This window comes from Myxocyprinus asiaticus, chromosome 37 (assembly GCF_019703515.2).
Source record: "Myxocyprinus asiaticus isolate MX2 ecotype Aquarium Trade chromosome 37, UBuf_Myxa_2, whole genome shotgun sequence".
Taxonomy (NCBI): Eukaryota; Metazoa; Chordata; class Actinopteri; order Cypriniformes; family Catostomidae; genus Myxocyprinus; species Myxocyprinus asiaticus.
The window spans coordinates 17,252,527-17,396,316 of NC_059380.1; the positions used below are offsets into that span (position 1 = coordinate 17,252,527).

The 143,790-nt window shown below is 39.0% G+C and overlaps 8 protein-coding genes and 1 long non-coding RNA gene across 11 annotated transcripts in view; 5 read left to right on the forward strand and 4 right to left on the reverse strand.

Moving 5' to 3' along the window:
- The first annotated feature begins 1,283 nt into the window (after positions 1-1,283).
- LOC127427790 (AP-1 complex subunit sigma-2-like) lies at positions 1,284-5,656 on the forward strand. 2 transcript variants are annotated; one of them, XM_051675567.1, is made up of 5 exons: positions 1,284-1,421; positions 1,775-1,953; positions 2,234-2,342; positions 4,493-4,630; positions 4,707-5,656. In XM_051675567.1, exons 2-5 carry the CDS (start codon positions 1,775-1,777, stop codon positions 4,752-4,754), a joined length of 474 nt encoding a protein of 157 aa, XP_051531527.1. In that variant the 5' UTR covers positions 1,284-1,421; the 3' UTR covers positions 4,755-5,656. The 2 variants fall into 2 exon arrangements, with proteins under 2 accessions (XP_051531527.1, XP_051531525.1); XM_051675565.1 differs by lacking the exon at positions 1,284-1,421 and adding an exon at positions 1,434-1,598.
- A 2,013-nt stretch (positions 5,657-7,669) lies between these two features.
- Positions 7,670-12,827, reverse strand: LOC127427787 (U2 small nuclear ribonucleoprotein auxiliary factor 35 kDa subunit-related protein 1-like). Its single transcript, XM_051675562.1, has 11 exons — positions 12,614-12,827; positions 12,389-12,468; positions 12,207-12,273; positions 12,011-12,119; positions 11,671-11,757; positions 10,449-10,487; positions 10,213-10,328; positions 9,895-10,108; positions 9,768-9,823; positions 8,852-8,961; positions 7,670-8,704 (listed from the first exon to the last, which is right to left on the reverse strand). Exons 1-11 carry the CDS (start codon positions 12,721-12,723, stop codon positions 7,782-7,784), a joined length of 1,911 nt encoding a protein of 636 aa, XP_051531522.1. The 5' UTR covers positions 12,724-12,827; the 3' UTR covers positions 7,670-7,781.
- Positions 12,828-14,376: 1,549 nt separating this feature from the next.
- Positions 14,377-21,116, forward strand: LOC127427789 (histone-binding protein RBBP7-like). The gene is made up of 12 exons (XM_051675564.1): positions 14,377-14,526; positions 14,953-15,097; positions 15,207-15,352; positions 15,821-15,994; positions 18,238-18,353; positions 18,451-18,611; positions 18,738-18,864; positions 18,962-19,039; positions 19,196-19,272; positions 19,433-19,490; positions 19,637-19,747; positions 20,597-21,116. Exons 1-12 carry the CDS (start codon positions 14,511-14,513, stop codon positions 20,663-20,665), a joined length of 1,278 nt encoding a protein of 425 aa, XP_051531524.1. The 5' UTR covers positions 14,377-14,510; the 3' UTR covers positions 20,666-21,116.
- Positions 21,117-21,272: 156 nt separating this feature from the next.
- On the reverse strand, positions 21,273-35,682 carry txlng (taxilin gamma). Its single transcript, XM_051675563.1, has 9 exons — positions 35,623-35,682; positions 34,323-34,569; positions 33,676-33,767; positions 31,382-31,552; positions 31,049-31,243; positions 29,840-29,959; positions 29,479-29,646; positions 29,200-29,295; positions 21,273-24,226 (listed from the first exon to the last, which is right to left on the reverse strand). The coding sequence occupies exons 1-9, from the start codon at positions 35,677-35,679 to the stop codon at positions 23,900-23,902; spliced, it is 1,473 nt and encodes a 490-aa protein (XP_051531523.1). The 5' UTR covers positions 35,680-35,682; the 3' UTR covers positions 21,273-23,899.
- A 3,450-nt stretch (positions 35,683-39,132) lies between these two features.
- Positions 39,133-66,904, forward strand: LOC127427786 (regulator of telomere elongation helicase 1-like). 2 transcript variants are annotated; one of them, XM_051675560.1, is made up of 33 exons: positions 39,133-39,464; positions 39,889-40,087; positions 40,272-40,365; positions 40,738-40,819; positions 40,920-40,980; positions 41,954-42,029; positions 42,708-42,792; positions 42,925-42,990; positions 43,117-43,270; positions 43,454-43,492; positions 45,237-45,315; positions 46,125-46,222; positions 46,326-46,381; positions 46,475-46,546; positions 46,741-46,819; positions 47,121-47,253; positions 47,362-47,475; positions 47,688-47,728; positions 48,902-48,987; positions 52,352-52,429; positions 52,567-52,644; positions 52,743-52,889; positions 56,803-56,918; positions 57,007-57,130; positions 57,421-57,583; positions 57,887-58,041; positions 64,212-64,307; positions 64,774-64,969; positions 65,234-65,371; positions 65,791-65,913; positions 66,122-66,343; positions 66,443-66,559; positions 66,636-66,904. In XM_051675560.1, exons 1-33 carry the CDS (start codon positions 39,309-39,311, stop codon positions 66,689-66,691), a joined length of 3,579 nt encoding a protein of 1,192 aa, XP_051531520.1. In that variant the 5' UTR covers positions 39,133-39,308; the 3' UTR covers positions 66,692-66,904. The 2 variants fall into 2 exon arrangements, with proteins under 2 accessions (XP_051531520.1, XP_051531521.1); XM_051675561.1 differs by lacking the exons at positions 39,133-39,464; positions 39,889-40,087 and having other exon boundaries at positions 40,671-40,819; positions 66,636-66,902.
- Positions 66,905-69,672: 2,768 nt separating this feature from the next.
- On the forward strand, positions 69,673-75,260 carry LOC127428134 (zinc finger CCCH-type with G patch domain-containing protein-like). Its single transcript, XM_051676237.1, has 6 exons — positions 69,673-70,254; positions 71,494-71,627; positions 71,903-72,086; positions 72,728-72,837; positions 73,950-74,346; positions 74,465-75,260. Exons 1-6 carry the CDS (start codon positions 69,677-69,679, stop codon positions 74,601-74,603), a joined length of 1,542 nt encoding a protein of 513 aa, XP_051532197.1. The 5' UTR covers positions 69,673-69,676; the 3' UTR covers positions 74,604-75,260.
- A 3,914-nt stretch (positions 75,261-79,174) lies between these two features.
- Positions 79,175-119,795, forward strand: LOC127427780 (dynein heavy chain domain-containing protein 1). Its single transcript, XM_051675556.1, has 43 exons — positions 79,175-79,530; positions 79,629-79,802; positions 79,970-80,173; positions 80,769-80,840; positions 81,013-81,169; positions 81,306-81,557; positions 84,793-84,936; positions 85,316-85,439; positions 85,959-86,179; positions 86,326-86,569; positions 86,667-86,824; positions 86,911-87,039; positions 88,139-88,415; positions 88,644-88,771; positions 88,858-89,056; positions 89,218-89,309; positions 89,421-89,649; positions 89,780-89,902; positions 90,013-90,110; positions 90,219-93,249; positions 93,280-93,387; positions 93,575-93,689; positions 93,788-93,977; positions 94,111-94,393; positions 94,525-96,304; positions 100,302-100,528; positions 100,660-100,846; positions 101,688-101,790; positions 102,061-102,210; positions 102,305-102,496; positions 102,603-103,034; positions 103,168-103,393; positions 103,655-103,774; positions 103,860-104,036; positions 104,208-104,386; positions 104,487-105,500; positions 114,938-115,115; positions 115,213-115,338; positions 117,383-117,608; positions 117,717-117,808; positions 118,067-118,216; positions 118,327-118,958; positions 119,057-119,795. The coding sequence occupies exons 1-43, from the start codon at positions 79,175-79,177 to the stop codon at positions 119,435-119,437; spliced, it is 13,680 nt and encodes a 4,559-aa protein (XP_051531516.1). The 3' UTR covers positions 119,438-119,795.
- Positions 119,796-135,678: 15,883 nt separating this feature from the next.
- On the reverse strand, positions 135,679-137,489 carry LOC127427990 (uncharacterized). The gene is made up of 3 exons (XR_007895010.1): positions 137,330-137,489; positions 136,045-136,140; positions 135,679-135,925 (listed from the first exon to the last, which is right to left on the reverse strand). It is a non-coding gene; the product is annotated as an uncharacterized LOC127427990 (long non-coding RNA).
- Positions 137,490-142,235: 4,746 nt separating this feature from the next.
- Positions 142,236-143,790, reverse strand: part of LOC127428225 (neuronal acetylcholine receptor subunit alpha-2-like) — a 15,670-nt gene continuing 14,115 nt past the window's right edge. The window contains exon 6 of the mRNA XM_051676424.1: positions 142,236-142,853. Coding sequence (XP_051532384.1) covers positions 142,728-142,853 — 126 coding nt within the window. The 3' untranslated portion in view covers positions 142,236-142,727. The remainder of the gene's footprint in view (positions 142,854-143,790) is intronic.

A 143,790-nucleotide genomic window follows, 5' to 3' on the forward strand; every position in this document is an offset into this window, starting at 1 on the left:
GAAACCCTGAGTTCATTCAGCGACCTTCATGGTACAGGTCTCAGATCATTTACTAGGGTTATTTGCTGTTGTTTTTGGACGTTGACAGTCGTGGTCACTATAAACTGTCCCCGTATGAAAAAGAGGTGTGTAAAGATTCTTCAAAGTTTCAGTTCAGTGTTCCTCAGAAAAATAACAGCATAGGTTTGGAATGACATGAGTGTAAATACTTGCAATTTTCACTCAAAGTTCTTGGCTTGTTCTTACGTCTGCTTGTCTCGGGCTCCACCTCTTGGTCATGACATGCTGTTATGGTTCCTGGGAAGAAATTTAACATATTTTCCAGGGGGAGGCGCTATAAGTGTTGCATTTCGTCAACTCTGGGACTTTGGAGGTGATTTAATAACACGAGATACACTGAAAAATATAAAATAAAAACTGTCCTAAAATGTAATTCATTTGTTAACAGACTGAGGGGTTATCCTATTTAATGTCGAAACTTCCTTCATGGTTCATTACAATGTTCATCAGGCTTTTTTCTGTTGTTAAATAGAAGATAAATCCTCACAGAAAAACTATAAGCCCAAAAGTCTGGGTCTCGCTGTATCGCTCAGGCTGCACTGCAAGTGTCTATTCACAGGCGCGATCCCACTACTGATCGACACGGGGGCTTTGACCTGCTCCGTTTCCGACCTGGGCCGGTTGACCCCTCCTTAGGCGACCTGGTGGTCCCGGGCTCCCCCAGGAGCACCATATCGATACCGAACTTAGTGTGGACACCCGATCGGCATAGTCCACTGCAGCCCAGAACCCCTGAGCTCAAGCAATCCGCCAGCCTCAGCCTCCCAGTAGCTTGAATTACAGGCGCACGCCACCGCGCCCGGCGAGTGAAGAGAGGAACTGTTTGGTTTTTCAATGTGCTGATTCTCCGTGGCAAGCGCGACCTCTATCAGTTACACATGCGGATCTGGGTAGCGTTTTCGTCAGACAACACAACAGATGCAATTTGCATCAGTTACACAGAATACATAAACATTATTTTATTATTTTTGTACACACAGATACGTGGAATACATAAACATTATTTTAGTATATGTACAAGGGCTTGACTGCACTAAATGTTTACCTCTTGAGTAATAATATTGCTCATAAATATAAATGTTTCCTCATCATTACAGACAGAGGTATTCAACTTTTTTTACGCATGCATTCCGCGATGCACTGCATCAACACAAAACCTCCTAGAGCTTCATGCACACCGTTCAAGCTTAGACCAATACAAAGTGTCAGCGGGGAGACAGAGCCAATGAGAGGTCACAGTTGCAATGATTTATGAAGAGGGCGATGCGTCCATGTAACGGGACTCTTCACGGGAAGGGACGTTTACTACCATCAGTCACAAACCTCACGCTCACGGCATCGAGTGTAATTTAAGCTTTAAGGTAAAATAACATTCCTTAATTGTATCGATGGACTTTACTGTGGCTGAATCAAATACTCATGTGCGAACAGTTTTTTTTAACAAAACGCGAGATTTTGTTGGTTATTTACATGGCCGCAGCCGCCGGCTTGCAACCATCCTTCCTCTTTTGTTTCAACAGACGCGGCCAAGAAACAAAGTAATTCACTCAAAACGATAACATTTCTGTTGAGTCATGTTAGATATGAATTTAAATCCACAACAGAATGGTTAGAACTGTTTGGAAATATTGAACACTCGTTTGTCTTGCCTTGACCTCTATGATGCATAGAAACGGTTTCTGTTATGTTATTCCTCGTTTCTCTTTCTTTTTAGATGCAGTTCATGCTGCTCTTTAGCAGGCAGGGAAAACTGCGGCTTCAGAAATGGTACGCGCCACTGTCTGACACACAGAAGAAGAAAATCTCTCGTGAGGTTATACAGACGGTGCTGGCACGCAAACCCAAAATGTGCAGTTTTCTGGAATGGAGGGATCTTAAAATAGTGTATAAAAGGTAAGATGATGACACTGGATGATGTTTAAAAATGGAATGCAAGAAATTACCAGACGCATTATGGTTAAGTTTTAGATAGATAGATAGATTTGATTGATTGAAAGGTTTTAGGTCTAGTTTATATCCCTGTGTTACTAGTTGGTAATACTGTGTGGCTTTACACAGAAAGTGGAACTGAGAAGAATTTTTCACTTTGTGAGTACTGGTATTAAAGATTGTATTGTAACCACATTGTAACCAAGATTGTATGTGTAAAAGGTGAGCTTATTTTGTATTTCAGATATGCCAGTCTTTACTTTTGCTGTGCCGTGGAGGACCAGGAAAATGAGCTGATCACCCTGGAGATCATCCACAGATATGTGGAGCTGCTGGATAAATATTTTGGCAGTGTGAGTTTGATGTCAGCGTCTTTTCAAGTTGCATTTTTTTCTTCTCCGTCTCAAGCAGTTGGTGGAAAAGTTTGTTGTCTTGGCACCAGGGACTAAAAACAGTTCAAGGAACAAAAAACGAAAACAAACGAAATTCTTTTGCTGAATGTAACTGAAAACGGGAACAAAATCTCTTTCGATTGTTCCAGAGTAATGCTGGTAACGGGTTAATTTTGTTTCTATCATTTTTTTTTTTTTTTATGAAACCAAAGGGTTTATTACAGTACATTTTCAGAATTACACCACTTCCTGTTGCCTGAAAAGAATTAACTAATTTTAGCAGAACATAAGCATGTGCTTTGATTCTGAAGGAAACCGCTATTTTAAAAACCAATGTAAATACAATAAAAATCGTTCAGCCCGCAAAAGGGGACTTTAGTCCAAACGTGCCCACTAGGGTTGCTCTGATACCAAAAGTTTGGCTTCTGTGCAATACCAGCCCTGGTACCTCGGTATCGATACTAAATCGATACTATAATCAACAAATAATAGGCCTCAGATTTTTGATGAAATTACACAGAAAATGACTTGATTAAAAGAACTGCATAAAGTCTCACAGATACAAATGATGCGTTTTCCATTGTAATTTTTTGGATTCCATGTTAAATGTTTTAATTAAATGTTATGATCAAATGGTGTTTAATCAAATTGATACATACAGTTTTAATCAAATTAAAATATCATAATAATTGATTTTAATTTTATTTTTGGTCAAATAAAATGCTGCACAACAGAGCTTCACAGCAATAATGAAAAAAAAATCTATTTACCTGTGGCGCAAGGCTGCTTGAATTTGTGATATTGCTTACAGATAATGATAATAATAATAATAATACAACCATTATTACATACTTGTTATTATGAGTAATATTGCTACTTTCTGAATATTACATTTTTATATAGTAGTTATACTGTTGTCTTCAATTTCACACATCCATTTGAATAGTTTTCATATTAGTGGGACATTTATTTTGACAGACCTTTGAGTTCTTCCTGTTTTTACGGGTTAGTTATATCAAGCATCCCATTAATGCATTGCGACTCTCAAGCTGAAATCTCAAAGCTGCACCCCAGGAGTTCATTTAAGTGTTAACAGCCGTTTATACTCTAAACACACAGCATGAAAATTAAGCACCAGTGTTGCGTTTGTGCGAGTGTGCACATGCGTGCGACCGTGTGTGTGTGTGGGGGGGGGTAATCATATGACAGAGCAGAGCGGCACCTCTTGTTCATTCTGTAGCGTGCATTGCATGTGATATTATTTAATTAAATTACATACTTCTGCTGTTTAATGATCACACTTGGGTATATCCATTTTTTTTTTTCTTTTTTTAAATTGTCATTGATTTAATCTAAAATGTGTCATATATCATTTTGGTAATGGCAGCATACTGTAATATGTAACCGAAATTAGCAACAAGATGATATCATATCATTTTCATTTTTATTTTGTAAAATTTTTTTGGTATCACGATACTTCGTTAGTACCGGTAAACCACGCAACCCCAGTGCCAACGTAATGTGTGTGCATGCAGGAGAGAGATTTAGGCTCTTAATTGATTTTTGGTGGCCAAATGATTATTTTTTAGATTTTGGGGAATACATTTAATATTAAGAATACATTTATTATAAAGACATTACATTTACTGTATACCACGCTTGTTATGATGTCTTTGCTGAAAATTCACCCACATGGGAAACAAGTGAATCGCTTATTTTTGCTTATTTTGGAAAAGGCAAGTCCATTCATTTTGAGCTTGTCTTTCCAAAGCAGGTGCCTTCTTTCTCTTGTAAAATCTGGCAACACAGCAACTAGTATATCACACACCCTTTATCATTTTAAAAAGAACATTATTAACCATTTTTTATTACATTCTAACCAGTTACTATTTGGAAATGAGGCTGTGGAACAGAAACAAAAAAATACTGTTTCTGCTCGAAACGAACCGAAATGAAAAACATTTCGTTTTTAGTCCCTGCTTGGCACTAATGACAACATATTGGGCATTCTTTGCTATCTTTTACTCTATTCATAGTTTCTGCATCTTTCTTTAGTGAAGAATTAAATGTATTGTAATTGTTCATTGTGTAACATTGTTCTTGAACACTAGGTATGTGAACTGGACATTATCTTCAACTTTGAAAAGGCCTATTACATCTTGGATGAGTTTATACTGGGTGGAGAAGCCCAGGAGACATCCAAGAAGAATGTTCTGAAAGCCATAGAGCAGGCTGACATGCTACAGGAGGTGAGGAAAGCAGGCATTGCCCTTTTTCACCTTGTGTGAACCGTCAGTATACTGATTCCTTCTGATTCTCTTGCAGGAAGCTGAGACACCACGTAGCGTTCTGGAGGAGATTGGACTGACATAAAACTTTAGAATTCATCCTGTCCAAATACTAACACAAATCATTCTTCTGTGGACATGTTCTCTATATCTATGTTTTAGGTTAGCTTATGGGCAAAAGCAGCGTTTTAAAATCAGCACTTCCTACAGAAACAATTAGGTATCGAAGCCTGTATTTTTACTGACAAACGTCTTAGGGAATTGAGCACATTTAAATCTACACCTCTAAGTTCTGATACTGTAGATATGCAAATTTCCCATAGTGTTCATCTGTTTGGGTTCAGGATTAGGACAGAACATATGTAGCACAGATTTGTGTCAGCATCATCATACCTTTCTTGCCACTTCCTCTGTCTTAAAACATTACCTCTCACTTTCAGCTGCCTTAAAATACTTACTTCCATCTGATACAATTTGCCAGTATTTTATGCAACTCCCTGTTGGTCCAGGTCAATGCAATGTGAGCCTGAATCTGTCTCTGTTTAAAAAAAGAAACTGCAGAAATGTTAGGGACCAAACTTTCTTATTCTGTTTAAAAAAGGGAAAAACAAAAAGCGACGACGGATAACATTGCAGATGGTAGAATTGTAAATTGGACACTGAGAACTTTTTGGAACAATGTTTTGCAGATAAAAAGGCACAAGAAGTAAACATCAGTATTAGTGAATTCTTGACCAGCGACACTGTAAAGATTTCCTCCTGCAAAAACGTCATTGGTTAAGGCAAATCAGGAGATTTGCCATTCAACAGCTGTTACAGTTTTATGTCCATGCCAAAGAAATCACCATTTTCATGCCTTTTTTCCTTTAAATCATGTTATCTTTGTATACTTTCTTATTAGACTATGATTCTCTGCCTTTCTCTTGGAAATAAATGTCCTATGAAGCTTCATCAAAACAAAATGAAAAATAAAAGTTAGATAATGCAGTGGTTTTGTCCACATCTTTGTAGATCCCTTACTAATATATACAGTTGAAGTCAGAAGGTTACATACACCTTAGCCAAATGCCTGTCTTAGGTCAGTTAGGATCACTACTTTATTTTAGGAATGTGAAATGTCAGGATAATAGTAGAGAGAATGATTTATTTCAGCTTTTCTTTCTTTCATCACATTCCCAGTGGGTACGAAGTTTACATACACTTTGTTAGTATTTGGTAGCATTACCTTTAAATTGTTTAACTTGGGTCAAATGTTTTGGGTAGCCTTCCACAAGCTTCTCACAATAAGTTGCTGGAATTTTGGCCCATTCCTCTAGACAGAACTGGTGTAACTGAGTCAGGTTTCTAGGCCTCCTTGCTCGTACACGCTTTTTCAGTTCTGCCCACAAATTGTCTATCAGATTGAGGTCAGGGCTTTGTGATGGCCACTTCAATACCTTGACTTTATTGTCCTTAAACCATTTTGCCACAACTATAGAGGTATGCTTGGGGTCATTGTCCATTTGGAAGTCCCATTGCAACCGAGCTTTAACTTCCTGGCTGGCTGTCTTGAGATGCTGCTTCAATATATCCACATCATTTTCCTTCCTCATGATCCCATCTATTTTGAGAAGTGTACCAGTCCCTCCTGCAGCAAAGCACCCCCACAACATGCTGCTGCCACCCCCATGCTTCACGTTTGGGATGGTGTTCTTCGGCTTGCAAGCCTCACCCTTTTTCCTCCAAACATAAAGATGGTCATTATGGCCAAACAGTTATTTTTGTTTAATCAAACCAAAGGACATTTCTCCAAAAAGTAAGATCTTTGTCCCCATGTGCACTTTATGGCAGTTTTGGAGCAGTGGCTTCTTCCTTGCATAGCAGCCTTTCAGGTTATGTCGATATAGGACTCGTTTTACTGTGGATATAGATACTTGTCTACCTGTTTCCTCCAGCATCTTCACAAAGTCCTTTGCTGTTGTTCTGGGATTGATTTGCACTTTTCACACCAAACTACACTCATCTCTAGGAGACAGAATGCGTCTCCTTCCTGAGCGATAAAATGGCTGCGTGGTCCCGTGGTCTTTATACTTGCGTACTATTGTTTGTACAGATGAATGTGGCACCGTAAGGCATTTGGAAATTGCTCCCAAGGATGAACCAGACTTGTGGAGGTCCACAATTGTTTTTTCTGAGGTCTTGGCTGATTTCTTTTGATTTTCCCATGATGTCAAGCAAAGAGGCACTGAGTTTGAAGGTAGGCCTTAAAACACATCCACAGGTACACCTCCAATTGACTTGAATTAGCTTATCAGAAGCTAATTGCCTAAAGGCTTAACATAATTTTCCGGAATATTCCAAGCTGCATAAAGGCACAGTTAACTTAGTGTATGTAAAGTTCTGACCTACTAGAAATGTGATATAGTCAATTAAAAGTTAAGCAATCTGTTGGAAAAATTACTCATGTCATGCACAAAGTAGTTGCATAAACGACTTGCCAAAAAATTTTGCTAATATGAAATCTGTGGAGTGGTTCAAAAATGAGTTTTAATGACTTCAACCTAAGTGTATGTAAATTTCTGACTTCAACCGTAGATGCTGTAATTTGATTGTGTAAGTAGTTACTGGCTTGCTAAACAGCCTTCATACTTAGGGTTACAGATTTAAACAAACTCCAAAGTATTAAACTCGTCCCACATTATTTGTCCTACAACAATGATCAGTTCTTCAAATTCTTCAGCTGGGCAAAAACACCCATAGACTTGCACTGAAAGAGGGACCCAAGTCATATCTAGGGGCCAGAATATCAAATACTTGGAGTGCGTGAGTAACCAGCCAGAACACCCTAGTATCTACACAGCAATGTGCCGACAACCACCCACAACACCCTTGCATCATGGTGGCAACTTTTGCATGGGCAAGCAGAATCCCCTAGAGTTGCTTTCCAACAAATGTCATTCTTAAAGCCATCACCCATTAGCACTTTTCCCAAGTTTTCATTTAATGACAAATATACAGACAACACATCTATCAGCATTTATTACAGCAATATCAAAGCATTTTGCTATGCAAATTAATATAAAACAATGGCTGCTTTAGGAAAACAGATATACAGTTGATGTATATACTGTATTTATCCAGATTGTGTGGTGTTCTCAGAGCTGGTAATGTCCGCAAGTACAAAATGGGTTTCCACTTGTGGCTGACAACATTCTAAAGCCTGGGTCCCTACTGTATCTTCCGGTGAACATGCACTAGACTCCACAGCTGCACGATCTCCAGTAGGGGCCTCTGTGCTCATGTTCTCCGATTTAGTTGGAGCCGCATCACCCTCCTCATTCCCAGAATCTTCACCAGACCCTGAGGAACTCGGGGTGTGTGATTTACTCTTCTTTCTTTTGTGTTTCTTTTTGCCCTTTTTCTTCTTCTTGGTCTTTTTAGAGTGCTTCTGGTGATGTTGAGCTGTAGATCTGTCTGTTGTGTCAGAGTTCACTGGGCTTTTGCTTTCTTTCCTTTGACCTCTCCGCTTCACAGACCCATTTTTGGATGCATGATCCGGACTGTGTGATTTTGATCTCTTTTGTCTTGAGTCTGATGATGTATATTCACCATGCTCCAGCCGGTCCCTGTCTCTGCTTTGGGATCGGCTCCTGCTCCTTCTGGATTGCTCTCTCCGAGGTCGTTTTACCACCGACTGTTGTGACTTCCTTCTCTCTCTGCTTCTGCTACGACTCCGCCTCTCCCAGGTTCGACTGTGTCTCCCTCTGCTGTGGCTCCGCCTTTCCCTGCTGCAACTCCGCCTACCTCTGTGACTATACCTCTCACGACTGTGACTCCTTCGATCCGTCCTCCTGCGCTGAGAACGCTCAGGACTAATCAAACGCTGGGACCACGTCCCATCTCTGCTTCCAAAGTGCCTGCCAGAAAAGCCTCCACCACGGTCAGGGGACATATGAAGATCACGATCTGCTTCCCAGAATTCATTGCCTGGGTTTCGGAATACGTGGAGGAAGTTGCAGTGTTTCCCTTTTGGACATTTCTGTCTGTCAAATAGACCTGATAGTAAAGAAAAAGAAAATAAGCATACTAAGAACAATTATACATAAAGAAATGTAAAATGCAGTTTAGATTATCTGGTTGAGAAAGGCTTAAAAAGAAAGCTCAGATTGAAAATCTGTTGCATTTGACTCATGTTTTTCTCACCACATATGGCTGTTTTCCATCTAGTTACTGGGGAGAATTCACACTGCAGCTGCTTTCCAGCGTACCAGCGGCCATTAAACATCATGAAAGCTTCATTACACTGCTTCTCCCTGCAGGCATAAAAACACTGATATTAAATGAATAGTTCACCCAAAAATGAAAATTCTCTCATCATTTACTCACCATGATGCCATCCCAGATGTGAATGACTTTCTTACTTCTGCTGAACACAAGGAAAGATTTTTAGAATATATCAGCTCTGTAGGTCCATACAATGCAAGTGAATATGTACCAAAGTTTTGAAGCTCCAAAAGCACATAGAGGCAGCATAAAAGTAATTCATAAGACTCCAGTGGTTAAATCCATAACTTTAGAAGCAATATGATAGGTGTGGGTAAAAACAGATCAATATTTAAGTCCTTTTGTACTATAAATCTCCACTTTCACTTTTTTCTTCTTTTGTTTTTGACAATTCACATTCTTCCCGCATATCGCCATCTTCCGGGCAGGGAGGAGAATTTATAGTAAAAAAGAACTTAAATACTGATCTGTTTCTCACCCACACCTATTATATAAATTCTGAAGATATAGATTTAAACCACTGACTCTTATGGATTACTTTTATGCTACCTTTATTTCATTTTTCGGAGCTTCAAAATTATGGTATCCATTCACTTGCATTGTATGAACCTACAGAGCTGAGACATTCTTCTAAAAATCTTTACTTGTGTTCAGCAGAAGAAAGTCAGACACATCTGAGATGGCATAAGGGTGAGTAAATGATTAGAGAATTTTCATTTTTGTGTAAACTATCCCTGTAAGTTGTATTATAAAAATAAATAAAAAATAACATTTCAAACAAATGTAATTATGAATTTGATTTTTACACAGAGGCAATAAGTGATACTGGACTTACGTGTCATACTGAACATAAACATTTCCTCTCAAGTGGGGCTCGAAGTTACAGCTCACCTATTATAAGTATGGGGCAAAATTAATTTAGTGTTTCTATTATGTTGACAATTTCATTTCATTTTTGTTACCTTGAACTGCACCACCCTCCCTGCATTCTTGAATTCTTGCAGAACGTCTTCATAGAAGTCCAGAAACTGCTGGTGCACCTCCTCCTCGCTGTATTCCAGGCTGGCATCAGTATCATAGTCATCACGTCTACTCTGCTCCATTCCAAATGTCACAAACATCCCCCTCACCATCATAGTGGTGCTGCATGTTGGGTGGTCGTGCTTACGGGAGCACCTGTCCATTAAACACATAGGAAATTTAGAAGACACTAGAGCAATGTCCAATAAAAACTTTGAAAACTCCTTGGAAATATGATTTGAATAGCTTAATAAACTTACCGGTCCCCAAACCTACAAGCACCCGTTTTAAGGAAGAAGGGGCAGTTTGCTTTGTCCTTTTCTGTTCCGTGATCCTTCGGGGCATCAGGGTTTTTCCAGGGACCACCATTTTCCAGCTAAATGAAGCAAAACAGGAGTTAGAACACTTTTCATTTTCAACTAATTTAATAAATTTAAAAAAAACCTGCCATTTCCAACATATAGGTGACATGAGAAGCTAGTTTTTTGTTGTTTACCTGACTCTCTGCTTGATCCAGTATTTTCTGCACAGCTTCCTATAAGTGGTGCAAAACATACACAGTTTGGCAGGTGAAATTCTGTGGTGTGCAAGCACATGTCTGCTAGAATTTGTTAAGACAACTTGGCAGATAATTGGTATATTATGGACTAATGCAATCCGTTTTTTGCAGTTAAAATTGGACTGATTACAATGAAGACATTCTGTATTTTATATAGTTTTAGTTGACATCGTGTATTGCTTCATTGCATCAACAGGCAACATTATTAAAAGATACATTTTCTTCAGTTGATCTGGACACTTGCTGGATTATCAAACATTTGTGTGTATCTTAGTTAAGGAAATTAAGGAGCATTTCATTTTGAATGTTTAAAAAAAAACACAATATGTACACATGAAATAGAGGTACAAATGACATGTGGAGTGTATGTTAACCCATGATTGAAAGATTGGTCTTTTAAAGTGATAGTTCACCCAAAAAGGAAAATTATCTTATCATTTATATACCCTCATGCCATCCCAAATGTGTATGACTTACTTTCTTCTGAAAAACACAAACAAAGAATTTTTAGAAGAATTTCTCAGCTCTGTAGGTCCTCACAATGCAAGTGAATGGTGATCAGGCCTTTTTATCTCTAAAAATCACATAAAGGAAACATAAAAATAATTAATATGACTCCAGAGTTTAAATCCATGTCTTCAGAAACAATATAATAGGTGTGGGTGTTAAACAGAACAATATATAATTTATTTTTACACTAAATCTCCACTTTAACTTTCACTTTCAGATGTGAACTTTCACTTTCTTACAGTTAACAAAGGACTTATATTTTGATTTGTTTCTCACCCACACCTATTATATCGCTTCTGAAGATATGGATTTAACCACTGGATTATGGATTACTTCTCTGTTTCCTTTATGTGATTTTTGGAGCTACAAAGTTCTGATCACCATTCACTTTCATTGTATGGATCTACAGAGCTGAGATATTCTTCTAAAAATATTTGTTTGTGTTCTGGTGAAGAAAGGAAGTCATACACATCTGGGATGGCATAAGGGCGAGTAAATGATGAGAGAATTTTCATTTATGGGTGAACTATCCCATTAAAGTGGATACATTCATGTTTCTTTGATATCTGGTACTGACATAAGAGGTATTAAGATATAGAGAGGATATATGTAGACATCAGCATCTTTATCCTCCGAGTACACGGATCACCTCTCTCTCTCTCTTCTTCTGTTCCTTCTGCTCTCGCTCCTCTTTTTCTTTCTTCTGCTGCTCCTCCCATTCGTCTCTAATCCTCATCTATTGTTTTTGCAAGGAAAGAAGCAAACAGAACGGAGGGTTTTGAGCCATTACATGCATGTTGATTGAAACTGAGATGTGAAGGTTTTCATTTGTTCATGTCATCATAGAAAGTCACTTAATTCATTTGTTTATTTACAATTAAACACTTAGACTTTATTTCTCACTACTTGTAATCATTTAATCAAAACAAGTCCACATGTAGACTCTACATAATATTGAAAGGGAGACATTATTTTAACTGTCAGCTCACCTCTTCCTCCTCCTTCCTCTTTTGCGCTGCCTCTTCTCTCTCACTCTTCAGTCTGAATTCTTCCTGTGCAATTCTCTCTCTCTCCATCCATTCCTGATGTAAACGCTCACTAGTTTGCAACACAGTGTGACATTTATTTTACCTGCATATTGTCCAGTTTACCATAGTTGATCACATAGAACTTTGGAAGACAAACCTCTGCTCCTCAGCCTTCTCTTCTTCATCATCATCTTCAGCCTGGTCTTCTTCATTTTGTGACTGATCTAGAGATGGAAAAGATAATTTGCATACTGACAGCCGAAATTATGTTAAGGTCCATGTTTACATGGAAAGGGGTAAGACGTGATACTTTCTGGCAGAAATAACTAGGACCAATACCTTCTTCTCTGATTTTAGCAAGTGCTTGACGCTTTCTTTTCCTTCTCTCTCGTTTAAGAACTGCCCGTCGTTGTTTTTGACTGAAAAAGTTAGCTTTTTGTGTTAAATGTACTGTAAATATTTAATTACGGTCATCTTATTATATCTGATATGATTACTTAAGAATCACTGTTGTTTATTGCTGCTGAAACATAAAACTACAACATGAAAAGCCCCATACAACACCTGAGCACACGAGCATTTTCACAGTCATCTAACCGGCTCTCAGTGGTCAGATTTGAGTCCTGCATCTCTGAAGGATCTGTCTGCAACGAGCAAGAATCATTAGCCGTCATTTTTGACCATTATTTACATTTCACGTTGGTAGACAACTGCAGCTTTCAGTAGATGAAACACATTTGGCACCAACCCGTCAACTCGCGCATGTAGATGACGTCACATTTAGTTGTCGTCCTCTAATAACGTGCTGAACGCTCATGCTCAGATTGGCAGTGGGAAGTCTGATCTGGCCCGATTCAATTAGCGAATCGGTTCATTAGGTTCGTTTGAATGAACTTGAAACCCGGAAGAGAATTAGCATTTTCGAGCAGTGGGTTCCCTCTGGATTTTCCCATGTTTTTTTTAAAAATGGTAGTTTTGGGGGGCCTGGGTAGCTCAGCGAGTACTGACTATCACCCCTGGAGTCATGAGTTCAAATCCAGGGTGTGCTGAGTGACTCCAGCCAGGTCTCCTAAGCAACCAAATTGGCCCGGTTGCTAGGGAGGGTAGAGTCACATGGGGTAACCTCCTCGTGGTCGCGATTAGTGGTTCTCGCTCTCAGTGGGGCACATGGTAAATTGTGCATGGAACGTGGAGAGTAGCATGAGCTTCCACATGCTGTGAGTCTCCGCGGTGTCATGCACAGCAAGCCACGTGATAAGATGCGCGAGGCAGAGGCAAGTGAGACTTGTCCTCCGCCACCCGGATTGAGGTGAGTAACCGCGCCACCACGAGAACCTACAAAGTAGTGGGAACTGGGCATTCCAAATTGGGAGAAATAATTATAATAATAATTATAATAATAATAATAATTAAATGGTAGTTTTGTATTTATGAGTAAAATAAGATCTGTGGTAAACATTACTTTAAGATACTTTGATGTTTTGTTCTACAAAATAAATTACACACAGTCATACCCCAAATGTGAATTTTGAAGCTGCTGTGTTTTTAAAGTGTTTTGCTAACAAGTTTCTAGATAAGAACTACTATGGTTTTTCGATCGTCAGGCACGTTCACTCACATGCTTGTGGTATTTGTAGTCCTTATTGATTATACTTTATTTGTCCCATTGCTGGGAAATTCTTCTTAGACCCTGGTGTTACAAAATGATTTATTATCTATCAACTCTTTAGCAACATGCATTTTTTAAACAGGGGCTTCAAAGTTCACGTTTAAGGTATGACTGTGTGTAATTTATGGTGTAGAACAAAACATCTAAGTATCTTCAAGTAATTACCACAGACCTATTTTACTCATTAAAAAAAAAAAAAAAAAAAAAAAAAACATTATAAAAAACCCATTGGAAATTCTAGAGCGAAACCATGGCAAATTAGCCTTCCAGGTTCGCCTGCAAAGTGACATTATGGCTGAACAGCTCTATTCACTCTAAAGTAATCTTAGAAGTTTCTGCAGGGCATTCTAAATTTCATTTTTTTAGTAAATATTTGTCACTATGCTTACATTATCAAATGTAGGCTACACTTCCAACATTACTGTGAACAGCAAAATTGTATAATTGAATAATTTTATTATATTATTCTATTAATTGTTTCCAATATCATTGACAATATTGTTCCCATCTCACAGTTTTATTACTCCTTCATTCTTTACAGTCGAGTGATTTACAAATGCTTTGCGAATCGGTTCAATTGAATCATCAATAAGAATCGGTTCACAAGAACGACTCCATCATGAATCGGACACCACGAATTCAGATCCGTTTTAGCGCTTCTGGGATACAAACGGGTTTTGCAAGCAGTGACGGAATCAGAAGAGTAAAAACACCGAAGCCTGGGTTTTTCTGCTTTTTGGAATTAATTCCCATTGTTTCTTCAGTGACTAACCTGCAGAAGAACACGCCGAAATGGCAGACAAAGAAGGTAACATTTTTGCATGGTGAATTACATGCAGTATTTTTCTTTTGGCAGAGTTGGTTAGCTTTAGCCGGATGCGCTAATGGATGTGACCCACATTCTGACATGAGAATGAATGAGTGTCACAATTTGAGCCAGTTTTTTCTTCTTCATCAAATGCACATGGTTCACTTAATTTAGAGCTATTGGCATGATAAAAATCAATCTATTGAATTTAATCAGCTATTGTTGCTCAGTGTAAATTGAGCTGCTGTTGTTCAGTTCTCACTGAAATGCTACAGTGAATTATACACTACTGTATGAGGGACATGAGTAGTCATGTGCACACAATGCCCATTTATTTACTATTACTGTTATTTCAGTTAAGTTATTTTAAAATGTACAATTGCAGCTTTTGAGCTGAATTTACCTTGATCTGTCTGTTTTCCCTAGTGTACGATGATGCTGTGGAGGAGCGAGTAATAAACGAGGAATACAAGATCTGGAAGAAAAACACACCATTCCTATATGATCTAGTCATGACACATGCACTTGAGTGGCCGAGTTTAACCGTGCAGTGGCTTCCTGATGTGAACAGGTAATCCAATAACAAGCTTGTCCACCTGCTACTGTTGAAACAAAATTATGGCTTTAGAAAGACAGATAGATCTCTGTCTTCAGCAATTGCTTGATATGCCCTTTTGCAGGCCTGAAGGAAAGGACTATGCAGTTCACCGGCTTGTGTTGGGCACTCACACCTCAGATGAGCAGAACCACTTGGTCATCGCCAGTGTTCAGGTCCCTAATGATGACGCTCAGTTTGATGCGTCCCACTATGACAGCGAGAAAGGAGGTAAGCACTGATCTGACTTTGAATGTACACTAAATTTGTATTCTAGTATGCTTTGAAGTCATGATACTGAGATGATTTGTATTGTGTGTTTGTGTTTCTTCAGCAGGTATGATTGGTCTCACTGGACATTTAGGGTAAAGCTAGTTTCAGTTGATCAATAAGTATGAAGCATTTTTAAAACGCATGCACACAGGGCATAAAGCAGGTCATTGCTGAAGGTGCTATCATTTTATACAGCGAAGCTCACCCTTATTTAATACAACCCTCATCTTTTACTGCTGCAATGTCTTTTTTTATTTTTATTATTATTATTTTTTCACAATGAGCAAAAAAAATTGTTTAGATATATTATTCAAGCTGATTTGTTCACAAATTAATCTGATATTACAAGGATTAAAAGAAGTTAGACATCAGTAGCTGAACATTTGACACACTTGTAAGTGAATGTATATTGGCATTGTTCTTAAGAGTTTGGAGGATTTGGGTCAGTGAGTGGAAAGATCGAGATTGAGATTAAGATCAATCATGAAGGAGAGGTGAACAGAGCCAGATACATGCCACAAAACCCCTGCATCATCGCCACCAAGACCCCCACCTCTGATGTTCTGGTGTTTGATTACACCAAACACCCATCCAAACCAGGTCAGTACCTTTCAACCAGTGTTTATCTCATTAAAGAAATTTCTGACAAAAAATGTTAATTGAAGAAGGGATTCTTTTTACTTTGTCGATGATAACGAATGCAGACGAAAAAAACTCACCATGACTATAAAGGATTTTAAAGCATACCGTAGATATGATATTTCAGCTCTGTAGGACCATACAATGCAAGTAAATGGCGATCAGAACTTTGTAGCTCCAAAAATCACATAAAGGAAACATAGAAGTAATACATATGACTCCAGTCTTTAAATCCATATCTTCAGAAGCGATATAATAGGTGTGGGTGAGATTTAAGTCCTTTTTTTACTCTAAATCTCCACTTCAACTTTCACTTTCAGATATAAAAGTGAAAGTGGAGATTTAGAGGAAAAAAGGACTTAAATATTGTTCTGTTTCTCACCCACACCTTTTATATCGCTTCTGAACATATGGATTTAAAGACTGGAGTCATATGAATTGCTTCTATGTTTCCTTTATGTGATTTTTGGAGCTACAAAGTTCTGATCGCCATTTACTTGCATTGTATGGATCTACAGAGCCGAGATATTTTTCTAAAAATCTTTGTTTGTGTTCTACTGAAGAAAGAAAGTCATACACATCTGGGATGGCATGAGGGTGAGTAAATGATGAGAGAATTTTCATTTTTGGGTGAACTATCCCTTTAATTACCTCACTCAAACACATCTATTTACACATGAGAATAACCACTCTATCCACATCTGCACCATGGCTGGGTGTTGGTAACAGATTCGATTCTGATTCACCAGCTTTCAATTCCAGTTCAATTCGATATTTATTCATATGAGTTTATTCAGTTATAATGTCTATTTTTGCTTACATATGAAAGAAATTCTCTCCTGGCTAATGCTGTTAATTATTAATGGGGCCATCTAACTAGGTACATTATGAAAATATTTTACTAATTTTATGTCATTAGTTTTTTATTATTTTGGTCACATTTGAGCTTCTTAAAAATGAACATGTTTGTATTCCATCAATAAATATATTGCATATATTATATTTTCTTACATGATTATTGTTTAATTGCATAATTTGTACTATTTACAAGTATTTACATTGATTTGTTGAACACATGCCAAAAAAAACTGGTTCTGTCTCTAAGAAAACCTGCTGTTCTGTAAAGAGCGTGTGTAAATGAGTGCATATTAACAAAAGAGGACTCAAATGGCTTAACCTCATCCGTGCTATGCTTGATTATAATGTAAATGTTTCTTTTGTTGTTGTTGTTGTTTTTGATCAACAACTGACTGTAAAGAAATAAAGGGTATTAAAAGAGACATTATTCAATGACAAATGGGTTGGGTGGATCTCATCTTTGGACACAAAATGAGTCAAATTAAACTTTCACTCTCAACACGCAGTGAAAGGATCTTGCTGCTGAATACTTCACCACTATACTACACAATCACTGGTGAGTGAAATCTGAACATCTACCAGCCAGTGGCTAATCAGACATTTTTAGTCGCATAGCTAGCGAATTTGATTATTTTTCTCGTTGTATTATAGGGTTATACATAGAGTGTAAAATCAGTCTTGGGATTTTAGAATAGATATCGAGAGTTCATCTGCACAGACAATGAAGAGAATGAACAGGTGAACTTGAACTACGTTATGTGCAAGTACTGTATGCATAAGAATGCGTAACTTGCGTTGTGAATATGCGGTTTTCGTAAAAACGTGCTACACGCAATGCATTATCCCAAGCTTGCTAAAACACGTAAAATTAATAAGTCTCAAGCATGAAAAATTCAGAATACAGTTACTTCTAAAAAATAGCTAATACTTTAGTATATTCATCCAATATTATTATTTCAGGAGCTCAGGTTTTCATAACAGGACAGTTGTACATTTTGTATGTATCTTTTGTTACAGTTTGTCACAGGTTTTTGTCATTTTGCACATTGTCATCTACTAAAATACGTTTCATTTGTTGATTAAAATTATATGCCATTTTAGGAAAATCGACTAAAGTTAATGACATGACGAAATATTGACTAAATTTAAAGGACATGTTCATCAAAAGACTGTGACTAAAACAAAAACTATCAAATTTAACACTGCCTTCAACTGATCCAAAGAAAAAATGTATACATCTTTGATCTAGTATGTTATTACATTAAATTGTTAACCATCTTATAATTGATTAAATCTCATTTTAAGACTTTTACTGTTAATAATGACTCTGAACTATCCATTTGCAGACCCCAGTGGGGAGTGCAGTCCAGACCTGAGACTGCGGGGGCATCAGAAGGAAGGATATGGTTTGTCCTGGAACCCCAACTTGAGTGGAAACTTGCTCAGCGCGTCAGACGACCATGTGAGTTAGCTCATGGCTGCAGATTCAAAGGGAAAAAACAATCTAATTCTGCACTCAAATTTTGTACTTAGAATTATTAATTGTTCTTAACTATTAGACGATCTGTCTATGGGACGTCAGTGCTCATCCAAAAGAGGGGAAGATAGTGGACGCCAAGACCATCTTCACAGGTCACACAGCTGTGGTGGAGGACGTTTCCTGGCACCTTCTGCATGAGTCACTGTTTGGCTCTGTGGCTGATGACCAGAAACTTATGATGTAGGCAAAGCATTACATTGTGGAAATAATATGAAACTTCTTGTTAGAATAGAATATGAAAACCAATTATTTTCAGAATGTTTTTATTTATATATGAGTTCAGACTTAAATGTCCCTCTCCTACAGCTGGGACACACGATCCAATAACACAGCAAAGCCCAGTCATTCTGTGGACGCCCACACAGCCGAAGTCAACTGCCTGTCCTTCAACCCCTACAGCGAGTTCATCCTTGCCACTGGCTCAGCAGACAAGGTCTTTACAAGTTCTAAACAATACAATCACAAAAGCATATACATCTGTTTTCAAGATTTACCCTCTACTATAGACTCACATTTGTTTCTCACTGTAGACTGTTGCATTGTGGGATCTTCGTAACCTGAAGCTGAAACTTCACTCATTTGAGTCGCACAAGGATGAAATCTTCCAGGTAACACTACTGTAAAAGTACCTTATGAATTTATTATTAAAGATTTAATTCTAATGTAATAATACATAAGTAATAAAGCATGTTAACAGCATTGTTTAAGCTTTGAATTGCTGATATTACTGTGTTTCACATTTGTGGATGGTGATTGCACGACAGGTCCAGTGGTCTCCCCATAACGAGACCATCTTGGCCTCCAGTGGCACAGACAGACGTCTCAATGTTTGGGATCTGAGGTATGGCATATACCATATACAAGTATACAGTGGAACAAAGTGTTGTTGCACTAAGTCTACAGAGTAAATTATAGGAAGAACAAAGAATTTCCAAAACCTCCCAATTTGTCCTGTATTGTTGATTGTATTATTATGTTTTTGCCCCTAAATGTTATCATAGTAAAATCGGAGAAGAGCAATCTGCAGAGGATGCTGAGGATGGGCCACCTGAGCTGTTGGTTAGTCAGAGTATTTGCTAAAAATGTTTCAAATGCCAGACCTATCCTACTAAAAATATTTACATAATTATGGACACAATGTAACTCTATAATTGTAATGATGTCTTTAATTTTACATTTAACCTCAATTATTGTTGTGTTGGCAGTTTATTCATGGAGGACACACAGCTAAGATCTCAGACTTCTCCTGGAACCCAAACGAACCCTGGGTAATCTGTTCTGTGTCAGAGGACAACATTATGCAAGTATGGCAGATGGTAAGTATGGCAAAACTTAGAAATTAGTGATTGGTAAAATAGAATTCTTGAGACTGATAATGACTTAGGATGGACCTCACCGAAATGACCAGCCAGTTGAACTGTGATGCACCTCATAATTGATCTCTTCCTGCATCACCTTTGTCTATTGATGGACTACACTCTTGAAATGGAATACATATATTATAATTTAATTGCCAACAAATTCCTTCATCAGCCAACTGACAAAGGACAATGCATCTATGTTAACTTCTGCAGCTAATCCAGAATGAACTTCAAAGACATTAGTCATTAATCTTAAAGTTCATAAAAAATATTTTTCTTTTTTTTTTAAACACTGGACCTTAACGCTTACAAATAAATTAACATAATTTACGAATTTTAAACCATGACTTGCACTGCACACAAATAACTATTATTGGCATTATATTCATGCTGTTTAGCCAGAGGGGAACTGGCCCCCACAGTGAGCCTGGTTTCTCCCAAGGTTATTTTTCTCCATTAACCAACATCTAATGGAGTTTTGTGTTCCTTGCTACAGTCACCTTCAGCTTGCTCACAGGGGTTCTAAATACAATAATTATTAAATTTGTATACACAATTTACAGTCGTATTTAATCAAACTACACAATGATCACTCTAAGACTTTATAGATATTACAGTTTCATTTTTTTGTTAATGCATGATTTCCTGTAAAGTTGCTTTGAAACGGTGTGTGTTGTGAAAAGCGCTATACAAATAAAAATGATTTGACTTTGTCTTAGGTGTGCCTTCATTTGTAGTTTTTGCTTGTACTAGTTACTATGACTTTGTCATGATCTCTGATTAAAATTCACTTCTATTCTCCAGGCTGAGAACATCTACAATGATGAAGAGCCAGACACCCCTGCATCAGAGCTGGAGGGGCAGGCATCATAACTGAATCAGCAGCAGGGTTCACATCTCATTAAAAACCTGCAACCCTTTTCATGGCCTCTTACTCTTGAGCTTTCACTTTTCAGTGTTACTCTGAAATGATCCATCCTGTTACTTCCCACTCTACTTTTACATGATCCATTATACTTTACTGGCTCCTTCTGTAGATGCTTTTCTAAAAGTTCATTCATTGCTGTAAATTATGGTTTAAGAAAAGTAATTATCTGGATGCTTCTAGTCTGGACAAACAGTAACCAACTGCACCATATGTTCAATCACTTCTGAGAAGTTACGGCCTGGTGTGGCTTTTTCACAATTTCTAGTTTTTGTGCATAAATCCGGTGTCAATTTGCAATAAATCTTTTGTAATAACATTTTTAATGCTTTTGTATTCCTAAATTGTTTATCTGTACTTGCAATTCAATGGAGAAAAATAAAAGTACAGATAAACGGTCATAGGTGTATTTTTACCCCCCTCTTTGACATGCAAAATTGTATATTTCAAGCATGGAACTGCCATATGATGTATACACCATTTTGAGTTTCTACATTATTTTATAAAATTCCCTATGTCTCATCAAGAAATCCAACAAGTCACAACACATAGGAAAACTCTACAAAATGTTTTATTGAAAAGACAACTACAAGAGCATTATACAATCTCAGAGGGGTTATGGGCTGAGTTGGGGTAAAAGAAAAGCTCTCTCGAGCATCTTTCACAGTATGTCTTACCTGCAGAGGTAGATTTCTTGCATAACCTGAGAATCAAACTAGGGCATTGCAAAAAAAAAAAAAAAAGCAGAAGAGATCCAAATGACAGTACCAACACTTAAAATTTAGAGAACAACCCCAATTACAGATGTATGCAGTATCTAAATTAATTTTCTTGAAGATTTTAAAACATTCTGCAAAACAAAGAACATAAAATGTTTGAAAGTGAGGTGAAACTGTTACATTGAGAGAATCCCAAGCCACACATCAAGTGCTAAGACATTATAATAACCATAAACATGGACACTGCAAAATTTGAGGAAAATAATTGGACAATAAAACAAAAAAAATGGAGAGTAAAGTGTTGGGAAGCTGGTGAAAACCTACCTTTCCATTCAGTTTTGTTTTACAATTAGCAAAGTGAAATACATTCTAGCCTGAATGATGAAATGTCAGTCCATGTTTCAAATGAACTGAAAAGCAACTTCACCCATCAAGCTTGTCATTCAATTGTTTTTTTTTTTTAATCAAATATCTAAATAAAATCTTGCGAATGCTGTTGTGGCAAAGCCAATTGTGTTTAATGTGATTAGTTACACTGAAAGCTTTCTTTTAAAGTTTTACTTTCTGTATTGTAATTGAGTGTCCAAGGACAAAAAAAAAACAGTTTTTTGTTGGAAGCCACTGCTAAGGAATGTACTGGCCCATGTCATAGGTAACAGGGCATGCACAGAGCCAGATGTTGTTCTAATGTACCTGAGGTGTTTATGGCAAGTAGACCCACCCTGTGTGTCCACACCATGATAATGCACAGATCTTAAAGGGCTATGAGTCTGAGTGGCCAACAGTTAGTTTAGAAATGGAATTGGCAACTTGCATAAGAAAGATGCATTTCTACATTCATTGATTCAGTTGTCTACATACAGTTTCAGATCATCAGCAATCCTGAAAATGTTTGCAGCTTTTCAGAACAATTTAGCATTGAATGAACGTCTTGAATTACATTTTATTCTTATTACAAAGTCCAAAAAAAGAAAGATAAATCACATTCAGTATATCCAGTATCAAATACGTCAAGGTCCCTTTTAAAATGAGTCATAGATTGATTTCTTTCAGATTTGTGTCCAGTTAAAGAATTGAAATACTGTAAACTGTCAATTTTAGACAGGCAAAAAAACTGCTTGGATTAAAATTGGATTACCAATCTAATCCAATTAAAACTGAATTGTGAACAAGACTAATCTTGAACTCCCAAGAAAAGCAAGATGATAAAACCAAAAGAAAGAAGAATCACATCTAGTCAACCCCGTTCAGTAGACCATAGACTTCAGAGTTTTTAAAGTTTTTAGGAGAGCTTTGGTAAATGGTAAATAAGAATTTAGGCCACTTAGATTTTCTTTCCTTAATGGCATCATCACATGAAATCTAACCTGGGTGATTACAGCCTTTTGGAAAATGAAAATGATGCAAGCAAATTTCACCTAATTTCTTAAAAACTGACATATATTGAGATGACGAATGTATTATTTAGTTTCTTAAAGGTCCATTTATATAGTCTGACTTTCATTTGGCTTCTGGTGGGTTGGATATTCAGATCCAAAAGACAAAATACCCTGTTATCTCTTGCAAAAAATAAATGAGGTTTTAATGAAACATCAATGCACTTGGCATTTTTTCACACATACGTTTTTCTGAAAGGTAAAGATGCCATTCCCTTTGTCTGTCATGTAACAAACAAGGAAGTCCCTCCCCTTTTAAACCTGTTCCTAGTATTTCACAAAATTGTTATAGATGTAGCAGCCTTTTTCAAAGTCAATCTAGCCCTTAATCAGATTCCCACATTAAAAAAAGCCACAGGCAATGAGGAGACAAAGGATCAAAATTTTGACCCCTCTCTTCATCTTTAAGATGTATTTTCCTTTAAAGTACATTTCAAGTAAATTTTTAATCATAGCAACAGAAGCGTGACCTGTTATGGACTCTTGTTGGCTCAGACTCAAAATGCCAATAAGTTGGTGAGTGCGTTTCAGTGGGTCTCCTCTGACATTAATGCCCTATTTCTCAAGTCTCAAGGTTATCAGGACATTTAGAGCTGGACTGGCTTGTAAATTGTTATTTCAAAATAGCAATATTCAACATTATATGCATCCAAAATGATTTATTCTGATCCTAAAGGTCAGAGCCAAGAGCTACATTTTATTAGAGAAAATAAAAATGTGCGACCACAGCACAGCGGAGCAGGGAAGGGGTAAGAACATGGAAGAAAAAAAAAAAAAAAAGAGACAAACGAAACAATAAAGCTGCATGGCGGCCGTATTGGACCACATGAACATTTCCTATGAAAATACAATGTGATAGAAAACAGGAAGTAAAAAGTGCTCGCCACAAAGCTGATTACCAAGATACAGAGCAGTTAGCATCTTCACTAATGTTCTGCTTTTTCCTCACAAATTTTGTTATGATAATAACTGTTAGACAAAAATAGATACCTCCACAAAAAAAAGAAAGGCCACCCGAAGGCCAGGCTCAGTCATCAATGAGTTGTGTGGATGATGTGGTGCCCCCCTCCTCCATCTCAGGCTGAAGCCCGAGTTTCTCTATGTCAGGCACCAAACCCTCCATCTCTCCCTCCACCTCTCTCTCCATCCCTGGGTTCGAGGGTTGGCTGGGACGCTCCTCTGGTTGGGGGTCGGGAGGACCCGTACCCTCTTCCTCAGGATCTTTCGCTGGGCCCTGGATGGCCCTGAGTTTCTGGTTCAGGTCATTGCGTTCTCTCTGCAGGGCCCTGCAAAGCTTCTCCAGACGCTCCAGTTTGCCTTGGAGGGCCTTGTAATTCTTGTCTCGCACCGTTTTCTACAAGATAAATGCCAGAGAATATGACTCGTAATACATTCTATAATATTCCTATTTGGAATATTTTGGATTACAGTGTCAAAGTTCAGCAGAAGGTTTGACATGAATTTCTGCACTGCTTTATTAGCATCACGTAGAAGTGTGCACTGATTCATTGTTTTTTAGCTTTTTGAGCTGTATAAGTTCACAAAACTTTAGTAAGTCTTTTACCTACAGCTTTACAGCTAATTTAAAAGTTGTATGTGTTCATTTTCCTTAACGTGATTAACACATTTACAAATTTGACATTAGATTCTGACATTGCATTTAGCGCCGTGTGAGTCCTAAACACTCGTTGGAATAGGGCGGAACCTTTGAGATGCGTCCGGGCCTCCACGGTCATTACAATGATGCACACCACAAACACACACAACAATGATTCCGTGTCAATGATCAAGTGATGGAGAAATTACCTCTTAAATTTATTTTTTGTACAAAACAAACCCAGATGGGACTTGTGAAAAGCATTCACATGAATCGCTGGAGAGAAGGATCAGTTTCCCAAGCGTCCTGTTGCACTTCCGTCTTACTGGACAATTTGGGTTAAAGTATCATTTATGTGCACAGTACCAGTGCTAAAAGCAAAACAACGCATTCTCTGCAAGCGCTTCTCATGTGGAGTTTAAAACGGTGTGAATCACATGAATGTGACTTCACGATTGCTGTAGCAAAGTGGATAGCCACGATTAATATTGTGGAGGAAGAGAGTTTAAGAGATTTAATGGCCATTGCAATGAATCCTTAACCAATGGGGACTAGTTCTTTCATTTAATCAAACTCCCACTAAGACTTTAGAAAATGTTTAATGTTACTTGAGTAATATTTTAGTGCCTTTCTGTCTTTATATTTTGGAATGCTTTGCTTGGAAAGTGTTAAAAGCATTTTTGTTATATATTGTTTTGTTTTTGTTTTTCTAAGAAGGAACTAAATGCATTTTGTCAGTAAAATAAGTGTGTGTGTGTGTGTATATATATATATATATATATATATATATATACATACATATACACACACATCAGTATATACATTTTAGAGATGTCCTGATACCATTTTTTTGAGAACGAGTACTGATACTTCATTTTTGGTACTCGCTGATACAGAGGCTGATACCTGTTTTGTTTTTTTTTTCTAAAATCCATTTCAACAGTTTATTTAAATTTTATCATCAAAATGGTGTTTAAATAAATAAATTCATTAAATCTTTAAATCAAACAAAAATATAACAATTAATTTTCAACGTAACATTGTATTATTTTAATCAAATGAAGTGCTTATCTACAGAACCTCACAGCACAATCCAAAATACAACTCGAGTTATATTTTGTCAAATAAAGTGCTGCATAACAGAGCATCACAGATGCTAGATACTGCTTAGGTACATATAATTCAATTACTACTGATTTATTAGTAGTAGTAGTAGTAGTAGTAGTGCATATACATAACTTTACAGTAGTGATATATTTCTGTCATACGTTTTTCCTATAACTATACCTTTTATTTTGAAGTGTTTCTGTGTTGTTTTGACCAAGAAGCTCTGACTTTATGATGGCAGATTCCCACTCTGGAAACGTGACTCAAAGTGATTATTGAACCATAAAAGGCTGCTATTAAATTAAACAAGTACACTATATTGCCAAAAGTATTCGCTCATCTGCCTTTAGACGCATATGAATTTAAGTGACATCCCATTCTTAATCCATAGGGTTTAATATGACGTCGGCCCACCCTTTGCAGCTATAACAGCTTCAACTCTTCTGGGAAGGCTTTCCACAAGGTTTAGGAGTGTGTTTATGGGAATTTTTGACCACTCTTCCAAAGCGCATTTGTGAGGTCAGACACTGATGTTGGACGAGAAGGCCTGGCTTGCAGTCTTCGCACTAATTCATCCCAAAGGTGCTCTATCGGGTTGAGGTCAGGACTCTGTGCAGGCCCGTCAAGTTCTTCCACACCAAACTCGCTCATCCATGTCTTTATGGACCTTGCTTTGTGCACTGGTGCGCAGTCATGTTGGAACAGGAAGGGGCCATCCCCAAACTGTTCCCACAAAGTTGGGAGCATGGAATTGTCCAAAATCTCTTTGTATGCTGAAGCATTCAGAGTTCCTTTCACTGGAACTAAGGGGCCAAGCCCAGCTCCTGAAAAACAACCCCACACCATAATCCCCCCTCCACCAAACTTCACAGTTGGCACAATGCAGTCAGACAAGTACCGTTCTCCTGGCAACCGCCAAACCCAGACTCGTCCATCAGATTGCCAGATGGAGAAGCGTGATTCGTCACTCCAGAGAACGCGTCTCCACTGCTCTAGAGTCCAGTGGCGGCGTGCTTTACACCACTGCATCCGACACTTTGCATTGCACTTGGTGATGTATGGCTTGGATGCAGCTGCTCGGCCATGGAAACCCATTCCATGACGCTCTCTACGCACTGTTCTTGAGCTAATCTGAAGGCCACATGAACTTTGGAGGTCTGTAGTGATTGACTCTGCAGAAAGTTGGTGACCTCTGCGCACTATGCGCCTCAGCATCCGCTGACCCCGCTCTGTCATTTTATGTGGCCTACCACTTCGTGGCTGAGTTGCTGTCATTCCCAATCACTTCCACTTTGTTATAATACCACTGACAGTTGACTGTGGAATATTTAGTAGCGAGGAAATTTCACGACTGGACTTGTTGCACAGGTGGCATCCTATCACAGTACCACGCTGGAATTCACTGAGCTCCTGAGAGCGGCCCATTCTTTCACAAATGTTTGTAGAAGCAGTCTGCATATATATATATATATATATATATATATATATATACACCTGTGGCCATGGAAGTAATTGGAACACCTGAATTCAATTATTTGGATGGGTGAGCGAATACTTTTGGCAATATAGTGTATGTACTCTGTGTGTGCCTCATACTACAATGTGAATTTGCACTGAATGTTTACTGTCATCTGCTAGAGTACGCAATGCTCCTGATGGTGTTTTCCCTGTATGAGCCAAGAGGAGCTTTAACAGGTATGAGCAGCCCGCGTCAGCACAACACTGTCTCCACACATTCACAAGCACTCACATTTGAATTACATGCAAACTATATATTTATCTCATTAAATCGCAGCTTTTGCTGTAAAATAATCTCTCTAGGAAATAATTTTTCTTTAGCCAAGCAGAAATACTCTAATGCCTGTCAATCTAGTGTTTCCCATTAATTACCTAGACTGTGGCGGCCCACCTCATAACAACATAAAAGATCAATAGCGTTGTGTTTTACGCTGTTGCTTCGACAAAGCATCTCTCACTCCCAATCAGCATCTGAGGAGCAAGTTCAACACAGGTAACCACTTTTGCTTCATTTCTTTGATGGCTAAAATGTATGCTCTAGTCGATTTTGTGTTTTGACCATTTGTGAACTGCGTTAAACTCCGTCTCGTTTACCATGCTTTGTGGGTGTGACTTTTTTGCCATGTCATCAACATTCATATCTATACAACCAATGTGTTTATGATTAAATTACTACTAGAACACAACATTTTTACCAGAGCACAAAGTTAGATCTAGCCTCTTAATTTTGCTCTCAAAGTGCACCAGATTGATGCATTTAACTTTAAAATGTACAACATTTTCTTCCGGGAGAGCATGCCTAGAGAGTCCGAGATCCATCAACCACAGTCTCACAAAATCCTGTGGTAAACACAGCAATTATTTAGCCTGTTCAAGTTAGCTGATATTGGGTTTGCTGGTTTTTAGAGAGAGGGTTGAAGGGATTAATACACTGACTAAATGTGGTGAAAGTTAGCAAACGACTGTATTAATTTCAGCACCTTAAAGGTGCAGTATGTAAGATTCAGAAACCCTTGTTATTAATGACACTTGTGGCCATAAAGTGAACTGCAGCCAGCTACCTGTTGCTCCTACTCACACTCCACAGGGAAGCGAGCGAGCCAGCATCAACCAAAACAATGACGTAACATACAAAGAGGCTGAACGTGATTCACCAGCATCATGCTGACAGATGAGGTAGCATAATTAAAATTACACAGTTATGATTGTTTTACTACAAACTTTGAGACTAAACTAAAACTATCAGCTAACATAGCATACTAATACACACATACATCTATATACTACCGAACTATACCAGTTTACTGTTGCACTGCATTTATGTTGCACTATTGTATGTTTTGTATGTCATATGTTGTACTACGAATAATAAACCAGCGTATTTGCTTAAATTTATCCTGTATACCTGACTTTTAGTATAAAGAGAAGATCGCTGAAATTATTTGAATGTTACGAACCAATGTAGCTTGCAATTCGTCAGTGTTAGCAGGCAAGATCAAGTTAGCTAAAATTACACAGATCAGTCCTTATGGCACTATATTTCACATGTTTGCAGTTATGTAAGTTACCTGTCCAATAATAAGAACGCCAATTCAGGGTCGGTTTTGATCCCCAAAACCGAACGAAGGTCCCTCCAGGAATCAAATGCCCTGCCAATGTTCACTCTAGTTTTCGTTCGACCACGATCACGTTCCCGCTAAACCAGATGGGATTCAGTAGATAAATGTTTTTTTTTTTGGCTTACTCTGAGTTTGTGTAGGAGTCGGTGTTGTGCTGGGAGCCGGCCGTTTGCTGGATTCCATCTCTAAGATAACGTTACCTAGTGTTGCAGACTGTCTGTTGACGCGGAAGACAAGCCATTACTGAGGCAAGGCTCTCGGGAGCACACATAAACGTCACATCCTTTTGATTTTCCTAGCAAAAGCGACCTGCTCCCTTCGCATGAAAATCAGTCTACAGGCTTTAATAGGCAACCTAGGAAGTCCGGGAAGGGCTCATTTTTTAAGTTGCGTTACAAGCCGTTCACACATTGGCAAAAAAAAAAATTACATGAAAATTGTTACATATTGCACCTTTAAGTAATATGTGCCAAATTTTCCCCTCACCTCTTCTGCCATCTGCAGTAGAGTCTGGTTGTTGGTCTCCCACTTGGTCCTCCAAAGAGTTGTTTCCTTCTCAAGCTTCTTGATCTTCTTCGTCATCTGATCAGTCACAAAACAAAAAAGGGTCATGCAAAACATGCCTTTAAAACATCATAAGCCTCGTGCATTTTCTATCAGAAGAGTTGTCACCTATCTAATTACAGCAAAAATGTCTCTTGTCAATATTAAGTAGAATCCGGTGAATTAGCTGGAAATTAAGGTGGGGAAATACTGCCCACTCACTTTCTCCATCTCCTGTCGAAAAGTGGTAAAGACCTCATTGCTCTTGGCGAGGGTGGTCTGGAACTCCTCAAACTTGTCCATGTACAGAGTGAGCTGCTGTTTTAACTGATGCTCCTGTTCCTTCATCAGCTCACACTTGTGTCTTGAATCAGTTGCATCTTTAAGGAGCTGAACAGTGAAAATACAGCATATATGTAAATTCAATATGATAAGATAATGAATCAGAATCTCTATTTTAGTCTTGTGTTATGGGTAATCCAATTCCCCTTGTTGTAGGCACCAATCCTTCAGGATTAAGCCTGGCTCAGAAATATATTAGGATTGTGACAGAAAGAACTGATATTGGACTGAAAATACTCACAAACTCTCTTTCTCTCTGCTGTTTCTCTTCCACCTCTCGCATCAGTTCAGCCGTCTGCTGGAGTTTGGCATCCACCAACTGCTGTTGTAGTTCCTTGTGTTTAAACACCTTGTCGATGTGCTGAGTAAAGACAAACATCATGTTTGTTTACACTATCCTTCAAAATAACTCATCACTCAACTAGACAATTAAAGAAATAGGCTAAAAAATGTCTGATGTCAAATACAACATCCCTTAACAATCAATTACAAACAGAAAGATCTAGCACATGAAAATTTAACTGCTGCTCAAAGCATTACCTTTTCACTATTTACAAAATATTCAAAGGGTACGAGGTCAAACTTAATGATTTTTAATTGCTTTTCTAATTACACCACAAAAGGGTCTGCAATCTTTTTGTCATGAAGTGACATTTCTAATTTTATTTTCCGATGCAATCGTAGAAATGAACTTTTTGCAGTCAGCCATGATGAATTTTTTTCCTGAGTGAAAACGACGCACTATCAGCACCTCGTAAATTGTTTGTCAGTGCACTTCTGTTGACTAACGTAGTTTAATGGTAACATTTTAATAGTGTTTGGCTTCCCATTCAGCTCCTAACCAAAAAATAGGTTGCATGACTATGAGAAAGAATTACTAGAAGACAGATTGGCATGAAGGTGCAAGAGACTTCGACATATCAAGGGACTTCACCTAAATTAATTTCATACTTCTATCTCTTGCTATTGCTATTACCCATGCCACAGGTTGCTAACATGTGCCCTTGGGATTTCCAAAAGAAGGCCTGATAAAGCAACCATGTGCACATGATCCGGCATACTGTACATGGTCATTAATGTGAACTGTGAACCAGCTAGATCATAATTTCATTTGTGGTTGCCTTTAGATTGTGCTCAATTTGGTAAGCCCAAACATGCAAAACATGATACACCAGTAAGAACATGTTCAGAATTAAGCAAATAAAACCATAAAATTTTACATTTTTAGCTGTCACTTGGCCACATTTCCACCAAGCCGTGACTATCCAAATCTCATATCTTAGCAGCAATATAAATAATCTAATAAATGATGAAACACCTCAGTTGATTAAACACAACTAATGGAACAGGTCTAAAACGCACCACTTAATTCTCTAAGGGCTTGAGGGTGTTGTATGCACTCTACCATAGGACCCCAGGTAGTTTGCAAATTTAACAGATGTTGCCTCACCTCCTCACGGAGCTCATACTGCTCGATGAGCTTTTTGAGTTTCTCAGCCAGCTCCATGTTCTCCTGCTGCAGTTTGCTGTTGTGCAAGTTGTGTTGCTCCATCTGGGCCTCGATCTCATTAAGCGTCATCTGGAAGTGCAGCGTTGCCTCTTTACGCCGCTCTTCGTATTCCCTGAATCTCTGCGCATTCTCCTCCTGCAATCACAACGGCAGATGTATGTTTACAAGCACGTCAAAGCCTGCGGATATAACTGACAGCAAATCTAGTTTCCGAATGATCTTAAATACTGGGTACTCTGATTGATCACCTCATTGATTAACAGACTGCTTTACCTTTAGGGTCTTGTTGTGACGCTGCAGTTCTCTGCACAGACTCTCTAGCTTGCTGCGTGCCAGGACGGCCTTGCTGTGCTCGCTCTGCAGGTGAATCTTCTCTTTCAATACCTGGTTCTGTTTCTTCTGCAATGTCTTCACCTGCTTCTGCATGCTCCGACTCTCCTCCAGCTTTCCCAGGAAAAACAAATTAAAATATTTTATCTCCTTTGGTGCTCCAGAGAAGAAACTAAATGTACCGATTTAGAGTGACGCAAGGGGAACTCTTTTTAAAGGGATAGTTCACCCAAAAATGAAAATTCTCTTATGATTTAGCCACCCTCCTGGTATCCCAGATGTGTATGACTTACTTTCTTCTGCTGAACACAAATTTAAGATTTTTAAAAGAATATCTCAGCACTGTAGGTCCTCACAATGGAAGTGAATGGGTGCCAAAATTTTGAAGCTCCAAAATCCACATGAAGCAGGGGTGTCAAACTCAGTTCCTGGAGGGCCACAGCCCTGCAGAGTTTAGTTCCAGCCCTGCTCCAAAATGCCTCCTTGTAATCTTCAAGCACTCCTAAAGACCTTGATTAGCTGCTTCAGGTGTGTTTAATTAGGGTTGGAGCTAAATTCTGCTGGACTGTGGCCCTCCAGGAACCGAGTTTGACACCCCTGACATAAAGGAATTATAAATTATAAGGAAGTAATCCATATGATTCCAGTGGTTAAATCCATGTGTTCAGACACGATACGATAGGTGTGGGTGAGAACCAGATCAATATTTAAGTAATTTTTTATCTTAAATTCTCCTCTCTGCCCAGTAGGGGGCAATATCTATTAAGACTGTGAATCCCCAAAAACAGGAGAAGAATGGGAAAGTGAAACTGAAGTGGAGATTGGCTCTGTCCCAATACCCACACTTGCGGTCTTGGCCACTTGAGTGCGTATGCGCACGACAGGAAGTGTTCAAGACTGTCCCATGTCTAAAACATGCCAAAGCTCAGTGTACTTAACCCACACTAAATACACACTAGCCCGAATACTGCTTTGGAGCGGTCTTTCAAGCCAAGTGTATCCCAGAGTTCATCACGTTCAGGAGCCCACATCCCGCCTACCGGAGCAATTGGTGTATTTTCGCCATGATGTCAAGGGAAGCTTTTCAATAGAAGTTATTTATTATAATCCGATAGTGAAACCTAAGTGAAGCATATATTTATTTTATTAAAAATGAAAATATTCAACATTATTTAACATGTTTGGGATGAATTAATAGCAGCATCATAATCACAAAATATTATTTATGTGTATATTTATATAACTCTTTGTTATCTCTCTCACCCAGTAATCACCTTATTTTATTTGTTCTTGCCCAATACTGCTGGTGATTTTGGTCATTTATCAGCCAGTGTGGCATACAATATACAGTCTAGTAAATGTTGTTTTAAAATAAAACAAAAATGTATTAACTACTACCACGGTTTCTTTCTCATCTTTATGTATTTAAAATATACGTTTTATTGCTTTTTATTTGTTGTATGAAACCACATACTGATAAGTTGTGTAAAGCAGTCTTTGGTTGTCTCATAAATGACAAGCCAAAGCATATAATTTAAATGGTTTGTATTAGTAGCTATTAATGGATCACATAGGTTTAAAGAATATTTGTTTTATTAAGTTTTAAGAAACAAAGTAGAAAGAAATTGCTTGTATTTCATATTTTACAGCAATTATGGACGACACAATTTTACAGTTAAAGACTTTTTAATGTGCAAGTATTGAAAATAAAAATGAGTAAAAATAATTAACTTTTACAATTATTTTCAAACAGTAAAAACAACATAAAAAATGTACTTAAATATTTTCTACAGCACAATACACTTCCAACAACCAGTAGTGTGTTAATAAATATGTTGTACTGGGACAGGGCCATTGACGGACCAGGGAGGAGAATTTATAGTAAAAAAAAAAAAAAAGGACTTAAATATTAATCTGTTTCTCACCCACACCTATCATATGGCTTCAGAAGACATTGATTTAATCACTGAAGTCGTCTGAAGTACTTTTATGTTGCCCTTATGTGGATTTTGGCACCCATTCGCTTGCATCGTACGGAACTACAGAGCGGAGATATTCTTCTAAAAATCTTAATTTGTGTTCAGTAGAAGAAATAAGTCATACACATCTGGGATGGCATAAGGGTGAGTAAATGATGAGAGAATTTTCATTTTTGGGTGCACTATTCCTTTAAGGACATTAAGCAAAAAAAATATCTATTGTTGTACAATATTCATTCTCTAGGCCCAAATACATACCAGGTCAGCATATTTCTTACAAAGGGCAGCGAGTTTCTCTTCTGGGGTGGCTAAGGTATGAAGTGCCTGCATCAGCAACATAACCTCTTTGCCTGTGACAACACAAGGGAAGAATTATGCTCACAATAATTTGTTGTTAACAAACATCAATTGCCATCATGACTTTGATTTCCCTTTGAAGCAGATTTCTTCCAAAATACACAATGCACCTGCTATCTCATAACCAAGTCATAGATCTACCACTTGATGGAAATAGAAGTTAGACTCAATCTACAGCATGTGTGGCATAATGACAAGTACGACAGAAAATAATTTTGTCTTGCCCTTCAGTTTCTTGGAGAAAAAATAAAAAAGCAAAAATCAAGATTAAAGGCACTTGAAATACGAGTTATGCATGTACCATCACTAGCCTAATGTTGAAGTCTTGCAGCAATACTTTTGAATCATTGCATCTTTAAAGTGTATTGCTATGCCCTGTTTACTACCATTTTAAGTGCCTTACTGCAACCGTGAATATTGCATTTAAATGAGTCAAAATGATTTTGTGTGGTAATCGACAATACACCACAAATGCTCTCGACAAAGCTAACCTTATACTAAACCCTAAACATTTCTTTAATGCTAAACACCTTCATAGTGTCACCAACCGAATGCTTTTTGGTCCTTTGTTTTCTCAGCATTAGGATCCAGCTCCCCATCGAGAGGGTCAGGGTTGCCATCCTCCCTTCCCGGCGTCTCTCCTCTCTCCTCCTCCCTGCTCACCAGTCCCACAAAATCTTCCACGTTATCCTGGGATGGAGTCTCCACATCGGGAGGGGAGCTGCTCCCTTCAACAAGTCTCCGGGCCTCTATTCCGCAGACCCCGATAAAATCAGCCTCCATGATTTCGGTCACCTTATGGTGTGAACAGAAAAATGTGCAAGGAGATAACTTTAGAAAGCTGAGATTGTGCAGTGACAATAAGTTGAACCCCCCCAACCAGTCCAAGCCCTAGTTCAGGGGCCAAGATTTTTGCTGCAGGCTATTAAACAGACCGAAGTGCAAACACACTCAAAGATATACAGGCAGAGAGAGAGAGAGAGAGATAGAGAAAGAGGAGAGAAGAGAAAGAGAGAGATTCACTAGGTTTTGAGACACCATCGGAGAGTTACATTATAACCAACACAAGCAAAATGAATAAAGGAACGGGAGAAGATATGAACAATAAACAAGACCACATTTATTATAACTAAAACAATGCAGTACAAGAAACTTCTAGACATTAAATTAACATTTCACACAAACTTACCAACAGATTTTCAAATATGTTAACTTTACTAGCAACTATTTGCATCCCAGTTATGTAAATAGTTAATGTAGAAATTATACAGCAGATTAACTAAAAATTTTAATCACATGGCAAACCAAACCCCCCAAAATGGGGAACTGAGTCCATTTTTTTAATCATTTATAACAGTCTCCAGGGTTAAACATTTAAAAGGACGAGTTTATTACGCATATCAAAGTTCAGATAAAATATTAAGCTCTAAAAACAACCTCGCTGTGAACTCAGTAAAGCGATAAAGCTTTAAACCTTAGGCTCTCTTGCTAACTCCACATTTACCACCCTGTTTAACACACGCGCGCATGAAGTCAACACTTTCATAACGCCATTTCAAAGCAAAAATCTTTACGGTCACCACTGTCCCAGCACTATAAATAAAATATGTTGCTGGTGTAAATCCAAATGTTTAGCCCTAATATTTTGATCATGTGAGTTGAATGTGCTCGTGTAAGTTGGCTTGTCTGCTGGTTAGCGAGCTAAAGCTACTTCCTTCGTAAATAACACACATTTATGAGGACGAGTTCACTTTATGTTCATAAATTAGGCCTTTCATAGGAAAAGACATGTTAATTATATTATATCTGCAATAAATCTTTACCAGGGAGCGGGTTGAGATACAGTACCTGTGTGTTTTCAATGTTTAATTGGAGACTGGCGTCTGAGCGCGAGCGCGTCGCCATGTTGTGACGCAACACTGAGAAGCGAAAATATGAAGACTGCATGGACACAAATACAAATCCTGTCAAATCACGATATGGTTTATTATTTAACTATTCCATTGGATCATTGATTTTGTGTTTAATCCATTGGTCATCTCTTTTAATTTGGTCAGACATTAGGATTGTTATATTGTTATTCTGTTGAGTGTACTTTTACTTATTGTACACTTGCGGCCAAAAGTTTGGAATAATGTACAGATTTTGCTTTTATGGAAAGAAATTGGTACTTTTATTCACCATAGTGGCATTCAACTGATCACAATGTATAGTCAGGACATTAATAACGTGAAAAATTACTATTACAATTTAAAAAAAAAAAAAAAACCGTTCAGAACTTCTTGAACTACTTCAAAGAGTTCTTGTCAAAAAATCCTCCACATGCAGCAATGACAGCTTTGCAGATCCTTGTTATTCTAGCTGTCAGTTTGTCCAGATACTCAGGTGACATTTCACCCCACGCTTCCTGTAGCACTTGCCATAGATGTGGCTGTCTTGTCGGGCACTTCTCACGCACCTTACAGTCTAGCTGATCCCACAAAAGCTCAATGGGGTTAAGATCCATAACACTCTTTTCCAATTATCTGTTGTCCAATGTCTGTGTTTCTTTGCCCACTCTAACCTTTTCTTCTCGATTTTCTGTTTCAAAAGTGGCTTTTTCTTTGCAATTCTTCCCATAAGGCCTGCACCCCTGAGTCTTCTCTTTACTGTTGTACATGAAACTGGTGTTGAGCAGGTAGAATTCAATGAAGCTGTCAGCTGAGGACATGTGAGGCGTCTATTTCTCAAACTAGAGTGATGTACTTATCCTCTTGTTTAGTTGTACATCTGGCCTTCCACATCTCTTTCTGTCCTTGTTAGAGCCAGTTGTCCTTTGTCTTTGAAGACTGTTGTTTACACCTTTGTATGAAATCTTAAGTTTTTTGGCAATTTCAAGCATTGTATAGCCTTCATTCCTCAAAACAATGATTGACTGACGAGTTTCTAGAGAAAGCCGTTTCTTTTTTTGCCATTTTTGACCTAATATTGACCTTAAGACATGCCAGTCTATTGCATACTGTGGCAACTCAAAAGCAAACACAAAGACAATGTTAAGCTTTATTTAACGAACTAAATAGCTTTCAGCTGTGTTTGATATAATGGCAAGTGATTTTCTAGTACCAAATTAGCAATTCAGCATGATTACTCAAGGATAAGGTGTTGGAGTGATGGCTGCTGGAAATGGGGCCTGTCTAGATTTGATAAAAAAAGTACTTTTTTCAAATAGTGATGGTGATGTTTTTTTACATCAGTAATGTCCTGACTATACTAATCAGTTGATTGCCACTTTGGTGAATTAAAGTACCAATTTCCTTCCGGAACAGCTAAATCTGTACATTATTCCAAATTTTGGCTGCCAGTGTATTTACATGTATGGCTGTAATGTCTGGACTACTCTCATAAGCTTTTCACACATTTCACTTGTGTATTGGCATAGTGGCATTAAAAGTGAGTTGAGTGGAGTTGGAGTAAGTGTAAGGTACACCTGGGCACTCACATTTTTAGGTTACTCAAGAGTACTTACACATGGTTTTATGTTTTCTTTATGTCTGTTAAGTATGTCAATAAATAAATAAATAAACATCTTAGAGAAGAATCCTTAATTATGTTTCCCTTTGCAAAATGACTGAATCACCTCTTGTCCACAGACTGCACATTTTGTCATGTGTTTACATCCCATTTTAGTTTTAAGTAGGTTTTAGGAGCTGATGAAAAATTACCTAAAAATTACCTAATTTCTATAAAAATCCCATGGGGAAACTAAACTCTTCAGAGTATGACCTCTAAAGAAGAGAAAAGTGACCCTGACTATTCAGACCTGATAAGCTGGTGACTAGTGAACTATAGTAAATAGCCAATACATTGGCCCATCATTGCTTTCAAAGACAATTATGCTGGATTTTTTGTGTATATGCTAGAAAAACACCTCTGCCCCACAAAGCTGGGGGAACGAGTTATGCATGCACTATCACTAGCCTTAAAACTTTAGTTTGATACTAAAGGTGCACTCAGTAATTTTTCCTCATTTAAAAAAAGTTTTAGTTCTAAAGAAATTATTTGAAATTTTGAAACGTATGTATAAAACCTGACCACTGACATGAGATGATGACTCCAGTCATATCAGTATTCTTATAAAAGCAAAGCTGTTTTATTCTTCATGGAAAGGGGCATGGGGGCTGCCATGTTAGGATCACATGACCAGTCAAATACTACATGGTTAATCTGCATGACTGCCCTGTTATTAGACACTTTCTCTCAAGGATTAAATTAAGCATGGCTGACTGTGAATAGTGAATTTCTCTTTTCTACAATGGCACCGGTAATTGAAAACTATTGTGTTTGAATGATGCTACATTCACAAACCTAGGTGTCAGTGTAAGTCCAAGATGACATATTCCAATAATTTCTGTGTGCATCATCCAGTACTAGATCATGTATTCATGCTTTTCCTTTAAAAAAATCATCCCCTTGGTTCTAACCTAGGGCAAGTTGAGCCACGTGAACATGTTTTATGATATTGTCATGTTTTCATATTTCTATGTTATAGATGCTTTCTTATCATTTCTGTTGTTGTGAGATATCCTGAAATATAACTTGGTATATTAGTTTTTACCTCTGTCTCATTTCTTTTTGCTGAGAGAACAAATTTATTAAAAACTGGCACATTTAACCCACTTTTCCTCACCTTCCTTGGATTTAATGTGTAAATTCCTCAAAAAATATGAATATTAGTAATTGTTTTTTTTTCTCTCCCCAATTTGAAATGCCCAATTGCCAATGCGCTCTAAGTCCTCGTGGTGGCGTAATGACTCGCCTCAATCCGGGTGGCAGAGGACGAATCTCAGTTGCCTCCGCGTCTGAGACCGTGAATCCGTGCATCTTATCACGTGGCTTATTGAGCACATTACCGCGGAGACGTTGTGTGTGTGGAGGCCCACGCTATTCTCCGCGCCCCACCGAGAACGAGAACCACACATTATAGCGACCACGAGGAGGTTACCCCATGTGACTCTACCCTCCATAGTAACCGGGCCAATTTGGTTGCTTAGGAGACCCGACTGGAGTCACTCAGCACACCCTGGATTCTAACTTGCGACTCTAGGTGTGGTAGTCAGCGTCAATACTCGCTGAGCTACCCAGGTCCCCATGGATATTAGTATTAAAAATATTTTTTTGTTTGTTTTTTTTTTTTTTATTACAAAAGGAAAAAATACATAAAGTTGCATGTTCCATTTCCAAAACGTTATCATAGTGACCTGCTCAGGGTCAACAACGTTTAGACAGAGGAATGAAGCATGCTATAATTTAACTGGCAGTGTGGCCTCTAGGAGGCAGCACCGTACTAGGAACAGCTTTAGACTGCCAGTTTACCTGAAAAGAAGAAGAGAGAAACCCATGGCGCGTTAATGGAGTTATAAAAGCAGTTGTGGGTTGGTTTAGGTGTAGTTTTTGGTACATCTCAAATAGATGTGTCACTATAGATCACAGTCGATCACTATGAGTAATTTGGAGCATTTATAAGCGATTGTAGTGTCTCTCAAGTTAAAGAGTGGATGACTGTCTTACAGTGCTGTGGACCAGCTGTCTGTCTCTGTTCATTTGGGAAAATGCCTCATCTTAAACTTAGAGGAGTCACAGTGGATTTTCCTTTCACTCCATACCCATGCCAAGAGGACTACATGAGCAAAGTCATCGAGTGCCTGCAGAATGTGAGAGAACTCCACTCGTTTCAGTTACCATACAGTCCTGCAACTACTGTGCTGGGAGCTTACTGTCTGATAGTCACTTAAATAGATTTTAATATGATATGACAACTACTTTAAAGGAGCTTTAATGATGGAAAAGGTCCCAAAGGGACGTGTGATTGCAGAACATCAGATTATGGAGGGGTTTTTTTGTTCTTGTTTTTTTGCGTTGGAGGTAAAATGTCAAAGAATATGCCTCTAAATGTCATAATACAGGATATTTTCAAACATTTTTGTATTACTTATCCTTTGATTCACGTATAATATGCAGACTGGAATTTCAGTGAAATGTGAAAATGATTTTAAAAGATTGAGTGCTCCTGAAAGGTCACATTGTCATATTCATTACTCTTTAATAAATGTGAATTTGCCTTTTGTACTGTTTCAGAAAGTAAATGGAGTTCTGGAGAGCCCCACTGGCACTGGTAAAACCCTCTGTCTGCTGTGTGCTACGCTCGGGTGGAGAGAGTATTTCAAAGATACCATCTCTGCCCGCAAGATTGCAGAGAGAATGGGAGGTACTGAGCTGTTCCCAGACAGACCGCTGTCATCATGGGGGACAGCAGCTACAGATGGGGACACACCAAGTAATGTCCTTTCAAATATTCGTTTTCAATACCATTTCAAAGAAGGCTAAATGCCAGTATGATTTGTAATCTACATCATAATTTGTCCCAGTGATAGTTGTTTTTCTGTATAACAGTAGAAGGTGGGACATGGTTAAACTCCACAACATGAGTGTTATAATCAAATCAATTATATTTGATTTAGCATACTATACGGAAATCCCCAAGATTATATATGCATCCAGGACCCATTCCCAGCTAACACAGGTCATAACTGAGCTGAAGAACACATCTTACAGGTCAGCTCACTTTAACATCAGATCTGTGCTCACTGAGAAACTTGTGAGTGTATACTGCTGTAATGAAACATATACAAACCTAAGTTCCAAATTTGTTGGGACAGTGTATTAAATGTAAAAAACAAGACAAAAACATAATGCTTCAAACTTGGAATGAGTGAATAATTATTTACAAAAAACAAAGTAGATAGTTAAAACATTAAATATAATGTATTTGAGCTGTTTTCAAATATTTTACCCTCTCTCTTTTTTTTGTTTTTTCCATTTTATTTATTATCCCAACTCACTGGAATTGAGGTTTGTAGTTAACATTTTCTATTATACAGAAATTGTAAATAACAGATCACATTGATTTTTCTTTTTTTATTGCAGGCCAAAGGTTTGTGTTTTGGGATCTAGAGAACAGCTCTGCATAAACCAGGAAGTGATGAGACATGAAAGCAACCACATTAAGGTAAAATCACCTATGCACAATGAGTGTGTGAGACGAGAGACACTTGAATCCAGATCTGAATCTCAACACTTTATTTATAAAATACGTATCTTATTTAAAGGTCCATATGTGCAGAGCAAAAGTGTCAACCCGCTCCTGTGTCTTCTACAACAATGTTGATGGTAAGAGACTAAAATTTTTGTGGTAAATTGTCAAGATAGAGTGAGTGAGTGAGTTAGTTAAAGGGATAGTTCACCCAAAAATTAAAATTCTCTCATCATTTACTCACCCTCATGCCATCCCAGATGTGTATAACTTTCTTTCTTCTGCTGAACACAAAGATTTTTAGAATAATATTTTAACACTGTAGGTCCATAAAATGCAAGTGAATGTTGGCCAGAACTTTGAATCTCCAAAAATCACAGAAAGGCAGCATAAAAGTAATCCATACGACTCCAGTGGTTTAATGTATATCTTCAGAAGTGATATGATAGGTGTGGGTGAGAAACGGATACATTTTAAAGTCCTTTTTGTACTATAAATCTCCACTTTCACTTTCACATTGTCGGGCTGGTCAAAGGTGGAGATTTATAGTAAAAAAAAAAAAAGGGGTGTGTCTTAATCTGCTCCCTATGTTGAGACTCAGTATATCGTGAACACAAATTCAAATGTACAGTGTAAGGTAAATTACATTAATTAAACAAATAAAAATGTAAAGGAGTGTATTTTAAACCTTTTAACAACTCAAATATTTAAAAGATTGTTTCCCTTTCATGGTGATTATGAATGAATGACGTTACAAACAACATCTCTTTTAAAGAGAAAATAAGGCTTTGATATCATAGTTTTACACTGGTTGCTTGTCTTCTAATGACTTGAGACTTCAAAAGACATGACGATATTTCCGGTAAGGCAACGATGCTCCCTGATTTTTAAGATGCACTGTGGGATTTTTTTTAGGGAGGGAACGTTTCAGTGCCCTGGAAGGATTTTGCGATTGAGACAGCCCTAAAAGTGGCTGACTCACTGATCAGTGCCCTGACTGTTGAATTAGGGAGCTGATTGAGACACACCCAAGGACTTAATTGATATAAATGTGTAAGATGTAATATACAGTGATGACTGATTGTTTTTTTGGCCTGATGGGAATTTTAGAGAAAAGCACTGACAAGGAAATCATGAATTCTATCCTGGATGTGGAGGATCTAGTGAAAACTGGCAAAAAGCAAAGGTGAGACACTGCATCAGTTTCATGGCCTTAACTTAAGCTGGGGTTTTCAAACATTTTGATGCAGATGATCCCCACTGAGGGACCCCCTTTGTGAAAAAGACTCCATGTTATTTTAAGAATTAAATAATTAGCTTTCAATAATTAAATTGTCATTGTACTAAACACTAAAGCTATACAAAAATATTAAAATATTATCTGGAAAATATTTAAATAATAATAATTCACAATTCATTAAAAATTTATTTGATAGCACTTTTAACAGTAAATATTGTTACAAAGCAACTTTACAAATAATAGTGAATTACAACCCTTATTTCTTAACAAATAAGCAATATTTTTCCATTATATAAGAAAGTATATGCAGATTTGTTTTAATTTATTACAGTTGTCTGTCAGTAGAACTATGGTAGTCAATGAATTAAAATATTTTTCAATAATTTCATGATTTTAGAATGAAATGGTAAAAATTACAAATATGAAACATTTTTTTTTTAATTTTATTTAATTTTTTTGTGGACCCCCTTGCGGCCCACTGGCCGTTTGAAAACCCCTTAACTAAAGCACTGAAAGAAATATTGGCATTTTAAATTCTGTCTCTTTCTGACATGTTTCCAATGAGAATCTTTTCTTTTTAGTGTTTTTAAACAGTGATATTGATCAAACTGTTTGTCGTTGTAGAGTTTGTCCATACTACCTGTCAAGATCAATCAAGCAACACGCTGACATCATCTTCATGCCCTACAACTATCTGCTTGACCCAAAGGTGAGACATATCCTCCCCTCCCACGTCAACACTTTAGATATACAGTAACTGTACATTGTAACGATTGTTTTTTATTTAATATGTGTTCTTTGGGGGAAAATCGTGAATCATTTTTTTATTTTTTATTCGAAGAGTCGAAGAGCACACAACATAGAGCTGAAAGGAGCTGTGGTTATTTTTGATGAGGCTCATAATGTTGTAAGTGTCTTCATGTTGTTTGAGACCTTGTAACCATTCAGAATGCTTTTTAACTCTCAATAGTCCTTAAAATGAGGGAAGTCTATATTTCTGGACTTTTTTTCAACTGTTTATCTATTTTTTCAGGAGAAGATGTGTGAAGAATCAACCTCATTTGATCTCACCCCGTATGACATTATATCTGCCATTGAGGCTGTGGATCGATTGCTGCGGGAACAGGCCTCCGACATCAGCAAAGCAGAGTCTGCAGAGGATTTTAACGTGGAGTCACTAAACTCAGGTTGGTTTTGCATAAATTTGGTGTTTCATGTTCATTTTGTCAACATTATTTATGAAACTACCTGCAGTTAAAATATACTTTTGTTATAGATTTATGTATTCTTCAGGATGGAGAAGAACTGCTACAGTACAAATCAATTTAATAAATAATTCCCTTATTTAAATTTTTTTTTTTATTGTACAGGATTGAAGCTGGACATTACTACAATTGCTAAAATAAAACGTAGGTTGTGCTTTTAAGATGTCTAAATGTATATATTATGAGTAATCTTAGAGTATAAACTGTCCTTTGACAGATTGGTTTGGCCTAACTATACTCGTATAAAGATCATAAAGTGAGACAATCAAAATCTATAAAAAAAAAAAAAAGTAATTTTTCTTAGTTTCTGTGCTGGTGTTACTGGTTTGGCTTTAAAGGCCAGTATATACAGTTGCTTTTGAAATTATTCAACCCCCCCAAGACAGTAAGGATTTACAAAGGTAAGCTTTTCTGATGACCCGGAATTTTTAAACTTTACATCTATATCAGTTGAGTGACACATTCAAAGTCATAGTGTGAATATATAACCTAATATTTCTAAATAGTAGGGTTTTTTAAAAATACAACCATGTCATAATTATTCAACCCCTATTGCATGTAGCTGTGTCTTAAATATGTAAGGCTACACAAGTAATTGTTTTAAAACAAAATTAAGTCATCAATCTGCAATGGCATTTATTTTAAAATTGTTTTAAAATTTAAGTTTAGCGTTGTAAGCAAAAATGTATTTCTATGCAAAAAATGTAATTAAATATAAGCTGACTCAAAAGCCAATAGAGGAGATTATTTCATTACACAAGAAAGGTTATGACTAAAAGTACATTTCCAAGGCACTTCAATTTCCAATAGACAAAGTTGGCAGCACCATTCATACATTTTTTCAATAAAAAATGGGGTGTCCACACTTCTTGGGGTGTGGAAGAAAGCAAAACTTCACCAAGGGAAATGCTAACTCCAGTTAACTGAATATTCAAGAAGTAATTAGGAAAGACCTGTGGAGTCCTGGAAGAAGGTTTTATAGACGTATGACACTAAACTGAAAATGAGTTTTAGACCCATGGGTCAGCAGTACGTCTGGAGTAAGATGACATGGTGATGACAAGAACGACACCATCCCCACAGTCAAGCATGGAGGTGGGTCAGTCCTGTTATGGGGTGTTTTGCGGCTGCAGGAAACGGCTATCCTGACTATGTGACTGACACCATGGATTCTTTCAGGTATCAGGCCATTTTGGCATGAAAAATTTGATTCCTTCAGTGTGTAAATTGAAGCTTGGTGATCACTGGACTTTCCAGCAAGACAATAACACCAAGGATACATCCAAGTTGTCCAAAATCTGGTTCAGGGATAGGTCGTGGAATGTCCTTAAATGGCCCTTTCAGTCCATCATTAAAATCCCTTTGCAAACCTTTGTTGGGATTTCAAGGAAGCAGTGGCAGCACAGAAACCAAAGAATGTCAATGAGCTGGAAGCTTTTGCTCATGAGAAATGTGTAAAAATTCTAATAGAGAGGTTTCCGAAGCCTGAGAACACTTACCTGAAACATTTATTTGCTGTTATTAAGGATAAAGGATGCTCCACAAATGATTGACTTTGGGGGTTGAATATTTTTGACATGAGAATTAGTTATTTTTTATTTTAACATTTTGGTAAACTGAACTCTTTGTTCTCAATCACTCCAATGTGTATTAAAAACTTACTTTGACTGTTTACTGAGGTTTTAGTTGATGTGTTTTAATTCACATCACCAGAATGTATTGCTGGTCAGGGGGGTTGAATAATTTTGATTGCAACTGTATAGTGTTTTCCTTTTTTTCTAAGTCTTTTAAGAAAATTGCAGCTCATACTCAACATAAAGGATTGTAATTTTCAAAGTATCACTACTGAAAAATTCTTTGCTAAGAGTACAAATAAAAAATCTTGCAGAAATTTTGATGGATCTGGAATCTGCCATTAACAGTTTTGAGATGCCTGCAAATAATCAAGGAATCACTAAACCTGGCAGGTGAGTAGAGCATCACTGAACCTGTGTTCTCATTCAGTTTGATGTAGGAATGTTTAGTGTTTGTCAGTGATCTTGATTTATGGACTTACAGGGATAGTTCACCTAAAAATGAAAATTCTCTCAATTTACTCACCCTTATGCCATCCCAGATGTGTATGACTTTCTTTCTTCTGAACACAAACAGAAGATTTTTAGAAGAATATCTCAGCTCTGTTGGTCCATTCCAAGCAACTGAATAGTGGGCAAAACTACTGAAGCTCAAGAAAGCACACAAAGGCAGCATAAAAGTAATCCATATGACTCCAGAGGTTAAATCCATGTCTTCAGAAGTAATATGATAGGTGTGATTGATAAACAGATACATTTTTAAGTCCTTCTTTGACTATAAATCCTCCTCTCAGCCCAGTAGGTGGCGATATTCACAAAGAATGCGAATAGCAAACAACAAAAGAAGAATTTGGAAGTGAAAGTGGAGGTTGATAGTAAAAAAAGGACTTAAATATTGATCTATTTCTCACCCACACCTATCATATCACTTCAGAAGACATGGATTTAACCACTGGAGTCGTATGGATTATTTTTATGCTGCCTTTGTGATTTTCAGTGCTTCAATGTTCTGGCCACCATTCACTTGCATTGTGAAGACCAACAGAGCTGAGATATTCTTCTAAAAATCTTTGTTTTCAGCAGAAGAAAAAGTCATACACTTCTGGAATGGCATGAAGGTGAGTAAATAATGAGAGAATTGTCATTTTTGAGTGAACTTCCTTTAAGAATCACAATTTTAAATGTCTCTTCCTCTTTTAAAGCTTCATATATGAGCTTTTTCAAAATGCTCATGTGAATTTTGACACCAAGACAGCTATAGTGGAATCCATGGAGAAGATCACAGGATATTTAGCAGGAAGTAAGTATATATGTAGAGAGTCTCTAATTCTCCATGTACAGCACGTTCCGTTAGTGTTTTCATCAGTTCAAAATGAACATGTATGTGTAACTTTTGTTTACAGAGCCTGGTGTCTTCCTCAATACCAGTGGACTACAGAAAGTGGCAGATATCATTCAGGTCAGGAATGTAATGCTGATTAGAGAGGTCAGTTGTCTAAAGCTTTTCTGCCATATTTTTATGATGTTCTTTTTTGTTTCCTGTTGGAGTCAGTTGGTGTTTGGGGCGGAACCTACAGAGGGCAGCAAGAAATCAGAGATGGGGAACAGCATGAAGGAGTTTAAGGTTTGTTTTAATTGTTTTCCAAGTTACTGCTGACCTGGACAAGTAACAGTATATTATGATATAAGTTACGGAAAAGATAGCTTGCAGTTATATTTAGTCTTTAATACAGTTTTTTTGTCAAACATTAGATCCTCTTATCCTTTTCTTTTCACCTCCCCTCTCTGCTTCTGTGTTCTGAATCTGTCTCATTGCAGGTCCACATTCATCCAGACACCAGTAACTTCAAGAAAAAACAGAATACTGATGTATGGGCTTCCTCTTCCAATAAACGAGGTGTGAGACTCTGATTCAAACATCTCCTGGACATTTTGTGTAGCAAAGTCTTTCAATATTTAGATACATATATACTTTGAATTGACTTCCCATGCGTCATGGAAGTTTTCCAGTTATGGAAAGTGACCTTAATGTCCTGAAAAAGAATTAGTTGTCCTTGAAGATGTTTTAGCAAATGCGTAGATTTGGCTTGAACACTGGGGGTTCAAGCCAAGGAATAGTTCTCCCAACATAGAACTTACATTATAAACTTACATGTCAAAGCTGTAAAACATTAAAATGGTGTGTGTATATTTTATAGGGAATGTGCTGAGCTACTGGTGTTTTTCTCCGGGGTTCAGCATGCAGGATTTGCTCAGACAGGGAGTACGCAGCATTATTCTGACCAGTGGAACCCTCTCACCTCTCTCATCCTTCACCTATGAAATGCAAATGTTAGTACTCTTCTCCTCTGGCTCTCCTCTTCTGAGTTTCTCAGTTAATGCTGGTTGGATGCTAATTCGCTTTACGCTGTTTTTTTGGGGGGGGGTTGTGTTCCTCAGTCCTTTCCCTATATCCTTGGAGAATCCTCACGTCATCCAGTGTGATCAGATTTTTGTCAGCATCATTGATAAAGGCCCAGATGGGGTGCAGTTGAGCACAGCCTTTGATAGGAGGTGGGTGCTTTATTAAAGACATGTACAGTCAATCACTCTGACATTTACAAGATTTTCATTAGATGACATCTGCATAAGATTGCCTAAAAGATTGTCTAAAATTGCATTATAGGGCAAACTATACTGTCACTGAAATAAAATGCTAAGTCCTTAAACAACAAAATAAATGTTGAGATGTCTCAGTTGAGGTGCGGTGCTTTTTGTTTTTGAAGGTTTGTTCCTGAAAACATGTCATCAATGGGAAACACTGTTGGTGAGAGATCTCTTTCAGTCCTCAAACTCAGTATGTTTACATGCACGGTTATTATCGAGCTACAGCGGGTTTGTGCGTAGTTGAGCTACAGTCTTCATCTGTGTGTCCTAGGATACATGATGCAATGCATATTCAGATATTTGAAGGAAGAATGCCAGCTGAGAAGGTGTTAAACAGACATTGCACCCGCACAATGCAGAGGCCAATTGCGGTCAGTTTAACGTGTATACATGCTGGACAAAGCCAAGCTACAATCACATTATTTATGTCTTAAAGTCCGAATTCACAAAAATATGACTGTTACAATTTAAAGGGACAGTTCACCCAAAAATTGAACATTCTCTCATCATTTACTCATGCGATCCTAGATGTGTATGACTTTCTTCTGCTGGACATAAACAAAGATTTTGATGAATATCTCAGCTCTGTTGGTCCTCAGAATTCAAGTGAATGGTGGCCAGAACTTTTAAGCTCCAGAAAGCACATAAAGACAGCATAAAAGTAATCCATAGGTCTCAGTGGTTAAATCTATGTCTTCAGAAGCAATATGATAGGTGTGGTTGAGAATTATATCAGTATTTAAGTTATTTTTTTCTTTCAATTCTCCTCCCTGCCCAGTAGGTGGTGATATGCACGAAGAATGCGAAACGCCCCAAAAAAATAAAATAAAAAAGAAGTGAAAGTGGAGATAAGTGGAGTAAAAAAGGACTCCACTTCCTATCTGTTATCTGTTTCTCACCCACACCTATTATATTTCTTCTGAAGACATGGATTTAACCACTGGTGTCGTATGGATTACTTTTATACTGCATTGGAGCTACAAAATTTTGATACCCATTCACTTGCATTGTGAGCACCAACAGAGCTGAGATATTCTTCTAAAAATCTTTGTTTGCATTTTGCAGAAGAAAGAAGTCATACACATCTGGGATGGCATAAGGGTGAGTAAATGATGGGAGAATTTAATTTTTTGGTGAACTATTCCTTTAAGTATGACTTAAGCATTTACATGACATTTAAAAAAATAACATTTATTGATTTTTGTCTGACTGAAATAAAACTTTTAAAGTGCATATAAACATACTGAAACAGTGTTCTCTTATTATCAATAATATAAGCAGATGTTCAGCCTGAATATGAGTATGATAATTTTGTTTATTATTTGGTTTACAGTCAATCTCACAAAGGTGGTGCCTCATGGGCTGCTGGTGTTCTTCCCCTCGTATCCGGTAATGGACAAGACTCTGGAGTTCTGGAGGGTGAGTGTATGTGTGTGAAAGGTATTTCATGGAAACTGACTCAAGTAAAAGTTACAGTAACCCATGGGAAAAATATGTAGCTGACTCACTGACCCCGTTTACACCTGGTATTAAGATGTGTTTTTGGTGATCCGATCACGTGGTCAGTGCTAAATACAGGTCTAAACATGATCTAAAGTGTTTTGTGATTGGATCACAAATATACCACATACTGTAGGAATGTGGTCAAAAACGCATCTGAACACATCACATTTGAGGTGTAAATGCTAATCTGTTCTGTATGCGTCCCGGCAGCAGCGAAGCACCTTCCATCACCTGTCAATCAACCGCTGCACTAAAACAAGAGTTTCAACTTTGTGGGTTACGAGGGGCTTTAAAATGAAAATGAAACCATCCGATCGGAAAATTTACAAAAGCGGATACATACACTAACACGAGAACTTCAGGGATCTTCTTCAGTGGCCACGTTTACATGCAACCAAATAATCAGTTTAGAATCCGACTGATAGCTCAATCGGATTGAAAAGCCTTCATGTAAACACAAACATGAAACGACTGATCTGGATCTGAATGAAATTTCCATCCGATTGAAAGGGGTGGTGTAGACCTAAAATAATCAGATTAAAATTAAAATATTAGTCATGTAAACGTTTGAATCCGACTACTATCTCAATCATATTCAAAATACCTTGCACTCATGCGCAGAGATGTGGTGCATATGTATGTTTATACATGATACTCTTCATGTGAACCTACAAAGCAATGACAAAACGCATTATTAAGGGTATGCAGACTCGCACTGAATATTCTGCTGGGCACATATGTTCTTTCATGACATCACAAAGCAAAAAAAACGTTGTGTCATTCTTAATAGGGACTTTAAGCAAAAGGTGCGGTTATGGCGTTCTGTGTTCCATTGCGTGTTTGCGACTTCACTTCCTGACGTCAAAACTTTCATTTCATTAACACTTTACAATAAGGTTCCATTTGTTAACATTAGTTAACAACATTAGTTAACATGAACTAACAATGAACAATACGTATTAAGCATTTATTAATCTTAATTTTAATTAAAACATATAATTATTTTTAAATATAAACGTTATATTAGTTAACATTAGTTAATGCACTATGAACTAACATGAACTAACATTGAACAATTGTATTTTTATTAACTAACATGAACTAAGATTAGTAAATGCTGTAGAAAATATATTGTTAATTGTTTGGTCATGATACCTAATGCATTAACTAGTGTTAACAAATGGAACCTTATTGTAAAGTGTTACCATAATTTCTAAAGCATTTCTTCTTTGCCATAGTGACAGTTGATCATACATGACAGATTAGGAAAGTAAATGTTCGAATGTGTTTTACAAGATATGATGCAAAGTGAACACAGTAAATAGCCTAAACATCCTCCTCAAAACTTATGTTAAATTAAACCCAGTTATAGGCTTTGAATAAAAAAAACTCAAAAATATTGTAATAATAATATCTAGGTTTTTATTTTTTATCCCCTTTTTCTCCCAATTTGGAACACCCAATTCCCACTACTTAGTAGGTCCTCATGGTGGTGCGGTTACCTCAGTCCGGGTGGTGGAGGACAAGTCTCAGTTGCCTCCTCTTCTGAGAAGTCAATCTGCGCATCTTATCACATGGCTCGTCGTGTACGACACGGCGGAGACTCCGCATGTGGAGGCTCATGCTACTCCCGTGATCCACGCACATCTTACCACGTGCCCCATTGAGAGTGAGAACCACTAATCATGGCTACCCCATGTGACTACCCTCCCTAGCAACCGGGCCAATTTGGTTGCTTAGGAGACCTGGCTGGAGTCACTCAGCACACCCTGGATTCGAACTCGTGACTCCAGGGGTGGTAGTCAGCATCAATTCTCGCTGAGCTACCCAGGTCCCCTAATATCTAGGTTTTAGACGTAGGCTATTTATATCGTACAAGAGTAAAACTCTTCTTCTGACAGTTATTTAATACTGCAAGCATCCCTTCTCTTGCTGTTTTAAATAGCCTACCTTTTTTTCTTGAATGATTAAATGCTCTGTCCATTATTGCTTAGTGATTTTTGCATAGTGTCCCGCAGATGTTGCTTAAAGTCCCTATTATTTTATTTCCATTCCACATCTGTAAACTCCTTTAAGGACAACTCTCACCCACTGTGCCTTTAATTTGTACTCCCATCCAGAGATGCCTACGGTTAGACTGGAGGAGGAATGGGCATGAGGCAAATACATGGTAAAGTCATACAGGGTATTAGATGCTTCTTCGTTTGCCGAGCAGAGTGAGTAACATAAGAAGAAAGCTTTTTTGGCCTATTTTTTTTTTTTACCTATCTCAACAAAGCAAAAACACCAATTACAGACTTTGGTGCCATTCTCACTTTCTCTGCCTTTCTCCGCTTCTTCAGAATACAACGACTGATGCTCTTCGCATGTGCAGAAGTTTGGTTCGGAATACAAGTAATGCACATGTAAACGAATATTTGTATCAGATTGCAAAGTATAGGGGATATATAAACAGTACATTCGGAATTGACGAATATTAGTGCATGTAAACATAGCCAGTGTGTCTGAAATCAACATGCAAGGACACTTATGAGAAGCACGAACATCTGCAGCTCATATTAATACATGTAATCCACTAAAATAACGGACAGTTCTGCTCGAAATGTTGCATTTGTGCTTAGATTAAATTTCAGCGGCATCTGGGAGAAACAGCGTGCTGTTTTTTTTGCACTTTTTTTTTCTGACTTTGTTGTGCTTTAATGTCATGCGGTAACACTGACAAATTGATTGATGTATGTCATCATGAAACAGAGCCCCTCCCCTCCAAATCCGATCACAAGTGGTCACAGGAGACGCATCTTAATACCAGGTGTAAACCGGTCCAATTAAAGTTGACCAATCACAGGTGTTGTGGTCTGCGTCGACGCGATGCACAGTTACAGGCTTAAAGGGGGTGGGGTACTTTAGGTTTAGGGCCTCATCAGTCTGTCAGTAACAAAGATGAAATAAAAAGGAATCAGTCTAAAAAGTTATGAAAATAGAATGAAGTGTGGCAGAATATGAGCATTCATTTGCATTTCAAAATGTAGTGAAGTAAACAAATATCAACAGAAACATTTTAACTCGAGTAGCAATATTCTGCTTGGTGAAAACATTTCTGTATATGATCCATCTGTTAGACATTTGCTGCAATAATATTCTGTTTCTTTTTGTAGTGTAATATTGTTTTGATTAAGTTTCCTTTATTTAAATGTATTTAAATTCATTACATTTCTTTTGCCAACCTTTAGCCCTTATAAAAACACGCCTTCCTCTCTTGCTTTCCTCTTCTCTCCCTCAGGCTAATGGACATGCAGACCGCATTGAACACGTGAAGCCTATGTTTATAGAACCTAGGGGTAAAAGCACTTTTACAGAGGTAACCACTACTCCAAATAATCATTTAATAACTGTGCACTCTAGATAGGCTTGTATAGATACTCTCAAAATCATGATGTTAACACAGCTTGATCCTCACAAGCCATCAATCAACACTTTGTTATTGGGCTATTGTAGGTGATTGATGGTTACTATGACAAAGTGAATGACCCGAAATCCAGTGGAGGCAGCTTCTTCGCCGTATGTAGAGGAAAGGTGAGACTATAAATATTGAATGCAATAAAAAAATGCAGTTATTGGTTTTCAACAAACATCAGTTGGATCAACACATTTTTTTTCTATCTATCTCCAAGGCAAGTGAAGGACTGGATTTTGCAGACACATATGGTCGAGGAGTTGTGATCACAGGCCTTCCATTCCCCCCCAGGATGGACCCTAGAGTGGTGCTTAAAATGCAGTATCTGGATGAGATGTGCAAAAATAAAACCAGTGGAGTAAAGGTACCTGCTCTTCGTGTCGTTTGCCAATGGTTTTTAGTAAAATGCCAATAATACACTCACTGATCATTTTATTAGGATCTCTTTGGTCCTAATAAAGTGCCTGACATGGTCTTCTGCTGTTGTAGCCCATCTGCCTCAAGGTTTGACATGTTGTGCATTCTGAGATGCTATTCTACTCACTAAATTGTACAGAGTGGTTATCCGAGTTACCGTAGCCTTTCTGTCAGCTCGAACCTATCTGGCCATTCTCTGTTGACGTTTCTGTCCGCAGAACTGCCGCTCACTGGATGTGTTTTGTTTTTGGCACCATTCTGAGTAAACACTAGAGACTGTTGTGCATGAAAATCCCAGGAGATCAGCAGTTACAGAAATACTCAAACCAGCACATCTGGCACCAACAATCATGCCACGATCAAAATCAAGATCATCACATTTTTTACCCATTTTGATGGTCAGTGTGAACATTAAGTGAAGCTCCTGACCCATATCTGTATGAATTTATGCACTGCACTGCTGGCACAGCGTCGGCAGATTAGATAACGGCATGAATAAGTAGGTGTACAGGTGTTCTTAATAAAGTGCATTAAAGTCTTTAATCAGGGTTCCTGTGGATCCTTAAAAAGTTTTTAAATGTCTTAAATTCAGTTTTCCAAAATTTAAGGTCATAAATATCTTAGATGGTACAACAAAAGTCTTAATTATCATTTAAACAGGTCTTAAATTTGGGGGCGGAAAGACAGGAATCGTGATATGACCTAATGTGATTATCAGACTTCAAAAGAATACAATTTAATTAAATAAATGCATGAACTGCGTCCTTCAAAGTGAATACGCGGCACTGTTGTATTTTCTCCAAGTGCACAGGGGCTTGTGAGCCTGTTTGTGTGAGCCACGGGGGCTTTTTCAGCTCTTGCCGAACAGTTCGCAATCATAGGCCATATCGGAGATTTATGACAAGTGATTACTAATGATCAATGTTGATGATGATGGTTTAGTGTTGATGAAATATGACAATGTTTACATTGTAATACGTTGTAGATTATTGTAAGAGAGCACATTTTATTTCCCTTATCTGTTTGATTGAGCAGCTGGAAGCAGTGCATACATTTCAAAATAAGTGTCCCCGATGTATTTCAGCCTTTTAAAGTTAAAAGTTCTGCGCTATGAATACTTTTTTTCCTTTTTTTTTTTTTTTTTCCTGGTTATTGGTATTTTGGTTGCACCATTATCTGCATCTGGAATTTAATTCAATTTGGACCCTTGTAGCCTCTGTCTGTCCCTGCCCATCACAGGAAGGAAAGACTAAGAACATTTCATATAGGCTAACAATTAAAAAAAACTATTGGCAGATTAACTGGCTTTCAACACATTATCGAATCAGCAAAATCCAATATTGGTCAACCTCTAATTTTATTTATTTATATAATGGTGCATAAACCAATTTTAATGTGATATACTGTACATGTGGAAAACATGTCTTGAGTATTTTAAACTTGCATATACAGTTGAAGTCAGATGTTTACATGCATCTTATCCAAATACACTTAAAGTATTTCACTTTAGTATTTCAGTTTTTCACAATTCCTGACATTTAATCGTAGAAAACATTCCCTGTCTTAGGTCAGTTGGATCACTGCTTTATTTGAAGAATGTGAAATGTCAGAATAATAGTAGAGAGAATTATTTATTTCAGCTTTTATTTCTTTCATCACATTCCCAGTGGGTCAGAAGTTTACATATACGCTTTGTTAGTAATTGGTAGCATTTCCTTTAAATTGTTTAACTTGGGTCAACCGTTTTGGGTAGCCTTCCACAAGCTTCTCACAATAAGTTGCTGGAATTTTGGTCCATTCCTCCAGACAGAACTGGTGTAACTAAGTCAGGTTTGTAGGCCTCCTTACTCGCACATGCTTTTTCAGTTCTGCCCACAAATGTTCTATCAGGTGGAGGTCAGGGCTTTTTGGTGACCACTCCAATACCTTGACTTTGTTGTCCTTAAGCCATTTTGCTACAACTTTGGAGGTATGCTTGTGGTCATTGTCCATTTGGAAGACCCATTTGCGACTGAGCTTTAACTTCCTGGCAGATATCTTGAGATGTTGCTTCAATATATCCACATAATTTTCCTTCCTCATGATGTCATCTATTTTGTGAAGTGCACCAGTCCCTCCTGCAGCAAAGCACCCCCACAACATGATGCTGCCACCCCCATGCTTCACGGTTGGTATGGTGTACTTCGGCTTTCAAGCCTCACCCTTTTTCCTCCAAACATAACAATGGACATTATGGCCAAACAGTTCAATTTTTGTTTCATCAGACCAGAGGACATTTCTCCAAAAAGTAAGGTCTTTTTCCCCATATGCACTTGCAAACTCTAGTCTGACTCTTTTATGGTGGTTTTGGAGCTGTGGCTTCTTCCTTGCTGAGCAGCCTTTCAGGTTATGTTGATGTAGGACCCGTTTTACTGTGGATATAGATACTTGTCTACCTGTTTCCTCCAGCATCTTCACAAGGTCCTTTTGCTGTTGTTCTGGGATTGATTTGCACTTTTCGCACCAAACTACGTTCATCTCTGGAAGACAGAATGCATCTCCTTCCTGAGCATTATGATTGCTGCATGGTACCATGGTGTTTATTCTTGTGTACTATTGTTTGTACAGATGAATGTGGTACTTAAGGGGTTTGGAAATTGCTCCCAAGGTTGAACCAGACTTCTGGAGGTCCACAATTTTTTCCTATGATGTCAAGCAAAGAGGCATCATGGGAATCAACCGACATAATGAAGTATCCACCTGGGATGCCTTTTTGAAATGTATGCTAAGCACTTCTTGACTGCTTTTCATTCACTTATCCATTGAAAATATTTTCAATTAAATTAACACAGACACAATTTATAGCAGGGACTAAAAACTAAATGTTTTTCATTTCAGTTTATTCTGAGCAAAAACTGTTTTTCGTTCCGGTTCAGAAGTTCCACAGCCTCCTTTCCAAATGGTAACCGGTTAGAACAAAATAAAAGAACGGTTAATGGACAGTACTCTGCGCTAAGGGGTGGGTGAAATAGCAACTGCAGTGTTGCCAGATCTCACAACAGAAACAAGCAACCTGGTCTGGAAAAACTAGCCCAAAATAAGCCCCTTGCCTCAGCAAATAAAGCGGAAAAAAGCAACACTTTTTCTACCTTTTGTGGTAAATTTATCAGCATAAAAAGCATACAGTTAATTAACAGTTAAGTATCATTTTAATTACAGATCTGCTTCTCAGTCAATACATGGCAGCATCAAATCAGTATTAATGTATCATATCTTACAATAATTCAGTGAAGACTTGGAAATGTACTTTTTACCTCTTATAATGTTTTCCTTGTATCTAGATTAACTGGCGTGCATGTATATGTCGTAATTATACATAGTTGTTAAAAAGGTCTTCGTTCACAGAATGCGACATCCACAACAGGCAGTTACGCAAAGAAATGTGTGATGCAGCAGTTTCCTTCAAGATCAAAGCACGTTTAATTTTTTCAGGCAACCTGGAGCGGTGTAGTTCCAAAAATATACTGTTATAAACTATTTGGCCTTCTTGGAACAAATTTAACCGGTTATAACTGAAAAATAACGTTTTCACTCCGGAACATTTGAAAATCACTTTGTTCCAATTTTCGGTTATGTTCTGCAAAAAAAAAAAAATTTGTTTTCGGTCCTTGAAACGTTTTTAGTCCCTGATTTATAGTGTGTTCCAAAATGTATTTCAAGCATTAAAGCATAAGCCTTCAAATCAAAAGATTTTCGAAGATCATGAGAAACAAATTTTGTGTCCAAACTTTTCACTGGTAGCGTATAAAGTCTTAAACTGAACCTTAAGTGAATTGAGTAATAAGCCAGGTACAGTTCTTATGGTCTGACTTGTTATTCAGTATCTGTCGGGGCAGGAGTGGTACAGACAGCAGGCCTCTCGAGCTGTGAATCAAGCCATCGGCAGAGTGATTCGCCACAGAGAAGACTACGGAGCCATCTTCCTCTGTGACCACAGGTCAGGACTTATTATTACTAGAGCAGAGATTCTCCTTTTGACTGAGGACATTGGAGTTAGATAATAATTTTCTGACTTTGTAATCCAGGTTCAAAGGCACTGAAGCCCGTAATCAGCTTCCTTCATGGGTGAGACCGTATGTTAAGATTTACAACAGCTTTGGTGCCATGGTCCGTGATGTGGCTCATTTCTTTCGGACGGCACAGAAAGCTGTAAGTTCATTTTAGGGTAGGGTGTAATCTAAATTAGATGATACCACAATTTTGTTTCCCAGCAAACTGATTAAAAACATGTGTGCCTTGAAGTTGCGTTTCTGTTATGAAAATTGTTTGGGGTGCTTTCTAATTTTTTTGTTCAGTATGCATGAAACGGTCAGTGATTAGACTGTGGCCAGTCTGTAGGTATCTCGTTTAAGGCTAAGACTATTTTGTACCATGAAATTCGATGATGGTAGTCTTTACATTACTAGACATGCACATTCATTATTTGCATTGTGTAACAGAGACCAGTTCCTGTGATGAAAGGAAGAGCAGTAGGGAGTGAGAATCAGGCTTCGCTCAGCACTGGCTCCAGCTTTCCTTCTAAGAGACTCTGGCTCAGTGACACCTCACAAAAGGCCAAAGCTCTAGACTCACATGTCCCCAGCCTAAAGAGGAGAAAATTGGGTGAGCTCACCTTTTTTTTTTAATTTTTTTTTTTAGCTTTTTTGGTGAGGTTATATTGTGACTGCACCTTAAGCCTGTTTTGTTTTACTTATTATTATTATTATTATTGTACATTTTTTCCTGTCTGTATGGTCAGCTAGTGGGTAAGGGCACCCAAATCATTTGGGAAAAAAATTATCATTTGGAACAGTTGCATAAATAATCATTTGTGTTGCATTTTGGTTGTTTTGATGCATTGATTTTTAGCTAACTGTTGCGTGTTAGGTTCAGTGCAAGTCAGCTGAAATGACTTCAATGTTTTAGAGTTAGATGAGCATTCTGGACGGGACGGGGCAGCAAAACTATGCATTCAATATGAGATGGAGATGACAAGTAAAAGGAAACCCATCGGTCTGCTGGACGCCCTGGATGACAGCACCAACAAAGAGATGGAAGACGCCGTGGTTGGGGAAGAAAGGGTAAGACAAGAATTACATTGCTGCAGAGAAGATAGAATATTTGTACTCACACAAAAATGAACATTTTGTCATTGTGATGAGGAGGAGGGCGGGCCTGGGCCGTGACGACGCACGCCCGGCCTCCAATCGGGCTAATCAGCCGAGGAGAGGGATAAAGGCAGTTCGAGAGAGAGAGAGAGAGAGAGAGAGAGAGAGAGCGCCACACGCAGCTGCTGTGTGTGCATTTATGTTTGTGTCTTTTAAGTTTTCATTAAAATTAAGGATGTGCACGAGTAGTCGAATACTCGAGTATTTGGTCTGCAATAATTATTCAAAAAGTAAAAATACTATTCGAATTTCGCAAACTTTTCTTTGCTGGCCATATATACAGTGAGATGCATGTTAAATCCTGAACACACAAACTAAAACTGGCAGTTATAACAGAATGCACTGGGTGGTGCTGTTGAGTGTGGACGCAAGCTGATCACATTTGATGAGCAAACTGTTCTGTCAGTAGTTTAGATGGACACCAAAAAGCGGGTTATTGTGAGTATGTGGCTTACTGCGAGAAAGCTGGGTTCCTGTTTAAATGTACTGTATAAGCGGTGTACTCTTTACTCCTGTATATGTGCAGCTCGTCAGAAAGCAGTGTCCCGCTTCTGTAAACAACAAACATAGCATCCGAGAAAGACTTTGCTAGCTGAGGTAAGGGACATTCCATCATTTAAACTGGTGTGTATAAATGAGTATAGTTTACTGAGCATGTGGATATGCTTGTTTTTCTCAACAAAAACATGACGAGATACAATATAAACATAACTATTATATGTCGAGTGTTTATATTCGTCTTGTACATTAATTGTGTCAGTCTACTTTATTAGCGGCTTCTTTGCTTTGCATGAGCTTGAATGCTTTCTTTTTTTGTTTTCACGCTTTGCTTGTTTAAATGTTTTCAACAAAAAAGCACAGGACATAATATAAGCTTGTTTTGGAAATAATTAGAAGCTTTTTTAAATGGTGACGCAACCTTATATATTTTACAACGCCTCTTTTTTATTAATTACCTTCATTTAAATAATAGAATAATCGAGTATTCGTTTTTTATGAGCTTAAATATTCGAATACCAAATTATTGATGAATGCCCATCCCTAATTAAAATATTACTTTGATGCATCGTCTGGTTCCCGCCTCCTCCTTGCCCATCCTTTATACTGTTACATTGGTGCCGAAACCCGGGAAGGAGGAGGTATGCGCTGTTGTGGAGTCCTCGCCACTGCTGTCTGCCCAAAGGAGCAGCTGCAGCCATACGCCGGGGGACGGAGGAGTCGCTGCCGGCCGCCTGGATGCTGAGGAACGGCCGCCGTCCGCAAACGGACAAGGGGCACACCAGAACGCGGAGGAGTGTTCCATCTGCCAGGGGTCGGAAGTCTCGCTGCTGTCCGTGCATTTATGTTTGTGTCTTTTAAGTTTTCATTAAAATATTACTTTGATGCTTCGTCCGGTTCCCGCCTCCTCCTTGTCCATCCTTTATACTGTTACAGACTCATGTCATTCTGACCTCCTCCTTTTTTTTTTTTTTTTCCACTGTGAAATAATATCTAAAGGCCTATTTACACCAAGCCTGAATTTTCTTAGTGAATGTTCATTCTGAATGAGCTTTTGAACAGAAATGTATTTCTGTGGCACTATTCACACGGGGCATGACAAATCTTCCACCAAAAATCCAAGGATTTTTTTTTTTTCTAGGGAGAGCAATCCTAATTAGTTTTTTGGGGGATTTTCGGCAGTCTCTGCTGCTACACATTCCAGCGTGTTGGTAGTACTAATCAACTGGTAAACACCAGCTTTGAACGTGCAGCTGAGACACACCCTCGAATTATATTTCTTAAAGTTCACCCAAAAATGAAAATTCTCTCATAATTTACTTTCATGCCATCTGAGGTGTGTATGACTGTCTTTCTTCAGCAGAACACAAATGAAGATTTTTAGAAGAATATTTCAGCTCTGTAGGTCCATAAAATGCAAGTGAATGGGTGCCAACTTTTTGAAGCTCCAAAAAGTACATCATAAAAATAGTCCATAAGAGTCCAGTAGTCTAATGTCTTCTGAAGTGAAACGCTAGGTGTGTGGAAGAAATGGATCAATATTTAAGTCCCTTTTTACTAAAAATGTTCGCTTCCAGCCAGCTTGAGGTTTGTACATTGACGAGGGTGGAGTTCAAACTTCCTCTCGTGTGACATAAGCGTGTAAGCCTCCTCTGCATAGATATTCATACGTAGATCCCTTATTAGCAGGCGTTTCAATGGACCGCGGTACTTTTTCGACACGAAAGGAGTTTATGCAGCGGTCTGAGCAAGGAGCTCGGTCTGAGGCATCTCCTCCACTCACTCACTTGCATTCAAACTGATTCAAACAGCTCTCCTTGTTCACCGTTCCAAGATGGTGCCGCAGTTGACTTATTCAAACCAGTCGAATGAGGCATCCATGTATGATTATCTATGCTTCTCTGTTGTAAACAAGAATGCACTTCTGTTTTTTTTGTTTTTCGTATTTCACACGTCAGTTCTCGTGTGAACTTGCCAACGCACTTGACCTCGGCCCTCATTAATTTTTAGTAAAAAAAAATCTAATTTCTTCTCATTCTCATTTCTTACAAACACCTAGCGTTTCGCTTCAGAAGACATTAATTAATCCACTGGAGTCTAACAAATTACTTTTATGATGGCTATATGTTCTTTTTGGAGCTTAAAAAATTAGGCACCCATTCACTTGTATTTTATGGACCTACAGAGCTGAAATATTCTTCTAAAAATCTTCATTTGTGTTCTGAAGAAAAAAGTCATACACATCAGAGATGGCATGAGGGTGAGAAAATTATGAGAGAATTTTTATTTTTGGGTGAACTAATCCTTTAAATAAATAGTTGCAGCTAATGAACCCTTTGTACTACAAACATACACCTGGTCTGTTTTTGAAAGTCCACTTACAATACATGTGCATTTATAAAGACAATGGAGTGTATTCCTTTTGCTCTTTTACTCACTCGTCTCACGCATAGAGACACAATGAATTGAATGCAAATATGCAGTAAATTAATAATATAGAAGCTGTAAACATTCTTCTAGAATATTTATGTAATGTGTTAAAACCATTTCATGTTTTGTGTCCATGTACATAATTTGATATGTATGTCAGTGTGCCTGTTATATTATCCTGCCATTAAAAATAGCAGTGAGAGGTTTGGCAATTTATTTGGACTAAGCTCATAGTAAAATATCACATAAAAAGATTTTTTTATATGCGATATTTTTCTACAAGTGTAGCTAAATGAATTGCCAAACCTCAGTGCTATTTTAATGCAAGGATATTCTTGTAACGGTGCTCTTTTCTCTGAATTTAAAACAAATATGCAGTAATTAAACAAAGAAAACGCAGTGAACCCATGTTTTATTGTATTGTTTTTTTTTTTTTATGTTCTGATGCATCATATTTTATACTATATGTACTGTATGTACTACATTATGTAGGAATGTAATGTAAATTGTTACACGTGACTTGTATTTATATCACTGTACCTTGTGTCATATTCTGGCATCATAAAAAGAAAAGAGTTTCGAGAGTCTGTTTGGAATGTACTTGTAGCAAAATACATGAATAAATATAAAGACATGGGGCGTATTATACAACAGCATTCTTTACTCTTCTCACTCGCACAAACACCCCCCCCCCCCCACAAATTCTATATTGCTCAAAATGCATCAAAAACACAGAAAGAACATAAAACAGTCATGCCAAATTAGAGAAATAACAGAGCTCTTCTCCACTGGAGCTCTCAATTCCTATTCATGCTGTGCTCATTTAAATAGCAGCTTTAGATATGATGCTCCAAGCTTGACGTCATTAACAGATTCTCACATGCAACTGCAAATTAGTTTTAAGAGCTATGGCAGAGGAGAAGGTTGTCAATAAACAAGCAAATTTGGTTTTGCTCCTCACACAAAGCTAATATATATGTATATATGTGTGTGTGTGTGTGTGTGTGATATATATATATATATATACACACACACACACACACACACACACTCAACTCTGGAAAAAATTAAGAGACCACTGCAAAATGATCAGTTTCTCTGGATTTATTATTATTAGGTACGTGTCTGAGTAAAATTAACATTTTTGTTTTATTCTATAAAGTACTGACAACATTTCTCCCAAATTCCAAATAAAAATGTTGTCATTTAGAGCATTTATTTGCAGAAAATGACAACTGGTCAAAATAACAAAAAAAGATGCAGTGTTTTCAGACCTCAAATAATGCAAAGAAAAGAAGTGTTGTTTAAAATTAATATGAACAATACTAATATTTTAACTTAGGAAGAGTTCAGAAATCAATATTTGGTGGAATAACCCTGATTTTCAATCATAGCTTTCATGCGTCTTGGCATGTTCTCTACTAATCTTTCACATTGCTGTTGGGTGATTTTATGCCACTCCTGGTGCAAAAATTCAAGCAGCTCGGCTTTGTTTGATAGCTTATGGCCATCCATCTTCCTCTTGATCACATTCCAGAGGTTTTCAATGGGGTTCAGGTCTGGAGATTGGGCTGGCCATGACAGGGTCTTGATCCGGTGGTCCTGGTGTGGCATGGAGCATTGTCCTGCTGGAAAAAACAATCCTCAGAGTTGGGGAACATTGCCAAAGCAGAAGGAAGCAAGTTTTCTTCCAGGATAACCTTGTACATGGCTTGATGTGTCATGCGTCCTTCACAAAGATGAATCTGCCTTGCTGAAGCACCCCCAGATCATCACCAATCCTCCACCAAATTTCACAGTGGGTGCGAGACACTGTGGCTTGAAGGCCTATCCAGGTCTCCGTCTAACCATCAGACGACCAGGTGGAGAATCGGTAATGATCTGGCGGTGCTGTAGCAAGGCTGGAATCGGGCAGATTCGTCTTTGGGAAGGACGCATGAATCAAGCCACGTACAAGGTTATCCTGGAAGAAAACTTGCTTCCTTCTGCTTGACAATGTTCCCCAACTCTGAGGATTGTGTTTTCCAGCAGGACAATGCTCCATGCCACACCAGGACCACCGGATCAAGACCCTGTCATGGCCAGCCCAATCTCCAGACCTGAACTCCATTGAAAACCTCTGGAATGTGATCAAGTGGAAGATGGATGGCCACAAGCTATCAAACAAAGCCGAGCTGCTTTACATTTTTGCACCAGGAGTGGCATAAAGTCACCCAACAGCAATGTGAAAGACTGGTAGAGAGCATGCCAAGACACATGAAAGCTATGATTGAAAATCAGGGTTATTCCACCAAATATTGATTTCTGAACTCTAAGTTAAACATTAGTACTGTGTTGTTTAAAAATGAATATGAACTTGTTTTCTGTGCATTTTTTGAGGTCTGAAAAAACTGCATCTTTTTTGTTATTTCGACCAGTTGTCATTTTCTGCAAATAAATGCTATAAATTACTATTTTTATTTGGAATGTGGGAGAAATGTTGTCAGAATACTTTATAGAATAAAACAAAAATTTTAATTTTACTCAAACACATTCGTATAAATAGTAAATCCAGAGAAACTGATCATTTTGCAGTGGTCTCTTAATTTTTTCCAGAGCTGTATATGGAGGCGAAGACATTCTGCCCAAGATCATCTTGTATTGCACAGAAGAAAGAAAATAATACAAGGTTGGAATGATATGAGGCTGAATTATGACAAAATGTTTGTTTTTGACTTCATATCAAATAATTTCTGTAAAATGTATTTTTTATGTGAATGTATATATGAAATTAATAATAGGTTTCATTCAGAAACATAGGTGAAATTGACTAGCAAAGGCTTATGAGCGATTGAGAGTATTTTCCTACATGACTCAGACTTTTGCCACTGTAAAGTTTTGTCTAGGCACCAGACTCCACTTTGTTCAGAGAAATTTGAAGTGAATAACTTGGAAAAATATCTTTTTGCTGAATAAATTGAATATTTTTTTAAATAATTGCCTGGGAAATTATGATCTGAGGGTTGAATGGTACCTTTGATCTCTTTTTATCTGGTTCTCTTTGATCAAATTAGCTCGTTGTGCAGGTCTGTCACAATTTCTCATATTCCGTACCATAACATGATCACATCTTTTGACTAATTTTCCCTTTCTCTCACTGGTCTTTGACCCTGCAGGCGAGTCGCTTATCCACTCTTTCTCTCCAATATGACAAACGTCTGGATGATGAATCGAGGGGTGGGAAACGGAAAATTAAAGTGGTTCACGATCGGGTGAGGGATTTGTTTGGTCTTTATTTAATTTTTGAAACTTGCAGTGTGGTGTTGGTTCCATTGTACCAAATTTATAGTCTACCTCAAGATGCAAAGTTGCTGTTGATAAGCTTTTGTAATGCAATCAGGGGATAATTTTACAGGGACTCGAATAAGTTAAAGATTCAGGCTAATTTACAATATATAAACATTTACAATAAATCTCTGAAAATAACTAGAAACATGGATATCAGGCAGCACAATAAAGAATAATATAGACAGAAAATGTTATATAAATAAACCAGGGCATCTGAATATACCACTAAATATGAAAGCTATTCTCAACGTACAGTATATGCAACCCTGTAAGAGATTACCAATAAAAATAGATTTGGGCGTCAAAATGATCAGGCCTTCTTCTATTTTGTTTTTTTGTTAGAATATATGTATTTATGTCTTCTGGTGACTTTTTTTTTTTTTTTTTTAGAAAGTGGTGGCTTCCTGTACTGCAAAGACCAGCAAGACCTTCATGATAGAGCTGAGAAGATGCCTGAGTCATGAGAACTTCAAACTCATCATGGAAGCTCTGCAGGTGTACAAGGCAACCGATGACCTCAGTGGCCTTCTCACTAATGTTACTGAACCCCTCATACAAGACCCCAACACTCACAGTCTACTTAGAGGTGCGAAACCTTAACATAGCCATCCCATGGGTCGTGCGAGTTACTTTTCCACTGCTCTTTGTATTTAACCAACTTGCTTGCTTACATTTAATGAACGTTTTTTTCCATTCCCATTAATTATCTCTAGTCATAATAGGAATCAAAACTCACAGATTTTGGGGTTGTACTTAACCTTCATTCAATAAATAAATTATTTCAAAGCAAGAGGGGAAAAAAGTTAGTAATTTATTATCTTTTTAACCCTGACTTTAAAAAAAAAAAAAGGTCTTTACCAGTTCATCCGGCCACATCATAAGAAGAAGTTTGATGAACGTTGCTGGCATCTAACAGGTGAAGGCTGTGGATATAAACCTGAGCACTCGTTGTCCAGGGAGGATAGAGGGGCTCTCAGGCAAAACACAGGTAACATGCAGGGGCACATACTTTTGGCCAGATAGTGTACCAGTGGGTTCCAAAAGTCAGAATTCAGATTGAAAATCTGGGATTTATTTATTTTTCAAAACTTGGATATTTGTGACGTTGACCATGTTAACTTTGTATGTTTGCTGGAATAACATGGATCATTCGGGTGCATAATGTCATTAAAGCAAAAAGCGAGTATACATATACTAAAAATGATTTTTAAAAAAACCAAACATTTAAATCCATGTTATTTTTTTTCCATTTTAAGTTTTTACTCATTGTTATGATGATAACGTAATCTGTAATTGAATGTTAGAGAAAATGCAAAAAAAGAAGCATATTGGACTTTTGGACCTCACTGTACATTCTCTTTGCCTAATTGCAATTAAAATAGTTTTGCTATGTTTTAACATTTTTAGCAAAAGCTGAGACATCGCTTGCAAGTTCAGCCAGTGAGCAGCTGGATTTAAGTCAACAGCTGAACCAAGGTGGCTCTCACCTGGGAACCGTAGAGCTGAATGGAGGGAAAGGTAAAACTGGAGGTATGTTGGAGTTTAGCAACAAGCTTGACTTAAAGTTGTTGAGTCAGTATGCAGTAGTACCAACAGTGAATGCCAGCGAAAAAGGTTCTACAATCACCTCCTCGTTATCATTCTGTGTTGATTCAGTCAGTTATAGATTACGGACGTTTTCTGATTTGTTTTAGTTGCTGTTTTTGAAGTGTTTTTGTTTTGTTAAATTCTTTGACAGTGAATGTGAAAAGTGAAGACCAGAAGCCACAAGCCTCCATCAATGACAGTCTGTCCTGCTCGTCTCTGCTGTCAGACATAAGACAGGCAATCGGTGCAGAGAAAACTCGTCAAATGTTTCTAGCTTTGCAGGCATACAAGGCAACAAACAGTTATGAACAGATGGTGTCAACCGTTGTGAGTTTATTGACTGAGAGAGATGAAGACATCGCTTTACTAGCACGTTAGTCCCTTTCTGTTTGATTCATAACCATTTTCCTTTTTCTTAAGAATGTGTATCTGTTGGAAAAGAGAATGAACATGTGATCTGGTTTTGGTTTAGGGTTAGCTGTGCTTATACGACCTCAGCACAGGAAACAGTTCGGTGAGCTGTTAAAGTCATTGACCGGAAATGATTCGGTTACATATCAAGACATGTCATCAAGTCAGCCAAATCAAGGTATTCTTTTTCATTTTTCATATGTTATTCATCATGATAATTGCTATATATGTCCTTAATTACTTTTTCTTTGCAGCTTCTCAGTTATCTGCAGGAAAGACTCAAAGCAAGATATCATTCTTCTTATCTTGAATGTTGCTGAGTTTCATTCATTCTGCTGTAATGAGGTCTCTGAGATATTGAATCAATATCTGCACTTTATTTATTTTTACTTGGGCTATACATGAGATTTTTTCAGTAAAATGTTCAAAGAACAAATGTCCCTCTACTGACATATAATTGTCAGTTATATGTAATTTCATATTTTTCAATACTGTAAAAAAAGTATTTTTAAAATAAATAAATTAGATCTTTAATTCTTTGTGCACTTAATTTTTAAATTGTGTTTTACTTGTTGTTTTTTTTTAATTAATTTTTTATATTAGAATGGTTTGTGGGTCAGTGAATGCACACATACATCTGTCATGTAGGCGCAAGGAGCTTTGATGTTCTCACGAGATGTGTGTTTAACTTGCACATTTTTACCACATTATAGCGACCATGAGGAGGTTACCCCATGTGACTCTACCCTCCCTAGCAACCGGGCCAATTTGGTTGATTAGGAGACCTGGCTGGAGTCACTCAGCACGCCCTGGGATTCGAACTAGTGAGCTAGCGTAATTTACCACTGAGCTACCCAGGCCCCCATGAACAATATGTAACGTTAACATCAAGCGTTTAAAATGGGTACTCCAGTCCAAATTCAAAATATTGGAGAGATTTGTCTCCCCCGCCCCCTCCTCCCCAGACTCCACGCGTTGAGGACACGCAACAGGAACGAGTAAACTGACAATGGCAAGCGACGAGACTTACACTGTAAGTTGATCAGCTAATGTATATGTTTGCAATATTTTTATTGTTTGCAAATATAAACCAGCTCATGTGGATTTTTTATAACGTCAATGTTAGCTAGATGGCTTACATGGCTGCAGCGCGCTGTGTTTGCCCCTAACCTGTTTCAAATCTGGCAACCCGGGTGTCAAAATACTATTGGTGAGTGGGCAGTGGACAGGATCACACAGGCCAAAACACAAACAGAAATTCTGTAACGGACATTTCAAAGTAGAATATACTGGCTGTAGCACTGTTTTCGGAGAAGCCAGTATTTCAACTTAGCATGTTTCCTAAATCTCTAAAATATTATGATAATTGTATGCTTTAGTACAGTAAATATATTACATATTTTTCTGAAAAAAAAAAAAAAAAGATTTAGTGCACCATGAACTATGATGTAGGATGACGATTGTGAGGTCAAAGTTGAGCGGCTCCGCACTGAAAGAGAACCAGACCGTCTATAGCCAAAGAGAAGCAAAACAATGCCAAGAATCCGACCCACGGAAAATATCAAATGTAAGATCATGATTATCAAAAACATTTAGCGAGGTAAAATCATGTATTTGAATATAGGTTGCAAGAAATTAGCAAGAGATCGTGTTAACCGCTGGACTTTCTTGTTACGTTAGCCTAAAAGCTAACCGGATTCATTACGTACAATCCACTCAACCTACATACACTATATTGCCAAAAGTATTCGCTCACCCATCCAAATAATTGAATTCAGGTGTTCCAATTACTTCCACGGCCACAGGTGTGTATATATAATATATATATATATATATGCAGACTGCTTCTACAAACATTTGTGAAAGAATGGGCCGCTCTCAGGAGCTCAGTGAATTCCAGCGTGGTACTGTGATAGGATGCCACCTGTGCAACAAGTCCAGTCGTGAAATTTCCTCGCTACTAAATATTCCACAGTCAACTGTCAGTGGTATTATAACAAAGTGGAAGCGATTGGGAATCACAGCAACTCAGCCACGAAGTGGTAGGCCACGTAAAATGACAGAGCGGGGTCAGCAGATGCTGAGGCACATAGTGTGCAGAGGTCGCCAACTTTCTGCAGAGTCAATTGCTACAGACCTCCAAAGTTCATGTGGCCTTCAGATTAGCTCAAGAACAGTGCGTAGAGAGCTTCATGGAATGGGTTTCCATGGCCGAGGAGCTGCATCCAAGCCATACATCACCAAGTGCAATGCAAAGCGTCGGATGCAGTGGTGTAAAGCACGCCGCCACTGGACTCTAGAGCAGTGGAGACGCGTTCTCTGGAGTGACGAATCACGCTTCTCCATCTGGCAATCTGATGGACGAGTCTGGGTTTGGAGGTTGCCAGGAGAACGGTACTTGTCTGACTGCATTGTGCCAACTGTGAAGTTTGGTGGAGAGGGGATTATGGTGTGGGGTTGTTTTTCAGGAGCTGGGCTTGGCCCCTTAGTTCCAGTGAAAGGAACTCTGAATGCTTCAGCATACAAAGAGATTTTGGACAATTCCATGCTCCCAACTTTGTGGGAACAGTTTGGGGATGGCCCCTTCCTGTTCCAACATGACTGCACACCAGTGCACAAAGCAAGGTCCATAAAGACATGGATGAGCAAGTTTGGTGTGGAAGAACTTGACTGGCCTGCACAGAGTCCTGACCTCAACCCGATAGAGCACCTTTGGGATGAATTAGAGCGAAGACTGCGAGCCAGGCCTTCTCGTCCAACATCAGTGTCTGACCTCACAAATGCGCTTCTGGAAGAATGGTCAAAAATTCCCATAAACACACTCCTAAACCTTGTGGAAAGCCTTCCCAGAAGAGTTGAAGCTGTTGTAGCTGCAAGGGGTGGGCCGACGTCATATTAAACCCTATGGATTAAGAATAGGATGTCACTTAAGTTCATATGCGTCTAAAGGCAGATGAGCGAATACACTATATTGCCAAAAGTATATGTCCAATATGTCACACAAAATCACCAGATACAAGACAATGTAATGATAGATGCTTAGATGTTGAAATAAGAGGCGGAGGCAGAACTCATGGTTGCTAATCTGCAAATACATGTTTGCTAGGAGTAAAGTATTTTTTGTATGATTTTTGTTTGTGAATTTATCACACATGACACTGCTAGCTTAAATTCTGTTCAAGACAAGTGTTTGCAATGTACTGCTGCTGATCGCCTCACTTTTTAGTTTATCTGTTACTGTAGTTCTACCACAGTGAGCTCCTTTAATGTAGTCAGTAGGGCCCTGATCATCACAATGGATGAAAGCAGCCTGGAAGAAGCCATCAAGGCCTACAATGCTCAGCTTCAGCAGGTGGATCTGGCGTTAGCTGCTGGTCTGGGTTCAGCTGAGCAGGCTGACCTGGTGAAGCTAAAGGAAGATCTGCAACAGCTCATTGAACTAACTGAGTCCAGCCTAGTGTCGATCAGAAAAAGCCAGTTGCTAGCTTCACTAGAGAAACCCTCAAGGAACCAAAATGTAACATCAGTTACTGAAGAATCGAGTTTGGATGATGAGTTTGCAGTGTTCTATTCTGAACTGTCGGAGGACACTGCTGAGGTCAGACAGAACGCTGAACCTGATGGAGATGAGGAACAAGAAGAAAACCAGATTGAGCCAGATGAAGAGGAGGATATAAGTGGAACAAAAGTGTGTGCACCCTACCGTACCTCGTGGGGAACACTAGAGTACCACAACGCCTTGGTGGTTTGCTCCGAGGAGCCAGAAGGGGAAGATGCCCGAGTCCGGGTGCTTTACCTCCATCCCACAAACAAATCCATGAAACCCTGTGGATTCTTCCTTGAAGGTAAGTGCCGTTTCATGGACAATTGCAGGTACAGATACAAATTCTATATTAGCAGCAGAAATTTTCTGTTAAATTTACATTTATTCATTTGGCAGATGCTTTTATCCAAAGTGACTTGCAGTGCATTCAAGCTATACATTTTACCATACTACACTTTTATATTTTTACTTTCAGTTTTAGTGTAAACATTGAATACAGGCAGTTTTGTTGGTATTTGTAGCTTTCAAAGTTTTAACATTTGATTGGAAATCAAGCATGTCAAAGCAGACAGTTTTATTCATATTCATATTATCTAAATAGCTGCCTAAACCTTACCCTGTTTACTTTAAAGGAATAGTTCACCCAAAAATGAAAATTCATCATTCACTCAACCTGAGGCCATCCCTGATGTTCATGACTTTCTTCCTTCTGCAGAAAAAAAACAAAAACAAATATTTTTTTGAAGAATATCTCAGCTCTGTAGGTCCATACAAGTGAATGGTGGCCAGAACTCTGAAGCTCCAAAAAGCACATAAAGGCAGTGTGAAAGTAATTCATATGACTCCAGTGGTTTAATCCATGCTTCTGAAGCGATATAAGTGTGAGTGAGAAACAGATCAATATTTAAGTCTTTTTTTACTATGAATCTCAACCTTCACTTTCACAGTCTTCTTTTGTTTTTTGGTGATTTGCATTCTTGCATATCGACATCTACTGGTCGGGGCTGTTCAAAGGTGGAGATTTATAGTAAAAAGTACTTAAGTATCGATCTGTTTCTCACCCACACCTATCATATCGCTTCTGAAGACATGGATTTAACTCCTGGATTCGTATGGATTATGTTTATGCTGCATTTGCGCTTTTTGGAGCTTCAAAGTTCTGGCCACCATTTACGTGCATTGTAAGGACCTACAGAGAATGAGATATTCTTCTGAAAATCTTAATTCGTGTTCTGCAGAAGAAAGAAAGTCATGCACATCTGGGATGGCATTAGAGTGAGTAAATGATGAAAGAATTTTCATTTTTGGGTGAACTATCCCTGTAAAGGTAAACAGCACCACTAGAAGCACTAAACTAAATTGCAAAAATGAACTGTTTTCATTAATTACTGTTTTTGGGAAAACGGGTAGTCCTGCGCCAAAAACTCGATCAGCATTGATTAAGCCAATGGTTTTATATTTTGACCCACTCTGACTGATCCATTTTGTGCTGCTAGTGGGACAGAAATGACACTTTTCACCTTAAGATTCTAAAATGGTAATGACGTGCATGTCTGTGTGTTTGTTAGGTACTCTCATGGCATGGTGGTGTGTGTATCAGAGCTAAGGAACTTCATGGAAGCGGATATTAGTAACATGGAGTCAGGCTCTGCATGTTTGGCCAAGCATGAAGATGGCATCTGGTACCCAGCCAGAATATCAGGTGCAATACCACAGTTATTTCACCAACATCAACAAAGAACGGAAGAAGACAGATTGCTACAAGATAGGATTTTGTTTGTTACAAAACAAATCCCATCAAGTATCTACAAGACATAGAGAGATACATTATTGATGCCTGAGGCAAAATTTCATGGAAAACAGCAGCAGCATCAAACATAGACTGAACAAAAACACAACAGTACATGCACACAGGCAAGTAAAACAGCTGACGGTGCAAACGTGTACAATAAGACATCCTGCTTCCTTTTTCTCCAGAGATTGAAGGTGGTTTTTACACAGTGAAATCTGACTCGCTGCTGTTGAAGGAGGCAGTACTGGAAGCTGATAGGATCATCCCTCCTCTTTGTCAGGACGAGTATTCCTCATCCTCGGACTCTGAGGATGATCCTGACCAGTGTGATGGTAGCTATTCTAAAGGTGCTAAAGCGTTAATTACACCGTTCCCTGGGAATTACATCAAATGACCTTTAATTATTATTTTTTGTCTTGAGACATTATTTTCATTACAATATTTCCCACCTATTGTCATTAATGTAATGCTAAAAAAAAAATCTCATGCTCATTACTGTAATCTGTGAGAAAATAATGATATAGTATTTAAATTGTAACGTATTTATACATCATGGTCAAATTTGTTGTACTGTCTGTAATATGCAGATTAAAAAAACATTGCATTACAGTAATTTTTGAATTTACAATGTAAAGTACTGTATTACAGTTATAAGAATCTAATGACGATTACCACTGAGAATTGAGAATTACAAAAAAAAAAAAAAGTCAAACAGAATTGTTAAAAATGTCACAATGTAAAAAATAAATAAAAATAAACCTTAACGGTCTTAAAATAGGCTTAATTTCATAATGCAAGTTTTTATTATCTATCTGTGAATAGACTACCATTGCACGAATGACAGTGTGTACAGTAAGTGTACAGGAAGTAACTGCAGTTAAGCAATACTGATTTCGAGAATATTTAAAAATGTCATTAACATGTATTAACATGTCTACCTGCAGTATAACAATTATTAGATGCATTTTGTGTTTAAATTAAATTTGTGTTATAGTTTTCACTTCATCTAGAGAGGAAGATTTGACCAAGGTAAACAGTACAGAGTTTTGTGGTTGGGAGGCTCACACACGTGGCACTGGCTCCAAGCTCTTGCTGAAAATGGGTTATGAGGTTGGGAAAGGTAGGTGGCACAGTCAAACATCAGAATGTAAAAATCATCAGAACAGATCTTTTGAATACACTTAATGGCTAAAAGTATGTGGACACCCCCTTCCAAATAACGGGTGGGGTATTATATATACTCCATACAGGGCCATTGTTGAAAATTCTGTGCTTTCAACTTTGTTGCAGCAGTTTGGGGAGTGCCCCCTGTGCACAAAGCGGGGTCCATTAAGAAATGTCCTCACAGAAATGACTGAGATAGCCAAACCCGTTAATTGTAATGGGTTGTTCACGTACCATATGTTCCAGAATATAAGTCGCAGTTTTTTTTCTTCATCTGAAAGTTCCTGCGTCCAAAGCAACTTAATAATGTAATTTAAACTTAATTGATGTCAGCCGGTCAAACACACTGCACACTCAAACACCTGTGCTTAAAACGCTACTACCATCTTTATGACTGATATATTCAATTTGTAAGTAGCCTATTTAGAGCCATTTACTAAGTGTTTTATGAAATCAGTTAAAATATTTTGTCCAATCATATCATTAATTTGCTAACAAATAATGAAATACCCCTGTCAAACACAACTCCTAACGTCCTCACAAAATTATGTGAAACATAAAAACATTCAGTCCACCAGAAGATTAGTGCATAGCAAATAGGTTTACAAAAATTCATGATCGACAGTCAGTTACGAATTAACGAGTTAACGAATTAATGGAATACAAGCATATTCTTTCACTCACAGACTAAAAGCTATTTGTATACAGCAGAGAGTTACACAAGTTTTTATTTTTTATTTATTTTTTATTTTTTGTGAAACATACAGAATTATATTTTTTACACAGTATTACTTAAAGCAGATGCTCCCGATTAAAATTAGCCCAAATAAAACTCTGATCATAGAGCGCATCTTGACATTCTAAGCGGCTGAAAGGAATTCTGCTGCATGCAACCTCTGTGAGTCTTTCAATGCGAATAACTGTTTGTTTTTTTTCTCTCCACAACGTCATTTTGACCTGGTGTTACTTGTATACAGCTGTGACTTTATTTCCATAAAATATGGTTCTTTTTGCTGTGTACTGTATGCTGTGCATAGACCTGGATCAGGTATTTCTGTGTATGAATAGGTTTGGGGAAAACACTTTCTGGTTGTGTAGAGCCAGTTCAAGCAGTAGTTTTTCCGAAAGGCCGCTTGTTGGACCAGTGTGCTGAGTTGACTCAGAGAAAGACTGCAGCTGCAATTGCTAAGGATAACCCAGCCTCTCATAAACCGAAGGCTAAAAAGAGGAAAATCCCCACGTCAACACGTCATAATGTTTTTGATTTCCTGAACTCTAAGCTTGGTGATCATGCCCAGTCTGCATCTCATTCAAGCTCATCAGTCACTGGCGCAGAGGCCTACAGGGGCGGAAAGAGCACCAAACGCTCCCTGAATGTTCGTCTCTTCCAAGCCACAGAGAAAGTAGCTCAGACGGAGAGAGAAATCCAAAGTCTTACCGAGTCTCTCAGAAAACGAAACGGAAGGTAGGCTCTCCTCACCTTCCTTTGTGTTAATCCCTCTCTCTCAGTAGCAATATAATTGTATTCTCTTTTTTTAGTTTCTTTTTAAGCTGAAGTCTTGTGCTTTCTCTCTTGTCCTCAGGGATGCTACAGTGGTCAGTCAAATAGAGGAGAAGCTCAGCGCCTCTCGCAAGTTGCTGGAGCAGTTGAAGGCTCATGAGCAGTCCATCCAGAGAGAACAGAAGAAAGCAGATACACATAAGAAAATGACTGAAATCTGAGAAAATAAAACTTCAAATTGCTGTCATTTATGCTGTTATATGGTTACAGGGGATTTTTGTATATTTTGCCACACAGCCAGTTATTGCAGTTCTGTTTAAATTAATACTTTTTATAAATATGTGTATATGAGAAGTCTGCATGGAATTGTTTTTTTTTTTTTTTTTTGCTCTTTTCTGACAGAGAGCATCTTTGCTTGCTCAATATCACATAATGGGTTTTTTTTATCATTTGTCTTAATATTTCAAAATTTGTCATGAAATATTTTACTGATCAAGCTCTTTTAGTGTAAACAAGAATGTTTTAAAACTAAATAAAATAGTTATAATACATCCAGCAATGTTAAAATTTAAGGTGACCAGGAAAGTAGACTGCGCAATAGTGTGAAGCTAGCTGCTGCGCCGTAAGCCCTCAATTGACTGCAAAGTAACAGAAAAATAATCACATTAGTCCTTTCATTTCTGCATCGAATCTAGTTGCACCATTGGAATAAAAAATATTTATATTTAACAGTGATGCAAACTACTCACCTTTTGCCTAAAGTCAAATGTTTTAAGCTAAATTGGCAATTTTGTCTACATTTTATTTATTCAAATCAATTAAAAGGGGTACTTTAATCTTAAACACTTAAGCTTTAAATACAACAACTAAAATTCACTGAACATCTACTTCTGGAACACTTGCTATGACTTCCTCACCTTTTTCACCTTATGAGTTTGCAGCCCTGATTTAATATAAAAAATGAGCGTTAAAACATTCTGCGTAATGGATCGGACAACAGCATCACAAGTTGAATAACAATCATCAGCAAGCACAATTAAGCAAATTATTTTCTTGATGTGTCAAAATGATTTCATCACTTAATTTTATTAGGTTCTGTAAATATCAAAATAATTGTCATGTAAACATTTGCTGCATTGGTATTTATATAAATTATAATTACATATTATACAGTACTGTGCAGAAGTTTTAGGCACTTGTGAAAAATGTTGCATAGTGAGGATGTCTTCAAAAAATAGTGACATAAATAGTTTTCATGTATTAGTTAATGTCATACAAAGTCAACATAAAAAAAAAAAAAAGAAAGCTAAATCAATATTTGGTGTGACCACCTTTGCCTTTAAAACAGCACCAATTCTCCTAGGTACACCTGGACACAGTTTTTCTTGGTTGTTGGCAGATAGGATGTTCCAAGCTTCTTGGAGAATTCGCCACAGTTCTTCTATCTATTTAGGCTCTCTCAATTGTTTGTCTCTTTATGAAATCCCAGACTGACATGATGTTCAGTGGGGGCCATGACATCTGTTGCAGGGCTCCCTGTTCTATTCTAATCTTTTCTATTTGCAAAAGTAATGTTTAGGAGTCTAACATTTATATTTCCTATTGACACACTAAAGCTGAAGACATAAATAACCATCTTAAGACAAATGCTTTTGTGAAACATCTTGCGTGCCTAAGACTTTTGCACAGTACTGTATATATAATAATAAAAGTAATGATTATTATTATTATTACATTAATTCCAAAGTGGAATATTTAGGTTGATCTACTTCAAAGTGTAAATTGTGATGCTTTTCTAGATTGTGTTTTTGTTTTTTAAATTTGCGTGCATAATTCTGTATACTGTGTTTATTTGAACTCTTAACGGAAAGTTTGAGTTAGTTTGCTGCTGTTCCCATGGGAACCGAAGTTTTAAACACAGTGATGTTCTGAGGTTTGATGTTTCATTGCAGGTAAGACAAATACTTACGTCAGTTTAATAGTTTAAATAGCTGTATTTTTCTTATTCACACACTAACTTGGCAATATGTCAGCATTATTATGTTTTATCTTGACCGTCAACAAAATACGTTTTTTCCTCGTTCCTTGTATCGACGCACATACACTCTGGGGCTACTCCATATGCGCTGCATCGCTAATTACAGGATTTTTTGCTCAATCAATAGCAAACAAATTACCATATACCATACCCTTACACAAATGTACCATAGCAACCATATTTTCCGTTCGAGTTATTTTTGCTACAATAAAACTGTTAACTAGGTATCGCCTGCTTTGTAAAACCACTGTCAAAAAAAGATATAAACAAAACGTACATTTTGAAAATGTACATTGTTTGAGGAAGGTCCACAGGCTATATTAAATTATTATGGTTTTACAGTTTTAACAATTGTTGTAACTACGGTTGCCACCTTGGCCCTGGACACCAGTGACCGAAAAACATATTGCTGGACATCGTACAAGAAATAAAACATATTATTTATAATTGTTTACTCCTTGTTTGATATGGAAATAGATATTGCATATGGATGACTAGCAAGTCTAGCTGGATAGCTACATTTAAAGTACAGTAAATAGAAAATAAGTAAAAAGCTATCAAAATAATTTGTTAACAAAAATATAACTTGTTTGGTTATGACACGTAATAAGTGTACATCCCTATCACTAAGAATAAAGAGTACATTTTCTTACCTTTCCGGACATCAAAACACCAGTCTTTCTTGACAGACATGTGCTCCACTAGGATCTCAAGTCATTATGGCTACCAAGTAAACTTAATGTTGAAAAAAACGTTGTTTCAGTGCATTATGTAGAGTGTGTTTGTAATGACGGATACATTAAGAGACAGGTATAAATGAAAGGAAATAAAGAACAAAATCCAGATGTATACTTAAAATGTGCTAATAATATGATAGCTTAAACAATGTTTAATTAAAATACACCTAAAATTGCAAAATTTTGTAGGAAAGTTTTAATTTAAATATGGCATTATATTTGAAACTCAGGGTTGCGGACAACAACAAAACATGCATTTTCTACCTTAAAACACAAATAAAATGTACTAAAGTAATTATCTTGAGACACAATAAAAAAAGTTTTGATCGGTCTTTGTCTAAACTGACTATGGACATTTAAAATAGTTGTGGGAAATGTGTTTTTCCAAGAAATACACCCCAGGGACAGAAATATGCCTGTAATCTGAGATACAGCAAATAATTCAATCAAACTATAACATCAATACGCTCAAAAAATATTTTATCCTATTCTTAAGATACACATTTAAATTTCATAACAAAGTTCCATAAAAATAAAGTGTATAATATAAATGTATATATAAGTGTAACTTAAAATATTTAGGTTTGATGGAATCATGATATGAAATTGAAATGTATAAAAAATAATTTTAGTGTACTTTTGTGTGAGTGTATGTGTGTGTGTGTACAGGTTTAACATATTATTTAGTTATTCTGGCCCTAAGTGGTTTTCTTGAGTTTAAGATTCACACTGAACATTTAAATGTTTTACAAATTAAAATAAGTTTAAAAAACATTTGTACATTTAAACCAAAGGAAATCAAATAAATTTGCATAAGATTAACAGTATGCATTTCAAGATTTATGCATTTCAATTTCAAAACAAATTTCCATCAAATTGACTTGAGTAATCTTTAATAAAATAAAGTAAAACTGAATTGTTCTACTTGGGGCACTTTTCACACATCACGTGAAAATATTCAAATTCTGGGACATTTTGCATCCAGAATGGAATTAAATTTTTCCAGGACAGACAGCCAAAACCCGGGACGATCCTGGAAAATCCTGGACGGGTGGTAACATTGTTTTGGCGGAAACTGTTGTTAGCATATTAGACAACTCTTATGTGCTCTATCTGCTCAGTTTCAAGTGCCGACATTAACACTGGACTATTTTAGAGAACTAATAAATTAATTTTAGTAGTACCGCTAGTTAGTGTGTAGCCGGTGGGCTGCAAATAACCACACAGGACACAGGGGTATCTGACAGCTGTTAAAAAAACAAAACAAACTCCTGTCGGGCCATATTGTATTAAAAAAAATAAATAAAAAAGAATAAAGGATATAAAAAAAACGGAAATACGGTACAATGAAATACAAAAATGTAATACAAAAATGAAATATGGTAGAGGCTAATGTCAAATGAAAATACAAACAGGGCATTAGCCTACCCATATGCTTCAACACATACTTAATTCATACATTTTATGCATTTAACACATGCTTAAATCACTCAAAGCATTTTATGCTTTTTTGCAGGCTTAAAGACATGTATAACAGTTTAAAACAATAAAATTCTCATTACACATGTTCACTTAATTGGAAAACTCTGGCCTATAAATCATTAAATAAGATCCTCACATGTGCGCAAAACGTGGTCAAACTCCACACATGCAATCCATATGCATCCTTCAAATATAACCCATAACAAACACTCAATTTTAACATAAGACTTTTCTGAATACATATTTAATGCAATTTTTAAGCATTTTGTGTAAAATTTGATATTTACCCAAATAATTCTCAAACAATGAACAAAACCGGGAGTTCTCTTGCACAACGTATGTTCTCACATCTCTAACAGGAGAGAGTGCCAAAAAGCATGTGTCACAAAATCCGGTTCTTAAAGGGTCCATGTCCAATTTATGAGTTAAATGTAATGAAATGTCTCCACTTGGCTATACGTGCATTATTATTTATTTATTTTATTTTTTCAGAGAATGGCCTTGAAATGAAAGTGGTATCAGATGTCTTTGAACCATGTCATCACCCAAGAGAGAATCTCAGAGAAAAGGCAGTACAAGACCTGCCATCACGCAAAGCAAAAGAGAAGACAAGCTTGACTTCTCATCAAAATGCAGTTTGGAATGTGTAGCCACAGCATTACCAGCATTTAAGCAAAAAACCTCACTCTTCCACCACACCCTTACAAACAGGGCCCTGTCTCCACTGCAATATGATCTGTCTCTTCTTAAACTACCTCAGTTAGTATCAAAGGTGGGAGTTGAGCTCGCAGTCAGAGAGTCTGTGTGGAAGGAAGGACCCCGTTTGATGGTATCTGCACTTAGTGCTGATATTCCTGTCAAAGCAATGCAGCACAGTGTCAGAAAATTCGAGTAGGTGGTCTTGGAACTTTTCCTATTGCCAGCTTGTTCTATTCACTTTTAATTGTTTTTGCTCATATGATTGTAATTAATTGGTCTGTGTTTTCAAGTTTTGACCATGAGAAACCCACCGTGCCACAGGAAAGGACTAAAACCAGGAAAAAATGCAGACCCAAATCCAAACCACTCTCTGGAACTGAGGTGGTTGAGATTTTAGCAAAGAAAAAACATCTGGGAGAATATGATTTTTATGATTTGAAGGCTTCTGAAGATGGTCCTTACAGGTGCCAGGCATTGCATTGATCATTTTCATTCACATAATATTCTGACCTTTTCTGCAAAAGACCAAAAGTTTTTAATAAAAGTATGATATGAATATTGCTGTTATATGAGATTGGAAATTTGGTTCATATGCTGAATAAAACTAATGTATATGCTCTTATATCATCAGACCATATGACTTGCACGTGGTCCCAAGCAGTGCGGCGGGCACAGATTACTACACCTTCACCCCTGCCACCGTAATACATGTGCAGGATGGATGCTGTGTTGAGCTGTGGACCCTAACAGAGTGGTATCGAGAGTCTGTGCTATGGCGAGTTCTGAGAGACATCCCATTTTTCAGAGATGATTTACTTCGCAAGACTTTCAAACGGTGATTCAGCTAAATCTTAATGGAATATTCCAGGTTCAATACATGTTAAGCTCATTTGAAAGCATTTGTGGCATAATGTTGATTACCACCACAAAAATGTATTGCGACTCATCCCTCCTTTTCTTTAACAAAGCAAAAATTGAGGTGACAGTGAGGCACTTAAAATAAAGGTGAATGTGGCCAATTTTTGGAGCATTTAAAGACAGAAATGTGAAGCTTATAATTTTATAAAAGCACTTGTATTAAAACTCAAGTATTGTTTGAGCTGTAAAGTTGTTTAAATTATAATTTTTACAGTCATTTTAGGGTTTGTTGACATTTCACTTCCATTGTAAGTGCCCCACTGTAACCCAGAGTTTTGCTTTTTTTAAAGAAAACTAAAAATACATTTTTGTGGTAATCAATATTATACCACAAATATTGTCGATTGAGCTTAACTTGTATTGAACCCAGAATATTCCTTTAATATTAAAGCACTTTGGAATGTTTGATCTCAGTGTTTTGTATCAGAAGCCACTGTTTGGCCATGTGATTGTAACCTTGACAACTTTTTAAGGTGGCACAGGAATGTACATAAAGCTTCTGTCCAACACAGGATTGACTTTCTTCCATCTCAACTGTTGATAGCAGTGCCCCAGTTCAGGGACACCTTACTACATCTCTCCAGGTTTTTGCCTTTCCAGTTTGTTGTTTGGCTTTCCATATTCTATATTAAATAATACATTGAAAAGTTTTCTGTTGATAAATGTCTGTTGCTATAAATGTAAAAATGTAATCTATACTAAACTATGCCAATCAAAACTTTAAACATTGACTATACTAATTTTTATTTTTCTTAGATTAATCGAGGAGCTAAAGCAAATCAATTGGCTACCACAAGACGATTCAAGGACTTATACACTCTTAGAGTTCCAAACTGCACTCCTGGAAAAGAATCAGGCAGCTCAAGTTTCTTTAGATAGTTTCCTAGATTGCCGTGCTGTAATTCTGAATATGGTAAATGGCATAGCATGCTTTTTGAAGATATACACTATCTACAGTAAATTGTTTACATGCGCATACATGAAAGAGAGATGAAGAGTACATTCATACCCTAGCCTCAATAACATGCAGACATGTCGTTTACTCGCAGGTAAAGGATAAGAGTTACCAAGCATATCAAGAACTCCAAAGGAAAGTGGAACACTCAAAGCTTAACCATGGCAGACAATCCATATACCTTCATCACACCTACCTTAGAAACCTGCAGAAAGAGCTCAGCCAAGCAGAGCGAGCCCTTCAGCAGCTGGAAAACCTAGCTGCTCTAGCTGACTGCATGACTATTCAAAACCTTGTCACCATCTCAAAGCAGGAGGTCACAGCTTTCCTAAACAATGTTTTAAAGGTGAGTGACAAGGTTCTAATTTTCAGTTGTATTGTTGTGCCTGATAACACTCTGGTTTCCAGACAACAAAGGATTTTTTTAAGCTACTCTCAATCATGAAATAATTTCACCGCTATTACATGGGACAGTTAAGATTATTTAACTATCTTTAAACTAAGGTGACCAGATTTCTGAAATGAAAAACAGGGACATTTCAAGTTCAGTGTCACTGTCACTGAAATTTCATGTTACTTATTAAAAAAGAGGACAAATCGGATTTTATGTATTTTGACCATGGTGAATGTGGTAATGTGCTGAACTATTGTCCCATGTAATAGCAGTGAAATGATTTCATGATTGAGAGTAGCTTAAAAAAATCCTTTGTTGTATGTAACCACAGGCACAACATTACAAGAAATTATTTTGGTTAAACTTAAAAAAGTAAGTAACCAGGTTGCCTTAATATGTTGAGTTCATTTAAAATAAAATGTGATAATAAAATAAAATAAATAAGTAATAATTTGAATAAAAAGGTCTAGTAAAATAACAATTAGTGGAATGAACTATTTTTATTTTTATTTTTACATTATATCAGTGCATTGCCATTGTGCCATTAGTTTACTCAAAAACACAGATTCTTTTGTTATCTGAACAAACTAGTAAATCTAAGTTGATCTGGCAAAAATATAAAGTTAACAAACCATGGAAATATTTTTTTTTTTCGGAGGTAAATTTGATCATTATTTTGTGGTCTTCTGTTTCATCTTCATTGTGTTCATTCTTTTCTATGCTGTATAGATGTCATTATGGCATAAAAGTGAACTAAACAAACATGTATAAACAATGAGGAACTATTGCAGCTGACTCCACAGCACAGGGGTCCTGCCCTTTGAGCATCTTTATCATTTCATGGAATACAGTGAATAATGTAAACATTTAGCATCGAAAACATATTTAATCATATGACACAAAGATATTCAATATTGTATAATAATAATAATAATAATTATCATAATACTTCATTAATGTATTTCATTATAAATTTGTATTTATTTTTCCATGTTATTAGTGTCATATTCTTATTTTAAATTTATTACGGGTATATGTTAATACAACAAATGAGTAAATATGTGAGAAGGTATTTCTCAGCTAAACATGATCAGTAAGCAGAAATCTCAGACAGGCGAAGAGGAAATGAAATATATACACTACCGGTCAAAAGTTTTGAAACACTTACTCATTCTTTATTATAATTTTTTTTTTTGTTTTTGTTTTTTTTTTCACATTTAGAATAATAGTTAAAAGTCATCAAAACTATGGAATAACATAAATGGAACTATGGGAATTATGTTGTGACTAAATAAAATACAAACTAAATCAAAACTGTGTTATATTTTACATCTTCAAAGTAGTCACCCTTTGCCTAGAATTTGCAGACATGTACTCTTGACATTTTCTCAACCAACATCTTGAGGTATCGCCCTGGGATGATTTTTAAACAGTATTGAAGGAGTTCCCATCTATGTTGGGCACTTATTGGCTGCTTTTCTTTATTATTTGGTCCAAGTCATCAATTTCAAAATCTTTTTTTTTTTATTACATATGAGTTTTATAATGAAATAAATGTATATGGTAGCACAATTATATTTTTGTCTACAAAACTAATTTCAAACATTTAAGCATACATCTTTTAAGATCATGAGAAACATTTCAGTCAAGTGTTTCAAAACTTTTGACCGGTAGTGTAGGTCTGTCTAAACTTATCTTCAGAGCAGCGATAGACAGTGCAGCTTAATTAAAAGCTTATCAATATCGTATTAATTTGACAATGAATAAAATATCTAAACCCAGATGTTAGAGGACGCACACAAGAAACTGGCAGTGAAATGTATGTCAGTTTCTGCTTGTTGTATATTAGGAAAGACATTGAAGCAGGGATCTTCCATAACCCTCAAGCTCTATAGTGTCTAACATTTAATTAACCCAAATTAAGACATCAGGCCAAAGCTAGGCAACTGAGACTGTCATGATCAAAATAAGGGACTATAAGGTTTTATAAGGTACGACTTTCCTTCTTTCATAGCTTCTTTCAAAATAACACTGACCAACTGTAATCCAAAAAACAGATTCAAAACATGTCATAACACTGAAACATTCACGTGACTCAGTGCTGTTGGAATAAACAACAACTATATTGCATTATTTAGCTAATAAACTACAAATGCAAACGAGATGTTATAAAGAAAATGACCCACCTCATGTGTTTTTATTTGCTGATCCCGTGCCGTGATGAAGAGCACGTGGAACATATGGACCTGTTTTTCTTAATTACCACCTTTTATTTTGATAAAGTCTTATGTAATATGGTGCTCCTTTTCAGTCACATGTTTCCCTGCAAGGTGCAATGTAATCTGTGCTGTGATGTACTGATTTACTGTACATTTCTTTGCAGATATTTTATTATACATTTTTATTTTTCCATGTTATTAATGTCATATTCTTCTTTGAAATTTATTTTGGGTATATGTTAATACAACAAATGTGTAAATATGTGAGAAGGTGCTTCCTTTAGTCAGTGTGTGAATATTACTAGTGTGAGAGGGGATGGTGGGCCGATAGCACTGATATACACACACACTCTGATTAAAGATAAAATTATTGATTTTATTTGTTCATCTGCGGGGATTCATTTGACTGCTTTTCACCAGCATGTTATAGTTTGTGCGGGAATTCCCGCATTATGAAGGCCAAACTTTCAGGAACGTTTTACACTGTGCAATAAAATCCCACGCCAAATTCAGAACCTGTTTAAAATACATAACAATAAAACTTTACAATATAAACAGCTAGTATGTGCCTTACTTTGAAGCTTATAACAATCATGATTATTCTCTTCAATTGCCTGGTCCAGTTTTTAATGGCAAAACAGGCCCAACCAAGTAATCAGTGAAGGAAGACGAATGAATTGAAGCTTCTATAGCGAGCTGCCCCCTCTATTGGTCAAAATAAATAGCACACGGTAGGCTTTGCTGCTTGGGCTTTCTTGCAATGTAATATTTCACTATGAATGCTGTCTTGAATGCTCGGGGAAATACGGGGACATTTCTGGGGACAGCTCCAGTTGGGGACAGACCACCAAAAACCCAGACTGTCCCCGGAAAATGGGGACGTCTTGTCACCCTACTTTAAACAGCTGTTGGAGAAGCATAAAAATGTAACTAACAATTAAATATAATCTATGTGTGTACCTTTCCAGAGAGAGCAGGAACAACAGGGCAGCCTCTTCCAGGCAGAGATTGTATTTGGAGTAGATGGCCAGCTTACTGTTTTTCCTCCACTGCACTTGTTCCAGGAAGTTTTGTTTGGAGCTGTGCTATCGGTAGTAGATTCTGTCCTGCTGGTGAGAAGTCTTCTCCAGCAACATTCACTTTGATCTTACCTTAAAGGGATAGTACTATTTTACTCTCCCTCATGTTGTTCCAAATTTGTTTGACATTCTTTCGTCCATTGGACAAACGTTTATTTATTTATTTACATATAATTAAAGTGAAGGTGACTGAAGCTAACATCTCCTTTTGTGTTACACGGAAGAGAGGAATTAATATGAGTTTGTAACAGAAATGTGAGGGTGAGTAAATGGTGACAGAATTCTCATTTTTGGGTGAACTATTCCTTTAATATGAGAAGTAGCCTTCATAGTTTTAACCATTACTTCAAGGACTTTCAATACTGTGACTGGTATTGGTGAGTGAATGCTGAGCTGGTGATTTGATTTACAGGTATTTGATTCATGGAGTTTGTCATTTGACTCTAAAGTCCAACTGCTTAAAAGTTCCATGTTCATCAGTGGTGTTGAAGACCTCACCAGCAGAGCATGTACCAGTATGACTACTGGCACTACAGGTGACTGACTGTTCATTAAGGCATGTTAATCAAAACTCATTTGTTACTCCTAAAGGTGATTCAACTCAACATGACACCAAGAAACCAGAAGTGAAGGACAAAAATTCCAGAGGAGAAAAAAAAAAAAAAAAAAAAGATAGTGCATTACAGAAAACTGCTGTTGTGTTTTTCTTAAGGGGTCATTTTATGAAAAATAAATGTTCCTTGATCCTTTGAAATAAAAGTGTTTGATGTACTATGTAAACGTATTGTAAGTTTCAGAACTGAAAACGTCCTACTCTGTCCAAAAAGACCATCTATTAAAAATAAGCTGCAAAATCAACTTGATATGAAAATGTTGAAACCCGCAACCGATGAGCATTGTTACTCATTTCAACAAGAGGATATTTACATTGAAGTCTTAAAGGCACAGCAGACCTGTTCTAAGGGTCAGAGAGAGGGGAAGATGGCTTTTTGGGTGGGTGGGGGGGATTTAGCATAATATTCTAATATTCTGTATGTTCTTTACTACATTTGAAGACAGTGGTTTTGAAGTAGCAGGTCCTAGCAGAGTTGCCTCCCAAAAAGAGTGTAATATGTCACCCCAAACCATTGTGCCAGTCAAAATGAACTCCCTCAGGATTGAGGCACAAAGAGTGCGAGGGTACTATCATTCTCTGTCACGGAGACAGCTAGAGTGGAATTTGAAACTCCATATTGGCACAGAAGAGATTCAAAATGAGCAGACCAAGATTACACAGGTATTCTGACTTTACATCTGGACACTGTGTGTGCTTTAAATTAAAATAAATGCCACTGCTTAGAAGATTGCAGTTTATGTCCAGCATTAGTATATTACAGAACAAACATTGCAGTTATGATTCTCTTGTGTAATTCTCTTGTATAGGAAGCCATTGCAGAGGTGCACCAACTATGTGAGAGTCACTCTTGGTTGATAGATGTTCTTGTATTCACCAACCAGTGGGGTTCAACTGCTCTGGAGGCCTTGCAAGGAGGTTCCTCCCTGAAATATGAGGAACAAATAAAGAAACTTCATTTTTGGATGGATAGAGTTCACAACATGCCATCATCCTTTACCACATCGAATAAACTGTTCACTGTTAAGATCTCCAACATCCAGGATGAGATGGGTGTGATTAAGCCTCTGCAATTCAGATGTATTAATCAAAATGTCTTTGTATACTTCTGATCAGGCTTTTTTAGGTTTTGTACTGGTTTTGTGTTAAGGTTCCTTGTTGAGCACCATTGATGAGGATGTGCTAAAGCTACTGTCTGAAGATTTGCACTCACGCTCTAAGAACTTGACTTCTGAGCTGAAAAGAGCTGTGGAAGTCATGAAGTCTGAGCCAAATAACTTTGATGATTTCACAGTTTTTTCAAATATGGTATTGACTTTGACCAGTAGCTACTGCTTTGTAAATCTTTGTTCATCAATCTGAACTGTAAAATAATCAAACATCATTTAATGCAGGTAAAGCACAGTGAGAGGACATCAGATGATATGAAGCAGAGACTGGAAGACCTCCACTCTCTACAACAGGCTGTGCAGAGGAATTATACACACATTGTGACATCAGATGGAATGCTCTTTTTAAAGCAGGTATATGAGCATTTTAAAGGTGCTATAAGGGATTTTAGCATTCTGAAGCTTTCACGTCACTGAGCTGTTGAATTAGCCACGCACCCTCATTCCAAAACCCCGCCCTCCAAAGATAATTTTGAGACCAAAATCGAGCAAAAGAGCTGCATTGTTTATTCCTGTGGCTGTCAAATTCAACAGTGACACAGTAGCACCCTCAACTGACAAACATTATGAATCATAGCCTCAATGATCTGCTTCAAATATTACACTATGAGACTGAGCAAAACGATTGACAGGTGAAAAGCGTCAATGTCCGTGGTTCGTGGACACATTTTTGTTTGCTGTTTACAAAGTCTACAGCTATCACAGATTGGTGAGATATCACAGGACACTTATTTCATTAATATTTTTAAGGGAGTAGGACATTTTTTTTGCATACTTTTCCATGAAAAATCGCTTACAGCACCTTTAAGGCATCATAGGCACGATCCCAATTAGATAAAAAGATAGGTACCTTAAATATGCTGCCTCCAAAGATACCTTATGTCAAATTCTAAGATAGCATTGCATGTTCCTTCACAGAAAATGCATCCCAGAATGCACTGTGATGAGCTCGGTGAAAAAATAAATCCAAGGTGGATGGGAAAAGCAAGAGAAACATTGAATAGTTTTGGAAATTTTGAATATATATATATATATATATATATATATATATATATATATATATATATATATATATATATAATCCACACAATACTGACAAGTATAGTTACAAAACAGTTTAAAATAATAGAAAACTGTCTATTTTACCCCAAACATGTCTGTGTTGTGTATATAAATACTCCTTAAGAGTATTGCATCATTACTCTTGTGTCACCTGTATTGGAATCAGTTGTGAATCTAGTCTACCGTGAGGAGCACTTTTTGTGTGGCACACACAGTTACTGGCTATGTACAGTGTTCCAAATCAGAAACATTAGAGGGATCGATTTAAGTTATGATGCTGCCACAGAAGGAAGCTGCCTATGTAGACAGGAGGTAGCACACTAGGTTTTTGGAACAGACCCATGGTCATTGAACTGTGTCTCAACTAACTAACAGCCAACTATCTTTGCAGATGGATGACTTGTGGAATCAGTTTATTCCACTCTTGAAACAAGCTGCAGACATAGAAACCCAGCAGCTTCCTTCTAGACTTAATACACTGGACAGCAACTTTTCCTCATTAGCAAACAAAATACATAACCTGGTTTCAAGAGCCACCTCTGGAGCCTACCTTGACCCTGACCAGAATGCCAAGGAAATGCTTGTCCAGCTCAATGCATTGTGCATTCAATTCAATATAACTGCTGAACAGCTAAAAGATCAGAGCAGAGCCAGTGAGAGCTTGAGAGGTATGGCAGTATACCCATGAACCAGGACACCTTTCTTTATATATTCTTTTTGCAGAGAGACATATTGATTCTGGGACTCAGTAATACAGCCCCTTTAGATTACCTGTATATATAGTTTTTTTTTTTTTTTTTTTAATAGTTTTTTTTTTATTTTATTTTTTTATCTTCTATTGTCTTATTGGAATGATTTTATTTCAGTGGTTCCAATTGTTTTGTTTCTTTTTTGAGGACACCCACTAGATCTTACTTTTGTGACTGAAGCACAGCAGAATATAGAAGCAAGAAAAGGCCTCTGGGAGCTTATGAGTGTGTCCTCCACACAAATCCAAGAGTGGAAGCTACTGAGGTTCAGCAAGGTATGTAACTACCATGCGATTATAAAGAGGAATTCTCATATGTGCATAAATAAGACTTTATTTCTCTTACATCTATACCCTTTCAGTTTGTGGTGGCTAAAGCCCAATGCAAGGCTAGTGAATGGCTGCAACAGGCAGAAGCTTTTGCAAGAGTTATTCCCTCACATGATGCCGTGCTACAGAAAACCCTACAGATTTTGCAGGGATTCGATCAGCTACTCCCTGTATTAAGCAAGCTATGCAGCCCCACACTGAAACACAAACACTGGAGAAACATTTCAAAGGGTAAGATTGTACAGTTGCATCAGCAAATGCCTGATATTTAAAAAAAGAAGTAACATACATAAGAGTCAGGTAAGATTTTAGGTCAAAAATCATTGATAGGGCTAGTATGAAATTAAAGTTTATGATATATTAATCAACCAGTGATATTATTGTTTCTGTAGGAATCAGCCTGCTGTATGAACCAGAACTGAAATTAACACTGGCTGATCTTATGTCCAAAGAACTGCAGGAGCATCAAAATGAAATAAACAAGGTTTATTAGCATTTGTTCAGATTGTTTATTAAACCTGTGGTGCTCAAATTCAATTTCAAAATGTTTTTAGATTTCTGTAAACTATGGGTGTGTTTGTGCATTGGCTTTCAGATCTATCTAGATGCCAAAACTGAGGCAGATATGGACCAGACATTCCAAACACTTCAAAGCCACTGGAAAGGGGCAGTATTTCGTCATGCCAGGTTCATTATTGCTGTGCAGCAACAACACCATCCACAACTAGGTGATGCAAAGGGGGAAAACACTTTTCCTTCTCATGACTCACCTCACAATGCACTAAAGCACCACATTATGGATGGTGGAACCTTCACCATTGTTGGTAAGACCTGTATATTGTCACATATATGTAATGGATTTCATTCAACTGCACATATGGTATAGCTGTCCATTACACATAGTGCGACATACTGTATCCTCAGTTTTGTTCCTTTTCTCACACCTCTGACCAGGTTTAGAGATTCTTATGGCTCAGACTAAGGAAAGTGTTTCGATCCTTTCTGAAATGTTGCATTCTCCACTTGTTGCTGAGTTTCAAGAGGTTGACCACTGGCTGCTGCTTTTACAGGAGCTGGGTATGTTTTTGAACTCACAGCTCTACAAATACATCATAGGTGTGTGCACTTTATATGGGGACAGTAGAAGGTGTTAAGAAATGTTATTTTTCATTGCCACATAACTGCAGATGAATTGCTGGATCTTTTTGGGAGATATCAGCAAAAGTGGATCTTCTTGAGCAAAATGTTTAAGGAAGCATTTGTTGACATCCAAAAATCAGAGATGGTAAGTTTTTATTTAATCTTTTGTTATTATTTTTTAACCCAAGGTTTATTTACTTCAGTTTAAGTGAAGCATTTTTGTCTAACTAATTTTCTCTAACTTCTGTTGTAGCAAGAGAAGTTTCACCCAGTGGATAAGATGTTTCGGGAAATAATTCAGATCACAGTTGATGAGCCTCATGTATTAAGATTTGTTCAACTGATGAAGACAAAAGAGACCAGTCACAGTTTCCAAGGACAAAGTCTTTGTGCTGTCTTTCTGAATGGACTCATAACAATGGAGGAGATTTCCAATCAGTTACGCTATGTCTTGGAATCAACACGAAGCCAGTTCCCTAGACTCTACTTTCTCAATGATGAAGAGGTGATGAAGCTTCTCTCCTTGCAGCTCCCAGGACCTTCTTCCCTTTTACCACTGGTACAAAAATGCTTCAGGGGAGTGAGGTGGCTTGATATTCAGGGTGAAGGTGATGTGAGTCATAAACATGACTTGACAGATCTATGTAATGAGTTGATGCGGGTATGTGGTGTATATGGGGCCTTTAAGGAACATGTTCCCTTCCTCTGTCCTCTTGAGTCAAACCTCAATCCTGTGGCTTGGCTTGGTCTCTTTGATCAAAAATTATATCAAGCAATGAAACAGACAATTCTGAAATGCCTAGCTGTCCAGCAATGTTCAAGGCTAGAACATCTTGAGGACACCACAGACTTGATTGGGAACAATAAGAGTAACAATTTGGAAGTAGTTCATGAACCTCCCTCACTTTTGCAGCTAATATCACACTATCCATTGCAATGCCTTTTGGTGGTCGAAGAGGTTTTGTGGTGTAGTATGGTCCAGAAGTCATTCTACGGTTCAGCAAAATCCACATGGGCACCAATCAAGTCCCAAAATATAGCAAAACTGCGCTATTTGTGTCAGGTTATAAAAGACCACTCTGCAAATTCAAAAGATAAACGCATCATAATAGCTCTACGTGCTTTGGTTATGTTGACCATGAAGCATTCCCAGCAAACTGATGGGCTTGTTGAAGTAAAAGGGGAACTGGAGTCTTCTTTTGAATGGCACAAGTTACTGAAATATCACCTAAGCCCAAGTAATAATCAGACTCCAAGTGACATATTTACATCTCAGGAGGATTTGGCCTGTAAGGACCAGGATGTCTATGTTGATATTTTGTGCACACAATTGCAATATGGCTATGAATACATAGGGCCTGAGAACTGGACAATGGTGACTACCCCTTCAACTGAACAAGCTTACATGGGCATAATCTTTGCCTTATCCACCTACAAGTCTGCTTTCATCAGTGGACCCCACATGTCGGGTAAGCAGCATACTGCAGTGCAATTGGGATATGCATTGGGAAGACAAGTGGTCAGTATGGAGTGTTGTTCAAAGACCGGTTCCTCAGTGGTTTCTCGAATGCTTCTTGGTGCTCTTCAAACTGGTGCTTGGCTTGTGCTTGATTCTGTGGATTCAATGGGACAAGGGTCATTGTCTGTGTTGGGACAACATTTAACAGATATTCATCAACATTTAGCAGTAGTTCAAAGACATGCACAACAGGAAGGACATGAGCCACTACTTGATGTTTTCTCAAAACTGTCCTCCTCAGTTAGTAAGTGCAGCAGTAGAGAATTCCTCAAAAAGCATAGCAATACAGGGAATAAGGTGGAATGTCAAACTGCTGGGAAAAATAAGTTAAATTATGGTTGTATCACAATTGCAGCAAATGGATACTCAACTGAGGTACCTGAAAACTTGAGAGTAGCTACCAGGCCTGTTTCATTGATGCAACCACACTACAGGATCATTGCAGAAGTGATGCTGGTTTCGTTAGGATTCTCTGAAGCAGCAACCATAAGCCGCTGCCTGGTCTCTCTCTTCAGCCTTGCGAAGGATTCACATTGCCTTCCTGATTTTGTCTGTGGTCATCAGACCTCCTGGCTTGTCCTTCTCAGAAATGTGATTACTGCCTCTGGAACACATTTGCATCACAACAGTCATTTGGAAGAAACTGATAGGGGTGAATTTTCTAGACAGAGTTGGACAGGATCTGTTACAACACTAAAGCCACTTGAAACAAGCCAAGGCCATTATTCATTGCATTTTAAGTCTGTCGATCAATCTGATGCATTTATAAATGCAGAGTTAGAGGAGCAAGCAGTAATCAAAGGAGTTCTGTCAGCCATGCAGTTTACTGTTTCAGATTCAAAGAGAGCATCACAGTTTCTTACAATATTTGAGGAAATCTTTCCAGAAGCTAGGTATTTTTCAAGTCTCCAAAAGTCTGAGGAGAGAGAACAAAATGTCCTTACAAATGCAGTGAAAGAAGAATTACAGCAAAGACAATTTTATGCAGAAAGACAAATGCTTCAAAATGTGTTGATCCTGTATCAAGCTTTGAAGCTCTCCAATGTTGTAGTGCTCATTGGACCAGCAGGAAGTGGCAAAACAACTTTGTATCAAGCTCTTGCGGGTGCACTTCAAAAACTTGCCAAAGCTATAGCGGCTGACTTTATTGAGGATGATCATTATTCATCTTGCCCATGTTGGACCACTGTAAACACAGAGATCTTATTCCCTAATTCCTTCTCCCACGAAGAGTTTTTTGGCAGTACCTGTGATCTGTACAAATCTTGGTGTGATGGGGCTTTCACCAAAGCCTTAAGACACTCAAAACAGCATGAACTTTCGCCCATGGCTTCTTGCAAAAGCAAAAATAAAACTGTACAAATGATAAAGAGAGTAAAATGGATTGTGCTGGATGGGGATCCACTTGGTAAGCCGTCTTGGTTAGACTCTTTGACTACTCTTTGTGATCTTGAAAGTCCCTTTCTTTGGCTTTCATCAGGAGAGAAAGTTCAGCCATTAAGAGCGGAACTGAAAATACTAGCTGAGATCATAAACCTTGGTGAGGCATCTCCCTCTTTAGTGACACACTGCAATCTAGTATATGTCTCTGGAGAGAACATGTGGAGAGCTGTGTGGAAGAGTGAGATGGATGTGCTCTCCAGGGTCCATAATCTAGACAAGATTATTCGGAAAATGTGGAGGCACCTAGCTGAAGACCTTTTTTCAGACACTGTAATGTTTCTCAGACACAAAACACTTTCTCCTGTGATGGCCTGTGATGGATGTGAAGGCATACAATCATCTAGAATTACAGATGGTTTGCAGGAAGTAATGTCATTCATTAGAATTCTTCATGCCCTTTTAGAGCATTTTGGGAAAGGAGCAGGCTTGAAATATACATCAAGGCAAACTGAGACAACAGGTAGTATTCCACTTTATCCTTAATTATACAAATTTATACATGAACAGTATGTGTTCAGTGGATATGATTTTGTGACTCAAATGTTTGCTTATTTAGAGATTTAGTTTCCTCACTATCAATACCTTATTAATAAACCCATTTGTTATAAATTCTGAAACAACTCTCTCTCAAAAATATAACACACCAGTGCTCAAGCCAAGCTGTGCTGATTTCATGGCTCCCTCCACTCAGTGGGGATTGCGAGCAAGAAATGTATTTGTTGTGGCATACATTTGGGGTTTTGGAGGACACTTGCACCCTAGGTACTGTATGTGTGCAATACAGACGGTATGTGTAGAAAATATACCATAGTTATGTTTAGTATGTATTTAGTACAAATGTTGTTGTGTTCTAATTTTAGACACTGGACACAATTTGATCTTTTTGCACGAGAGGCCCTGTATAAGAGCCTTTGCAAAGTTGAGACTCCACCTGAAGGCACAGTGTTTGAGCATTTCTTCGAATTCAATGAGGAAATAGGAGAAACAACCAATTTCATCAGCCCCACCAAGCATAAGAGTCTACAGCTCTCCTTCACATATGTGCCCCAGGTTTGCCTGTTTTGTTTTTTCAATATTTTTATATGTTTTTTTTTTTTTCTTTTTTTTTCACATAAAAGTGAGCTATCATTGAAAAGGTGTTGATTGAATTGTGTCTCTCTGTACGTGTTGGCCCTTGACACAGTATGAAAAGCATGCATATCTCCTGGAAATGCTGCTGGATGCTCATCAGCCAGCACTTCTTGTGGGAGAGTCTGGCTCTGGCAAAACAATACTGTGCAAGTCTTTAATATCACAAGGCAGACCACACAAGCATTTACCAGCTAGTCCATGTCTACAACCTTCTGACTTATGCAAGATACTCAAGGGAATGGGCTACCAAAACACTCAACCAGAAAACATTGGGGATGCCTTAAAACAGCCAAACTTACTTCTGTTCATCGATGATCTGCATGAAGCACCATTTGGTGAGTCGTTAGAAAAGGTAGTTAGAGTCTGTTTTAACAAACCAAAATTTTAGTCACACATGCATATTTATGTCACGTGTGATGTTTAACATCAAAAGTTGTGAATTTTTGACTTGTGACTTCTTTTGCAGATGCTTGTGGAAAAACATCAATGACTCTAGAGATCTTGCGTCAGTCTATTTTGAGGGGTAGAGTGTTGACTTCTGACGGAACTCACCTCAAGCTGTTGCAAACAAGAGGCATTAATTATCTAGGCACTTGCAGTGCTCCTAACGTGGGCAACAGCAATTGCAATCAGATTTCTCCTCGGCTCTCTCGGCTGTTTACCATCTTGGCCCTACCAAGCATGACTTTGGAAATCTTGTTTTCTATCTATTCTTCAAAATTGCAACCATGGTTGAAGGAAATACAACCAGTGCAAAGGGTTGCAGATATGGCAAACTGCATCATTACTTCAACTCTGAATGTCTATGTTGCTGTGCTTGAACATTTTACAACTGCTTCACACAGTCTAAACTTAATGTTTTCTTTGCATGATATTCGAAAAGTGTTTCAAGGGATGTGCCTCTGGAGGCCAATGCTTGATGCCCAGCCGACTCTACTAAAGATGAGCTGTCTGGGTGTTAGGAGCTTTTCTTCAACTGAGAAAACCGTCTGTCTTCCAGCAGTTCTTAGTATTGCAGCCCTTGAGCTTAACATTGCTCGCCTGTGGATGCATGAGTGTTTGCGCACCTTTGGTGATCGTCTAGCTTCAATTGAGGCATGCAAAAAACTTGTTTCAATTATAGCTGAAGTTTCTGAGAAGAATTTTTGCACTAAGTTGTCTACTCGGTACCAAATATCCCCAGCAGATATATCCAGTCCTAATGGTCAATCAACAGTGACAAACACTCATAATCTGAACCAACATCTACTTTCAAGCCCATGTCAGTTAGAAAAGAATGCTCTTCCTGTGCTAGGACTGGCAGACATTGAGTCAGAACAGACAGAGAGAGTAGAGAGCTATGTTTCAAAGAGCAACTCCAGCCTGAATGGTTCAGAAGGTGATGAGAATGCATCCTTATACAAAAAGAACAAATTAAAAGATGAAGAAATTAAGCGTGAACCAGCAACATCAGAGTGTAAATATGAATCTGTAAGTAAATCACTGTGCAGTCAATCTCCTTCTGGTGAAGAGAAACATGTTTCAAAGCTAGCGTCACAGAAAGAGTTATCCACTCAACATGTCCCTTTAACAACATGTGAAATAAACACCCCAAAAATATTCATTGAGCTTCTGCAGGAATGTGCTTCTTCCATCCAAAATGTTGTCTTCAGTCCAGAACTTTGTGGGCAACTGAACAACAAACTTCAACATCATAATTTTAAACGCAACTCCATGTATCAAGAGAGAGACGTGGACGTACTGATAGACCAGCTAGTTCATGCTATTAAAAGCAGGGAAGAAAATAAAGAGGAAAAGTCTGATAACAGTTACTACAGCCCTACATGGGTTGTGCATCATCAGAATGTATGTCAGCTTGTGCGTATCCTCCGAGCTTTGCTTATTCCTGGTGGACATGGGGCTCTATTTGGAACAGCAAAGAAAACAGGCAGAAAGACCATTGTACGCCAAGCTGCCGCTCTGGCAGGATACCAACTAATTGAGGTTCATCCTGGAAATGAGGCCAAGTTGTGGGAAATGTTAAAAGAGGTTGGGACCCGAATAGCTGTGAATGGTGGATCGTTGGCTCTACTGGTTCACGAGGATACCAGCCAGGCTGTTAAAGAAGAGCTGCTGCTAATTATGGCAAATGGAACTCTTCCTGGACTTTATTCAGATGAGGAAGTGAAGAACGTGACACTGAGGATGAAAACACAAGGCATGAAGAACACGCAGCGGCTGTTGAAGGATGACCAAGCTCTTGAAATGTAGGGTAAAAGTATCCATTTCATTTTATGTCACTCAAATTTGTGAAACTGAAACTAATGAGATACAATTGACATCTTCTGTGTTTTAATTTCATGTTTAATTACACCAGCGGCCAAAAGTTTGGAATAATGTACAGATTTTGCTGTTTTGGATGGAAATTGGTAATTTAATTCACCAAAGTGACATTCAACTGATCACAAAGTATAGTCAGGACATTACTGATGTAAAAAAACAGTACCATCACTTTTTGAAAAAAGTAATATTTTATCAAAACTAGATAGGCCTCATTCCTAGCAGTCATCACTCCAACACCTTCTCCTTGAGTAATCGTGCTAAATTGCTAATTTGGTACTAGAAAATCACTTGCCATTATATCAAACACTGTTGAAAGCTATTTGGTTAATTTGGTTTGTTTTTTGTTTTTTGTTTGTTTTTTTGTTATTAACAATTTTATTGATTCCAATCAAAAAACATACATACACAACATAAAAAACTGAATCAATTATTCACATTAAACCCCCTCCCCCCAAACATCCCCCCCCCCACACCTGACACAAAAACGCATTACTGTGGTCACCAACAACTAGAACATAAAAAAAAACAAAAAAAAAACAAAAAAAAAACTGATATACGTTCAACAACATCAATAATGCACATACCCAACTAAACAACAAATCTCTCTCCACAGCCAAATAACCTGCCCCACTTCCTGACAAACAAATCCCATTTCCCCAGCCTTCTAAAAAACATCTCCACAAATGCCACCACCTCACCCATCTCCCCTCACCACTCCCTAAATGAGGGTACCCCAGCCGACTTCCATCCCCTGAGGATGATTTTTCTGCCAATCATGACTCCGGCTAGGACCCAACTTTTTAAATATCTGTCCCCCAAATATCTTCTGCTTGGCACCACCAGCAGGTGGGTGTGTCTTTAAGACCCAAACTATTCAATCTAGAGGGGGGTCCAGTAGAATCGATGCAAAATCTTAAATTGCATCAGACGGACCCTTGCATCTCTAGATGTAGACTTGATGCTTTTTAGAATCCTAGCCCACACTCCCTCCTCCAATACCAAGTTTAAATCTTTCTCCTATAATCTCTTGAGAGAAGACAAAGCTCTGTTCCCCAGACTCTGAATTAACAGGGAGTAATACACCGATGCCTCATGACCTTTTCCAAAAGCAGTAATCACCACTTCCAGAGTATCTGCCACTTTAGGGGGGGGGTGTATATTACACCCAAAAATAGTACAGAGCACAGCTGTAAATACCTAAAGAGATCTAGGAATCTTAAAATGTTGAACCAAATTTTCAAAAGATCTCAGCACTCCACTCTCAGATAGGTCACAGAGTGTAGTAACCCCCCTCCCAATCCACTCTGACCAACAAAAAGGGGACTTATTAATACGTAATTTAGGGTTCAGCCATATGCTTGAGGCAACATTTAAATAAATGTCCGAATTAAACACTCCAGACACTTTGTCCAAACCACGTGCAAATGCGAGATAATGGGGTGTGACTTAACTTCTCCGGTTAGTTTGATAGAAAGGCTTTACAATGGCGAAATATGGGCAAGGACTTCCTGTTCAATACAAAACCAGGGAGGGGCTCTCTCAGGTGGAAGCGACCAATGAGCCAAATATCTGTGACCAAATGCATAATAATAAAACAAAATCTTGGGTAGGCCTAGCCCACCTTTGTCAGTCGGCCTATGTAACTTGTTGAAATGTAATCTGGGACATTTACCATTCCAAATGGAAAACTTCGCTATGTTATCAAATTGCTTGAATTAAGAGAGGGGGACATCTACAGGGAGAGACTGTAGCAGGTAGTTGAATTTTGGAATACAATTCATTTTAATAACATTAACCTTCCCAATCATAGATAAATGTAATGAAGCCCACCTACTCACATCACTAGAAAAACTTTTTATTAAAGGGTCGAAATTAACTCTAACTAAATCACACAAATTAGCTGGGAACAAAATGCCCAAATACTTTATGCCCTATTTGGGCCCCTGGAAGGCACGCGGTTTAAAAGCAGTTACTGAGCAGTACGCTGTCAGAGACAAAGCTTCGGATTTAGACCAATTGACTCTGTAACCTGAGAATTTAGAGAAGGAATTAATAATCCTGTGGAGACAAGGCACAGATCTAATGGGGTCAGAGACGAATAATAAAATATCAACTGCTTAAATCAAAAGCTTATGCGCCACACCTCCCGCCATCACCCCTGGAAAATCATCCTCCTTTCTTATCGCGGCTGCTAATGGTTCCAGGGCAAGACAGAACAATAATGGGGAAAGAGGGCAACCCTGCCGGGTGCCCCTATCCAGAATAAAATAATCTGAAATGAATCCATTTGTTAGCATTGCCACTACTGGGTGTCTATAAAGTAACTTAATCCATTCAATAAAAGTATTTCCGAATCCGTATATTTCCAAAACCTTAAAAAGATAATCCCATTCCACCATATCAAACACATTTTCGGTGTCAAGTGAGATGGCAGCGACTGGAGCCTGATCATTCGCCACTGACCACATGATATTGATGAAACGCATAATGTTATCAGAAGAGCTGTGGCCCTGAATGAACCCCACCTGATCTATATGTATAAGAGATGTCATAACTTTACTTAATCGGTTAACCAAAATTTTAACGTCTAGCTGGATCAGCGAAACTGGATGGTAACTCTTACACTTGCTTGGATCTTTGTCCTTTTTAAGAATCAGACTGATACGGGCTTTTGTCATGGTTGGCAGAAGCTTTCCATTCTTTAATGATTCCGTAGAACCTTCTAACAAAAGTGGAGCCAGTTCTGTAGCATAAGATCTAAAAAAATTCAGCGGCAAAGCCATCTGGCCCCGGAGCCTTGCCTGTAGGTAAGGCCCTAATTACTTTGTCAAGCTCCTCCAAGTTTATCTCAGAATCAAGATAATTTTTTTGCTCAGTCATCAGTTTAGGGAGATCTAATGGTTCCACAAAGTTTCTAATATCTTCATCAGTAGGTGAAGACGTGGAATTATAAAGATCAAGATAGAATTATTTAAAAGTATTATTAATATCAATGGCGGAGGTAAAAATGTCACCACCAGCAGATTTCACTGAAATTGCCAAAAAACTGAAGATTTCATACAAAGTCTACAGTCTTCAAAGACAAAGGACAACTGGCTCTAACAAGGACAGAAAGAGATGTGGAAGGCCAGATGTACAACTAATCAAGAGGATAAGTACATCAGAGTCTGTAGTTTGAGAAATAGACACCTCACATGTCCTCAGCTGACAGCTTCATTGAATTCTACCTGCTCAACACCAGTTTCATGTACAACAGTAAAGAGAAGACTCAGGGGTACTGGTCATATGGGAAGAATTACAAAGAAAAAACAACTTTTGAAACAGAAAAACAAAAAGAAAAGGTTAGAGTGGGCAAAGAAACAGACATTGGACAACAGATAATTGGAAAAGAGTGTTATGGATCTTAACCCCATTGAGCTTTTGTGGGATCAGCTAGACTGTAAAGTGTGTGAGAAGTGCCCGACAAGACAGCCAAATCTATGGCAAGTGCTATAGGAAGCGTGGGGTGAAATGTCACCTGAGTATCTGGACAAACTGACAGCTAGAATGCCAAGGATCTGCAAAGCTGTCATTGCTGCACGTGGAGGATTTTTGGATGAGAACTCTTTGAAGTAGTTTAAGAAGTTCTGAACATTTTTTTTTTTCAAATTGTAATAGTAATTTTTCACATTATTAATGCCCTGATTACACATTGTGATCAGTTGAATGCCACTTTGGTGAATAAAAGTACCAATTTCTTTCCATAAGAGCAAAATCTGTACATTATTCCAAACTTTTGGCTGCCAGTGTATGTATAAAGTTAGGTTTTATTGGTTTAAGTCTGATTAAAAGCAATCTGTTTGCATTTTTGTTCTTGAAATTCTCCCAATTTTGTTGACATATCTAGTATTGAAAGCAAAGTACATTTCTCTTTGTGTGCAGGTATTTCAAAAGCATCAAAAGAAATATGCATGTTTTCCTGCTTTATCCTCTACTCTGGGACAAGAGTGAAAGACAGTCTGGAAAATCTTTAGTTAGTGAGAAACATATCTCCAAGGCTTTGAATCTATGTTGTTGTGTAGAAGTGTACCAACCTTGGACCACAGAAGCTTTGGTCGAAAGTGCCTTGTATAATTTAAGGACCAGTCATCAGATACCCGAGACAGATAGTACAGGTGAGTCTGTTCAATATAATCTTAATTCTAATCCTAATTTTAACAAATTGATTGTTTCGTAGTCTGTTGCACATTTTCATGTTTCAATGGTTTGTGTGTTTGTGTTTTGTTGCATCTCCCAGGAGTTGCCAAGGATAGCTTAGTGGCTAGTATTTCTAAGGCAATGGCAGGAATTCATCTGTCTGCTACAAAATATGCTGTCACACTGCTTAATTTTCAACCATTCAGTCCTCGGTCCTATACAGAGCTGATGGTTCAGTTCTTCTGTCACTGCCAGCACCTCTTTGAGCAAAACAGATTTCAGGATAACCGGTGAGGATTGCCAGTGCAACATTTTAGCTGCTTTTCCACCATCGGGCCAAACAGTTCTCATTGTAAAAACGTAACTTGCACGGTTACATTTTCTTTTTCCACTGTGGTGCTGTAAAATCAGGAGAATCTACATAACAGATCCATCTGTTGGCAACGGTGTGAGATGTAAAGATTGGAGTGAGTGTGGTGCGCTAAGGAGGATGATCACATATTCCAGTTTTTAAGGACTGCTTTTTCCGTTTTACTCTGCTAACAAACAGCAAAGACATGGACCATGTCGTAAAAAGGAAAGTAAATAGAAAAATGCGAGAGGTTTACCATCATTTGCTAAGGGGTTGTGTTTCCACTGGACACAAACATGCAGAAAGGTAAAAGTTCCCAGACTAGCTAAAAAGGATATTTATTGATAAAATGTTCTGTGTATGACAGAATATGAAAATAGTATATCAGAAAATATTGATGTATTTTGAGTTTTAATTAGTTAGTAATCTACTTCTCTAATGAAAAATAAATGTGGGCTACAATACTTGTTAAACCGTCATAAAAGACAAAATCATGAAGATACACTAAACGAGTTGCCACGTAGTAAACCCATTCCACCAGCACATTTGAGAACGGTTGAGTACAGTTAGCTAACCAGGCTGAGAATTCTGGGCCGAGAACAGTTTGTAATCGTACCATGCCGAACTGTGCTCAAGTGGAAATGCTATTGTAATCATTTTGTACCATCCTCAGAACCGTTCGGCCCGATGGTGGAAATGCATGTTTTCATTTTGATGGATTTTTCATTGTCCCTCACAGCTGAATACTGTGAAAATGTTTTTTTGTTTTCACATGTCAGGTTGGCAAAGGTTCTAGCAAGTGTTAAGGAAATGTCTGACACAGCCACAAGGCACACTCAAGTAGTTTTGAGTTTCAGGGCCAAATGTGAAGAAAAACAGAAGGTATGTCTCAACAATGCTTAATAACAAAACACATCTGAGGAGTAGAGGGATGTGACAAAGCTATTTACCTTGCTATTTTGGAAAAACTTTCATAAAAGGTGCCATTACATACCTTGCTCAAGGGCAGAACTTTGGTCTTTACTTCGTAGGTCTCCCCTTTTTTGTTACTGGATCTGAAACCTTTGTGTTAGTAGCCACCATTGGCAAACAAAATAATCATACTGTATGTATTTTTCCTCTTTATTGTATATATTTGTGTGTTTGTTGTAGTGTCTGGACCAGCTGCAGAGGTCAGTAGACATGGCCCAAAAAAGCTGGGAACAGACCCGGCACCATAGTATGCAGGAAGAGAACTACCTTTCCCAGCTAGAGGATCAATTACTTCAAGTTCAGCAACAAATTCAAGATGCCTTTAAACAGGTTTTACCCTAATATGATCAGTATGAACACATGTTGTTCGTCAGGTGCACTGAAATCCGATACATTTTCTGTTTCTGTTGCTTGTTGTATGCAGGTAAGCCCACTGTACCAGGCAGCTGTGGAAGTACTGCGGACTTTGAGCCACTCTGACTTGGAAGAGGTCCGGAACTACAGGGCACCCCCTGACATAGTGGTCAGAGTCATGGATATTATATGCATATTATTCAACCAGCCATGTGGCTGGGCAAACAGCAAACAACTTCTGAGGCGTTCCAGTTTCTTTCAGGTTAAAACTCACTGAAACGGTTTTAAATAAATAGGAATCTTTAAAGTTCCTCAAAATAATTTTTTGACAACTTGGTGCTTTACATTTTCTCTTTTTACTTCATCAGGAACTGGAATTTTTTGACTGCTCTAAATTAAGTGATGAGATGATTCAAACTTTGGGGCAGTTCGTACATGCACCAAGCTTCCAGCCAAGTTATGTGCGAGATGTGAGTCAGGCATGCGAGTCTTTGTGTCATTGGGTTAGGGCAGTTTACCAGTATGCTTGTGTACAGTGCCGTATGGTCCCTAAAAAGGCTCAAAAGCATGATTTAGATGTGCTCATGAAAGAGAGTCTAGCAAGGTTGAGGGACGCCAGGCTGCAAGAAGAATCAGCACGGGAAAGACTAGAAGACCTGGAGAGACAGCAGGAGTTCAACAGACATGACATGGAGTTGCTAAAGGCTCAGCTTAGCACAGCAGAGGCACATGAGAGGGAGTCATCTGCTGCCCTCAAGCTGGTGGAACATCACACTGAAGACTGGACATTGGCAAGAAAGGTAGCTAAAAGTTGTATACAAGTATCTCATGTTGACAAAGAGTAATTCAAACAATGTGCAGAGCTGAGTGTTCTTTTTTAAGTATGCTTTTTTTTAAAAAAAAAACTAGAAAGCAATACTTTATTTATTACAGGAAGAAAAACTGAATAATCACAATATTCCAGGCGACGCTCTGTTATTGGCAGCTACTGTAACATACTTGGGTCCATTTGGGCCTGATATTCGACAGGAGCTTCTGCAGAAGTGGTACAAACTTTGTCTCACTGGTGAAATTAACATAAAATCTGAGGACCCACGTATAACAATTTTTAATGTAGTACCCCTTACAGCCTCTGAAAACTATGTTCCCATTCCTGTAAGTAAGACATTTCAAATAGCCTTGAATCGGGCACTTGGCCTAGATCTGCACCTCATTCAGGGAGATTACTCTGATCTGGTCCGGAGTGTTCTAATCTGTGGGCACAGAGTTCCCTGGGTTCAAACCTGGCCTCTATTGGCAGATGTACCTCAACATGAGGAGCTCACCTCAAAAACATTGTTTCCTTCTGGTCAGTATTACAGTACTTCTGTGAGTATTTCTGTTATTCAGAAACTCAGAGATACCTTTCAGTAACAGTGAGAATTCATATTCTCTTTATGCAATGTTACAGGAGATGAAGAAAAATGCCATAAAAAGGGACTTACAGTTGCTGCTGATGATCCAGAGTTACTTGATAAACTAAATCATGGAGCAGAAGAAGGTCAGTGATCTGCACAGTGTTCCATGCTGACATAAATGTTGTTTGGTCTCTAGTTTCATTAATTTATTTGCTCATATACTTGCAGGTCTAAGAGTATTGGTGACACATATTGAACGAGCACTGCAAGACCTAAAATTCCTTGAGGTGTTTGTTCAACTAGCAGGTCGTCAGCCTCTTGATCAGAGCCATCCTGTTAAAGCTGCTCATTCTGACTTTCACCTCTTTATGAGTACTTCTCTCCCAGTTCGAGATCTGGTAAATGGTGAGAGATCCTTCAAGTCTTCTTAACTAAAACAGAAACTTCTATTGTAGGTATAGACAATCTATTTAGACAGTTGATGTGTTCTGCATTGATGCTGCAGTATCCTCATAGTATGTTCCTTTTAAAGTCATTTCCTTGAGTTTTAAATTCCCTTTCCATGTTTTCTGCTAGAAATTCACCCTTCCTTCCTGGATGATGTTCAAATTATCGATCTTTCTTTGAGCACAACGGAAGTTAAAGATCTTATTTTGGCAGAACTGATGCAATCAGAATGTTCAAAACTGTGGACTCTACACTGCCAAGTACAAACAGAAAAACAGACGCTACAGCATAACCTTTGTCAAAACAAGGTCGGGTGGCAAAGAATTTTAGAAAATTAAAGAAAATTCTTATAAAATATTATCCTTGAACCACAGCACAGAAAAAAATAAATCTCTGTTATTATTGCAGGTTTCCTTGATAGAGTACATCTTGAATAATTCCACACCACTGCTTCTGGACCCTGAGTTCCTCCCACATGTGGATACATGTCAGAGTGTCTCTCTTGGACTTAAGACAAAAATCAAGAAGCTGACCCAAGAGATAGATCGTCACAAATCCCTAATGGCTGATTTTTATGGTGTCGCAGAACTCACCACAGCCATTTACAATGCTCTACAGGATGTGGTCCAACTTTCCCCTTGTTACCTTTTTACTCTACACAGTTTTCTCCTCACTTTACGATCAGCTTTAGCCCAGAAGAGCCCAGATATGAGGTTTCATGGAGAGATGGTGCCGAGTGCAGTCATAACTGAGATTACCCAGAGGATTGTTTCTCATTTTGTCTCTCAGTATAAATCATGCTTGTTCCAGAGCCATTCAGCATTACTCAGATTGATGGTATCTGTGGCACTTATTGTGCACAATGAAGGCTGCTCTGATGCTGAACGAGTTACTTTCCTCAGAGGATTGAGCGACTTGAAATTTCCAGAACGTTTTTTAGCACTATCCACACAGTCTATCCCTGAACTTCCGAGCTGGATTCAAACACACACGCAAGATGATATTTATCTCTTAGAGACAATAGCACCCTTCAGAGGTCTAGTGTCATCTCTGGTAAATTCATCCAAGTTATGGAAGGAGTATCTGCACTTTCCTTCATCCACAGTAATTGGACCTGTCCCTTGTCAGTCTCACTCCCATTTGTCCACAATGCAGCGTGCTATTCTCTGGAAGACGCTGTGTCCTCATTGGCTAGCAGCGGTGGAAGAGGACCTTGCAGCTTGTGTGCAAGGAAGTATGCTGCATTCAGTTGTTGCTGAAGGCCCTCCAATAGGCTCTCCAGAAGCACTCTCCAATCTTTTGTCCAAACATGAAGGTCCTGTAGTTGTACATCTGCCAGATAAAAATGAAGCTACACCTGTAAGAATCCATCCTCTCCACTTGATTAAACAAGTTGCTCAGTACCAAGCAGAAAAGAAAGGGGTAAGTTAGTAAAAATTACATGGAGATGGTGTGGTGTAATGGAGTGGTTAAGGATCAGGATTGATAACTGGAAGGTTGTTTTCAACCCCTTTAAGTAGCCATCACCATTGTGCCCTTAAACAAGACTGTTGCTCCCATAGGCAAGAAAAATCAATAAAATTCATTTCTCAATAGTTACTCCTAGACAGCAATGAGATATAGTCCAATTTTTATGGCCAGAGTTTGTCAAGTGATCCTTGTTTTGCATGTGTAATTGTATTGTATTTGTTGTCTAGTTAAAGATTAGACTAAAGTAGGGGTCTCAAACCACTGGCCGATAGTTTCAAGTGTTAAAGGGATAGTTCACCCAAAAATGGAGATTCACCCATTGTTTACTCACCCTTTTGTTGTTATAGCCCCATATGACTTTCTTTCTTTTTCTTAACAACATGGAAGGAATTGTGAAAAAATGTGTGCTCAGTGATGTCATACAGTTGCAGTTTATGGTGACTACCTCTTCAAGCTTCATAAAGGAAGCAAAAGTATAATTCAGAAGTCTCATAAATTATTGTATGCGAATCATACCTGGTTCTAAAGTCATATGATAAGGTTTGGTGAAAAACAATCTTATGTATTATTTAGTGAAAATGCTCACTGTCTGTTACTCATGTGCAGGTTCATGAGAGAGTAACAGAATACACAGCCCTGCTTTCGAGATGGGGCATTCAAGCAAAAACTAGTTTTGATTATCTATCACCACAACAATAGTAACAACAGAACACAACACCTCTGCACACAAACCAGAGAACATAACTAACAAAACATGTCTGAAGAGTCATAGACTAGATGCATTTCTATACTCAGCCTTATTTGTATGAAGTGTTGTACACGGAAATCAAACAGAGATATGGAAAAGGCTGATGCAGCCACACATACATATTCAGAAGCTACAGACAGATAGTACAGGCAAGAGAAGAAAGTGAGACCTCAGCGAAACCTTTGGTAAGTGTGACCCCCATCGGTCAAACTCAAGTTGTTTGTAGCCGAATAGTGAGATGCTGGCTTCAATATACTGTTACGACAAAGATTTTGGACTGGTGCCAGTTCACAGTGGATGGGTCTGCACAGCGCAACACCGCAACATCGCAAATAGAAACCAAGCGGTCAACAGAATGTCCCGACACTCGTTGGGGCTGGTTTGGACAAAAACTCTTATTAACATAGAAAAGATACCTTTTACCGCATATTGTTTGGCATCTGGTTAGGACATGGTGTGACTGTGGCTGCCTTCAGCCTCTTCCATCTCTTTCTTTGATTCCTGAGTACTCCAGTTCAAAAATATAAGGCTAGGCATAAAAATGCATCTCACCGTCGACTTCAGACTCTTCAGACATGTTTTGTAAGTTCTGTTCTCTGGTTTGTTCTTTTCTCTGCTCTCTATTAATGTTGCTGGTGGTCCGGTTGAAGCAAAACAAAGAGGTTTCTCGCTTGAACACCCTGAAAAAATGGTTGGCTCTTAGTAGCTCTTCACCATAGACAAGCTGCTGGCTTAGGGTGCTGACCCACCAAAGGCTGTCCAATAAGAGACGAAACGAAGACGCACTTGTTTTATGGGAATAACCCATTTATTGTCACCACTCAACAGACTGGTTTGTGTGGCTGTGTTGTGTTTTGTTTTGTTGTGGTTGTCTATAAATTAAAAACAGTAACATAAATGTAAATATACATAATAATAATAATAATGAATTACAACAATGAAACATTGGCAATAATACAGCACAATAAATAAGATTAATAATTAAACATGAACATTATTAGCAAAAAACTGAAAGCAAATGTAATGCAGGCTGTAACTTCTATATTATATGCAGCGCGCAGCTGTAACCTGACACCTTGTAAGCGCTGCAAAGCTTGTATAGTGGCACTCTGTCTGGGCTATGAGGGCGCATGCATGTAGCAAATTGTTTACAACAATTCTCCCATTAAATACAGAGAAATACAGCGAAATTTGCTTCAAACAGGAACATAACATGTAACAGTAACAACAAGTGTAACTCTAGCACTTACAATAATAAAGATATGTATACAAACATACGAACTAGAGTGTTACAGGCACGCTTATTATGAATGCACACATACATATAGATATCGTTACATCACGGGCACAATAACTCGTCTACATGAGCGAATTAACTTTTCATCGCCTATATAATTTAGGATTGCAAGCTTACTTTTGCATTCACGCAAAACACTTTGTCCAAAAGGCGAACTATAAACAGTTATTATGCCGCTGTAACTTAATCGTCCATCTCCGCATCCCGCTGCACTGAACTACTGTCTCTGTGAGGGCGGGGGAGATCACCTGGTCAAGGTTTCTGGACGCTGATTGGCTCAGGCAAGTTGTTGTGTGTGCCTCAAAATACAGAGGGAGAGATTTGGTAGAGAGAGGTTAGAGTGACAGCAAACAATAGTCTTTTTTACAGCCGCCCCCAGATTTCCATATGTAAATATATACACAAAAAGCTTCTAATCTACTGTGGGGTTTACAATTACTTAATCAGGAATGGCAGGTAATTGTATAAGGCGTGCAACTGGCCGGGTGTATGTTTTTCTCCCACCTGAACCTTGGCTGTCCTCACTCTAGTGTCAGCTCCGGTGTATACTTCTGTCACCTTTCCCACTGGCCAAAAATCTCTGGCTAGCTGAGGATCAATGATCAGCACTGTAGTCCCAACCTGGATGTCTGGAGTTTCATTTTGCCATTTTTTACGGATTTGAAGACCAGGGACGTAGAATTTGAGGTAATGTCTCCAGAATTGGTCCGCAAGGATCTGGCTGTGACGCCATCGACGTCGGCTGATCAGCTCAGACTGGGGGTATACTGTCAGGGGAAGTGAAGCATCTGGCCGCCCCATTAGGAAACAATTTGGCGTAATGGGGTCAGGATCAGAAACATCAGATGATGTATATCCAAGTGGTTTGGAGTTTAAGATTCTTTCAGTCTCCACCAGCACAGTTTGAAGGACCTCAAAAGTCACTGATTGAGTTCCTAGAGTAACCATCAGTGCGTTTTTCAAAGAGCGAATCTCTCGCTCCCAGCAACCTCCAAAGTGTGGTGAGTTAGGAGGGTTGAAATGGATTTCAATCTGCTGTTTAACCAATTGTTTCTGCAGATCTGGAACAAGAGCTGTAAAGGCTTCCTTTAACTCTCTTTCACCTCCTCTGAAGTTTGTGCCTTGATCTGACAAGAGCTCGTGAGGTTTCCCTCGTCTAGCCATGAACCGTCTGAGGGCCATAAGGAAGGAATCGGCTTCAAGACTATGGAGAATGTCAATGTATACTGCCCTGGTGGTGAGGCATTTAAATATTATTCCCCATTTTTTTCATTACGTCGACCTGCTTTGACAGTATAGGGACCAAAGCAGTCCACACCATTGGAGTAAAAGGCAGGCTTGAAAAGACGTAGTCTTGCTGGGGGGAGGTCTTCCATTTTAGGTACCTCTGGTTTCTTTCTCCATTTCTGGCACTCTGCACACTGTCGCTGTAAATGCTTTATGGCCTCTCTTCCACGTAGAACCCAGTATTTATGCCGGAGTTTAGTGAACACCCTCTCAGGACCTGGATGACAAAGTTTTGAGTCATAGCTTTGGATGACAAGTTTAGTGATGTGATGCTTTGCATCCAGTATGATAGGGTGCATGTTGTCAGGCTCAAGGTAGGGACATCCGCCGACTCTGATTAATTTCATTTCTCCATCGAGTTCTGGGCCCAGTGCTCTTAGTCAGCTGTTGCGGCCAAGCGGTGTACTGGTCCTTAATTGCTCTAAGTCTGATTTAAAGCATTCTTGCTGTGCTTGCTGCAAAACACTAATCTCTGCACTTCTGTAGTCACTGGCTGTGGGCTTACCATCTGCCACCCCTTGAAGAGCCGTGAACTTGATTTGCTCCTCGAGAGCCTTAAACTGACTGAAATTAGAGGATGTGAATCAGACAAGAGTACTGGAACCGGTCTTGCGAAGTTCATTATTGTCTATATCAACTGGACTGGGGCATTCAGGCCACATATTGGGTGGATTTTTCAGGAAAAGCGGTTCTTGGCTCCAGCGGCTTCCAGGGCTGAGCTCACAGAGACTCTTTCCCCGAGTGATGTCATCAGCTGGATTACTTACGGAGGGTACATATCACCAGTTATGTTGCTCTGTGAGATCTTGGATTTCTGCTACCCGAGTCCCAACAAATACTTTGTATCTGCAAGAGTCAGATTGTAACCATGTGAGGACAGTGGCGGAGTCCGTCCACAAGATCATCTGACGTATGGGCAGGTTCAACTCAGTTCTGAGTACTTTGGCAAGTTGAGCTCCTGTCAGTGCAGCGCACAATTCCAGTCGGGGAACAGATTGTTGTTTTTTTGGTGCTGCATGTGATCTTGCTTTTAGGAAAGCTACCTCTGTTTGCCCATGTTCGGAGATATGCCACAGAGCCATAAGCATGTTCAGAGGCATCACAGAAAATGTGTATGTCTCTTAGGCTCGTTTCTGTGTCTTTGGTGGGACTACAGTAACACAGAGGACGAACGATATTCTGTAGGGCTGGAAGAGCCTTCTCCCTTTCAGTCCAGTTTATAGCAGATCTGTGGGCAAGTGTGGATCATCCCAGTCCTGATTTTTGTCCCACAGGCGTTGTACAATGATCTTAGCGTGAGTGGTATAATGGATGAGGTAACCCAACGGGTCGTACTGGCTGGCCAGGATTCTGTATACGTTGCGCATTGTGGTCTCACTATTGTCCTTGGCATGGTATTTGTAGGAGATTGTGTCTGATGATTCCAGAGGAGCCCCTGTGTCGATTCCTGAATGTCTGTTTGGCCTTGTGAAATCCAGAGTTCTGCACTGTCCGTTATGGCGTCAGGGGGCAGGTGACTTATCCTTGAAGGGGTGTTGCTGGACCACTGCCTCAGCTCAAAGCCTCCATCTGCCAGCAGGTTCTTTATTCTGTCAACGAAACATTTTGCTTTGTCTGCTGAAGTGAATCTTTGTAGGCAGTTGTCTACATAAAAGGGTTTCAGCACAGAATAGCGGACATCACCTCCAGGCTGGCTATGATCAAGGATGTGTTTCTGGAGTGCAAAGACGGTGCAGCAGGGGCTGCAGGTAGTGCCGAAAGGGAGGACTTGCCATTCCTACACACTGGGTTGTTCCTGTACATTTAGGTCTCCACAGAGGAAATGCAAGAGTGGTTTGTCTTCTGGGAGCAGTCTAACTTGCTGGAACATCCCCTTGATATTGCTGCTGACTGCCACTGAATGTTCCCTAAATCTGAGTAGTACAGCAAGGAGGGGTGGCCCCAACACTGGTCCTGGAAGCAGAAGCTCATTCAGGTTTTATCCATGATATTGGAAAGAGCAGTTGAAGACTATCCTGTTCTTCCCATTGTGCTGCACCATGTGATGCGGGATGTACCAGGAGCAAGAAGGGTCTGTCTCAGCATTCTGTGGCAATTTGCTAACGTAGCCTGATTGTTCCAGTTTTGAAATCTCAGCCATATAAGCAGCTGCTTGCTGTTGATTTTTTTTTCTAGTCTCCTTTCAGTGGCCCTCAGCTGTGATATAACTGTCTCTTTGGGTGCTCTGAGTTCGGGCATGTTCCTGACATGCAAGAGAGGGGTGGCATACCGCTTGACACCATCCATCTCAACCCTTACTGTCTTCCTTCCTAGAAGTTCCACCGCCTCCTGGTCCAGTCTGGATCTGACACAAATCTTTTCATTGCGCCAGGGTAGTACGTCCATCTGCATAATTTCTCCACTTGCTTGTAGAGATCTGACTCTGGGAACGAAACTGAAGTGAACAGACATAGCTGTTCATTCATGTCTTTCCTCAAGTGTTGGACTGGGCCATGTAATGTCCAACCAAGACGTATCTTTATAGCCACTGGTCCCCCTGGAGGGCCTAGCCTTACTGGTTCCCGGGAGTGATCAGATGGGGGTAATCTGATCCAATGAGCAGCATGGGAAAGACCATTTCAAAATCATGCAGTGGAAGCCCTTTAAGGTGCTTATATCTCTCCCTCAGATTCTTCACTGGGTGTGTGTGTTCTGCTAAGCTTAAGTTTAGCAGTGAAGGCACCTTTGGTGTGATACTATTTAGCAGGTTGAGCAATTGGGGAGATTGTAAATTAAACTGCTGCTCCACTGAGGACTTGTAACTCCTGCTTGATTGTTTGAAGCAGAAGGTCTTCAGGCTGCCCTTTGAGGCCCAACTGCTGAGCTGCACCGTGGAGGAGGATAGTTCTCTCAGATCCATCATCCTGGATTGTGTATGCATTCATTTTCCTCTTTCCATTCCTGAGAATCACTTTGCTGATTTTAAATAGAACCTTTCAGCTGGTAGGTGGCTTATGGATTAGGAGAATCTCCTTCGTAGTGTTGAGCAGACAGGTGTTGGTATCAGCAGTTTAATCTTGAACAGGCTTTGGATTCCCTGGCTTCCCAGCACTAATGTCATGTAGGGCCATGAGGTGTCAGCTGCTGCGCTGTCTGCAACGCATTTTTAGGTTACATTCTGCTGACTTATGAGTTCTACCACAGCGCCAACATCTGTTATTGTCTTTGATCCAGCTTCATTTTTGGTCTTTAATAACCTGCTTGAAGTTGGTACAGTTGTTGAGGGAGTGCTTACAGTTGTTACAGTAGGGGCAGTAGGGTCTCAGAGAAGTCCTAGATGGTGGAGCAGACAGTGTAGTCTCAGACATTGCCTTCTCAGTGCCCAGAAAGATTGTGGTGCTTTTAGTGGCTGGATTAGAGTCTCTGATAGTCTCTCTTGTTCATGTCAAGGGCCCTCTACGTTGATTGCTTGCATACCTTATAGTGTCCTCTTGAACTTGGATTTCAAACTCCAGCCATTCTACAAAATCCAGAAATGTAGGGATGGGCACCCGATGTGGATGTGCAAACCTCCAAAACCCTGATCTCAGGTCATGCGGAAGCTTCCCAAGGAGCCGAGGCACATGAGACCCGCGCTGTAACTTAAAAGTACCATTCCTGCCTAATTGCTCCGGCATGCCAACCAGTAAATGGACTTTGAGAGCAAAAAGTCTAAAGGCCTTCTGGTCTCCACTAGCAATGTTTGGGCCATCCATTAACTCTGCAATCCGCTGGAGGGCTATTTGATGTGGCTGGCCATACTGCTGGTCTAAGGCAGCCATTGTCCTTGTGTAAGGGTGTTGCGAATGGCAGTATGAGTCAGCGATTAGTAGAGCCTCCTCTAATTTCAGATGGTCCATCAGAATCTGGAATTTGAATCTTTCTGTTGCATTAGCTGGGAGGATATTTTCCAAAGCAATTTTCAGTTGTGAGAACTCTCTTGGGTTGGGATGTATGAAGTCAGGAATCGTAGGAGTTGGACCTCGATACATCAATTCTTGTTCAAGGTGAGGTGATGGAGTAAGTGACCGGCATGGCGTTTGTGGAGGTCTGGCCGGGTCTTGAGAGTCCCAGTTTGGAGAATTTGACAGATCTTGTCTGTGGGAGTAATGCACCTCTGATCTCTGACCCCCTTCTGGCCTATAATGGTAGGAGGAGCTCTGTTTAGTCATGGAGGCAGATACTGGAGTTGGGCGGTGTGGAGGACTTCGAAGCTTATCTTCTGTCTGATGCTCTCTTTGAAGTTTGAGGCGTGGAGCTGGTACAGATGGTCTGAAGTTCGTTTCATCAGGACGTGCCTGTGGCTGGATACGTGGTGCAGGTATAGGACGACTGGAGTTATACTGCCTCGAAGGGTTGACAGATAAAAGGGACTGACTTTCAGGATGTTGATGATCCATCTGAATTTGTAGCTGCTTCATTTGTTGCTTGAGCTGAAAAAGCTCCTTTCCATATTGGTCATTTGCGCTCTGGAATGTGTCCCTTTCCTGCTGTATTATCTGCATGACTTTGCATGTTTATTCTCTCTCCTTACGATGTCTGATGTAGATTTACATTCCTCATCAGACCACTGTAGCAAACTGTCAGCCTCATAACCTAGTTGCAGTGGAGTAAAGCCAGTTGCGCCTTCCTCTGCTTCATTGCCCTCAGCCAGTCTGGTTGAATGAGTGAATCGTGACATGGGTTGTGAAACAGGCTTTGGTATAGTGAAGCCAGTGAGATCATACTCATCGTAACGTGCGGGAAGGACAGTCTTCCTCCTGACTCGCACAGTTGACTCATCCTCTGCATATTATTGCATCTTCTATCTCTTTGGTAAGTCCAGAAATCCGGCTCAAAAGACCATGAAAAAGTGGTTGGCTCTTAGTAGCTCTTCACCATAGACAAGTTGCCGGCTTAGGGTGCTGATCCACCGAAGGCTGTCCGATTAGAGACGAAATTAAGACACAGTTGTTTTATGGGAATAACCCATTTATTGTCACCACTCAACAGACTGGTTTGTGTGGCTGTGTTGTGTTTTGTTGTGTTGTGGTTTTCTATAAATTAAAAACAGTTACATAAACGTAAATATACATAATAATAATAATGAATTACAACAATGAAACATATTGGCAATAATACAGCACAATAAATAAGATTAATAATTCAACATGAATATTATTAGCAAAAAACTGAAAGCAAATGTAATGCAGGCTGTAACTTCTATATTATATGCAGCGCGCAGCTGTAACCTGACACCTTGTAAGCGCTGCAAAGCTTGTATAGCGGTACTCTGTCTGGGCTATGAGGGCACATGCACGTAGCAAATTGTTTACAACAATTCTCCCATTAAATACAGAGAAATACAGCGAAATTTGCTTCAAACAGTAACATAACATGTAACAATAACAAGTGTAACTCTAGCACTGACAATAATAAAGATATGTATACAAACATACGAACTAGAGGGTTACAGGCACGCTTATTATGAATGCACACATACATATAGATATCGTTACCTCACGGGCACAATAACTAAGGATTGCAATATTTCGTCACTATACCTTACTTTTGCATTCACGCACAACACTTCGTCCAAAAGGCGGACTATAAACAGTTATTATGCCGCTGTAACTTCAGCGTCCATCTCCACGTCCCGCTGCACTGAACTACTGTCTCTGTGAGGGCGGGGGAGATCACCTGGTCAAGGTTTCTGGACGCTGATTGGCTCAGGCAAGTTGTTGCGTGTGCCTCAAAATACAGAGGGAGTGATTTGGTAGAGAGAGGTTAGAGTGACAGCAAACAATAGCTTTTTTTACATGCCCCATCTCGCAAGCATGGGCTTTTGCTCTCGTGCACTCTCATGAACGTGCACAAGACAGGAATGGTCGTACAGCAACGGCCCCTATGAAGAACACCACCTGGCTAGTTTGCAACCCCTGGACTAAAGCATCTTTGCATCTTGCTTTTTGTCACACAGTGATCATTATTTATAATGGATATACCTGTATCTTTAAATAATGTGTTGCCATGGATCAGCTTTGTCATATTTGTCAACAGGTGAATGTGAATTTTATTTCTTTCGGGAATGGTTGCCATGGAGATACTGTTCTCTCATCGCTGGACAGTGCTATCCAGAATGGCCACTGGCTAGTCCTTAACAACTGTCATCTGCTTGACTGTTGGGATGTCAGAGTTGTGAATGAGTTAACACAAATAGTGTCATACACTACAAAAGGTGACTCCAATAATGGTACAAATTAAACCCACCTAATTATCTCATTCTAAACCAACTGTTAACATCTATGGCCAATTCCTTGTCGGTTTAACCTTAGGGAATTTGACAGATCTGGAGGCAAATGGAGGGCCTTTTCGTGATGGTAGAAGCGTAGTAAAGTTTGTGCATCCCTGTTTTAGACTTTGGCTCATAACCAAAGGTGACAACCCTCAATCAGTTCCAGGTAGGCAATGCTCCTCTCATTTAAATTAAAATAACTAGGCATCATAGTGACTACATTATGAAATATATATGTTCAAAAGATTAATACAATAGTTTTGTATATTATTTTTAGTGTCATGCGGTGCATAAACCTTGTATCCCTTCAATCCTTCACAACGCACACACACAAATACACCACGTAATATTAACCCACAGTCACCAATGCGCCGCAGTGGCTTGAGGCTGTCTACACTGGATGCGTCAAAGCGAACGTCCTAAACTGTTTATTTGTATTGTTGGCAGGAGTAGCGCCAGTGTGTGCTGCACAGAATGGAACAGGCATCTGTTTACTGTTTATATTAATAATGTTGATTATAATAGGATGCATTTACTTTTGATGTGACACACCACTTGCATCCGGTGTAGACAAGGTAGTCAACATAGGCCTATTTTCAGTCACACTTTTTCTGTGACCGAAAATAGTTATTCCGAAGCTGCACCCAACGGAGGCCGTTGACACGCCAATTGTGAGAACAAAGTTTCTTTGACATGCCAATAATTTATGATTTTGCACAGCCGAGGAAAGTTGTCAATTAGTCCATTCATTTAAAAAAAAATGTCATCCGGATACTTCCCTGTAAATCATCCATGGATTTAAGACTACTTGCTCTGTCTGTAGCTGGACATGTCCCGCTGTTCATCGTGGCCTCAGGTAGAGACAGAAAAACGGCTGCAGGAAGGGAAACTTCCCTGACTTGCGTTCAAAGCATAACATTCTTCTCCTCTGAGCTGTGAAGGTGCAGATTGCTAATGCCCAACCCCCAAGGTGAAAATAATACATTTAATTGGTCAGATTTTCTGTCACTCTGCAAATACAAATGAATTACAGAAACCTTCAAAATCTCATGTGAAGGGGGACACAGTAATGTAGTATTACAGCGTGATAGTGAGCCGTTTTGATTGGCTGTCACGGACCGCTTACACTCCATCAAACGGGAACAATGTGAGGATATTACATTACATTTGAGGTTTTTTTAAGTTGTATATTTATGTACTGTATTTTAATGCATTTATTTAATGCACATATATTGTAAAATAAACGGGGGGAAGAACATTTCATAATTTATGTGGGTTGACTGCGTGCCACTGTTATTATTAAGATATAATATAGTATCTAAATATTTTACAGGAAGAGTTCACCCAAAAAAAAACAAACAAAAAAAAATTATCTCATCATGTACTCACCCTGATGCCACATATGTCTTCTGCAGAACACAAATTAATATTTTTAGAAGAATAGCTCTTTAAGTCCATACAATGCAAGTGGATGGTGATCAGCACTTTAAAGCTCCAAAAAACACAAGACAGTTGTAATAAAAGTAATCCATATGACTCCAGTGGTTAATTTAATGTCTTCTAAAGCAATACGATCACTTTGGGTGAGAAACAATTCAATATTTAAGTCCTTTTCACTACAGTTGTTTACTTCCAGTCACTCTTTAATGCACGCCCATGAGGGAACCCAGTTCATACAGCCTCTCGGTTGATGTAAGCGTGTTGGCATGTTCACGCGAGAACTTACGTGACAACCGGAAGTGCAGCTTGATTTGTTTACAAGAGAATGCTGTTTACAAGCTTAACTGGTTTTGCTTTCATTTGAACATGCCAACACGTTTACGTCACACCAGAGGCGGCGTGAACTGGGTCCTCTCATGAACGCGCATTGGAGAGCGACCAGAAGTAAACAATTATAGTGAAAGGACTTAAATATTGATCTGTTTCTCACCCAAAGTGATCATATCGCTTTAGAAGACATTCATTTAACCACTATAGTCATATGGATTACTTTCAAATCCAAAGTTGAATAAACTCACACGATCTCACCAGGAAGTAGCTGAATCACAAATGTTCAGTGAACTTAACGCATAAGTGACTAAATTCAAAATATCATGTTTCCTTTAAGAGAAATCTAAGTTTACATATCAGCTGATCCCAAATGCAGATCTATATTCTGTAACATAGAAATGCTGAGATGAGTGATGTTTATAATCTATCATCTGATACAGTTGCAGTTAGAATCAGTGCCTTCCACTTGGTGTGGGATTCCTCCTTGGATCTGAAGGATGAATTGTGGTCCTCAGCTAGACTAACGCTATCTGCAGCACTCTCCTTCTCCTCTCCCGGACACTCTAAGGACACGGTGAGGCCACTTCTGCAGTGTGCCATCCTGCACTCTGTCCTGCTGCAAAGACAAACATTCAAACACTTGGGCCAAGGGCAACTTTACTTTTGGTGAGGATTAGCTTTGTGGTTTTGAGCACTGAACACATATGAGTGCAGAATAAAGAGGTACTGTATGTTACAAAACAGTCTTACCTAAAATCTTTTTTCATTTTGTAGGACTCAGGAAGATCTGCTTGCACTGATTGACGCACATGTCCGCATAGCCAAACACTGTAGTGATCCCACTGGTGCATTAGAGTACATAGCAGGTACTGCTGTGACATGCAATGCTTTACAAAACAGTAGCCATTAAGGTGCGTTGACACTGATGGAGTTTGAATCTCTGGAGTTGCTGTACTTTTGGCATTACTACTCAATTGCAGTATGCAGCATGTGGATGAATCACATGAGCTCTGACTTTCTTCTCCTCCATTTGCAAAAAGTTAAACTCTGCTCTGAGGTTAAAACGAGTGTTAGCGCCCCTTTAGTGAATTAGTATTTACTGGGTTGATATGCTTTCTCCACAGGTCACCTGGTATATGGCAGTCACGTTTCAGACCATGCTGATCTAGCAGCTGTGCGGAGTGTTGTTAGGGTGTGTCTAGGACAACCATCTACATTGTGGGGACGTGGCCCTCACATTCTTTCAGATATCATTAGCTTTACAGGAAGATTTGGTATGTAAATACACACATCACTTCAAGATCTTATAATAATTAGGCTTTATATTTGTCCATAATTGCTTTACATACATTAGAACTGAATGTTTCTTTTTTTTTTTTTTCAGATGCTGGATGCCTATTGAAAGGCTTGAGACGTCGTATTCAGTCCATCACTAGTGGTACTGACCCATTAATTCTGGGCTTTAGTCCAAGTATGGCAGGTGATATGGTGAGGCTCAAAAGTCACACCCTCAACATTCTACTGTACCAGTCGCAGAGCATCTACGGAGATGTCATAGGAGGCCACGGTTCCCCTGTAATGCAACCCCAACAACTTGAAGACTACAAGCAGGCTTGGGAAAGGTTGCTAACTTTGCAAGACAAGTTGAGACAGAGGGATAACAGCATTGGTGTGGGAATGGAATCTGCATTTCTTGGTCCATTACATTGTTTCTTCCTGGCAGAGTGGGAGTGTTTGGGCAAGCTGGTGTCTTCCTTGCTTTTGGAAAATTTTAAGCCAATTAAAAATAACATAATAGGCTCCACTCCTGCATATCTAACATCATCAGCTCTCTCACGTCTAGAGACTCAAGCAGAACTTCTCAGATCATACCTGTGGGAGGAGTCAACCAGCATTTCACCTCATGCTTATCAATTGGCTGCCTTTCTTAATCCCCAAGGCTTTCTGGCAGCTCTGATCAGAGATGCAGCCCACATCCAACAGAAGGATATCAGCCTATTCTGTATGCATTTCAAGGTAAATCTCAATTTTTCAAACACAGACTGGAAAGAGTCTGGGAACCAGAAATGAGACAAATACAATATACAGAGCTTGTTTCCTCTTTTGTCACTCAGGTGCTTGGTGATACAGTAACACCATCCTCTTCACCCCAATGTGGTGTCTGCCTGTCTGGACTTGAACTACAGGGAGCGTTGTGGAATCCAGGGCTTGAAGTTCTTGAGGATACTCTGTCCCCCGAATCTACTCATTTCCCAGCCCTCTGGGTCAGTGCTGAAAAGGGGGAAGGTGACAGAAGCTCTTCCATTAATAGCCCACATTTTAATTCCTCCTCCCTACCTCTCTATTACTGTCCCTTGTATGTAAACAGACAAATTACAGATGGAGATCACTGTCTATCTGCTGACAACATTATCACCCATGTTCCACTTGCAACAAAGTTAGATCCAGTGCTGTGCACTATGAGACGAGTTAGGTTAACAAGTACTCTCTTATAATACCCCCAGTGAGGAATGGTTTTAAAAATCTGATCTGTGAAGAAATAAAAGGGAAGTATGAAAAACAAAATGTGTCATTTTGGCATTAACATTATTGCAAACTTGCTTATCTTACAGATGGTGAAACACATTTGATAATCTTTCATAGAAAACTTGGAAGTGTTTAGTGGACTTATTTTTATGTCATACATTATCAACGATTTTTGATTTTTTTGTTTTAGTATTCACTTATAAAGACTACTAGAAAGACCAATGTTTTGTTTTTGTCATTTTTGTCATTTTGTGCTCTTAACATTTCATGTGTGTTAAAAATGAAGGTGTTAACAAAAACCTATACATATACTTAATGGAGATTGTCCCTGGATTCCAAATGGCATAAATGATGCCTGCAGAGGGCACTTCGAAGTAAGAACAATCATAATCACCATGCTGTAAAATCAATCAAAACAGAATTTCAAATAAAAATGACTTTTAAAGTGAGTTATTTTTAACCCCACTCTTTTAAAGGGATATTTCACCCAAAAATTTAAAATTATCTCATCATTTACTCACCCTCATGCCATCCCAGACGTGTATGACTTTCTTTCTTCTGTAGAAAATATATTTATCTTAGCTCTGTTGGTCCATACAATGCAAGTGAATGGTGGTCAGAACTGTGAAGGTCCAAATATCACATAAAGGCATAATAAAAGTAATCCATACAACTCCACTGGTTTAAATAATGCCTTCTGAAGTGATCCAGTTTGATGAGAGAATTTTCATTTTGGGGTGAACTATTCCTATAAGCACTCCAAAGCTCTCACAGTGGATGGTAAAGTCTTCGATGGAAATAGGGCTTAGGAATGATCACTTCTGAATAGAAAACACCCTATAACCCTGTGGGATCTGTAGCATCTTCCAGAACACCCCCGAAAGAAATGGACGAAGGAGAAAGCTTAAATATTCATGTTAGCTTAAACCAAGGGTACACTTGTGCTCTTAAAGATCTACCCTCCTGTAGAATTTAGTTCAAATCATCAGATTCAAGACTGACACTTGTGTTCATAACCTCCATGCCTCTGGATCAGCACCCTCCTACCTTAGCACTCTCCTACAGATCTGTGTGGGTGAATCTCACAAAGCCTGTCAAAGACATGTCTGGCTGAAAAAATAAGAAATAATATATTGTATTCAGGGCCGTATTAATACCGGGCTTATGTTCTCGGGAGGGCGTATGTAAACGTGTTCTGCGAGAGACCCTGATGTAAACACAGAGAGGGTGCGCAACGGCTAAACCCGTCCGTGTAGCGCATGATCATCGAGTGAAAACGTCCCATTCCGAGAATAACAGTTTAAACACAATTAAGCCACTGCAGATGGTCCAGAATGCAGCAGCACGTCTGGTCTGCAATCAGCCAAAAAGGGCTCATGTCACCCCAGTCTTGATTTCACTTCACTGGCTACCTGTAGCTGCCTGCATCAAATTCAAGGCTTTGACTCTGGCTTTCAGGGCAGAAACGCAATCTCTTACTTCACTTCTTCACAGGGGTGTAAAATATTTGAGTAAAAATACTTATGTATTATACGTAAGTATTATTTTTTGCGATTTGTACTAAACTCAAGTGCAGTGGTGGCATTAAACATCTGAGGGCCTGTTTCAAGAGCTAATGTGGGGCCCTACCCCCCATTGAAAAAACATAAAAGAGAGAAAAATACCAAAGATTCAAGTTGGTTTTCATCAATATGGTATATTTTTGGACTTCACCTTAAATGCGTTATGTACACTTTCAGCATCAACAGAATTATTCAATTCTGGCATTTCAGTTGAGGGCCCTTTGGAGGGCGGGGCCTGTTTCAATTGAAACATAGCAAAGTCCGCCAGCACTCAAGTGCAGTTTAAAAGGAATACATGTACTTTTACTTAATTACATTTTCAAATAATTTTTTTTACTTTTTACTCCTTAAAATTTATTTAATCTTGAAAAGTACTCACTACATTTTTGCAGATAATTTTTTTTGTCTTACTGGACTGAAGCCGCCTTTTCACTGCATCTGACAAATGACAGAAGACAGAGCAAAGGTCAGTCATTTCAAATGGAGTGTCACACGGTGGCTGTGTGAAGTTCCACCCATCTGCAGAGGTGAAAATTTGGATCTGATATGAGCTTCGGACGTTGAAATATTTGTGCGACAAGACCACATGTGACTGCCCGACTAAATGTGATGTATTCATTAAAAACTATGAGCACAAATTGAGAAACACTGATGGTTTTTGTCCTAAACTTTATTCTAAACTCCTGCTACTTCAACATATTGGACAGTTATGAAGTCAAAAATGATCATTCACGTTGCAAATATATATATAAACAAAAGGCTTTTGTAATGAAATGTGTACATAATGTCATTTAATTCTGCACTTGCCTTCATATTTAAATCATATTATTTTTTTCACTCCCTATTTGATGAATTATTGTTGTTGTTGTTAGACAACTATTAAATATAATATTAACTATAAAACCAGCAATGATGATGATAATAATAATAAATAATGGAATCTGAGTAAATATTAATTATGAATTTTATTGAATTCATCCATCTGCTCGACAGCAAGGTTTGGTAGCAAACCTCAGAAAACAATTCACAAAACCAAAAACATTACTAACTTTCTTCAAAGCTTCATTTGAATTTTTATTTTTATCTTTCTCTATGTCTCAAGAGGCTGGGTGCTCTGACATTGCAATTTGTGAGTGCTTTCTCCCATGCTATGAAAATTGCATGACTGTGACAACATTTTTGCTAATTAAAATAATGTGGTTCATTACACGTCTCAGGGCAGTCCCGAAGTCTCTGCTTGCAACTTTTTCAGATAACATTAAATCTGCAAAAACTTCCTATTACCAGAACTAGATCAACACCACCACAGACACTCGTAGCTTGTTTAGAACGTTCAACACACTTCTCTGTCCTCCCCCTCCACCACCTGACACATCACTGACAGCAGATGTCTTCGCCACATTTTTTACTAATAAAGTTACAATCAGCAATACATTCTCAGCACCACACCCTGTCAAACACCCGCCTCCTGTATGCAACTCTTCTGTCTCTATGTTCTCTCCTCTGACTGACACTGAGGTCTCTAAACTCCAACTCTCCAACCACCCCACCACCTGTTCCCTTGACCCCATTCCTTCTCACCTTCTCCAGGCCATCTCTCCGTCTATCTTACCTGCACTCACTCACATAATTAACACATCTCTACTTACAGGCACTTTTCCCACTACATTTAAGCAGGCTTGAGTAACCACGCTGCTGAAAAAACTTGCACTTAACCCCACACAAGTAGAACACTACAGACCAGTTTCTCTCATCCCATTCATGGCAAAAACACTTTAAATGTTTTCAATCAAATCTCTGCCTGTCTCTCACAGAACAAGCTGCTGGATGACAATCAGTCAGGCTTCAAAAGCGGACACTCCACCGAGACTGCCCTGCTGTCTGTCACTGAGTCACTGAGATGGGCAAAAGCTGAATCCAAATCATCTGTCCTGATTCTCCTGGACCTTTATGCAGCCTTTGACACAGTCAACTATCAGATCTTACTCTCCACCCTCTCTTCGCTGGGCATCACAGGAACTGTGCTTGACTGGTTTAATTCCTATCTCTCAGGTAGGTCCTTCAAGGTAGCCTGGAGAGGTGAGGTGTCCAAGCCACATCAGCTACTTACTGGGGTACCTCAGGGTTCAGTGCTTGGGCCACTTCTCTTCTCTATATACACAACATCACTGGGACCCATCATTCAGGCACACGGTTTCTCTTACCACTGCTACGCCGATGACACGCAGCTCTACTTGTCTTTCCAGCCCAACAACACCACGGTGACTGCTCGAATCTCTGCCTGTTTGGCAGACATCTCGGCCTGGATGAAGGAACCTCACCTGCAACTTAACCCAGCCAAGACTGAACTCCTTTTCTTTCCAGCCAACCCTGCTGTTGAACACAACATCACCGTGCAGCTGGGTTCAACTACAGTAACGCCTTCCAAAACGGTCAGAAATCTAGGGGTAACCATCAATAACAAACTAAATTTCATAGACCACATCTCAAAGACCGCAAGATCATGTAGATTTACACTCTACAATATCAGGAAGGTAAGACTATTCCTCTCTGAACAGGCCACCCAACTTCATGTTCAGTCACTTGTCATAACTAGACTGGACTACTGTAACGCTCTCAATGCAGGCCTCCCTGCATGTGCAATTAGACCCCTGCAAATGATCCAGAATGCAGCAGCACGTTACACCACTCCTTGTCTCTCTTCATTGGCTGCCAGTTGATGCACGTATCAAGTTCAAGGCTCTAATGCTGGCATACAGTACAGTCACTGGGTCTGCTCCAGCATACCTAAAATAATTTCTGCAGAGCTATGTACCCACGAGAAGCCTGCGGTCGGCTAAGGAACGTCGCCTTGTTGTACCAACACAAAGAGGCACCAAAACACTTTCCTGGACTTTCGACTTCATTCCACATTGGTGGAATGACCTTTTCAATTCCATCTGTGAAGCTGACTAACTTTCTGTCTTCAAAAAAACAACTAAAAACACATCTTTTCCATGAGCACTTAACCAGTCACAAAAAAGAATAAATAAATAAATAAATATTGTTGCACTTCAATCTGTTTTGAATATTACTATTCTGATGCTAGTAAAACTTTGTAATATGACACTTTTTCGTACCACTGTCTCCTTAAGATGATTTGCTTATGTGTTCCTCTTTTGTAAGCCGCTTTGGATAAAAGTGTCTGCCAAATGAATAAATGTAAATGTAAAAGCGAGTGAAATGTTCTTTTGAACAGATGGGGTTTTTAAGGTTAATGTCCTATTGAGATTTAAATCAACAAAACCTACCTCCCTACCCTAAACCTAATCAATAGTGTCATAAAAAGCAAATGTGACATGAAAAATACAATTTCTGAAGCAACCACATCGTTTTGTGGTGCTTCTGTGACAATTTCGGTAAAAGTGAGTGTTTATGAACTGATAATCTGCCGTTTTACTCGTGATTTGAGTGAAAGGGGATAAAAGTCATTGTTGTTTTAGCGCCTCTAGTTTTCATTCCACCAGGAAATTGCCGTGTAACATACAAAAGGCCACATAAATATAATTTAGAAAAAGTGTAGTAATTGTTGGTCCATGAACGAGTGACGGCTAGTGGTCCCATCACAAAGGGGCTCAAAGTATATTTCACGATCGTTCACTTTCTCTGCTGAAATTCCAACCTCCACACGATCTGCTGTTACCTTCTCAGAATTCAAGAATCTGTTCCATGAGAACTTAACCAACCCACACTAATTGTACTTACCACTGCACTCAACATGCACTTAATGTACAAAAATAAATAAATAAGATTTAAAAATAACAAAAAAAATAAAAATATTATTTTTTTTGTCTCTTTCTTCTGTTCTAGCATCTTTACTACTCCAGCCACTGTGAGAACTTGGCAGTTCTATACTGCAGATGTTGTTAAACTTTGTATGACAATTTGCTTGCTATGTATCTCATTTGTAAGTCGCTTTGGATAAAAGCATCTGCTAAATGACTAAATGTAAATGTAAATGTAGTTCACCCAAAAATGAAAATTCTCTCATCATTTACTCACCCTCATGCCATCCCAGATGTATATGACTTTCTTCTGCAGAACACAAATTATGATTTTTAGAAGAATATCTCAGCTCTCTTGGTCCATACAATGCAAGTGAATGGGTGCCAAAATGTTGACGCTCCACAAAACACATAAAGGCATCATAAAAATAATCCATACAACTCCAGTGTTTTAATCCATATTTTCATAAGTGATATGATAGATGTGGGTGAGAAACAGATCAATAAGTAATTTTTGCTTGAAATTCTTCTCCCTGCCCAGTAGGGGGCGGTATACATGAAGAATGTGAATCACCAAAAACACAAAAAGAATGTGAGAGATCTGTTTCTCACCTACACCTTTCCTATAGCTTCTGAAGATATTGATTTAACCACTTGAGTCTTATGGAATACTTTTATGCTGACTTATGTGATTTTTGAAGCTTCAAAATTTTGGCACCCATTCACTTGCATTGTATGGACCAAAAGAGCTGATAAATTCTTCTAAAAATCTTAATTTGTGTTCAGCAGATGAAAGAAAGTCATACACATCTGGGATGGCATGAGAGTGAGTAAATGAGAGAATTTTTATTTTTGAATGAACTATTCGTTTAACAGCTTTGGTTTGTTTCTCACACAAAAAGTCATATGGACTTATTTTCAAGGTGCTTTTATGTTGATTTTGGCATATATGGCCATATATCAAATTTCTCTACAGGCATTAAGCTGGGATAGGAGAAAGTATTTTAATAATGTCTGGAAAATGATTAAAATGATTTTAAAAATGCACAGTACCTTGACCCTTAAATGCATACCTCTGGTCTTTAGTGAAAGGGGATCTTATTCCACCTTCTTTACCTCATCCGTTTTTTGAGGGTTATGCCCACACTTCTTTAGTATTCCTAAATCTTTTTTCTTATATAAAATTATTATTCTTATAAATATATTATTCTTATAATATATAATATAATATACAATATAATATATTATTCTTATAAATAAATATGAATTCTAATTGCTGTTGGGCCTCATGTATTCAGATAGAAGACAAAGGCAGGCCTAATACAGTCGTAAAAACCTAACTCAAGCCCCCACCTTCCAAGTCGTAAATCTTACTGATAAAAATCGTGCCAAAATCAAACAAAGGGAGTCCAAAACAGACTGCAAATCCATGAAGCCTTGCTCACTAAAGGATTGAATTCTCAACTCCTATTGGATGAGGCACACAACAGAACGTCCCTCAAACATGACATCATCAGGAGTTGAAATACCTCTGAAATGCTTCCAGAATTTACTTCCAGCGACTTTGTTCACCGAATATAGACGTAGCTCTTTGCTGCTCTCAGGTGCAACCTCATGGCACAAGGAAGTAACGTCTGACTTTAAACTGTGGCCATACAATCTCCATCTCACTGGACGAGTTGTGATTACTCTGTGTTCAACCGAACACTCTAACGGATCCGAAGGAGACCGCCGAGCAATTCGCATCTTCATCCGTTTGCCTACAGAAGTGAAGAGATTAAAGATTTCTCTTCCATCTTCAATCAAGTCAACATTTCTGAGTTTTCCGCCAGCCCGCCGAGAATCAACAGCCGTACCACCCGCCGACAGAGCGAGGAAACGGCCTCCCGTCATCACCCGAGCCTTAAGGAACTGGGTCAGAGTTAAAGGACGGAGGAAAACACATTCTACCTGTGTCCTCATGTGATTCAAGTAAGAGGTTTACGTCTGGGCAGAGATAGAATATTATAGCGTGTTATTCTTGTGTTTCAAGGTTTTTGCTTGTACAGTTTATGGACCACCATGTCCACTCATTATTAATACTCAGGGTATTAATTATCACAAATTTGTTTTGCTGTATTGTGGTCCAACCAAATTGGATTGTTGTGCAATTTCGCCATTGCGGGTGAGACAGCAACTGAGTTCATCCATTAAAGAGTCAAATAACGCGGGACTTTTACGAGCCCTGCTCGTAAAACCGCGTCTTTGAGTGATAAACTGAGAGCTGCTTTCTCTCCCACTATCGCGAAATCGGCTTTAGGGCTGTCACTTCTCTCTCTCTCGTACTAACCACACTGACACACACACACTGTCACACACACACCTTATGTGTTATAGGATTCTTTTTATTTCCATATCTAATCATATTACTGTTTAGTTTGTAGTTGTAAGTCGGAAGTTTATTGACTGCATTGTATTAATTATTAATTGATATTACTGCATAAATAAACTTTGTTTATATTACAAAGAGAAGTGTTTTGGTTTGTTTTGCATACACCTGTGTCATGCTGACGGGATGTCAGTGCTCGGATTCAAACCTTCATTCATTGTTTTTTTTCCCGAAAATCAATATTCTTCGGATGTCGATTTTCCTAAGAAAACAATCTAATATTGAGACTGTTTTACTATTTGGTTATTAGTCCCTAATTCCAGGGTGGTGCCCCGTCAATGTTAATCCTTATTAATATTATATTGATTTTTGATAATTGATAATTATCTTTGATTGAATTTGAATGATCAGTAAGCTAGAGTTAATTTTAATTAATGTTTCATCGATGTTAACAATTAACGATTATCTTTGATAATTGTTGATTTAAAGGATTTTAAAAAGCTAACATTGATTCTCATCAATGTTCTATTGATTTTAATAATTAATAATTATCTTTGATAATTATTAATTATTGCTAATAAACAAACTTGCTCCTAAACGTAGCACACTACATTTACTGGAGCCCCATATGAGGTTTTAATGAGTTAGATCCAATTAATTAATTTAAATATTAATTAATAATTACAGAATTATTAATTATTTCTGATAGTAACACTGATCTAAACAACCAGTAAAGCCCTACATTGCTTAATTACCAAAAGTGTATAGGTTCTTTATAGTGACCCGAGATATGTAATAGTGTTACAACATATATTATTATACTTCTATAAATCATATATTTATTATTATTACATATCTATTTAAGTTTACTATCACAGGATAATTATTTCTTTGTTTAGTACAAGTGTCATATTCATACAAATTACCACTATATCATGTTGATTTTCTGCAAAATTTCGGTTGCGTAGCTCAATATGCATTTGACGGCCTATTGTGTCTAATAAAATTCTAGTGTGAAAGTAATGAATCCGTTCTATTGTTGCATGCAAAAAATACAGAAATATAAAAGAATATACTCTATTATTTTGTAACTGTCTTAAAAATGCTTTCAAACGTTTTACCCTATCTGGGCATTTTGTAGATCCATATGTGATAGATATAAGTGCTGTATCATTAAAGACTCGAGGTATGTAATAACAATTGGCAAAATGCCCATGCATTTAAGGGTTAAAGCTTTCCATTGTCATAACATATCATAATATTAATTGTATGAACATGGTGATTAGGCTCAAGCAGCCATTTTCCTACTCATCAAACTCATCAGTTGTTGGTACAGTCTTCTAGGTCATTTAGAGATATACATTGCACTGAGTCTCTCTTAGCAGATGGAATGGAAGGTAGACTTCCACCTCCTATATTACACCAATCGTCTTTTCTTCCTTTTTGCTTTTCTCTATCTGTCTCTCATTATTTCTCCCAGTTTCTGTCTCCTGCTCCTTTTCACACTATGGAATGAGTTGTTCTCTCTCTCTTTCTCTCCTTAGGGATTCTGCTGTGGCTCGCAGGTTGTTGGGGCCGCTCGAGGCTTGGGAGCATGAAACGACTGAATTCGAAATGATCACAGTTTCACCTGTGAATGGGAGAATATAATGAACCACTGCCCCTTTTTTACACTGACCTAGCACGTTTGCCTTCTGCAGACACCACTACAGTCCCAGGGGCTTTACATTTTTGTCATCTCTTTTTCAACAAGCTGAAAATTTATTAGCACACTATTCACACTATGTATGCAGACAAACAAATATAAAAGTTATGTGAAATAACTGGTTATTATACTGAATTATTTTTATGGCAAACTTTTTTGACATCACTTCATATTTTTACATATTGGACTGAATAGTATCTATAAGCAGTGCTTGAAGTGGGCAGGTACTCACCTGTACGCAGTACACGCACTTCTCTAATTTAGTCTACAGAGTACCGGCAGTTTTTTTGTGTACCACCACTTCTCAGAGTCTCCCGGTACAATGTACTGTCTTGATTTAATCTACGTCAGTGATTAGATGATGCCCGCCAATCACTTTTATCTGGTCGTCGAGCGATCCTTGGTCCAGTTCCGGAGGAGCACACATGTTTAAGCTTGTCTGGGCAAAGTCAAAAGATGCAACCCAAACCGCACACTTCTGCACTATTCTACGCCATTTTGTAGTGTAAGTAGTGTGAGTAATATGTTCAGAGATGTGCACAAATACATCTGTAAGACTTCTTAGTTAAGGGAGGAGGCGAGAAGCAGATTTTCTGGTTCAGGTAAGCGTTTTATTCTCCCCACTGCAGCAAATGCACTCTTTCAGGGCTCTCAGCCTGTTCAACAACTCAGTCTAAACATAAACAACAACTTCAGAAAAATAAACTCTCAGCTTTACGATAATAAGCTCTTGGCTTCACAATCAGGTCTCTAGTGCCCAGGTACTCTCTCTTCTCTGAGTGCTGCGTGGCCCTCTTTATGCCGCTCTCCCTGTGCTCACTGAAATTAGAGACAGGTGTTAAACATAATTTGGCTCAGGTGTAAGAGCCCTTACCTCTTTCTCTCTCTCCGGAGAGATGCTTGACCATGCCCCCGCTGCCACATATCCCCACGGCCCGACTCAGGCCGGGGCGGCATCCGGCCTGCCTACCACTCCCCCCCCATTCCTGGAAAGGAAGTCGGCGACAGCCATCTGCGCCCCCGGTCTGTGGACCACCTTGAACTTAAATGGCTGAAGAGCCAGATACCAACGGGTGATCCGGGCATTAGTATCCTTCATGCGGTGGAGCCACTGGAGTGGGGCGTGATCTGAGCAGAGGGTGAAGGCCCGCCCCAGCAGGTAGTATCGGAGTGTGAGGACCGCCCACTTGATGGCGAGACACTCCTTTTCCACGGTGCTGTACTTAGTTTCCCTTAACGAGAGCTTATGGCTAATGTACAGCACCGGGCGCTCCTCCTCCTCCACCACCTGCGAGAGTACGGCCCCCAGCCCCCTGTCTGAAGCATCTGTCTGTAAAACAAAAGGGAGAGAGAAGTCAGGTGAATGTAAAAGCGGCCCCCCGCAAAGTGCAGCTTTAACTTGCGTGAACGCCCGTTGACACTGCTCCCTCCACTGGACCGGATCTGGAGCCCCCTTTTTAGTGAGATCAGTCAGCAGGCTGGTGACGTCCGAATAATTAGGTACGAATCTTCTATAATAGCCAGCCAGCCCCAGGAACTGTCTCACCCCCTTTTTGGTCTTGGGTCTTGGGCAGGTCGCAATCGCCGCTGTCTTGTCAATTTGGGGACGCACCTACCCGTGGCCCAAGTGGAACCCCAGATACCGTACCTCCACCCGTCCAATCGCGCACTTCTTCGGATTCACTGTGAGTCCCGCTCGGCGCAGCAATCTCAGAACCGCCCTCAGATGTTGCATGTGCCGCTGCCAATCATTGCTATAAATAATGATGTCATCTAAATAGGCAGCGGCGTAAGCTGAATGCGGTGTAATCCAAACGGTGTGGAGAAGGCGGTTTTCTCACGGGAAATTGGTGTCAAGGGAATCTGCCAATAACCCTTCATCAAATCCAATGTTGAATAAAATCGAGCAGTGCCCAACCGATCGAGCAACTCATCAATGTGAGGCATTGGATATGCATCAAATTTAGACACCGCGTTGACTTTTCTATAATCCACACAGAATCGCACAGACCCGTCGCTCTTAGGCACTAGAACAACAGGGCTGGACCAATCACTGTGGGATTCTTCTATTACCCCCATAGCAAGCATCGCATCCAATTCTTCCCGAACGATTTTCTTCTTGTGTTTGGGTAATCGATAGGGGCGGCTACGTACCACGACCCCCGGCTCGGTCTCGATGTGGTGATGGATGAGGTTTGTATGTCCCGGTAGAGGGGAGAACACATCTGCAAACTCCTGTTGCAACCTAGCAACCTCCGCGAGTTGGCTCGGTGAGAGGTGGTCTCCGCAAATGACCGGGGTGAACTAATTATGTTTTGAACTCACCTCCGGTCTGAGCTCCGCCTTCTCGGGAACTACCGTAGCCAATGTCACGGGAACCGCCTCCCTCCACAATTTCAGGAGATTGAGGTGGTATATTTGACGTGCGCCCCCTCTATCGGTTCGTTTAACCTCGTAATCGAGATCTCCCACTCGTCGTGTGACCTCAAAGGGTCCTTGCCACTTGGCGAGTAATTTAGAGCTCGATGTGTGAAGCAATACAAGCACTTTATCTCCCGGTGCAAATTCCCTTAGCTGAGTTCCCCTGTCATACAGTCGGCACTGTCGTTCTTGAGCTTGGAGCAAATTCTCCTGCGTTAGTTGCCCCAAGGTGTGGAGTTTTGCTCTAAGATCAAGAACATACTGAATTTCATTTTTACTGTTTGAAGGTCCTTCCTCCCAGGCCTCTCGCAATATGTCAAGCACGCCGCGTGGGCGTCGCCCATACAGCATCTCGAACGGGGAGAAGCCAGTGGAGGCTTGCGGGACCTCTCGTACTGCAAATAACAGGGGGTCGAGCCATTTATCCCAATTTCTGGAATCATCGTGCACGAACTTACGAATCACGTTTTTGAGGGTTTTATTAAATCGTTCCACCAGGCCATCCGTTTGAGGATGGTATACGCTGGTGCGAATCGATTTAATATTTAACAGCTCGTACAGTTCGCGTAGTGTTCGTGACATAAATGTTGTGCCTTGATCGGTGAGGATTTCTTTCGGAATCCCCACCCGGGAGATTATTTTGAAGAGTGCCTCCGCAACACTGCGTGCTGAGATGTTGCGAAGAGGCACTGCTTCTGGATATCGTGTTGCATATTCCACTAGGACCAATACAAAGCGATGTCCTCGTGCTGACCGTTCTAATGGCCTGACGAGGTCCATTCCAATTCTCTCAAAGGGGACCTCGATCAGAGGGAGAGGGCACAATGGCGCTTTTGGGGTGGCCGGTGGGTTAACCAGCTGGCATTCGCGGCATGCCACACACCACCTGCGGACATCGCCGCCAATGCCCGGCCAATAGAAGCGGGCTATTAGACGGTTCAATGTTTTCCTTTCTCCTAGGTGACCCGCCATGGGATTATAATGAGCCGCCTGGAATACCATTTCCCGACGGCTCCTTGGAATCAACAGTTGGGTTGTATCCTCTTTGGTCCGAGTGTCCTGTGTTACTCGATACAACCGCTCATTTATAATTGCAAAATAGGGGTATGAAAGTGCGATGTCAGGCTGGAGTCGTTGACCATCGATTACTCTCACTTGGTCGAAGGCGTGTTTGAGGGTTTCGTCTCACGATTGCTCCAAAGGGAAATCCCCGTCAGGGAATTCCCTGAGAAGGGGAGGGGCTGCAGCCTCTCCCCCTCTCTCATCCTCATGACGTGGAGCTGTCGAGGACGGCCCCAGCTCCGCCTCCCCTGCCAGAGCATCGCACATCACACATCTCCCTATTTTCATACAGGACCCATCCGCGCAAATTCCCTTTAATAAAACTCTAAAATCAGGCCAATCAGTCCCCAAAATCAGCGGATGGGTGAGGCGGGAACTAACCGCAGCCTCCACTCTATGCTTTTTCCCCCGAAATTTAATTGTCAGGGTCACCACCGGATACTTGTGAATATCCCCGTGTACACATTTCACCTTCACCGTTTTGGTTGTGACCAGTGCCTCGGGTTGAACCAGTCATTGGTGGATAGTGGTTTGATTACACCCGGTATCCACCAACGCTTGGTGAGTACCCCCCTTGACACTTACCGGTATCCGGTACGCTCCGGCCCGGTCGGGGGCAGCCTGTGGGAGGTCAGAGACGCGCACCACCATCCCCAGCTCCATCAGAGGGCACTGATCTCGGAAGTGGCTCGGGTCTCCGCACCTCCAGCAGGCCGGCCCAGGTGCTACGCCCGCACTTGCATCGGCGGGCGCCCCCCCCCTGAGGGGGAGAGCGGCGGGGCATTGGAGTAGGGGAAGGTGTCGCCTCCCACACCCGGGGAACTGGTCTCAGGGGCTGAGGTCCTCCTCGTCTGCGTGGGGCAGGAACGGGACCTGGAGAGAGAGCAGATGAGAGAGAGAGAGGGGAGGGGGAAGAAACAGAGGGAGGAGAGAAAACGTAGGAGGGATCTTCCGCCCTTGGGATCGCCGCCATGTGGTCTTCCGCAAGTTGGATAGCTTCCTCCAACGACGCCGGGTGGTGGCACTGGACCCACTCCGCCATCCCTTTTGGCAGTCAAACTATGAACTGTTCCAGTACCACTTGGTCGATAATTCCCTGGACGTCGCGATCCCCCGCTAGCAGCCATCTTCGGCAGGCATCACGGAGCCGCTGGGCAAAGGCAAACGGGTGGTCGGAGCTCTCCAACTTCATGCTCCGGAAGAGTTGACGACTTTCCTCCGGAGTGCGACCAACCCGTTGCAAGATGGCTCTTTTTAAATCTCCGTAGGCCAGGAGGCTCGACGCTGGCAGTTGTTGAGCAGCGAGCTGGGCTTCCCTGGACAATAGTGGGATCAATCAGGCTGCCCATTGGCCGAGCGGCCAGCCCCAGATCTCGGCGGTCCGCTCAAACAAATCCAGGAAGGCCTCGGGGTCGTCTGCCGCCCCCATTTTCTGTAATGCTGGCGGGGGTAACGGCGTGGGAGTGTCCGGGGTCGCGGCTGAGGATGCCCCCTGGCTGAGCAGGCTCCGGATCACCTGCCGGTCCTCGGCTTGAGCATGCATGAGCTCGACAAACCGGCGGTCTTGATCTTGTCGGAGCTCAAGCAGCGTCTGTTGGTGGTTCTGATGTAGGCTGACAAGGGCTTGGAGGATCTTCGCCAACTGGGAGGACTCTACGGGGCAATTTCCGTCCATCTTCAAACCTTTCCTGGGTTTCGGCACCAGTGTAAGACTTCTTAGTTAAGGGAGGAGGCGAGAAGCAGATTTGCTGGTTCAGGTAAGCGTTTTATTCTCCCCACTGCAGCAAATGCACTCTTTCAGGGCTCTCAGTGTGTTCAACAACTCAGTCTAAACATAAACAACAACTTCAGAAAAATAAACTCTCATCTTTACGATAATAAGCTCTTGGCTTCACAATCAGGTCTCTAGTGCCCAGGTACTCTCTCTTCTCTGAGTGCTGCGTGGCCCTCTTTATGCCGCTCTCCCCGTGCTCACTGAAATTAGAGACAGGTGTTAGACATAATTTGGCTCAGGTGTAAGCGTTGAATCTCACAAAGAATAGCTTGAGTAGTGGATATGAATCCAGATGAGACAGGTCCTTCCTGGGGTCCTCCAGGAAGTGAAGAGTCTCCAACTCTGCTTTGCTGTGGCTTGGTAACATCTCTCTACCCACCTGGCTGTCATTTCCTGTTGTTGGGATTGGAGACAGTAGACGCAGACAGTGAAACAAGATTTATTTATTTATTTACATTCAATACAGGAATTTTCCATTTAACACAAAAATGTAAAAACACATGACACATGACAGAAGACACTTTCTGACAGAAGAATGAGTTGATGTATCCTCCTCTTCTCTGCAGTTTGTTTGGGAGGCAACCACCTCATCTTGAAAAATGGGTGGGTTACTGTAGTGAGAATGGCTTCATTGATATCAGTCTTCAGCTGTAAGAAGCTATTGAACCTTTTCTCAAAGCCAGCTATGGTGGCTTGCAAAATATGTGAGCAGTACCACATGTTTGAGGCATGCAGGTCATGTAGTTTAGCCTGATCAGCAAAGAGGGTAGGTAGGAGGTCACCATAGTAGCAATAGCAATGGGCTTGAGGACTCTGCAATATTCCTTCATGGAATCAAGTTCTACTTCTTTGAATGGTGGGAATTGCAAGGCAGGCATGATCTCAGGAAGCTTCTCCCAAAGAGATGTCAGCTGACTCAAACAGTCATAAAGAGAATTCCACCTACAAATGCAGGGTGTCTTGAGTTGCTGGTCAGTCAATTCATTGAGTATTTCAGCAGATTTTGGTCTGTCAGAAGCATTCCATAGGGCTGAGCACTTTGCCATTGTTGAATGATTCAGCCTAGAGAGAGTTGGATTGTCTTTAATTGCTTTTTTGGCATCAGTGGTTGAAACCAAACTACCGTAAGTGTGTGTGTGTGGCACACCCGATGTGGGGTGGTAGAATGATGGCACATCTCTTCTCCCTCTGGATCTATTGTAATGTATGAAAGATCCTGATCCTGCTCTTCTGTCTCATCTTGTTCCTCTGAAACAACTGTGATACTGAACTCTTCAAATGCCTTTGCGAAGTTGGATGCATTGTCACAGTAGCCACAATAGTGTCAGTTGTTAGACCATATTCTTTATGGATTTCCTCTAGACGTTCTGCAATGCGATTATATAGACTGGGGAAATGCCTGCAAGCAAGAGCAGCTGATTCACATTCTAATGTGTCTGCACAGTAACTCCCATGTAACTATTTTTTTGTTGTTGACCAGATATCAGCAGTGGTGCATACATATTGTATGTTCTTAAATCTCTCCTTTAAGTTTGTTTTTTAGTACAAATCAGTTCTTCTTCTGAGTGTTCTCCTTGAAATTATATTAGCACCCTGGCAAAGGCCATGTACTTATTCAATTAATTCTTTTGTTCAGTGGCAAACTGGTACATGCCTTTAGTAACAAAGAATGATACAAGAGAGTCAACTTTATTTTGTGTCACTGCCACTGGTACATGCTCAAAAAGATGAGTCTGTCTGTATGAGGTCCTGGGTTTCTTACGATCTCCACTGGCAAACTCCTTTTAATGTTCCTCAAATTCTGCAAGAGAGCCACATATAATGAACTTTTTGTTTGTGCACAGCTGACACTCAGCCTCTATCTTTCCATTTGGAATCTGAGTCACTATTTTAAAGAATTTATCATCCAACTTCACACACTTGAGTACCAGTGTAGCTTCCTCTGTAGATGTGGCAGCCTGGCAAGGCTCTGATGCTTCATCCTCACTCATCCCTTGAGATGACTTGGACTTCAATCTAAAGAAAAAAAATGATTAATTAGATTACCAGTTGCAATGTAATACCCACAGCATTCAAAAAGCACTAACAACTCACATAAGTAGACATTAAAGAATTATTGATATGTAAGCATTAGCCAGGAGTATATTCACTTTCAATTTTATTCATTATTCTTCATAAGTCATATTGTAAAACTTTTCATTTGAAAAGACACACAAAACTGACCTTCCACAGACATAGAAAACTCAATAATAAAAAAAGTTTTCCTTATCCTCAAGAGGATGGTGCGTGCTATTTTGCTGACAACAATGAAGATTAACTGCTTTAAAAATGCTGAAATTTAGCTGTTAAAATATTCATTTAGTCCATAGGAACAAAAGTAACTAAGTTAGCTAATGTTAGCTAGCACGCTAACATCACTCGCAATCTAGCAAGTAAATTCTAATGGTGTGTTCACATACGAGCGTTTCGCGTGGCGCGATTACATACAAAGTCAACGCAAAGATGCGAATAGACGCGAATTCGTGCCAGGCGGCGCGAATGAAGTGAATGACGCGACTCAAACACACGAAATTGCTTCATTTGCGTCTCATTCGAAATTCGCATGATGCGTTGTCGCGAAAGCCTATCAGCATTGAGATTATCCGGATGTCACTGACATACTGACGTACTGATGTAGTAGCAGAAGAAATCTGGAAAAATGGATGAAAAAATTGTTGTAGCGGTGTGTGGGCACCCGGAATTGTATGACACAACGTCATACATGTACAGAGACCGGACAAAGCGACAGTCATCCAGACGCAGTTCCTGGAGAAGGTGGTGAAATTCACAGAGTTGTATGCGCCTCCGGATGATATCATGCACCCAAACACGAAGGTGTTTGGTTTTCCGACGTATCTGGGATTTCCACAACAGATACAGAGCAGCAATCATTGTGATATCGGCCATGGTTGATGGCAGAAAGATAAGTTGTTGTAGAAACCCCTCCTCCTGTCCTTTTCCGGAAGAGAAGGGGAATTGAGTTTAAACACAAATTTATAATCCAGCGGTCAAACTCGCGCGAGCAATGTGAGGAGAAAATTTTCTTTGTGTGAACGCACCATAAAAGTTCTAGAGCAGCACAGCTATTTGCTAATTGCTCTATTCTTCTGTCCTATAATGACATTCAGTGAGCATATCTGATATTATATTTTACTACATACTTTACCTTTGCACGAGCACCAAAACAGCATCTTTCCTTGGGCTACTGGTCATGAGGAAAACAAACAGTTCACAACGAGCACGCTGGACCCAACAGGATGTGTCACATGATTTACTTACATCTAGCCAAAAACTGTGATAGGCTATATTTAGTAGTCCTATTAAGCCTGGTGATAAAAGTTCTTGTCTTATTTGAGAATAAAATGACATATTTGATTAAGTATATTAAGTATTTTAAATACACAAAATACAATCTCTCAAAGTATTTTGTTACAAATTACATCTGATTATTTTCTGTCCAGCAAAATACAAATTACAAAATACTCAAAAGTAATTAAATACTTATTTTAAATACATTTAATTGAAATACTGCCCATCTCTGAGTATGTTTACACTGAAAATACAGCAAAAAGAAGTGTACTTTAAGTACCAGGATGATGCAGTTTTTCAACCATCAAAATGGAGTGTGGAATGTTGGACACTTCATGCATTCAGTGCACACGGCTTGCCGTACATAGCGGAAGGGGCGGAGTTACCTGGCTGCAATGCTGGTCTGACAAAACAGTTGTAAATAATGAATAATGTAGCAGCTGGCAAAACTTCAGTGGATACAGCACCTTACAAATGTGAGTTGAATGCTTTACCATAACCCCATGCTGTGTGAATATGTACATTGTTTAAGATATAAGTGTTGAACTGAGGTTGGCTAACGTGCTAAAACTAGCGGCAATGCATCACGTGCACTTGAAATGTCACTTCCGTCAGCTGTTAAACGGCGAATGCTTCCGTGTAGTAAAAATCCGTTAAGTGTTCCATTTGGGACGATACTACACTTTGAAAATTCATACAATACATGGCTGAGTGCATAGTATATTTTGTAAGTGCATAGTGTATAGTGTTTCGTTTCCAATTTCTACCATTCATTTTAATAGAAGTGGCCCATCGCTGCTAAATACTCTCTGGCATAGTTCATTTACACTGCTCTCCAAATCATGAACCAGCCACTTTTAGGTGAGCATATTTTATTGCATCTTATTCAATCAAATGTATTTGTGTAAATTGCTTAGCAGCTGGGTGTAGTCAAAACTACAGACTTAAAAAAACAAAAATGTCACAGTTGTTTCAGAAGTGATATCAACTCATTTGCACAACATTTTTCAACAAAAGATAAATTGCTGATGAAAACCATATCTTTAAAGAAAATACTTAGGAAAATTAGCTTTTTACTCTCCATTCTTTTCTGCAGTGCTCATAAACAGATTGTGGGGACATTCTAAAATGTTTAACGTGAAATATGCTTACCGTGGCTCAATGTAGGCTACTAAAACAGTGATTTTTGAAGACTAAATTCGGTATGCACCTTATCAGAATCTGAATGAAATCTTTGTACACTGACAGGACAGCCGTATCTGTTAAGGACAGATATTTCACAAACATCATTTCGTGTTCTGTCCAATTTTTGAAGCATTCAAAAATTTGGGGGATTGGGAAAAGGGATTTGGGAGAGCCACAAACTAAAACGCACCTCCTCGCCATCACTGTTTGTTATGCGTCTTTTTTACTCGCTGTCAAAGCTCAATGCAGACTGGCGGTTGGAGGGGAGTGGTTAAAGGATGTTCTGCCCAAGCTGTCAAACGTCATCAGAGAAGGAATGTCATTCCAGTGGCAAAGCTAATTTTCAGATTTTGATTGAAGATTACGAAGACAAACGATTTTTTTCTGTGGATTAACTTGCATGGATGAATTGTTCACCACAAGACTAGTGATGTGCGCTAACAAAGTAAATAGGGTACATTTTGATTACATGCAGACTTTAAGCCACGTTAAGCGTTTTTCATGTTGAAGCATTGTAGAATGTCCCAGATTATGTGAAGTGTCACTGAACCTGCCTATGCATATATCTTGACAGTGTTTAGTTCAACATACAGATGTGTGTCAGCGTTCACAGACCTGAACATCATCAAATCAGTTTGTTCACCATGTCTAATGATTATCTGCACAAGTATCTGGTTCCTGTGTGCAAATTCATCATATATGCAGGACAAAGAAGGAAAGATTAGAGTGAGAGGTTAGAGGTTAAAGCGAAAAGGACTCTACAAATAAAACTGACTCTAAAATTGGCACTTTGGAAATAATAAACAGTAATAGAACATTTGATAGGGAATTGATGAGGAATTTCATTCATTTAAAAATAAATATCAACAGATGAAGAAATAATGAGAGATTTCATTCTGGTGTGGATGGTGAAATCCAATATCAGTGCAGGTACAGGATTGGTAAGGTGATGCTCTTAAAGAGGATGACAGCATTGGCTCATTCTGACAGCCTGAGCTTTCCATCTGCCCTGAGGCACTGATTTCACTCAACCCTGTGACCTCTTCTCTTCTAGGTAAACTCATCCACCGGCTGAGAGGAGAAAAGGGTATTACAGCAGATTTTCCTTGACAGGTATTTCTCAGGAAGGTGGCAGAACAAAAGTCTCACTAAACCTTTCATCAGTAACTTTCAGCATTTAATGGCAAAGTCTTAAAGCCATCACAGATTACTTGAAAGACAGATTTAAAACTTGAATATACTCATTTCTTTATATCTGAAGATGTTTCATCACTCAGTCGTCAATGACAGGACGTCTTCACCTCTTCAAATGACTAAAAGATAATTTCAGTGCAGTATTCTGTGATGAACTGAATGAATTATTATTACTTTGACAGACCAAATTTAAACACGTTTGTCTTTGTGTTCTCTTAGGTTAAAATAGCCCCAGCAAACATATTAAAGTTAATTTAAAATAAATAATAATCCTCTATTAAATCTAATAAACTGCCAACATTTGTTTATGGACATATTTCTTTCAGAAAGTTATTGTTAATCACATTTGTATTGTGTTAAACTTAGGCTGAAATATGGACATATGTCAGTTAAAAAGAATAATTAAGAAGGACCTGCTTCTCTTGGCCTATTCTGTTTGATTGATTTGATATGTGAAACAAAAGTAATTTGTTATTTGCTTTGTAAAGGTGAAAAACTGAAATACAAGCAGACCTTGAGAAATGATAATTACGGAATCCATATCGCATTCAGGATTAAGCTGATGACACTATTGCGAAATTTAATCTCTGCTGTCACCTGTTCAGTTCATCTGTGCTGAAAGTTACCTTTCTCTTATCTCCTATAAGTAATTTTAACATATTGACATCCATGCTGTGTTTAGAAATGGGGAAAACTATACAGTGCATCTGGAAAGTATTCACAGCACTTCACTTTTTCCACATTTTATGTTACAGCCTTATTCCAAAATGGATTAAATTCATTATTTTCCTCAAAATTCTACAAACAATACCCCATAATGACAACGTGAAAGAAGTTTGTTTGAAATCTTTGCAAATGTATTAAAAAAAATAAAAAAATAAAATAAATAAATAAAAAATCACATGTACGTAAGTATTCACAGCCTTTGCTCAATACTTTGTTGAAGCACCTTTGTCACCAATTACAGCCTCAAGTCTTTTTGAGTATGATGCTACAAGCTTGGCACACCTATTTTTGGGCAGTTTCTCCCATTCTTCTTTGCAGGACCTCTCAAGCTCCATCAGGTTGGATGGGGAGCGTCGGTGCACAACCATTTTCAGATCTCTCCAGAGATGTTCAATCGGGTTCAAGTCTGGACTCTGGCTGGGCCACTCAAGGACATTCACAGAGTTGTCCCGTAGCCGCTCCTTTGTTATCTTGGCTGTGTGCTTAGGGTCGTTGTCCTGTTGGAAGATGAACCCTCGCCCCAGTCTGAGGTCCAGAGTGCTCTGGAGCAGGTTTTCATCAAGGATGTCTCTGTACATTGCTGCATTCATCTTTCCCTCGATCTTGACTAGTCTCCCAGTTCCTGCCGTTGAAAAACATCCCCACAGCATGATGCTGCCACCACCATGCTTCACTGTAGGGATGGTATTGGCCAGGTGATGAGCGGTGTCTGGTTTCCTCCAGGCATGACGCTTGCTATTCAGGCCAAACAGTTCAATCTTTGTTTCTCATGGTCTGAGAGTCCTTCAGGTGCCTTTAGGCAAACTCCAGGCAGGCTGTCGTGTGCCTTTTGCTGAGGAGTGGCTTCCGTCTGGCCACTCTACCATACAGGCCTGATTGGTGGAGTGCTGCAGAGATGGTTGTTCTTCTGGAAGGTTCGCTTCTCTCCACAGAGAAACACTGGAGCTCTGTCAGAGTGACCATTGGGTTCTTGGTCACCTCCCTGACTAAGGCCCTTCTCCCCCGATCGCTCAGTTTGGCCAGGCAGCCAGCTCTAGGAAGAGTCCTGGTGGTTCCAAACTTCTTCCATTTATGGATGATGGAGGCCACTGTGCTCATTGGGACCTTCAATGCTGCAGAAATATTTCTGTACCCTTCCCCAGATCTGTGCCTCGAAACAATCCTGTCTCGGAGGTCTACAGACAATTCCTTGGACTTCATGACTTGGTTTGTGCTCTGACATGCACTGTTAACTGTGGGACCTTATATAGACAGGTGTGTGCCTTTCCAAATCATGTCCAATCAACTGAATTTACCACAGGTGGACTCCAATCAAGTTGTAGAAACAACTCAAGGATGATCAGTGGAAACAGGATGCACCTGAGCTCAATTTTGAGTGTCATGGCAAAGGCTCTGAATACTTATGTACATGTGATTTGTTTCGTTTTTTATTTTTAATAAATTTGCAAAGATTTCAAACAAACTTCTTTCACGTTGTCATTATGGGGTATTGTTTGTAGAATTTTGAGGAAAATAATGAATTTAATCCATTTTGGAATAAGGCTGTAACATAACAAAATGTGGAAAAAGTGAAGCGCTGTGAATACTTTCCGGATGCACTGTAATAATGTAAATAATTGAAATCTGCTGCAGTGTAAATCTTATACAATAATTTGGATGGCAGTCTCAGCTAACACACCCAGACAATAAATTAAAGATAAAGTGTGTAATTTTTGCACCACTGAATTGCAAAAATAATGATTCCAAACAGGTTTCCCAAACACACCTACCATTGCATGAACAAACAGGCAAACTCATGCCAGTGGTTGAGCCAGAAGTTGACAAGTTAGACTGCTCAGACAAAAAGAGCAATGTTTTAATAGCCCACAGTGTTCACACTCTTCAGGACATCATCCTACACATGTCTTACTTACAGTATAGTTATCTATACATTAAACTGGAATAGGAGAAAGTATTTTAACAATGTTGAAAATTACACTTCAACTTTAAGCCTCACATCCCTCTACTAACTTACTGTGTCACAGAGAAGAACAGTATGGTACGCAATTTCCATGACAATGGATGCTTAATGTGGTCACTGAAGTCTTTTGTGATGGCAATGCAAGGCATTGTCCACCCACTCAGAGCCAATCAAGGCTCCACACAACATTCTAGATCATTCCAGCCAACCACGGTGGAAGGAATAGTCCGACGGTCCCAAGAATGCAGACCAGCACAAACATCCAGAGGAATATTCTATCAATCACCATGGCGACATATTTCCAGTCTTCCTTAACCTGGTAGGGCAAAAAGAAGAGGAGCGTTTCAAATCTCATGCTATATTTTTCACTCATGTCTTTCCCTCTCAGAATTGATTTTTTTGGATGACTACTTTTCTGTGAGACCACAGTGTTTTCTGATCTTTTTTTTTTCTATAGCGAGAACAGTTATAAAAGAAATAATTCCAGTATCATATTCCAGTTTAAAGTGCATCAGGAGAATGAAAGGAGAATGTTTTGCTAAAGAGAAATTTAATGTTGCATGCTTGTTAATACCAAACATTTTAATTCCTTTTGATATTCCTTTTTTAGAATATCTGTGTATATTTGTCACACAAATATATAGTGACCAGGGTCTGTCAAACTCAAAAAAGGACAAATACAGTAAGCACCATAAAAGAACTATAAAAGTATATCAAAGATGCTGAACAGCTCTCGCAACAGAAATTGTATATATGAAATGTTTCGCAAGTGTTTTCCACTTGTGAGCGATACATCCCTCTTTTCTAACAGTCTTATTGTGACTGACTACATTCATGTGAGTGCATGAGTGCACGACGTTTGGCTTTAGTGACTCGCTTTCGTTCTGAAAGCCAAAGCTGCCTCCTCCCACTTGCTCCTCTGCGGATCTCAATGGGCTGTACGAGTGAAACCAGAGAGGAAGGGACATATAGCGTTGAGATTTCAGGAGGGTTTTTCGCAGGCTCGAGCCTTCCGTGCTTCCTTTTTTCTCCATATTAGACTGGGGGGAGCGAATAAGCAGGGAGTCAGATAAGCGAAGTTGCTGATCTTCTGCTCACTACCACCATAATAATGCAATATTACATGATTTCTTCTAAATTTTGAACAAAATTTTATGTTATGTGATGGGGAACTGTTGTATGATCAAACCTAGAGCAAAATGACAGAGAAATCCACTAACAGAAGGAAAGAACAAACTAAGCCAATTGGACCC

Bases quoted from the DNA above. Each gene is read 5' to 3' on its own strand.
- LOC127427790 (XM_051675565.1), top strand. From the start codon at position 1,449: ATGGACTTTACTGTGGCTGAATCAAATACTCATGTGCGAACAGTTTTT. The intron at 1,954-2,233 runs GTAAGATGATGA...TTTGTATTTCAG, and splicing joins CTTAAAATAGTGTATAAAAG to ATATGCCAGTCTTTACTTTT. The intron at 4,631-4,706 runs GTGAGGAAAGCA...ATTCTCTTGCAG, and splicing joins AGGCTGACATGCTACAGGAG to GAAGCTGAGACACCACGTAG.
- LOC127427787 (XM_051675562.1), bottom strand. From the start codon at position 12,723: ATGACGGCTAATGATTCTTGCTCGTTGCAGACAGATCCTTCAGAGATG. The intron at 10,488-11,670 runs GTGATCCGTGTA...CACCACTTATAG, and splicing joins AGAAGAAGAGAGAGAGAGAG to GAAGCTGTGCAGAAAATACT. The intron at 10,329-10,448 runs GTAAACAACAAA...TGCTTCATTTAG, and splicing joins TGGATCAAGCAGAGAGTCAG to CTGGAAAATGGTGGTCCCTG.
- LOC127427789 (XM_051675564.1), top strand. The intron at 15,098-15,206 runs GTAATCCAATAA...GCCCTTTTGCAG, and splicing joins TGGCTTCCTGATGTGAACAG to GCCTGAAGGAAAGGACTATG. The intron at 18,612-18,737 runs GTAGGCAAAGCA...CCTCTCCTACAG, and splicing joins GATGACCAGAAACTTATGAT to CTGGGACACACGATCCAATA.
- txlng (XM_051675563.1), bottom strand. From the start codon at position 35,679: ATGGCGACGCGCTCGCGCTCAGACGCCAGTCTCCAATTAAACATTGAA. The intron at 31,553-33,675 runs GTATGTATTTGG...TTCCTGGGAAAG, and splicing joins GTAAGAAATATGCTGACCTG to CTGGAGGAGAGTCGGAGCAT. The intron at 24,227-29,199 runs GTGAGGGGAAAA...TTTATCTTGTAG, and splicing joins TACTGCAGATGGCAGAAGAG to AAAACGGTGCGAGACAAGAA.
- LOC127427786 (XM_051675560.1), top strand. From the start codon at position 39,309: ATGACTGTCTTACAGTGCTGTGGACCAGCTGTCTGTCTCTGTTCATTT. The intron at 46,547-46,740 runs GTTTGTTTTAAT...GTCTCATTGCAG, and splicing joins ACAGCATGAAGGAGTTTAAG to GTCCACATTCATCCAGACAC. The intron at 58,042-64,211 runs GTAAGACAAGAA...TTGACCCTGCAG, and splicing joins CCGTGGTTGGGGAAGAAAGG to GCGAGTCGCTTATCCACTCT.
- LOC127428134 (XM_051676237.1), top strand. From the start codon at position 69,677: ATGGATGAAAGCAGCCTGGAAGAAGCCATCAAGGCCTACAATGCTCAG. The intron at 70,255-71,493 runs GTACAGATACAA...TGTGTTTGTTAG, and splicing joins CGTTTCATGGACAATTGCAG to GTACTCTCATGGCATGGTGG. The intron at 72,838-73,949 runs GTAGGTGGCACA...GTGTATGAATAG, and splicing joins GGGTTATGAGGTTGGGAAAG to GTTTGGGGAAAACACTTTCT.
- LOC127427780 (XM_051675556.1), top strand. From the start codon at position 79,175: ATGTCATCACCCAAGAGAGAATCTCAGAGAAAAGGCAGTACAAGACCT. The intron at 105,501-114,937 runs GTAAGTTAGTAA...ATTTGTCAACAG, and splicing joins ACCAAGCAGAAAAGAAAGGG to GTGAATGTGAATTTTATTTC. The intron at 117,809-118,066 runs GTACTGCTGTGA...CTTTCTCCACAG, and splicing joins TGCATTAGAGTACATAGCAG to GTCACCTGGTATATGGCAGT.